A 129,227-nucleotide genomic window follows, 5' to 3' on the forward strand; every position below is an offset into this window, starting at 1 on the left:
CCAGAGTATCCCCATGGACCTCAGAAGCGTCCCCCTTGCCGTGGCCACCCTGGGTTTCCACAGAACGAGACGTATCGACCTTCCTTTGTTTCCAGAGAAGTTATTCACCAAAACCCCCTCCTACGTCCAGAGTCTTCTTAGCTAACTCCACCTCAGAGTCAGGCCCGAGGGGCCCCGCTGGGAGGGATCGGGGCCTTCTTCCGCAGCTGCAGCCTCGTTCCCTGTGTGTGGCCACTGTCAGGTCGCCCACAGGTCTGTGTCACGTCCTGCCTTCCCCGATCTCGAGAGGTGCCAACCCGACGCTGGTTCCTGTGTGTGCACGTGGGCCCTCTGCCCTCGGAGCCCAAGCTCTGCTGCCCCGGCCCGGCCCCACCTAGGTCCCCGGGGGGCGCCACATGGCGGGGGACGCTTGCTGCCAGCCACCCGCAGGCCCTCAGTCCCAAACCCCAGGCACGCTGAGGGCCTGTGCCTCAGGCGGGACAAGCTTAGCACGTTTTTCTGGGAAGAATCTGGTGTTTTAAAAAAACGGCAAAGTCAGAGGTTTCCCTATGCTTACTTTGCGGTGTGGTATTGTTTTTAATTAATGACATTTCAGTATCTTGAGACGTCCTCAAGCATGGCTAGGTCTCAGAATTTGCTTTGTAAGGGTTGCCAAAGTCAAGTGGCCTCCAGGGACAGGATCCTTTTCCTAAGAGAGTTCCCGCCACTAAAGCTCCTCACCCGACTGTGTTCCGTGCAGCAGAACGTCCCCCTCTCTGCAGCCGCCTCTCCCTCATTGCCCCCTTCGCCCCTGCTTCCAGCCAAGCCTTGGATTCAGCCCAGACTCTGGCCTCAGGGAATCCAGAGCCGAGGAGAGCGACAAGGGTTCCCTCCCATTGCCTAACTTCCAACCTCCCAACGTGCTCTCCCGAGGGCCCCGGTCCCTCTCCCACCCCCCTTCCCAGCTCCCCAGCCCCTCCACAGCCCACCGGGGACCGGGGACGGAGTCCTCAACCCTCAGAGACCTCGCAGAAGTCCCCTGGGCGGTCCCGCCCCTTCCGCTGTGTGTCCTCGGGACCAAGCTGCCCCCGCTGAAATGAAGTGCCTGGGACGTCCCCTGCCCCCACGTCCTGGCAAACCCACCCATCCTTCAGGGTCCACCCTGCGGCCTCCTGCCCCACCCGCTCCCCTCCGACCACAGCGCCCACTGCCCCCCCACCTGCAGCCCTAGCCACAAGCGCAGCCCACCGAGGCCACAGTTCCCACCCGGACCAGCCCTCCGGCAAAGCTGGTCCAGGACGGCCGTCCGCAGGGGCAGCATTCTCGGGGGTGCCCTGCCGTGGAGAAGGAGGAGCTGAGCCCATCGGACTTACCTGCTCACAAGTTTTCGCCCCCTCTCGGAATCTGAGCAGGGGATCAAGACGGGTCAGCAGGTGCTGGGATCACACGGTTTCCCACTCACGACCACCCGCCAGGTGAGCCCGTGTAGGCGAATGAATCCACACAGCAGAGCTTCGCGATGCTGAGGTCCGTAAGCTCACGGGAGGGGCGTATGGTTTTCTGCTGCCCCCGTAGCAGCCCCCCGGGACCCGGACACTTCACACAGACCATCAGCTACGGTTCTGAAGGTGCGAAGTCCACCGGGGCCCCACGGGGCGGTCCTCAAGGTGTCAGCGGGGTCGTGTGCCTTTCCGGGGGCTCCAGAGGAGAGGCTGCTTCGCTGCCTCTTCCCGTTTCTGGAGGCACCTGCGTTCCACGTTGGTGGCATTCCCCGGCGGTGGCCTCCCTTCCGCTCTGAAGCCAGCAGCCGCTCACTCTCGGACTGTCCTGTCATCAGCCAGGAAAGTGCTCTGCGTTGAAGAACCGATGTGATTAGACGCCCCCACCCCCCCGATAATCCAGGATCGTCTCCCCACCTGGAGTTCTGTAACCTGATTCACAGCTTCGAGGTTCCCGCTGCCATGAAAGGTCACAGAGTCCCAGGTTCCAGGGACTGGGCTGTGGACAGCTTTGGGCTGCTAATCCAGGAAGTTTCTCTGGGAGAGCCTGGAAAGCCCAGGTAGCTCCGAAGCCTCTGGTCTGCAGACCACCCTCTGAAGACCGCCGGCACACACAGGCCACAAACTCGGGGCTGTGGCGAGGGAAGCGTGAGGCAGGCACAGAGTCACAGCTGGCTCCCTCCCGGGGCAGGGGCCCGGAAGCCTGAGGTCTCACAGGTCTGAGGCCTTTTGGAGTGGCCTGGGCTCTCCCGGTTTTGGAGAAGCCGGCTGAGCTCTGGCCCCTGTTCTGGGCCCCACAGACCCCTCCCCCCCAAATCAGCTGGGTTCCATTAGCACCAGAACATACTGTCTCACCTCACCCCTGCAGGTACATACCTGGGGAAACTTGGGGACTCTCACCGCTGCGTTCCCAGGCTGGCAGAGCTTCCGGAAGGGTTCCAGGCAAGCGGAGGAAAAGCAGGAGCCTGGCCAGGGGGGGAGCATGTCCCCTTGCGGGGGTGGGGCGTGGGCTAGAACCTGATGTCTCCAGCCATGGGAAGAGGCCTCTGGGCAGCTTCACATAAGAGGAACTAGAGGGTGGAGGAGCTCCGGGATGATGGAGGCCGGGAGCAGGCGGGGTGGTCCGTCTGCAGAGTGGGGCAGGGGTGAAGAGGCGAGACAGCCCGAGGGAGGACCCCAACATCACGAGTCGCTGCACAGGCAGCAAAGATGGGCCAGTGCAGAGGGGAGGGCGGTGGCACTGGAGGATGGGAGCTGAACGGGGGTAGGGGAGGTGGGAGGGGGGTGTGACCGCTGATGAAATCATCACGGAGGTCCTGAAATGGCCAGGGGGAGAGTGTCAGGGAAGGTGGCCCTGGGCCGGATGCTTAGAGACCCCAACACTCCAAAGCAGGAGGAGGAGTGGAGGAAGGAGGGACAGTCAGAAGTGAGACAGGACCGGGAAGGAAAACGTAAGCGTCTTGGGAGGGTTATTTCAAAAGCCAGGTCAACCTGGCCAAGTGCCCCGAGAGGTAAAAGGCAGGGCCCAATGTGGTGTGAGGAGACCCCTCAGGGAGGTGGCTCTCGCGGCAGGTAGGGCCACAGGCTAACCCAAAAGGTAGCTGAGGGCCTGCGGACGGGAGCTGTCAGCAAAGAGCCTGTGTCAGTGGCCACAGAAACACTTCCACTCGGCGGTGAGCTCCTACGCCAACACATCTGGCCTACACAGCAGTGCCTTCAGGTTAAATCACCCTCCACCTGTAACCTTTGCTGTCAAACGGGACAGCTGCCGAGAGACCGCCAGAGCATGGCAATGTCTGAGAAATTCTTCTACTCCCAAGTACACAAGCAGGACCCAGAGGGAGCGGAGTGGGAGACAGAGTGGGGCAGGGACGGAGGACACCTTGGCAAGCACTAGATCCCTCCTCCCCAAACCTCGAAAGATATGTAAGCCCCCGCAGGACCTCTGAAGACTCACACTGAAGAAAAGGGGGTCCCAGAACTGACCAAGATCAAATTGCATGGGCCTGGTAGAACGGGGACTCAAACCAGAAACGAATTTGAATGAGGGGGGAAGAGAGATCTTATTTCTTCCACTCCTGAGCTGTGGGTTGAGAGTCACACCACCTACACATGTTTGGGAAGAGTTGGTTCTCTGCCTGATGCACGCTTTGTCACATGAAGATCTGCTCAAACAGCTCTGGAAAAATCTTTTCTGGTAGAATGAGTCTTTGAGATTAACTTTCCCTGCACAGCCAGGAACACAAACATACAATACACTCGGCTGCCTTCTGCTCAGATTGCTAGACCTGCAGAAGAAACATGTCTATTGGGTTGGGAAGAGCTCTGGTATTGGCCCCATCAAGGCAAAAGGTCACCACCTGAAGGGCAGGTGTCCCCTAAGCATACTCAAGCACGGGGCTGTCCAAAGCAGGAACTGGAAATGCTGGCGTACTCAAAAGCTCTCAGTCTGTTCCACCAAAAGCGTATGGACCTCACCCCCCACTGCCTCCTTGCTTTGGCTCAGGAAGTGACCCCAGAGAACATCAACCTACCCTTGGGGAGATCAAGAGCTTCCAAAATACCTTTTTTTTTTTTTAAAGATTTTATTTATTTATTCGACAGAGATCACAAGCAGGCAGAGAGGCAGGCAGAGAGAGAGGAAGGGAAGCAGGCTCCCTGCTGAGCAGAGAGCCCGATGCGGGGCTTGATCCCAGGACCCTGAGATCATGACCTGAGCCAAAGGCAGAGGCTTTAACCCACTGAGTCACCCAGGTGCCCCATACCTTCTTAAGATACAAAGGATTTTTGAAATCCTGAAAGATTTTTGTTGACTTAAAAACAGAAACATTTTACTGAACCATGTATTTCTACATAAACAACTCTGTTACAATAAAATCAAGTGAAATTCACAAAGGTATACAAGTCTTCAAAGGGACATATTTTGGCCTTAAATATAAGAAGATAATCTGCCAAACAACATCATACTGAAACACATTAAGCAAAAACCATTAGAAACAGAAGAGAAATAGAAATTCCACAGTAGTGGGAGATGCACACACTTTCCTTAGTCTTTAATGGATCAAGTAAGTAAAAATTAACTGTCCATAATATTAAAATTAGTAAGGTCAAATTAATACAGGGAGACTGAATTATGTTCCCTTCAGAGAATATATCTTCTTTTCCAGTTTCCTGGGAATATTTACTAAAATTGACAAGTTGTTAGGTCCCAAGAAGATAGCAGTAGACTCTAATGCAGAAACTGTACAGGCCATACCCTCTTTGACAGCAAAGCAGTTAAACTCGAAATGTGTAACAAATGTTAAAAACAACAACAGCAAATATCAAAATACCTGGAAATTTGAAAGCATAATTTCAAATAGCTCTCCAGTGAAAAATGAAGTTAAATCTGAAATTGCAAATTGTTTATAACTTAGAACACCCTACTTAAAAATTTGAGGGATATGGATGAAGAAGTATTCAGAAGAGAAGTCACAACCTTACAATTGCTAGGAACCACGTCCATCATTAAATTAGACAAAGTTAAAATGGCATTCAACTAAAGAAAGTGAAAAAAAATTAAGGAAATAACAAAAACTAACCAAAAAATCATAAAACGGTAAAGGAGTAAATTAGGATTTAAGTGCCTTGAAAAGACTGATAAAATAAACTAATTCTGGAAAAACCACTCAGAATAAAGGGAAAGCACAGACACACAATGTTATGGATGAAAAAGGATAATACTCCACACGGGAAAATCTGAAAATCTTAATGGAATCTTTATTAACAAACTTAAATGGCCCAAAACTCACAGAATAGGAAGAAAGTCTGCAGAGACCAATGAGCCTGGAAAACATTTTAAAAGGTGTCAAAGAATTATTTCCTAAAAAGGCACTAGACTTGGACAGTTTTACACAGATTATAAAAACATGAAGGAGCAAAAAATTCTCAGTATTATTTTAACTGTTTCCAGGGCATAGAAAAAAAGAGAGCAAGAGCTCCCCAAGTTCTTGTTTTGTTTTTAAAGAAATTAACATAAACCCAACACCAGAACCTGACAAAGCAGGACAAAAAAAATCACACAACTATCCATCTTAACAACGAAAAATCTGAAGATAGGAGCAAGCCAAATTCAGAATATTCTTCATACTTTAAAGCTCTTTTTATTATACAAGTAAGACATGAGACCTGTAGAAAAATCAGAAAATACAGACAAGAACACAAAATAAAAATCTACCATAAACGAACCCACCATAAATAACCACTGTTAACACTGGGTGGAGATCTGTATTAAAAGAACACTACACTATGCCGATACCAGGTTTTTCTAGAAATGCAAAGAGAGCTAAGACATTAACAAGTCTATGAAAAAGATTTGTCTTAGGTCATGATAAAAACCATTTGATCATCTTGACAGATGTGAAAAAAAGGAATTTAATAAAATTCTAACATCCATTACTCATAAAGCTTTCAGCAAACTAGAAAGACATCATTTTAATATATAAATTCAAATGTTAAGAATATCTTACACTGAGAGTCAAATTTATACTTCTAGAGAAACACTAGAAGTATTCTTGCTAAGTAAAAAATACATTTATGAAGAACGTACAAAACCAGAACAATTATATACATGTTACTTAACGTTCTTCCAAAAGTGATCAATGTGATAAGGAAGGGAAATAAGATAATTAAAAATATGGAGGTAAAATTATCATCACCACAGAACCATTATCTACCTGAGAGAGGCAAAAGAATAACAACAAAACCATTAGAAGAAAAGAAAACTCAGTAATTGGCTGGTTACAAGATGAACCACCAACTGCCACATTAAATAAACCAGAATACGCACTCACTGCTCTCTATGCAGAGCTAAGAACGAGGTAGATTGATGTGTACTGACCCAGGAAGATACCCGAGATCTATTGCCAAGTAAAAAATGCAATAAGTGGAAGAGTTGTAGTGTAGCATATGCTCAGAAGGATAAGAGAAAAACATTTTTAGAAAAAAAAATTGGGGGACTATGCACCAACTGTTGACTATCTTAGGGCAGAGGGATTTTCATTTTGAAATTTGAGTCTCTCTGTCTTCCCCTAATGTGTACATTTATACAGCTCTTATGCTTTAAATAAAAGTCAGTGAGTCTAATTTTCATTAAAAAAAAGTAGTGCTTTATATAAACAGTAAGCAGTTGGAAAATACAATGAACAAGAGAGCTCGTTTACAATAGAAGCGCAGTTTCAAAAATTACCCATGCTAGAAAAAATATACCAAGGTTACATAATACTTTATAAAGTTACTGAAATCAAAGTTGAAATATTATAAAGATGTTACTTCTCTCTGAAGAATTATAGGAGTAAGCTATAAATTTTTACATGATCCAATGCCCAATTCTTCTAAACATTACAAAATGATCCCAAATTTCTTTTAGAAATAGTCATATACAAAAAGTACTAAAATTTTTTTGAAAAAGTTTAATTCGTGGAGACATTTAGTCTAAACATGTGATGGCAAACAGTGGGGTACCAGTACCAGACGTGTCACACAGAAAGCTCGGAAGGACATTTAATGATATAGAAGGATTGGGTATACAGTAAAAAATGGAATTTCCTATCTGTAGAGAAAGGACGCATTCCCCAATTTGGAGAAAAAAATTCTTGATGGATCATAGATTTAACTTTTTTTTTTAATTGGCCTATTTTTTTTTTAATTCCAGTATAGTGCATGCACTAATATTAGTTTCGGGCATGCGATATAGTGATCAAACAAGCCTATCTCTCACTCACTGCTCCTCATGATGTGTGTGCTCTTCATCTCCTTCCCTTTGTTCACCCATCCCCCCACCCACCATAGATTTAACTGCTTAAAAACAATGAGAGTGTAAGAATAAAATCCTGATGACTATTTATACAGTCTTGGAATTAGGATCCGAAAGATCTTCATAAGCCTGACAGCAAAGGTAGCAGGCATGAAGGAAAAGATAGGTTTGAATAAAAAGAAAGAACTGCTTAAATGTCTAAACATTTTAAAAAGCCATACGTACTTTTTTTTTTTTTTTAGAGATATTTATGGGGAAAGGAAGAACTTCTTAGAAATCACTAAGAAAGCTACACATCTTATGAGAAAAGGGGCCAGAGGAGATGAATAAGTGAAGTACAAAAGAATACTTTCCAATCGATAGTTTTGCTAGTGAGGGTCACACTTGAATCAAACAACGCATACCGAAACTAGCATCACCGCCCCACGGGAACACCAGTGTTAAAAGGGGAGCAGGACATTCTCACACAATGCTGTGGGAGTATAATTTGGAATCATCTTTCAGGAAGGCAATTAGAGGCAATATATATTAAAAGTCCTAAAACATGTGTAGCCTTTTCTGTTAGTCCAGATAGGACATGTTATGCTGCAGTGACAAATTAGCCCTGAAACCCCAGTGGCGTGATGCCCGAGGCTTACCATTTACCCCACGCTCCATGTCTGTGCAGGCGCGTGGGTGGGTGGCGTGAGGGGAGAAGGAGGTTCTTCTGCAGTCCCTCAAGGACCCTGGCTGACAGACGCCCCAGGGCCGGGACATCACCCCGTGTGTAGGCAAGGGTGCACAGCCTGGAGAACGGGTCATGGGCATCTCACAGTCTCGGCCTGGGAGCTTCCCAGGTCTCTTCTGCTCAGGTCTCACTGACCAGAAGGTCACAAGACCCTGCATGACTTCAGATGAGGGGGCTGGAGTGCAGTCTCCCGTGTGCCCAGCAAGGACAGGAGGAGACCCGGAGCAGCTGCTCCCCATACTTCACAACTACCGAGTCCGATTTTAGAAATGATCCTCAGTAAATCTGACAAGTTTACAAAGATGTTAGACCAACGGATTTCATCATATCCTTGACCGTGACCAAAAAAAATTGGGAACCACCCAAGTATCCGTGGGAAAACCCATACAGACATTAAAAATGATGAAATTTACCTCTTGAGTGACATATAGTCATGATATAATGTCACAATTGAAAAAAGTTACCAAACAGTTATGTATAACATAATTGTATTTCATGAAAAAGAAATGAAATGAATACAGGCACATAAAAAAAAGTCTGAAAAGAAATATACTAAAATGTTAACAGTGGTTATAATCAGATGGTCTAATAGCAGGTGATTTTTTTTTCTTTTCACTCATCTGTAGTTTCTTTTGAAAAATGTATATATTATTTAGGTTCCAAAAATGCATTTAAGAAGGGAAAAAAAAAAAACATGCCCTCATACTTCTGGGAGAGTCCACATGACCACCTCATACTAATCATTAAATTTTTATATTTGATATAAGATATGCCTAATGGGCTGTTATATCACAAAACATTGCTACAATTTATTTAAAGTCAGGACTTTACATTGAAAGCAGTACAACAGGGTAAAAATAGTAACACGTTCCCCACAGCTCCAGTCATTAGACCTGTCAATCATCTGCCAAAATGTCCCACAGTCTGGCCTTCTGCCAGGTGTGCCCAGGGGTCTGTGTGGCCTGGGGGACCACTTTTCACAAGGCTCTTCATCATCAAAGAGAGTAGGGCTCTGTACAATTCGACCCAAAACAAAAGACACACAAACTCTTCTCCTCAGAAACAAGATTCCAGAACATTCAGCATCACTACCAAGATTATCAAAGACCATTCTTAGGTATCTATATTTTTTTATTTAAAACACTTCCTTATAGTTTCTCCCACTTTTTCCAATCTCTCTCTCTCTCTCTCTCACACACACACACACACGCACACACTCCTAAGTTCACTAGAACATTCCATCCAGCTGCCAAATTATTACCAAAGTCACCTTCTTGCCTGGCTGGTTTTTAAAGAGGAAAACCCCATACCCTTGAGGCAGGTGTATGGAAAAGACATGTAAAGAACATACATTTCTGCACAGGATTCCCTCTCTGTGATGCCACCGCCACCGCCCCTCCAAATATATGATGTTCCTTTTGAAGAAATCATGTACTCAGAATTAGGCTCCTTTTAAACCATGCTCATCATTTGAAAATACATACAATGATTTGCAAACTTCTAGTTTAAATTGTCAGTGCTTCAAAAATCCAGTGACATTTCAAGGAAATAAAAGAGTCGTGACTTTTAGAAGGACCAATGGCACAAACAACCCACTTTCAGTGACGAGCAAAGGGCATGACGGTCTCCATCTCAAAGGGCAGATTCTTTTGAATGCCTATTCTAAAATCCCATCACAGCTGCCCCCTTTTAAGGTACACCCCAGTACAGTCTGTGGCCTGCCCGGTGGCTGGCTCTTATCCAACACCACCTCAATTTCTAGACAAAAGCAGTCCCTTAGAATGGCAGATGGCAGTGTTTCCAGAAAGTGCCTGAGCTCTACTCTGTACTACCCCAGACCCGATGCTTCACGCCAAATACAGTATCTACCCACCAGGTACCCCCAAACCTCAAGGCAGAGTCCACGGGCTGTCTGAGTCTGCAGCAGTCCACAGGAAGCCTGGACAGTCCTCCTGGAGGTCAAGCCAGGTCCCGCTCACCCTGCTGTAACCATGGGGCTGGCTTGCTCCTTCCCCAGAGCTGGCTCCAGTCCGGGCAGGAGTGGGCAGCGGCTGGACAACCTCCCAGCCGGAACCCGGCTTACCACTCTGCCCTCTCAGGGCTCCCCACCTGTTCTGGACAATCCGCTCTACCACCACCAAAGCAAGCCAAAAACAAAGAACTTGCAATGTTTGTGTTCTGCAGATCTGGCCTCTCAGAGCATGGACATCGTTTTAACCAACACGCTCTCAGAAAGATCTCTGCAGAGCCAGAGACATTCAAACATGGAACTTACGGTCTGTAATGACTATAAATATAATTCTGGTTCACTCGTTCATAAATCATCACTTGCTGTGGACATATATTAAAATAACTTAACTGCAACGTGCCCTCCTCAGGGTCTCAGAGAACGTTTTTCTTGGCACGCAAAGGTCACAGGAGAAGAGCAGTGGCATGGCGCCCAGAAAGACACCGGACCAAGGTCCGGAAGAGCTGGATGCGGAGCCTATGAGGCTGCTGGGTGACAGGCATGTCACTGTCTCTGTTCCCCATCTGCAAAATGGGGAATGACACTGCCCAATGCTCTCACCCACCTGAGGTGTAATGTGACAGCACACAGGACAGATGGGCCACCCAAGCTCCAGTTCTCTGTGGATGCTGGCTCACTCTACCTTCAAGGCGTGACCACACTGTCCCAACCTGTCATTTGGGGGCTACATTCCCTGGACACTAGTAAGACTCCCCACACCCCCCGCCACATCCTTCTCGATTTTGATGCAGTTGGGTAGATACTTAGAAGGAAAATTATTATTATTCTTAAAAATTTATTTATTCGAGAGAGAGAGAGAGCATGAGCAGGGGGAGGGGCAGAGGCAGAGGAAGAAGCAGACCCCCTGCTGAGTGGGGAGCCCCATAAGGGGCTCAATCCCAGGACCCTGAGATCATGACCTGAGCCAAAATCAAGTCGGCTGCCTAACTGACTGAGCCACCCGGGTGTCCCAGGAGGAAAATTATTTTTAAGGCCCATTATGATGAAGGGGTTCCACGGTTCACCTCGCCTCCTTCAGGCCCCAGGTTTCACAGATGCAGGAAAAAAGCTAATCCCTGCTCAGGTGACCAGCCCTGGACACATCAACCTCAGGAGATGTGACCTGGCAAGGAAGCGGGGTCATGGCTCGACATGGCCGAGCAGCATGGCCTGGCCGGCGGGTGCACAAGTGCGAGGCGGGTGTGAGGCCCATGTTCGGCCTCGGTGAGGGCGACCAAAGGACATCTGTGTAGTTAGATGTTCCCGTAAGTAAGGGCATGGAACTGGCTCGGGCAGAAGGTGGGATACAGGCAGCACCCATGGGACCCACCCTCGTGGTGCCAGGGCCTGTCTCTCCACAGACCCTCTGTGCTGCCCCCAGGCCATCTTTTCTTAAATAAAGTCAGCGAAGAAGCACTAAGATCTTTAGAGAAAAGCAGAAGGGAGTGAACGGCCAGCGCTCTCCTATAGCTGGGGTGCCTTCCCCGCTGAACCTGACATCCCCCCCCCCAAGGGGAGCCCCTCCTGCTCTTGGCTCCTGGGCTGCAACATAAGAGGCCACAGTGCAGATCCTACCACCTGGAAGGCGCTGGCCACACTGCCCAGGGACCACGGGTCCTGACCATGGAGGGTCACAGCAGCCCACCGTCACAGTGCTGCCCCCACAGAGCTTCCCACTGCCACCGCTGCAGGATGCACAGAGAGCTCTGGCAACTCTATCTTCCTGTGACTGTGCCCCCACCCCACACCCAGCAGGCTCCAGTCAGCCAAGACTGTTCCTTCCAGATCTGTAAGTCACTGAGCAGACGGGGTGGCGGGCATTGAAGCCTGGAGCTGAGGTTTTGGGATCCCAGCGTGCACTGCTCCCAGGCAGCTAGCTCCAGGTCCCGTCTGCTGGTAGGTGGGCTGACCTGTCCTGAGAAGAAGCCCCTGGAGCCAGCGCTGGGCCACGGGGCCGAATCATGGCCAGCCCAGCTCTCTGGGCTCCTGACCAACAGGGAGCTGCTTGCTACTCCCCTGAGAGCCATCTGGGACTCTGGGGAAAACGCAGGCCAGCAGCAGCGTATGTCAAGTCACCAAGAGGTGCCACCGGAGCACAAGATCCGGAGACCACCAGAGACCATAATTTCCACTTTGTCTGCCATGAGCCCAATGTGTCCAAGCGGAGCTGCTCCCCAGCCTGCAGGTGCCCCCCCCACACTCCAAGGTGCCCAGGTGCCCCAGCTGGCTGGCCTTCCCTCCCTCATCCGGACAGGAGCTCTCTGCTCAGAGACATGGTCTCAACAGCAGGATTCATCCCAGGGCCTGGCTCACATCTGTGTGTGCCCACCTGCCTCCTCAGGCTGTTTCACTGTTCACCCAGATCCACTAGGGGGAAATTCTAGAAACTCTTCCTAGAAGGAGATGTTCTCTTGGTGGTTCCCAAAGCAGGCAAGGGGGGTAAGGAGACACCAAAGACTCCATCACACAGAAAGGCATTTAGAAATGCCCATGGCCAGGGATTCAAACCATCTTGCCACATGCAGGGAGCCCAGACGCCCCCAGCCCTGCTGAGAAACTCAGTAAGAGAGGAGGGCTTTATGGCTCTGGTCCTTTTCTCAGCAGGAACAGAAAGAGGGCAGGGGCAGAAGCTCCTGTCGCTAAGGCCAAAGCTCAGCCAGTTTGAGCAGACTATCTCTTGAGGACTCCTGTGCTTTATTTCTTAGCTGTCCAGTCCCAATTATGGGGTTCCAGCCTACATCCCCACCCTAGAGAAACAGGGTGGTCCCAGTTCAAAGGCACCAGGGGCAGAGCAGCATGGATGGGCTAGTGAGCGGCCTCGGACCAGCTCCTGCTGCCTCCTCTGCCACCCACCCTGCCCGGGGGCACCCAGAGGCAATCCAGAAGCTGGACTGCACACCATCAGTCGAACTCCTGTCCAGCGCAGCAAGAGGATGGACTGTCCAACAGGGTCCGATGGACTCCGCTGGGGGGTTGATTAAAACACTAAGTGCTGTTTAAATGTTTAGTTGAACAAATATTTATTAAGCACCTACTCTATGCCAGGCACCATCACCGCGTGTGGCTCCCACCGCACAGCGATCTGCTCCAAAATTAAAACCCGGGAAAGGAACGTTGTGGCAACCCTACACACCAGAGGTGGGAGGGAGCGGGCGGAGGGCAGGCAGGCGGGCCCCGCGCGCCCCCGACACCTGTTCTTTCTCGACCAGCATCTACTAAGTGGCTGCCGGAAAGCATCTTGGTTCTGACCCCAGGACAGCTGCTCCCCGTGCCCCCCGCCCCCGCACGGGCGCCCTGCCGACGCTCAAACACTCCGCGCGAAGGTGTAAAGGGTGTGCGTATTTGGATCAGAAAACACCTTGCTCAGTTGGTGCGGTTGCAACAGCCCTTGAAAAGATACAACCGTCCCCGCCCTGACCGCGTGACCGCGGGCGGGGGACCCGGCGCGGGTTCCTGAGTCAGCGGCTTCCCGGGGTCCACAGCCTGGCCAGGCCGGAGAGGCGAGAGCGACGGCACCACCCACCACCCGAGCGCAAACGCGACCCCGCCCCCGCCCCCGCCGACACCCGCTCTGCGGGGACAGAGGCACCACCCATGGGAGGACACCCCGCCCCCATTCCCGCCCCCGGCCCTCGGACACCCGGCCCGCGCGGACAGAAGCACCGCCCACGGGAGGACGCCCCGCCCACCCCGCCCCCGGCCCTGCCCCTAGTTGTCGGACCCCAGCTTGGAGAGGCCGCGGCGGAAGTCGTGCAGGTCGTCGATCTTGCTGTCCAGCACCTCCAGGAAGCTCTTGAGCTCGACCTTGAGGTGGCGCTGGCGGTACTTACTCTCCTCGATGTCCGTCTTGAGGGACCGCACCTTGTCCTCTAGGTTCTGATTGTCTCTCTCTGCCGCCTGGAGCGAGACGAACGCGAGAAGGGCCTGGAGCGGAGCCAAGGGGGCGCGTCCTCCGACACCCCGCCACAGCCCAGCTGTCCCCTCTCCCGGGCCTGTGACTGGGAACATCAGCGCAGAATGTGGGGCATCCCGGTGCGCCCCGCTCTCCTGCCTGTTCCCCGGCCGAGGTGGTGACAGGCAGAGCGCAGGACCCACTGTGGCCTGGTAAAGGACGGCCCTACACGGTGCAGAGCTCGGGTCCTGCGGGAGGAGCCGGCTGCAAGTGGGCCCTTTCACAAAGGCCCAGCAGACGAAATCTGCAGGCCCTCCTCCCAGAAGGGTCCACAGAGACCACACGTGAGCTCCGCTATGGGAGAAAGAAACCGGACAAACCACGCAATAACTTGTTTCCTTGGTTCCACGGAGAGGCCAAGGCCTCCCTGTCCTCAGTGAGGCAGGATGGGCCGTGCCAGACTCAGGGCCGGCAGTCCCCGCTCTGGGATCAAGTGGTGTGACTGGGAAGCCAGTTGGGCTCCTCCTAAGGGCAGGGTGGCTTTGAGTCCCTAACCGAGGCATAGGCCGGTGCCCCCCACACCCAGCCAGGGGCTGACTTTCTGGGTTTACAGGAACCAGTGACTGATACTGGGGTTGTACACCTGAATAACGTGCTCCTGAAGTAGGGGGAGGTGAAAGAGGACGTGATCAGGAATCTGAGGCCAGTGAGGGGCACCGCTCAAGGTCATGCTCAAGGTCACTGACTGGGGAGTAGAGAGGTGGCCCTGCTCTGGGTCTTACACTCTCTGCCCTGCCCTCACCCCGCTCCTCACCGCCCTAAGGCTCCATGGAGACTTCTGGAGGTGGGACATGGTCCCTGTACTACGGCTCTGCACAGGCCACTTTGAAAGAAGCACAAAAAGCACAAGCCAGTCTGCCCCCTGGGGGGGCAGAGATGGCATCGGTCATGGGGTGACTGCAGGCTTCTCCTGACTAGAAAGTCACTCTTCTTTACCAGGGGAGCTGTGAGAAGGGAGGCCCCAGAGAAATGAGTAACACCATGGATGCCTTCTGGTCTGGGCCAACGTGAAGGGAGGCGGCCCTCCTACCTCTAACTTCTCAGAGACGTATTCACACTCTGACATGAGCTGAGGTATGATTTCACTTTGTTTACGGAGGTCTTTCAATTCCTACAAGGGACGAAATTTGAAAAAGGATATGAAAGCAAGTCAGATAAAACGTCTTCTTGAAAACCTTAAAAACCCATGATCTGTGTGTACATTAGCGGAAGCAGCTCTTGGAGTCTACACCGTCCTCGATAATAACAGAGGTGGTGGAGTCAGTACTCAGCACGCGGTAACCTCGAAGGCTGAGTGTGTCACATGCGTTACCGCGGGAAGCTTGTACACTGCCACAGAGAGACAGGGATTCTCAGCACCCCCTCTTCTCGGCAAACTGAGGCTGGGAGGCTTGGTGCCTGGTCCAGTCTCCAGCGTCTGTGCACTTAGCGGTCCTGCGCCCCCCTCCCCCCAGAAAACAAACGCCTGCACAGTGGGGGCTCTTGCTGGCCACTTCCGAGGACAGATCACCTACAAATGTTTCCGACTGTTTCGTCAACGTCCGGCTCCCCCTTGCGTCCCAGCCTCGGTGCAGCTCTTGGCTGGCCCCCTGTGCTGCCACCCCCTCCCCCCTGGGGCTGGTCACACACCCCCCACCCCAAGACACCTGCCGTGTCCCAGGAGTACAGGGCCGGCGGGCGCCTCCACTCACCGTCTCCTTCTCCTGCAGCTCTGACTCCAGCTCCTCGATTCTCCTCTTGAGCTGCGTGTTCCTCTCCTTCTCCCGGTTTATCTCGCTGCACTGCTCCTCCAGCTCGTCAATCTGTGACACACCCGCAGGCTGAGGCCGGGAGGCTCCCCCACCCCGGCCGTTGAGCTGTTCAGCACGGCTGAAGTTCACTACGGCTGTTTACGCTCTCTCGACGAACCATGAACTAACCCACTTATGCGTTGTTCCCTGTGGCTACCAGCGGACCCCATGTGGCTCCCCCGCGGGGCTGCCCGCCCTGCCCTGTGTGCACAAGACGCCCTGTCTAACGCCAGCAGAGCCACGGCAGTCACGAAACCTGGCCACGGGATGCTCCCGGCTTCCGGTTCCCACTCACCGCCACAGGGAGGAACGGCACTTTGCTTTAAAGGACTTGTCTCGAGTAGGGACCAGGTGTCCCATGAATCTATCTGCTTCTCCCCATAATGACTTTTTACATCACTTGATCATGTCCTGAATTATTCTATTTCATCTGAAAGGATTAAGACTGCAGGGAAGAGAACTGATCAACGCTGTGGGCCACTGGCCACCAAATGAGATGCAATGACACTTCAAACATTTTAAACCCGGGTGACCTTTCCTTACTGACGCATGCAGGAGGGGCCTGGCCTGTGGTGAGCCTCCTCCGGGAGAGCTGAGAGGTACAGGCTGGACGGGCGAATCCCCAGAATGCCTTCTCCTCCCCTTCCAAGGCCTGACCCCTCGGAAGGGGTTCAAAGGCCTCACAGCCTTGGCCTTACGTTCCGACGCTGAGCGCTTCCCAGCGGCCAGAGCGTGTGTGCAGAGTACGAGGCAGAAGGGAACCAGCAGTAACGCAAAAGCCCCGTACTGGTGGGGTCCCACAAGCAGGCGGGAGTCCTCAAGGCCAAGGGCGCTGGGTGGTCACGATGACGACACTTTCAGAGGCAGCTGCACGCCAGCCCCCGGGGTCTGAACCCCCAGCCCCAGGAACCACTGGGGACTCCACCACCTTCTACCTGGTGTCCTGGAAACCAAGTTCCCAGTGCTTCCCAGTCAGGCAGCAAACTCTAAGGAGTGTACTTCCTCTCCTCCCCTGTCACACTCATGCAAAGGGACAGAGCCAGCTCCCTGCTTGGAAAGAAGACAGGGCATTCGATCCCGCTGGCAGCCTGATCGGCCTGGCCCCGGCAGGGAACGCACGGAGTCAGCACTTGGCCCGGTGCCCTCGCGGTCAGCACTTGCAGCGTGGAAGAGAAACAATGACAGGAGGCAGTTTTATGTGCCATTTGCAGCAAAGATGGGCGAGCAGGGGAGTGGCCTCTGGTGGCCCCATTCAGGCTACACTCAGGGCAGCTTACAGATGGGGGGCCAGGGAGAGTGAAGACCTGTCTTGGGGTGATGTGTCCTCCTGCCACTTCCAGGGTAGCCGCTGCCCACGGCCTGCCAGGCCAATGTGCTGAGTATCAAAGCACGGCCGCACAGGGACCCCGGGTCTCCATGGGGGATTTTCTGGCAGCAGTGGCATGGCAGTCGGGCGGCACAGGGAACGCTCCTTGTGGTTCCCTGAATCTCTTGTCCTCGCTCACCCTCTGGATCCCTGTCCTCTACCCAAAATGAATGCACCATGGAGCGTGCCACGGGAGGGCCACCCCTGACCAGCATCAAGGGGTGAGGCCAGATGAAACCTGCTCACTCCCTCGTGTTCCTGCTCGGGAAAGTGGGGAGGTGGGGGGAGCGACAGCGACGCTTCGTCCCGCCGCGGGGAGGGGCGAGTGAGGGCGGCGGGACAAGCGAGGCGGACGGGGACCCTGGTTCCCGGGTACCCACCTTGTTCCGGAGCCGGTCGTTCTCGTCGCGGCAGACGGAGAACTGCCTCTTCCACTGCTCCAGGCTGGCGGCCGACTCCTGCAGCGCCGTGGTCAGCCGGGCGTTGCTCTCCCGCAGGGTCTGCAGCTCCATCTCCCATTTCTTCACGTTGGCAGCACTGCGGGTGGGCCAGGCGGTGACCCGGACGCCGGGGGCCACCCGCCCCGCCTGACCCCACACCATACCCTGGCCCCCCCGGCCAGCCACGGGGATCAGGTGCCACGAAGGGCTGGAGCCTCTCTAGTGCCAACAGGTCACCTTGCCGGGCTGCTTTCTTAAAGAATCGCTTCAGGAAAGCACAAAACTCTTGGGGAAGGAGCAGCGAAGGAAGCCCTCGCTCCCTGCGGAGCCCCTGCCAAGACGCCGCTGTCCTGTCCCTTCCTGAAGCGAGCCCCAAGGTCGCAGGCTCTGAAACGGGCCCTCGAGGGTCTCAGGAATCCATGACACCCAGGACCCTGGGGGTGACGGGCAGCCCAGCTCCATGGGACAACCTGTGCCTCCTCCCAGCCTGTAGGGAATCCAGAGCCGACGCCCAGAGGGCAGAGGGGACAGGGACTGTGTGTCCCCCTGGCCGACCTCATGTCACCTTAGGGGTGGGGGAGGTCCACAGGTCTGTGGGACGCCTCCATGTGACCAAAACAACCTCGCATTTGTCTTCCATCCTATGTGCTCCACAGAGGAGTAGTTTCAAGAAACAAACTGCAATTGGGCTCCCCTAAGGGGCTGGTGACTTTCATGGTCCTTCTGCCTCCTGGCTTTGTAGCCCACACGTGCGCGGAGCTGCAGGTGCCCCGAGGCCAGAGCTGCATAGGACACGCAGGACACGTGGACAAGCAGGACATGTGGGCACACAGGACACACAAGACATGTGAGCACACAGGACACATGGGCATGCAGGACACACAGACACACAGGACATGTGGGCACAAAGGACACGCAGGACACGTGGACACACAGACACACAGGACATGTAAGACACGTAAGACACAAGGACACATAGGACCCGCAAGACACGCAGGGCATACAGGACATGTGGGCACACAGGACACATGGACACACGGACACAGAACATGTGGGCACGCAGGATACGCAAGACATGCAGGATCCACAGGACACAAAAGACACACGGGACATGCAAGACACATAAGACACAAGGACATGCAGGACCCGCAAGACACGCAGGGCATTGAGGACACGTAGGCACACAGACATGTGGGCACACAGTGCACACAGGACACGTGGGCACGCAGGACACACGAGATCCACAGGACATACAGGACAGCATGACACATGGACACTCCGGACATGTGGGCACGCAGGACACGCAAGACACACAGGACACACAGGACCCGCAGGACACACAGGACATGTGGACACACAGACACATGGGCACACAGGACACGCAGGACACACCCCACTCAAAGTGTCCAGCTTCTAATCAATCCGGCCTGGCTGATGTCACTTCTGTCTCTAAAGGCCTTTTTTTTGGGGGGGGGGTAAGTAAATAGGAATGTTTCTCAATAACCTGTGTTCTCCTCCATCCCACAGCCTCAAGGACAGAGGAACGTGACTAGAAATACAAGCTTTCGGTTTCAAACACCACAGGCAAAAAATAGCAAGATGGAGGGACGCCTGGCTGGCTCAGTTGGTTGGACGACTGCCTCCGGCCCAGGTCATGATCTCGGAGTCCCGGGATCGAGTCCCGCATCGGGCTCCCAGCTCCATGGGGAGTCTGCTTCTCCCTCTGACCTTCTCCTTTCTCATGCTCTCTCTCACTGTCTCTCTCTCGAATAAATAAATAAAATCTTAAAAAAAAATAGCAAGATGGAATCTGGTTAATCTCAGAACTCATGATTGAGAATTTAAGCTGCTTTAGGGAAATGGCTTCACACCCATTCCTAGAATGCCCTTGTTCATTAGGTTGGAATTTAAAAAACCTTTATTTTTAGGGGTGAAACGTTTTCATCCAACAGCATCTTGTGTCTTAAACAACAAAAGTGAAAAGCAGGCAGGACGGTGGGGAAATCGCCTTGACATGTGACCTTAGGCAAGGACTCATTTTACCACCGAGACTCAGTTTCCTCAGTTTACTCCTGTAAAATGGAGTTAATGTGATCCAGCTTTTTAATGGGGCAAGTCTGGGGAGAGCAGCTTCTCAGCCACAGAAAGGCTGTGGGGAGGTGGCCCAGCCCCCGCCCGGGGTGAGGACAGTGTGATTCCCAAGGACAGCCGCTCTGAGCGGGCTCACGGGGCCAGCCCAGCCGTCGGGAAATGGGTCACACTCTCAAGACAGGAAAATGTAAGCACAGCCTGTGTAGTCATTAAAAATTAAAATCATGTTGATCTTATTATGGGGACTGTGTTAAATTTATGCATCCATTTATAGGAAATGGATTCTTTTTAAAATATGAAGACATTTCTACCACTTCCCAATAGAATGTATCTTTCTATTTGTTAGATTATTCATTTATGGCCCTCAAAATCAGTTTAAAACTTTCTTCACAGAGATTCTGTGCCCTTAAGTTTTCTGTATTTATGTTTCTAGTTCATGTAATTGATGGTTTTAGTTCGTATCACAAAGGAATTTCTCATCTTCAAATACATATTTTATGTGATGCTTGTTTGTATCTAGAAAAGCTATTGATTTTTGTGAGAGGTTGTATTCTTAATAGTTAGTTTTTTATAGATTTTTCTTGGATGTTCGAGACTCAGTCTTATTCTGTACAAATCAATGATATATTTGTTTCCTCAAAAAACCAGAACAAAACAGAAGCACAGGGACCAGTCTCTCTCACACTTGTGTACACACACACACACACCCCTCTTTCACACACTCAGAAATCTCACACACACACAGGCAGGCACACACGCTCCTGGTCTGGGCGGTCAGACAGAGAACAGCCATGAAGCCAGCTGGCCTTCCTCTGGCCCGGAGACAAGACCAGACACTCTGAGCAGGACCTGGTCTCCTCGTGAAACCCCGCCTGGTGGGAAAGGCCGCGGGAGGCACTGACCTTGGGAAAAGGCCGAGTGGATTGTAAACAGCCGTACCTCTGTGTCAAGGCGATCTTCAGCTTGTCGTTCTCAGACTTGAGCTGTGCGTCAGCAGGACCCACATGAGAGGCCTTTTCATCGTCTGTCCCGTTGACGCTGGACACCTGAGTAGAAGACGGGGTTTCACACCCAGGTTCCGGGCCAAAGTGAGTCACCTTCACACCGGATTTGCTCATAGTAGCAGCAGGTCAGGCATAATGAGAAAGTGTGTTCATGAGCGGGGGACAACCAACTCATCAGACCAGAACACGGCAAAGACTAGCACGAGAGGCTAGCAATCATTCAATTCTACCTGGGAAACTTAATTTTAAAAACTGGGGCGGGGAGGGGGCACCTGGGTGGCTCGGTCAGTTAAGTGTCTGCCTTTGGCTCAGGTCATAATCCTGGGGTCCGGGATCGAGCCCCACATTGGGCTCTCTGCTCAGCGGGGAGCCTGCTTCTCCCTGTGCAGCTCCCTGCGCTCATGTTCTCTCTCTCTGTATCTCTCTGTCTCAAATAAATAAATAAAATCCTTAAAAAAAAGTTGTTAAAGAAAAAAGACCCAAGAAAAAGGCCTGGAGGAGTCCAGGGAAAGCTGAGAAAGCGTGTGAACCTTCCTGACTAGAGCACACTTCCGTCATGGTACCCCACTCCACAGAGCCTCCAGACAAGCCTGAATACCCGGTTTCCCTTATTCAACACCAAAGCCACGGAGGAGAGGGGAGTGGGGTTTACAACAGGGAACAAGAAAGAGTAAGTGAGAAAAGGAGAAAAAGTATCAGAAATGGGGACAACCTATAGCCCCTGGGGCCAGAGAGAGAGCAAGACGCGCGAAACCAGCAGGGACGAGCTGTGGATGTGTGTGTGGCCTCCACGGCTCGTCAGCGTTATTATAAATATTCTGAAATGCTCTCTGTAATAAGTCATGCCACAGGGCGGTGAAATCTCATTTGCTCTTGGAGAAGATCTTAGATCTTGGCCTCCACTGAGCATAAAGGCAAAGGAAAGAACCACGGAGGGAACGATGCCTACATTTGACTAACGCTGAATTTCTGCACCGGAAAAAAAACAAAATGCCGTAAACAAAATTAAAAATGCACAAAAATCTGGGGAAAATATCGGCTGCCGAACATTTGCATATATGAAAAACAAGATGTTAATACCTTTAGTATCTGAAAACCTTTTAGAGGCCTTGTCTTTTTAGAGCCACATGCTGACGTAGTTACGGATGAAATGATGTTTGAGATTTGCTTGAAATTCAGGGGGAAGGGGAGGGGGGCACCCAGCAAACAACTGATCATAAATTCCTAATTGTTTAAAGCTGATCTGTGTGTTGCATGGGGGTTCATTATACAATTCTGCCTATCTTTGAGTATGTTCAAAAATAAACATGTTAAAAAATAAAATTCTTAGAAAGCAACACAAAAAGGGGCACCCGGGTGGCTCAGTTGGTTAAGCCTCTGCCTTTGGCTCAGGTCATGATCCTAGGGTCCTGGGATCAAGCCCCTGAGTCAGGCTCCCTGCTCAGCGGGGAGTCTGATTCTCCCTTTCTCTCTGCCTGCCTCTTCCCCACTCCTATCCCCTCTTGTGTTCATGCTCTCTTGCTCTCTCTCAAATAAATAAAATCTCAAAAAAAAGTCAACACAAAAAGATGAACACTTTGATTTTTTTAAAAAAGGAAAAATATACATAATTGACATTTACAGAAGAAGAAATGGATAGAATTAATCGACACAAAAAATATTTAATCTCACTGGTAAAGAAACATGAAATGAAAAAAGCCAACAATACATTTTCCTGCTGTCAAGTCAACAAAGCTTTGTTGGTGAGAGTGTGGGAGGAAAAAATTGTTCTCAGTCCCTGCTGGTGGGAGTCAGAATCATACATTTCTATAGGCCAAGTCTGCAGTGTTTGTCAAAAGCTTTTAAAATGTCCCTACCTTTTAACCTAATACTTGCGTCTCAAGAATTTATCCTATAGAAATTACCAAATGCAGAGATGTACAAAGACACTGATCACAGGGTCATTTATGTTCCTGAAAATTAGAAATCACATCGATGTCCCAAAGTGTGGGTTAATGGAATATGTTGCTATACAGACAAATGCTAGCCATTAAGGTAGTTTTGAAAAGGGATATTTGAAAACACAGGGGAATGATCATGAAATATAAAGTAAAAAGGTTGGGGCGCCTGGGGGGCTCCGTCGGTTAAGCATCTGCTTTCGACTCAGGTCATGATCCCAGTGTCCTAGGATCGAGCCCCGCATTGGGCTCCCTGCTCAGCGGGAAGCCTGCTCCTCCCTCTCCCACTCCCCCTGCTTGTGTTCCCTCTCTCGCTATCTACCTCTGTCAAATAAATACATAAAATCTTAAAAAAAAAAAAAAAGTAAAAAGGTTAAAAAAAGATATAAAAATATATTACAAAATTGTATCAGGAACACACCTAAACATGAACAGTGTCTTTGTGTGGTGAGAAAGCAGGTCGTTCCCATTCTCCTGTTTAGACTACCACACGGTTTTGATTTCTACAGTAAATAGTATTGCTTTCACCTTCAGGATAAGACCCATATAAGATGTTTTAAGATCTTCAAATATTTGGAAAACTTGCCCAAAGTGTTCATTTCCCTAAGAGATTCAGGAAAGCAAGCAAATATATGTTTTCCAATAAAAATGCACAGAAAAGGGGCGCCTGGGTGGCTCAGTGGGTTAAAGCCTCTGCCTTAGGCTCAGGTCATGATCCCAGGGTCCTGGGATCGAGCCCCCCATCGGGCTTTCTGCTCAGCAGGGAGCCTGCTTCCCCCTCTCTCTCTGCCTGCCTCTCTGCCTACTTATGATCTCTGTCTGTCAAATAGATAAATAAAATCTTAAAAAAAAAGCACAGAAAAATGTACAATGATCTCTACATTTGGGGAAACGTCAGGAAGATAAATGAAAACTAAAGCTTGGAGACAAAAAAACTGACATATAATTAATACATATATATAAAATAGCACCTTAGGGATATAGTTGTTTTTTTAAGGTTTAAATGCTTTTTGGGGGGACGCCTGGGTGGCTTAGTTGGTTAAGCAGCTGCCTTCAGCTCAGGTCCGGATCCTAGCTAGGGTCTTAGGATTGAGCCCCGCATCGGGCTCCCTGCTCAGCAGGGAGCCTGCTTCTCCCTCTCCCTGCTCAGCAGGGAGCCTGCTTCTCCCTCTCCCTCTGCTCAGCAAGGAGCCTGCTTCTCCCTCTCCCTCTGCTTGTGTCCTCTGTGTCAAGTAAATAAGTAAAATCTTTAAAAAAAAAAAAAACAAAACCTTTTTGGGGGGTGAACCTGGGTGGCTCAGTCAGTTAAGTGTCTGACTTTTTTTTTTTTTTTAAAGATTTTCTTTATTTATTTGACAGAGAGAGATCACAAGCAGGCACAGAGAGGAGGAAGCAGGCTCCTCGCTGAGCCAGGAGCCTGATGCTGGGCTGGATCCCAGGACCCTGGGATCATGACCTGAGCTGAAGGCAGAGGCTTTAACCCACTGAGCCACCCAGGCGCCCCTAAGCGTCTGACTCTTGATTTCACCTCAGGTCATGATCTCAGGGTCGTGAGACAGAGCCCCACTATGGGCTCCACACAGCAGGGAGCCTGCTTAAGATTCTCCCTCTCCTTCTGTCCCTCCCTCCATGCCCAGACTTTCTCTCAAATGGCTAAATAAACCTTTGAAAATTTTTTTAAAAAAATACTTTTTTGGTAAAAACAAACATTAAAATGGAAACCTTACATAAAGAACTTCTGATTATGAAGTTCAAGGATGATTCTATAATACGTGGTATTCAGAAAAAGATCATGTATTAGAAACTCTTTAGGTTATGGACCATTGCCCGTATCCAATTTTCTAGGTCTTCAGCGATTTACTCAGTATGGTAATTAGTATATGAAATTAAGAGCATCATTCAGATCATATTAAAGATTCTTTAGAAAGATTCAGGAAAGTTCCTGTCCACCTGAAGCCTAATACACATCCCATAAATTCACACGGGGCGTCTTTCATATGACGAGCCAGGACAGGCGCTGGGAAATCCCGGGTCCTCAGGGCCAGCCTGGGCAGCAGACAAACGCAGAGCCCTGCCTGCGGAGCGCGCTCCTGCCTCGGGTTCGGGGACAGGGAGAGGTCTCCTTCTCTGCGGTCTTCCGGGGCGCTCTTCCCACAGCTGGGTGCATTTCCCACGGCTCTAGCTTTGCCCTCCTTTCCCCACTGCTTCTTTCTTTCTTTACTGTTTTAGATTTTATTGATCTATTTGCCAGAGAGAAAGCACAGGCAGGGGGAGCAGCAGGCAGAGGGAGAAGCAGGCGCCCCGTAGAGCAGGAAGCTGGATATGGGACTCGATCCCAGGACCCTGGGATCATGACCTGAGCTGAAGGCCGATGCTTAACCCACTGAGCCCCCCGGGCACCAGCCCCCCACACTGCTTCTTGGTATACCCAAGGCTTCAGCTATTATTTCTTCAAAGCAGACGAGCAACTCGAAAATGTCCAACTTGACAGCCTAGTCCCCTGGCTGTCCCCAACCTCCACCCCCTCCTCTTTACCCCCGGGGCTGTGTCCTTGCCCATCTGCCCACTGTCTGTCGCGCCGACTTCCTTCCCACCTGCAAGCAACCCTCATGTTGATTCCAGAGAGACCATCACGCAACACCTCCAATGTCTGCCCAAACGACCCAATAACAATTAAGTAAATAATAATTAATAAACTAGAAATGAAGAATCTCCAAGCACATCTCTAATTCCTCCCACAGCGCACCCCGCTCCCGCCAGGCAGACTCCCGGCCGTCTTGCTGCTGCTCCCTGCTTAGTCCTAATCCCGAACCTTCCCCCCAATGTCTCCTGTTCCCTTGTCTCTCTGAGCAGAACCTTACCCCTCAGTCAGGCCTTCTGCGCACCACAACGTACGCCAAACCAGACATCAAGAAGGCAGGGATTTTTACTTTGGGTTAAAAGAGATTCCTTTTGGTCAATCATCACACTTTCAAGTAGACAGAACACTCAATTTCTGGTAAAGCCACATCTACTTTGCTAAATCCAGAGCTGCTGGAACACCATCTCCTGTCCAACTTTATTAAAACATAAAGACAGACGGGCTCCTGGGTGGCTCAGTGGGTTAAAGCCTCTGCCTTCAGCTCAGGTCATGATCTCAGGGTCCTGGGATCGAGCCCCGCATTGGGCTCTCTGCTCAGCGGGGAGCCTGCTTCCTCCTCTCTCTCTCTGCCTGCCTCTCTGCCTACTTGTGATCTCTGTCAAATAAATACATAAAAATCTTAAAAAAACCAAACAGTTTACTTCTGCTTTCTCTCTTTAAAAACAAAACAAAACAAAACAAAACAGAGACCGGGGTTCTCTAGCATCAACCAAGTTTTCCGTGTCGCGGGCACAAGACACCGTATTTTCGAGGCACACCTCCCAGCACAGGAGGGGAACACCCTGCTTCTCTCTGGTGTGGAAACACAGTGACAGAAAATGCCTCTGAGGAGCCAGGGGTGTGCGGCGGTTCTAATCTTCCTGTCAAAAATACACCAGCACATCTGGAAAATCCGAGTCTCGTGTAAATACGTCTTATCCACCTCAGTGGGAGCATGCGAGCCGCCGGAAGAGCCTTCAAAATGCCCTCCTGCCGCAAGTCCCTATTTCTTGTCAAAGGTGACAAGGAACAAAGAGTCCCACTTACTGATCCCACGCCAGATTTATTTTGTGCACAAATTGCGTACCTGGGAATGGTTGCTCGAGGTCTCGATTTTCTCCTGGGACTTGTCTCTGGCCAGCCTGGCGGCTTCTTTCACCTCCTGGAACTTCTCTGCAAACTGAGCGCGAACAGCAGTTACTGCGGTTGTTCCCGCCCCGCGCGCACCGGTGTTCAGAACCCGCCTTCAGGGCTTTGCACTCATCTTAAGTCAATAAACCGTATAAATCCAGAAGATGATTTTATTTGAGATGAGAAAGAAATGAACATAAGGAACGCTTCTTCCAGCTAACTACCAGCAGAGGTCAGATCCAAATCGCTTTTTTAAAGATTTATTTATTTTAAAGAGAGAGCGCCCAGGGGCATGGGGAGGGGCAAAAGCAGAGAGGGACCTCAAGCTGATTCGCTGACTCCCTGCTGAGCGCGGAGACTGACACGGGCCTCGATCCCAGGACCTTAGATCGTGACCCGAGCTGAAACCAAGAGCGGACTGCGTAACTGAGCCCCCCCCCACCCCGCCTCGCGCCCCTGATCTGATCTGATCACTTCCAGGCTGCTGAAGCTAGTTTAATAATGAAGAAGTAAGGTGGCGGAGCGGTGGATGACCCTGTGCCTGGCAAAATGGAGCTCGAGGCCATGAGCAGATACACCAGCCCAGTGAACCCTGCTGTCTTCCCTCATCTGACCGTGGTGCTGTTGGCAATTGGCATGTTCTTTACGGCCTGGTTCTTCGTTTATGAGGTTACCTCCACCAAATACACTCGGGATATCTACAAAGAGCTCCTCATCTCCTTGGTGGCCTCGCGCTCTTCATGGGTTTTGGAGTCCTCTTCCTGCTGCTCTGGGTTGGCATCTACGTATGAGCTCCCAAGGGTTCCAGCCAGGCGGCTTCACTGAATTCCTGCTTTTGTAAATTAATTTTTTTACTGTTGCTGAAAGTGTCCCACCCGCTGCTCCCAATAAAGGCAGATGTGTGACCAAAAAAAAAAAAAAAAAAAAAAAAAAAATGAAGAAGTAAAAACAAGCGCCTCCCATGGCAGGAACATAAGTGTAGCTGCATCACAGAAGAGTCCACCCTAAACTTCACCATCTCTATAGAAAGATCCAAGAACTCCTACAACATGACAGAAACCAACAAGATCAAGAGTTGGGGAGAAGGCACTGTTCAAGATTTTAACAGCTTAAGATATAAAATAGCAAAATGCAAAACAGCAAAAGGCAACATGTAGCCTATGACCGTATCCTGTGCTGAATAGACCATCTGTAACTGGGGGGAAACTGGGGTGCTTGGGTGGCTCGGTCAGCTGAGTGTCAGGCTCTTGGCTTCGGCTCAGGTCAAGATCTCAGGGTCATGGCATCAAGTCCTGCATCAGGCTCTGTGTTCAGTGTGGAGTCTGCTTCAGATTCTCTCTCCCTCTGCCCCTCCCTACACATGCTCTCTCTCTCAAATGAATAAATAAAATTAAAAAAAAAAAAAAAGAAACGCCAATGATGTCATGGTCATGAGGGAAAACGTCATTTTTTTAGAGACAGATACTGAAATCTCTTGCTGTCTGCAATGTCCTTGAAAGTACTTCAACAGGGGCACCTGCGTGGCTCAGTGGGTTAAGCCTCTGCCTTCGGCTCAGGTCATGATCTCAGGGTCCTGGGATCGAGCCCCGCATTGGGCTCCCTGCTCAGCAGGGAGCCTGCTTCCCCTCACTCTTTCCCTGCCTCTCTGCCTACTTGTGATCTCTGTGTCAAATAAATAAATAAAATCTTAAAAAAAAAAAAAAAGAAAAGACCTCAAAAACAATAAAAGAGAGGAAGAAATGTGGCAAATGTTAATAAGCACTGAGCCTAGTGATATGTACATGGGAGTTGATTATATGATGCTCTCTACCTTTAAAAAAACTGTTTCTAATATCTCCATGCTAAAAAACATCCTTCAAATGCCAGGGCAATCAAATCAATCACGGGCTTATGGATACGGACAAGGCAACTGATTTTAATTAGCAAATACACAGTTGGAGCAGAGAACATCCTGGGAGGGTGGGTCGGCATCACAAAGCAAGAGAGAGCGGCGTGCGGTTGCCGGGCACAGGGAGCCGGCAGGGAGCAGGGCTGCCGACTGTTCGGGGGCTTCTGCTGAGAACACATTAACTCCGGAGCGCGGGCTACCCTCTGACTACCGGCACGGCGCAGGTGGCAGCGGTCTGCTTTGGGAAACCTCGCCGGATGACAGACCCCGGGGAACGATGTGCCCTGGCTGGCGCGGGAGAGGTCAGCCCTTCTGTTCTGACCCGTGTCGCTCCTGCAGGACCAGAAATACAGCCAGAGCCACGGGGTTTTGTATGTAGCCGCCTCACAGCTGTCGGAGGAAAACCACATGACTTGGGTAACACATGTGAGGTCCAGCAGGGATGGACAGAGCCCCTCCCCGGCCTGCTTCCTTTTTGGGGGCCCTTAAAGTGAACACCTTATGTAGAAACTCCTTGAGGGTGGGCTCCATGCCTTTCCCCTCGGCCTCCTCGCCAGCATGAAGCAGGTGCAAGTCGGTTTGTTGGGTGAATGAAGGACTCTGGGTTCCAGACAGACGCCCCCTCCCCTGGCCACCTGAGAACAAATCATGTCAAAGGCACAGGTCTAGCCTAAGAAGGGCACAGCTCTTCCTTCACTGGACAGATGAGAAAGCGCTCAGCGAGGAACTGTGGTTCGGTGTCTGGGAGCACCCCACTCCCTCCTCCTGCTTCCTCAGCTGACCCGACCGGATCCCCCTGAGAGCGAGGCCGGGCTTCCCTCGGAACATGAACATGGGCCCGGGAAAGGTTTTTTGTAGGCACCATAAAGGCCTTATTGAGACATTAAAGGCCTTATTATTAAGGCCTTATTATCTTATTAAGACATTAAAAGACTGGATTTTTAAAGGTCTTATTTTCAGTGTTTTTGTATCCAGTATCAATTAAAAGTCAAATGTGACTTGAAGGAAGCTGTAAGAGCCCCCCTTGCTGACTGAGTCTCAGCCACACTGTACGCAGTAATTGTGGGGGGACGCCTCTCCCCCCGCAAGCCTCTCCAACCAGAAGCGCTTTCTCACAGATCCTTCCTGTCCCCGTCAGGGTCCCTTTCTCTCATGGGTCTTATTTGAAGTTGCTTCTAGACTACATTGGAAACGTCATTAACCAGTGTCACTCTCATTCAGTCAACAAACACAGTCCAAGGAGCCCTCGCTCCTTCAGTGAACAAGTGTTTTCCACCGTCCCTGAACCAGGTCGTGCACAAAGCCGAGTGCCGGGGCGAGTACACTGTGCAACCAGATGCAGCTCTGCCTCCCAGGAGGCCAAGAGCTGAGTAGAAGACACTGGCAACCAAGTCAGTATGTAAAATTCTGCCAGGCTTTGACAGAGCCAGTCACTTCTGGACAGAGCTTGGGGCCTCCATTCCCTCTTTCTCCTACTTCACCCTGACCATCCCTACCTGGTGAAGACCTTGGTTCTACTCTTGGAGACCCTAAGCCTAGGGTATCGACCTTCAGCTCCAATGGCTTCTTCCTCCTCCGTCCCGGACACCCCTTCGTGGCCCTACCCTTCTCCCCTGGGCCCACAGGACAACCACATCTATATGTTAATGAGTTTAATGGCTTCTTAACTCATGTTCTCTCTTGGGCTCCTCACCACTACTCTGCAGGACGGGGATTCTCACCTATCGTTTCCAGATGAGAAAGGGCAGCCTTAGGTTGGTCAAGCCCGCGATCATACAGTTAATAAATGTAAACCTGAACTTGGGCCCAGGTCCATCTTCCATGCCTCCAGTTACCGTCTTGTGCCAACAAGGACGCCGAAAGTCTTGCCCGTGGCAGTTGCTAAGTATTTACCGATTAGATTTTCCATTCGCAAAGAGAAGCCCCGTTACCTTAAAATGTAAGATAGAATCGTACTGGCTCCCTCTTTCAAAGAAAATTACCTGTCAAAGCTTCAACTTGAAATAGGCAATGGGGACCTTGAAGGCCAAGACAGGCCTGAGGCAAAGAATACCGACATGGAGTGGGGGCCCCGACCAGCTCCATTCCTCTCCTCCGCTCCATCGAGCCACTGTCCTTCTCAGTTGCAGAAGGGAGACTGCGAACAGCTGTCACACGTACGTCTATAACACACGTCCCCACAGGACTGCAAAGTGATGGTGACATTCCCAGTAATGACCTCCTCGAACATCTCAGCAAAGGGAAAAGGACACACACTCTTGGCTCACAGAGATGCGAAGAGAAGAGCCGCCGGAGTGGCTGGTCTCACTGCGGTCATGGCCACGCTCAGGTGCTCGGGATACCAAGAAGGACGGCGTGGAAGGGGGTCTCATAAGCGCCAGCATCACACAGGCCACCGGACACCGACACCGGACACTACGTGTGCTGAGATCTACCTGCTTCCTGGCTAGCTCAGACAAGCTGCTCAGCTCCGACCCTCACCAGCCTTTCAAACGCAGGCCACTGAACCACGCCGAGCCCCGGCCGCCTCCTCTGTGCAACGGCCCAACGACGCACCTCGGCACCACCAGAGGAGAAGAGATGCGGCTTTGCTGGGTGTGCGGCAGGCGCACAGCAAAGGGAACTTGGGCTTCTCTGGCCTTCATTTGGTTAATTTCTTCAAGTAAAAAATGAAAGTGAAAAAGCCAGGAAACCATGACCTTTAGTAAGAGAGCGCCATAAAATTCATTCATTCAGAAACAGGAACTCGTTATGGCTACGTGCCAGAGGCTGTTCTGGGGACACCGAGATACATAAGAAAGATTGGGTTTCTGTCCCCAGAGAAACTCTGACTTTGTAGAGGGTTTGGTTTTACACTCAAATGGGTGAGAATCAGAAAGAAAATTCCAGAAAATAAGCTTAAAATGCAATGAAGTAGGATCAACCCTATCAGATAAATTTTAAATAAAAAATCGTTCCAAAAGATGGGCTATCAGTAGACGCACGATGGAAACGGACCCGACCATTGATATCATCGTGAGCTGGTGACAAAGGAGGAATCTTCCACGGAAGGGGAAAAATGATTCGATGCATAACACGTGATACAACTTCAGTAAACAGAGGGAAATGAGTTTAAATCCTTACTACAAACGAGGAGCATGATACATTTTCAGTGAGGTAAAGGGGTAAGCATGTTTTTAAAAAATCTGCATGCGTGGGGCACCTGGGTGGCTCAGTCAGCTAAGTGTTTGCCTTCCACTCGGGTCATGATCCCAGGGTCCTGGGATCCAGCCCCGCCATCAGGTTCCCTGCTCAGAGGGGAGCCTGCTTCTCCCTCTGCCTCTGCCGGCCGCTCCCCCTGCATTCTCTCTCTCTCTCTCTTTGTCACATAAATAAATAAAATCTACAAAAAAAATAAAAAATAAAAATAAAAATCTGGATGCAAACAGAATTGAACATTTATCAAACTCCTGCTTAAAGGGTGAGAGGGTAATTATCTAAACTTGGAAGAAATAAAAGAAAAATCACGGGAGTGACAGACTCGACTACACAACCATTTAAAGCTTTTGAACAGGAAAGGGGAAAAACATGAAATCAGAAGGGAAACAGCCACTGGAGGGGGGAATATCCGGAGCTAGGCCGGCACCCCATTCTCTAGCAGAGAAAGAGTTTGTGCACACGGAAAAAATGAAAAGCCCAATAGATAAACGGCAAAATTCACCAATAAAAAAAAAAACAGTAAGCAAGCCACTGATAAAAAAGACTGTTCAGTCCCGCTGGAAATGCAAATCGAAATAATGAGGTACTATTCTTGCAAATCGAAATAATGAGGTACTATTCTTTGCTCGCTAAATTAGCAAACATTAAATACAATTACAATACCCGGTGTGGACAAGATATTTCCAGGCCATTGTGTGGGCGGTACAGCCCCACCGAGAAGCAATTTGGAAATGGGGATCATCAGTGAAAAAAGCATTCATACCCACTGACCTAGTGATACCACTTCTGGGAAACAGTTCTATGGAAAAATTGAGAACATTAAAAAAAGGGGGGGGGGGCTTCCATACAAAGATGCTAATCCTAGCATTCTGGATAATAATGGGAACCGGGCAGCAACCAAGGGCCCCCAGAGGATTGTTCTTCCGTGAAAAATCCCCCGACTCCAAATCTACAGTTTTCTAATCTTCCCCCTTATTCTAAAATATCACATATGCTTGTGAATTTAGAAAGGGTAGCTTAGAAAAAAATATTTTTTAAACCTATAGTCCTATCATCCGGCGATACGCACTTATTACATACACATCCAATAGCTTCCTATCTGCGTATATGCATCCATTACGTATATATATATATATATATATTTTAAGATTTTATTTATTTATGAGAGAGAGAGATCACAAGTAGGCAGAGAGGCAGGCAGAGAGAGTGGGGGGAAGCAGGCTCCCCGCTGAGCAGAGAGCCCAATGCGGGGCTCGATCCCAGGACCCTGAGATCACGACCTGAGCCAAAATCAAGAGTCAGACGCTCAACGGACTGAGCCCTCCAGGTGCTCCATTACACATATCTCTTCTCAAAACCAGAACGATGTCGTCCACCTCATTTTATAGCCACTTTTGCAATTAACGGTGCAACATTAATATTTCCATGTAATCATACAAAATTCTGTAAAGCTTCTAAACTGCCATACAGCACAATACCCTGAAGGATATACTGGAGTTCATTTAGCCTGGATTCTTACCGCTGGACATGTGGATGGTGTTTTTCTTTTTTTGCTTTTGCTGTTACAAATGATGCTGCAAGGAAAATTCTTACAGCGAAATCTGTGCTCAGGTATAATTATTTCCTTAGAATAGATGCCAATAAATGAAACCAACAGATCAAAGGATATTCAAAGCATCCAGGTTTCTGAAATGTATTCCAAATTCTCACATCTTTACTTATTAGGATCATTTTCTGTAGTGTTTAAACTTGTACTAATAATCTGTTTAAAAAATTAAAATCATCATTTTTTTCATCATTATCATGCCAGAAATGAAAGACCGTTGTTTCATTTGTGGCTTTTTTTTTTTTTTTTTTTTTTTTTTTTTTTGGGCCTTGGCCATCGAAGACCCTGTGGCAGACGCTACTTGCTTATTCAGAATCCATTTCTTGTTTTCTCTTGGCTAATAACATCTCAAATTGGACCAGAGCAGGAAATTTCCCAGGTGGGAAAGAATGAGAACCAGTCTAAGCTGGTCATAACAACCTAATTCTCTCCACAGCCCCCAACCCCTGCTGTGGGAAGGTGGCCCAGGGACTGAAGACTGACTTCGGACCCACGCTGCTGCCAAGGGAGCTCATAAGGAACCCTTCTGCGTTCTCCCTCTTGCCATGAATGCAGATGTGATGGACAGAGCTTGAGAAGCCATCTTAGCACCATGAGGAAAAGGCCAATAAAAGAAACAGTCACGCACAGACCTCACCAGCCAACATCACGTGGCCATCGTATGGATGCTGGCAATGGCCTGCCTCAGGACTTCAGTTTTGTATGAAAGGAATAATGCTATTTGCTTCAGCACTGTGACTCGTTCCTGTTACTTGTAGCCCAAAGCATTCTCCCTACAACATATCAAAAGAATGATTAATCTCCCCCACTCTAAAACAACGGCCCTTAAATCAGAAAGGTAGAAGACAGAGCAATGTTCCCACAACAGCACAGACTTGATGAACCTAATGATACACATCTGAGTGACAGACGAAATCATTAAAATGGGTCAATGGCAAACACTGCACTGCGTGTGTGTGTGCGTGTGTGTGTGTGTATGTGTGACTTTAGACAAATCAGTCACAGAGCACTAGCAGCCCCATCCTGGATCAGCCCCTCTGTGGCAGGACGGGCTTCCTTCTGTCTGTGATAAGTGACACAGAGCCAAACTTGGGACAGCGGCCCCTCGAGGTCAGCTGCTGGAGAGAACATTCCCCTCACCACTGGTTCACTCTCATGTTTGCATCGACCTCCTTGGGTCTCTGTTCAGCAGCTTGTCCTTTTATCAGCACATGCAAGCTGCTTCCCAGGGTCTTCAGGAGGGCTGAGGTGGACCGATGAGCCCCCGCTTACCTCTGGGAATACGCAGCTGCTATCGTTTCTGGAAAGCCTGTCTCAAGGGCAGAGAGCGTCCCTGTAGTGCTTTGGGGACTGTGGTGGGAAGGGGTCCTTATCTTGGGAGCAACAAAGACCAAGGCACCTATTTTCCTTCCGGGGGGTAGAGAGAGACAGTGTGTAAATTGTTCTTAAGCGAAAATAGCCACAGTTCCTTTTCCTCGCCCAGTCACAGGGTGTGATTACCGAGCCCTCTTTCCGGACCGCGGGGCGCTGCTCAGAGGAGTTAGGAACGTGCGGCCACAGCCGTCCCCTCAGGCCCGAGCTCCTCTCTGCCGGCTAATTGCCACTTGTCGAGACTGCAAGCCTCACTTGACGGTAATTTATCAGCGTGTGGCTAAATCGTTGACTTGAAACATTCTGAACAAAGGAGACACCCGAGAAGCTTTTGTGACAAAGGCAGGTCCGACGGGCGTCGCCCAAGGCGGCCGAGGGACTCAGGGAGATGGGGCCCTCCTCTGTGATGACAGGACATTTCCCTCGGCCTGGGGAAGGGAGGGGTGGCCGCGCGGGGAGGCAGGCACGGCCTGAGGTCTCCCCGGGTCTCAGAGACCCAGGGAGTGAACTTCAACAATCTGTTCTCATTTCTGTCTTGAGTTCTCCCTGCTTTCGATTCATTACAAACATTCACCGTTTATGCTTCCCAGCTCCTCTGATTCCTCTTAAGAGGGAAGAAATTCTTCCAGGCCCCTGAGAGCAATTCTGTCAGCCGTTGGTGCTTCTGGAAGGCCCGGAGCGTCGGGCGGGGTCAGGGGCGCTGGGGCCCTGCCTCCCACGGGAGCCTCTGCTTCTCCGCGGGCTTCCCCAGAGGTGTGAGGACACCAGCCGGTGTGGGGAGCGGACATGGGGGGGCGGGGGGGCTGCTCCCAAGTATCCCCCTCACCCCCACACCATGGCCACCTCTAGGTGCTCCTTCAGAGGGGACAGGCACCCAATCTGCTGTCCACTTCGGACGGGTGCTGGTATCATTTGTTCAACAAATCACCATCATACCTACTTCCACGTCACATAAATTCTCGGATTCTCACAGCCCTGTTCTTCGTTTCAGAAAACAGCAGTTCCCTCTGTCTGTCAGTCCGTCCATATCCCAGAGCCCCCGCCTCCCACATCCACTCACTAGGTCCCACCGGTTCAGTGCCTCCGTAGTGCCCAAGTCCCTCCGGCTCCTACTCAGGCCCTCAGCATCCCTGATCGGCACCAGAACAACCCAGTCTGCCGGGAAAACCTGCCTATGACTCTAAGCCGCTTGTTTTCCTTCTTGGCTTGAAATCTCTCACAGGCCACGGTCTCAAGTCCTGGGCTGGGCTCTGGCCACAGCCTTGCCCACCCTCACACCCCCACATCCTGGTCACAGCCTCTCTCCCGGGGTGTCATGGGTTTACTCATGCTGCTGCTGTTGTGCAGAGGATGATGGAAAAGGGAAGTCCTCCCCCGGGGACGTGACTTGGAACGTCTCATTGTCCAGTGTGCACAGGGCAGGTGGCCTGGGGTCACGATCTGCCCTGAACCCTAGGGAAATGGTCGGGGCCTCAATGCCTGGGCAGGGACTGGGAAGAAACAAATTTGGAAGGTTAGTGACAAAGAGATTTGGGAAGAGCGACATCAGTGGAACCCAGGGGGTCCCGTGGAACTGGAGTCTGAAGATTCTCACATCCCACATGAGTGCTTGCAACCGGCTGGAAGCCTGTGACCCCCTCAAGTTCCTATGTTGAGATCCTAGGCCCCAGGGTGAGGCATCAGGAGGTAGGGCCACTGAGAGGTGATGAGGTCACCTCTCACCTCAGGAGGGTGAAGCCCGCATAAATGGGACAGGTGCCTGCATAAATGGGACAGGTGCCCTCATAAGAGACCCCACAGAGCCCCCCGGCTCTCTTTCCAGCACGGGAGAGCACCACGAGAAGGTGCCGGCAAACAACCAGGCAGCAGGCCTTCCCGTGAAGCGGACGGCGCTAGCGCCCTGGTCTCAGCCTTCCAGCCCCCCGAGCTCCGAGAGCCCAGCTCTGCTGTGCATGAGCTCTCCGGTGTGTGGCCCGGGGTCCTGACAGCCTGAATGGACTAAGATAGTCTCCCCAGCTCCCCGCGTTCGTGCCAAAGGGAATCCTTAGGGCCGATCTAGGGACACCCAGACCTTCTCCTCCTGGCAGCCCAGGGCCTGCCACAAGGCTCACAGACACACTGGCCTGGGTGCCAGGGAGACAGGCACCAGTTGACCTTGACAACTCACTCCTGCTCTCCAGGCCACCCCGACCTCTGGCGGGCTGCGTGCCCACCGCCAACCACAGTGATCCCACCGCAGCCCCCAGTTCCGCCTTGTTCCCTGACGTGAGCACCCAGCTGCTTGGTGAAGAGCCGCCTGCCTCGGCCCCTCGTCCACAGGACACAGTGACTCGTCCTCACCTGACACCGTCGGCTTTCCTGCCGCTCAGAGAGCTGCCGCTGAGGTCGTCTACTCCACACAGCACTGGCTCAAACCAGCAAACTCACTTCTCCGCAGACAAAATGAAGTGAAGGATTCTCAGTCCTCTCACCCTGCAGAACTCTGCGGGGCTGCCCGTCACAACACATGCTTTCCAGACGCGTGGGACACGCTGCTTCCCTTCTAAGGCACAGCACACGAGTCCGGGGACCAAAAGACATTGTTTCCACAATGACACCCGAAGACTTAGACTCAAGAATTTTGCTTCCCTCCCTGTGTCAGGGCCCTGATGAACTGGAAGGGAGGTTTATTATTACTTTTTAAAGATTTTATGTTTTTACTGGAGAGACAGTGAGAGAGCACGGACAGGGGGAGGGGCAGAGAGAGAGGGAGAAGCAGGATCCTCGCTGAGCAGGGAGCCCCGATGCAGGACTTGATCCCAGGACTCTGGGCTCATGATCTGAGCTGAAGGCAGATGCTTAATGGACTGAGGCACTCGGGCGCCCCTGGAGGGGAGGTTTTGTCACCCAGGAAAGAATGCTTCTGCGAGCATGCAGGCACAAGAGGGATGCCCAGAGGGCCACCAGGCCATTTCCGGTCTCTGGGGCTCCTAGGGAGTGGTATCCCCATGGAAGTACATGGAGATGCCAAAGAGCACGGTCCGTGGGGTGTCCTCCATCGGGGCTCCTTCCTGCTGGAGGTACGATGGCTGCCTTGCAGGCTGCAGGCCTCCTTAGAAATATGTGTGTGTGCATAAGTGTGTAGGTGTGTGTGTGTGTGCACAGCCTGTGCTCGTGTGCTAGACAGACGCGAGGTGCAAATCTGTGGGCCCCTGCATGGTGGCTTCCCGACCTGTCTCCACCGCCCTCCCCCGAAAGCTGTCTTCAGTATACACAGCAACCCAGTCAAGTCCCCTGGAATCTGGGATTCTGTGAACGCCTCTGGGACGGACCACAGCTCTGTCTTCTCAGCACCTGGCACCGCGTGGGCCCGGCCACAGCTCAGGAAGTACGTTCACAGCAACCATCTAGACGTCAGTCCTAAAGCCAAGACTCCTGCAGCCAGTCCGGCTCTGGCCCTTCCCTTTCCACACTCCCTCAGATTCTCGGAGACCCTCTGACGTCCTTCCTGTAAGTTCTGTGTCCTGTAAACTAGCCAGTCTTGCTCTCGGGCAAGGCCTTCCCCATACCCCACACAGCTCTTCCAGCAGCCTATGACGAGGAGACCCCCTTGCCCAGAGAAGCTCCGTCCTGCCATCCGAGGCGCTCAGCCTGTTCCCACAGACCTTGGGGTTTTCCACCTGTGTTCAGTCACCATCGGCTCCTCGACGCCTTTCTGACTGTCTACAGAGTGTGTCCCAAGCCCCATCAGAGAATCAAATCAAAGCTATGAATCCTTTCCCCAGGGGGAAAAAAGCGACCTGTACCCCAAACACTGTGACCTTTTAAGGGGTATGGGGACCCCAGGGCGGGAACTGTGTGCTGTCGGTATCCGGCAGCCCCACCCTCTGCTAACGGGTCACTGATGCTGACAGCTGTCAGGTGCATGTGGGACCCAGGGATTGGGGTGACCCCACATGGGAAAGAACCACAGGTAGAGCGGTTTGCTGGGGCCGCGACCTCAGGCTCTGCAGGGGCAGGTGGCACGTGAGCTTTCCTTCCCCAACAACGGCTCCACTTCGGGGCACCTGGGGTCTCTAAAAGGTCATCGGGTCGGGCAGCCCTGCGGCACCAGAGGGGCTCAAATCAAAGCCTGGAGAGGAATTCTGTCCAGTGGCGGCATCCGGGGACCAAGGGACAGAGCGTGCGACGGGACGACCGCCTTACCTTCGTCAGTTGCTGCTCGGAGGAGAACCCCAGGCCAAACACGGTGTTGGCTCTGCTGTCAGCCCACTGCCCGAACTTCTGCGACGTCTTGGTGAAGGTCATGTTGGGCGTGATGGTGCTGTTTATGATCACCTGCAGGAAAGAGCCAGACAAAGAGGAGCTGAACGCTGGGTCTGACCTGGACCGAGCACCCAGTGCGCGCGCACCCTCGCCCCACGGCACCTGCCCCCGGGGCCTCCCAGCACAGCCTCTGCCGAATCAGACACACACCCATAATCAGGGGTCCTTGCAGAGACCTAAAAACAGATGGTCGCTCTAAAATAAGATCTTACAGTTGGCGGGAGAAAGTCTGCCCTAAGGAGAGACTAGTTTCCCAAACTGCTGTTTATTTCCCCAGAGCTCCGGGGCACCGATAGCCTTCAGGGGTGAGCCAGCCACGCCGCACACTCTCGGAGGAGCCACGCTATGTCCCTTTTCAAGCACCTGGAGCCCCCATGTGCAGCCTGAACAACTTTGAATCTCCATCGGCGACTGGGGCTCGTCGTTCCCCGACAAGAAGGAATAGCCGTGCTCCGATCGGGATGATCGTGGACGGTTAATTTACAAAGAAAGCAACGGTAGCGGTACGAGCGGGGTGTAGAGAAGCTGTCGGCAGGGGTGCAGGGACTGGGCGCTCAATGGTGCCCCCTCCGTGGCCTGAAAGGATGAGGGGAGGAAGAGGCCACAGGCTGCAGAAGGCCAGGGTCGTGGTCGGCAGCCACAGGCTATCTTGACATACAAGTCTGCGCCCGGCGTCCCCCCGGAGGGAGCCCACAGAACGGATACCCTCACTTCTGCCCTGTGGTCCCTGCCAGCGGCCGGCCCCAGCCAGAAGCCAGAGACTCCGCGGACGCAGGGCTGGAGCCCGCAGATCAGCCTCTCGGAGACCCCGGCAGGGGAGCGAGGGCACCAAGTGAAGCGGGGATAAAAGGAGGCCCTCCAGCCCCGGTGGGATCCGGCCTTCCGCGTCCACCGAGCATCTACTTGGCCCAGCGCGCTGCTCACCGAGGACAAGGGGCGGAGGAGTCCGGACTCCTGATCCTCCCGCAGCAGAAGTAGGAAGGGGGGAGAGACATGTAAACAACCAATGAACAATCCAGAAGTGTTAGTGAGTAATCAGCGGGAGGCTCACCCGGGCAGAAGCCCTTCGAAGCCCTAAGCCTCCCAGGGACACTCGTGGGGAAAGCGGATGTCTGTGCCAGGCTGGAGGGCAGAACCCACAGCTCACACCCCCCGTGAGAGAGTCTGTGACGATCTGAGCAGAAACAGAGCCTTCTGAGTGCGGGCAATCTGGCTCCGCGGCTTCGCTTTGTCCTGCACCCCGATAACCACACTTTCTACCAACTGAAGGTTCGCGGCAATCCTGCGTCAAGCAAGTCTGCGGGCGCCGCCGTCCCAACAGCTTTCGCTCCATTCGCCTCTCCGTGTCACACCTGGATTATTCTCATAGCATTTCAAACATTGTCAATTCCTGTCCTTGGGATGATGACCCGTGATCGTGGACGGCAACTCACTGAAAGCTCAGGGGATTGTTAGCATCTTTTGCAATAAAACTGCATTTTTTAATTAAGGCATGGACTTTCCCCAAAGTCCTGCGGTGGCGCGCTGAGCGGACGCAGCACACACATGACGAGTCTGCGAACTCGGGAAACCACAAGGCTCACGTGACGTGCTTAATCGTGACACTTGCTTTATTGCCTCGGTCTGAAACCGAACCCACGTATCTCTGCGGTGTGCCTGTAAGTATACTAAAGCATGAATCTACTAGCAGTTTTCCTTATTAAGAAAATGTGCGTTCTCAACAGTCAGCTCCACTCATAACTGATAAAACAGGGAAGAGAAAACGCTGACAAGCATGGCCTCCCTTTCCACGGTGGGAACGTCAGCCAATTATTTCGCTGAAGGACGGACCTTGTGGACACAGATTCTTGCTTTAACTAATAAAGAGACCCAAACAGGGAGTCAGAGTCGCCTCTAGAAACAGAGGTATCATCGCTATGTGTATATGAATGCCTACTGAGCTTTCTCTTTCTCTCTTTTTTAAGATTTTATTTATTTGAGAGAGAGAGAGAGCATGAGAGAGTGAGCACGAGCAGGGGGAGAGGCGGATGGAGAGGGAGAAGCAGGCTCCCTGCTGAGTAGAGAGCCGGAGGCAGGATTCGATCCCAGGACCCCAAGATCATGACCTGAGCTGAAGGCAGACGCTTAACAACTCAGCTCCCCAGGCGCCCCGCCCCCTACCGAGTTTTCTAAGGAGGCATTAGCTCAAGTATAAACCTTGTTTATTTGCCAAAATAACTTCTGGAAGTTAATACTAAGAACAGCAATTACTACGTATTTAGCATGCCTTGAATGGTTTACTTCCATCAGCTCGCGTGACATGTGTGGTGGGACTATCATCCCCTCCATGTCACAGGGGGAAATGACCTGGTAAGGAGCAGAGCCTAGAGAAAAGACTCAGAAACCTGCATTTGGAATTTCTATACAACATGCTTCTCATTTTGTACCGTGGATGCCTCCACTGCACTCCCCGTCCTTTCCCTTGACTGTGATAACTCCTAGAACACCACAGTTCACGCGAGTGAAGACACGTGATCAAGCATTTTGCAGATAACTGGAAGCAAGCAGAGCGGGTCCAGAGCTCCGCCTGCTGTCATCCCACACTATCGGAGATGGGGGCAGGGGAGTGGGGCATGGAAAATGCAGACCTAAACCAGGGGCGAGCATAAAGGAATGCTTCTGGGACTTCAGAGGTTGACTGGGGTCTGGCTCAGCCCCAGGCGGGACTGATATGGTGGAATCAGAGCAGGCTGGGGGCAGGTGTGTGGCTGGGCGCTGAATCAGAGTGGATCACGTGATCCCAGAAAGCCAACCCCGGTCACCTCCCAATTACCAGAATTCCAGGAGGGCGAAGCAATCACCAGACCCATTCAGAAACCTGATTCTTTCTAGATCTTTGTGCTCCTATGCCTCTAAGTCAGCCTCCAGAACCCCTCCCCAAAGCCCTCTTGAAAGGCAGAGGACAGAGGCTGAGCAGAGTACAGGACACACCTCCAGAGTTCGCCCCAAACACGTTGTCCCAGGGTCAGTCAGGCTGGAATAACAAAGGGGAGGACCCCTGGTATTTCTTTACAGTGTAATAATTCCTAAAGCACTTTTTCACACAGTCTTCTTTCTCATCCCCATTTTTACAGACGGGAAGACTGAGGCTCAACAAAGTCTAATGACACATTCAAGGTCACATAGCTAGTAAGTGGTTAAAAGGAATTTAAAGTATGTACTACTTACAGAGCAAGGACGAACAGGTTTCAAGAGCTGAATCTGTATCCTGCTGGGGGTTCATTTAGCTTCTCAAACCTGTAGACTCAATTTTCTTTCTTTCTTTCTTTCTTTTTTTTTTTTTTTTGGAAAATTCTCAAGCATTCTAAGAACACCGCTTCTGCTCCGTCTTCTCTGCTCTCCTCCGGGGCTCCAAGTACACATATGCTAGACCTCCTGAGTGCGCCCAACACAGTTCATGTTCCTACCGGTTCTTATCACCCTGATTCTTGGTTCTCTCTGTTTCAATCTGGATATGTTCTATTGGTCTGTCCTCCAGTTCACTAATCCCGGCTCCTGACAGAACCCATCTGCTGCTAAACTGAGTCACTGAACTCAATTTTAGACTCTGCATTTTTTTTAGTTCTAGAATGTTCATTTGATTCTTTAAAAAAATATATCTAAGTCTTTGGGGGATATCCTCCTTCCTGTCATCCACTTCGTCCATTTTCCCCTCTATTTCCTCGAAGATAATAATCATAGTTCTTTAGAAATGCTAGATGCTGACTCTAACGTCTGGATTGTGCCAGAACCTGCTTCTACTCTCTGGGTTTTGCTTCTCTTGATTCTAGGCCTACGGTCTTGCATCTCTGGGTGTCCAGCCTTTTTCACCATATGGTGGGAAATGGGTATGAAAGGACTTGTTAGGGTTCCACGTGATATTGTCGCCTACAAAGGACATTTCCCGCCTTGTCTGCTGGGTGGGTAGGAATATAAGAAATCCCTATTTCACTCTGGGACAGAGCTGGGTCAGGGCCCCATTTCCGGTCTGGTAAGTCTCCCTCCGCCTCTGCCTCAGGGCAGGCCCTCTAGGGCTTTCCACTGGGAGCCTGGCAGGTCTCTATCTCCACTTCCCTGAGACGCTTCAGGAGATTCAGTTCTGTTTGTCAGATGTCCCCAGCTTTGCTCTGAGGCCTTCCAAATTTTAACTTCCAAATCTGGCAAAACTCAGGAGAAGCTGGCCATGTGTCTGGGCCGCTCGCTCCCCAGTCTCTCATTCTAGCTCCCAAGTCCCTGCTGCTCTGCTTTTCCCGGGGGGCCGGGCGTGGATTTTCAGCCTCTACATCCTGCCACACCGGCGAGTGCCCTTCCCAGGGGAGGAGGGTACAGAGACGCCCCCCGGCGATTCCCCCGCTGTCTCTGGGGCTCTCGTGCCTTCGCTGTTCCCTCCTAGACCCCTCGGGCAGGTCTTCGTTGTAAGCTCTGTGAATATGAGGGGGATTTTACTCGACCTGCAGAAACATTCAGCCTGTCCCTGCAGACCCACGTGCACCTGCTGCTCAGCCACCATCTAGTGGGGAAGCCAGCCGTGGCCCCCACTGTTCCCTGCCTCGGGGGCTTCTCTCCTCCCCCAGCAGCGTCCACCTGCAGCCTGGACTGGCAAAAGCTCACAGCAGAAAAGAGCTGCCAACGGCCATCGTCACTGTCACCTCTGAGCGGTCCTTAACGCTCTGGAATTGTAGTCCCTTGTGTTCACGGTGTTTCTACGGTTTCCTGCCTTCCCTCTTTCCTTCCTTCCTCCCTTCCTGCAGTTTCCTGATGCCTCCCTTCTTTCCTTCCTTTCTTTCTTTTTAAGATTTTGTTTATATGAGAGAGAGAGAGCACAAGCAGGGGGAGCAGCAGACAGAGCGAGAGGGAGAAGCAGCTGATGTGCGGCTCGATCCCAGGACCCTGGGATCGTGACCTGAGCTGAAGGCAGAGGCTTCGCTGACTGAGCCGCCCAGGCGCCCCTCTCCAAGGCCTTTCAATTGCCATCATCTGGGCTCTGCTTTCAGCTGCCAAAAGGACCACCGCATGCCAGAATGTATATAATTTACTCAAAAACGCAAGTGCTGACTCTGGGAAAGTTCAGAGAGATGCAATTTACTATGTGTCTCAGGTGACACTTTCTGCTGTGGGAAGCATGTAACTCGCGCAGGGGCTGTTTATCTCAAGAGGCGAACCCGTACTGCGAGGCACCCATCTGCCTCGTTCGCGGGACTTCCAGCGGGTGGGTCCGATCGGCGGCAGACGCTCCTCAGATCCCCCCGTGCCCGATCTGAGCAAGGATCCCAGATCCCCAGACAACTGCCCAGCTCACTGCTCCCTTTCTGTCACCCATGAGCAAATGAGGCAGTGGGGAGGTGTCACCCAGCCTGTGATTTAGTTCCTGACCCCGGCCCCCCCTTATTCTCTTGTCTCACAAGAGAAGGGTCCGTTCATCTGCCCAGAAGTCAGCCACCCTGTGCCCTAGGTCCCTTCCTCACCCTGCCTCCAGCGGCTCCTCCCACCCACACACATGCACTGGGCACTCACCACTACAGACCATCTCTGAATTCCAGTAGCGTCCCATGGCCGGGTTCCCAGTCTGCAAGTGACTCCCTAAATCGACAGGTCCCCCACGCCAACCCTGAGCTGGCTCTGTTCCGCAGCTCCGGGGTCAGCCCCCCTCCCCTCCACACACACACCCCATCTGATTTCTCTTAGCTGCCTCGTGTGGCTCACACCCCGCCACACCGCCACAGCCTTCAGAAACCGCAGAGCTGGGTGACAGAGCGCCCGACACTTTGACAAATCACTAAAAGCCCAGCCAGGAGGACTAACAGCACTTTCTCAAAACAAGTCATTTTATCTATATTTAAGCCCAATATATCCCTGGATAACTCAACCGACACCAGTGCAAACCCAGCTCGAGGACAGCAGATGAAGTGACAGCGTCGACAGAGAAAAGAAAGCAGGTCACCCTGATTCACCACCCCTAGCAGAACATCCCGGCACAAGGCACAGCGACTCCAGCTCAGAAGCCCAGAGAAGGGAAGAGGTAATTCAACTGCAGCATCGCCGTGACTCCCAGAAGAAAATAATAACAACGACAATAATAATAATTAATAATAATAAAGGCACCTTGCAGATACTCACTATCAAACACAACTGCCTACCTACTGGGTGCCAGGCACTGCGACGCGTGCTCAGCGCTCAGCAGAATGCTGCCCTGCCTCCTCCCGCTTGCTCAGAGGAAAGAACCAGCCCCTGCCTGTCTTTAGACATCTTTGCCACACCAGCTGCAGCTGTCCAAACACGGAAGAAGACACGCGGCTCGCGTGACATCGTGTCAGGACGTGCTCCTCTACCGGCCCAGGGCCAGCCTGCTGCAACCATAGCGCTGGGCAGCTGGTGTCCCGGGGTCTGGCCACAGGCGCCGGCCTGCCAAGCCTCACAGGCAGTGCGAAACTGGGCTGGGTGACTGCCTGTCCTCGACCTCAACCGTGAAGTGAGGACTTCTGGGCTCCCTTCCTAAGTAGGAGGAAGGGTTGTGACAACCGGAAGGAAAAGACACAGGATCGAGGTGCCCGGCCAACGTCATCCGCAGTTTTCGCTCTGCTGAGAGAACGTGGCTGAAAGGGGGGATTCTGTCTTAGGACAAGGAGCCTCATCAAGAGATCAGGAGGAGACGAGGCTCTCCCAACTTCCCTCGAGGACATTCCAATGGAGGCTTCTCTGTGCCTTCTGCTTTGGGGGCTCTGAGGAATAAGAAGCGTCCACCAGGCTCTATTCCACTGCTCAAACCCCCAGTCCCCTGTTTCCGAGGGCTGCTGGCCTACAGGCAGAGGGTGGGACAGGCTTTAGGCAGGAGAGGGGAGCCGTCAGAAGGCTACGAAAATCCTGAGCAAACGAAAGGTGCTCAACATCCCTCCTCCTTAGCGAAATGCAAATTAAACCCACAATGAGGCAGCTCCTCACACCTGTCACAACAGCCAGGACTAAAAAGACAAGAGGGGCGTCTGGGTGGCTCAGTCTGTTAAGAGCCTGACTCTTGGTTTCAGCTTGGGTCGTGATCTCAGGGTCATGGGATGGAGCCCCCCATCAGGCTCTGTGCTCAGTGGGGAGTCTGCTTGGGGTTCTCCCCCTCTGCTTAGACTTCTCTCACTCTCAAATAAATCTTTTTTTTTTTTTAAAGATTTTATTTATTTATGACAGAGAGAGCGAGAGAGGGAATACAAGCAAGGAGGAGAGGAGGGAGAAGCAGGCTCCCTGCTGAGCAGGGAGCCCGATGTGGGGCTCGATCCCACAACTCTCGGATCATGACCTGAGCTGAAGGCAGACACTTAACGACTGAGCCACCGAGGTGCCCCTCAAATAAATAAATCTTAAAAAAAAAAAAAAAAGACAAGAAATAACAGGTGTTGGCGAGGATGTGGAGGAAAGGGAACCCTCGTGCACTGCTGGTGGGAACATAAACTGGTGCAGCCCTTATGGAAAACAGTACAGAGGTTCCTCAAAAAAATCAAAAATAAAATTACCATACAATCCAGTCATCAACTATTGGGTATTTACCCAAAGAAAATGAAAACACTAATTTAAAAAGATACGCACCCCTGTGTTTCCCGGGCATTATCTACAGTAGCCAAAGTACGTGCGGAGCAGCCCAGTGTTTGTCCCCGATGAACGGGAAAAGGGCGCGGGGCATATGCGCACAACGGAGCATCCCTCAGGCGTGAGAGAACGAGCTCTCCCCACCTGTGACAGCGTGGATGGACCTAGAGGGAGTCAGGCTACAGGGAGCAAGTCAAAGGCAAATGCTGTATGACTTCACTCATTTGTGGAATCCGAAAAGCAAACGGACCAACAAAAATCAGAACGAACTGACGGTTGTCAGAGGGGAGGCAGGTGGGAGGGAAGGAGGAAATCTGTAAGGGCCACTGTGTAAACTTCCGGTTATAAGATAAATAAATGAGTTGTGGGGACGAGAAGTACAGCATAGGGAATACAGTCAATAATCCTGTAAAAGTGTTTGTTGGTGACTGACAGTGAAAACTCTTCTCGTGAGGAGCACCGCGCGAGGGACGGAACTGTCCAACACATGGTGAGCCTGAAACCCAGACAGCACTGCAGGCTAATTATACTCCAACTAAAAAAAAGACTTGGGGCGCCTGGGTGACTCAGTGGGTTAAGCCTCTGCCTTTCGGCTTAGGTCATGATCCCAGGGTCCTGGGATCAAGCCCCACATCGGGCTCCCTGTTCAGCGGGGAGCCTGCTTCCCCCCTCTCTCTGCCTGCCTCTCTGCCTACTTGTGTTCTCTATGTCAAATAAAGAAATAAAAAATCTTAAAAAAGAAAAAAGACTTTCAGGACCAGTTATGGTCTTAAAACACTAGGCATAAATGTGAGGCCCTTCAAAAGCAGACTCACTGACCAACTAAAAAGGGAATGAATTTGTGCTTTTCTTTCTTTTTTTTTTCCAGCCTAAATGGATAGGGAATGAAAATGGGGAGGTGGTTTAGAGGGCAAATCGGGGAATTCTGCTTCAAATACAGTGAATTCCATTTTCTCCTTTTATAAGTGACTTTGTTGATTTACCTAATTATTCTAAGTAAACTACCTCCAAAATGGTCCTTGAAGTCACGATCGCACACTCCACTGACGGAGCTGCCTGGGCGCCCCAGGTACACTGAGTTTAGGGTGCCAGCAGAAAATGGAAATTGTAAAACTGTCCAGTGGGATGAACACTGACTAAAGACAGAAAAGAAATTATAAAGCCTCAAATCTACTTTATTTTCTGTTAACTTGGCGATACTTCTGTTGCTATCCCTTCTTTACTCTGCCACCATAGCAACGTGGCAAAAATATCAAGGAAGACAGCAGAATAATACCTGGGGAAAAAGGTATTTCAAGAAATTCTCCAAAATCTTTTAATCAAATTCAATCGCTAGGAATGATAACATTAAAACCAGACTAGATATAACACCTATCTAGTTATAATTGCTGGGACGTGTGCAATATGCCAGCATTCTCATGCACGCTAGAAGAACAGACTCTGCGGAAAGCAATCTGGTCACAGTGGTCACATGCCATGAATCAATGGTTACTATCTCAGCCTACCGTATTTCCTCCAGGAATCGAGCCTAAGGAACTACCCAAAAGAAAGCAATAGGTATGTGATGAATGAGTGGGAGAACTTGTTTTATAAAGATGCTCATTATCTAGACCAGGAAAAGACTGGAAGCCATGAACATAGGCAACCATAAGGGGAGAGATTAAGAAGAGTGCAGGCCCTTGGTGGAACTGTTACACAAGCATTAAAATGCTAATTACGAAGACAACGTGGTAATAGGGAAATCTTTTTTTTTTTCATTTGCCATAATTTTAAATGGAAAAAAAAAAAAGGCAGGGTGTGGATTAGACCAACGTCGTGATTAATACAGGAACACCTGTGTAACGTGGCAGGAACTGGGTGCATCCTTTCCCCTCCACTTTGAAACATAGCGTACTGACCTTTTTTTCTAAGATTTTACTTATTTATTTGGGGCGGGGGGAGGGAGAGAGAATCTGAAGCAGACTCTGCACTGAGCACAGAGCCCAATGCGGGGCTCGATTCCAGGACCCTGAGATCACAACCTGAGCCAAAACCAAGAGTCAGACGCTTAACAGACTGAGCCCCCGGGGCACCACCATATCACACGGCTCTTGCTGACAAGGCAGGGACTGGGAATGGTGACATCAGCCTCCGGGTGGTACCTTGGCTCCGTCCACGCTGATGATGCGATAGCTGTTCCTGGTGACATCGTAGAAGTAGGAAACGGTGACCGCCTGCTTGCTCGCCGGTACCCAGTTCTTCTTGGTGCTGGGGTCAATCTGGAAGACGTGCGCCCGCGTGGTGAAGATGGGCTGTTCTCTGCGGGAGGAGAGGAGGGCGCGTGAGGGTCAGTGCAGGACTTTGCGTGTCATTTAGGACTTCTCGCCCCACCTCCTGCGGTCCCCAAAGATCTCAATGGCTTATCGGGAGAGATGCATATACAGGAGGACAAGTAAAATAAGACAAGGGGGAAGGAGAGAGGCCGGCACGGGAGTCACGGAAACCCACCCCCCATGGGCTGCGGGCAACTGGCAAGGAGCAACTCGCTCTACATGTGGGTCCCGAGTCCTCGCTTCCTGTCGAGTGTCCGGGTCCTGTCTGACATCCTGCTGGCGTGCTCGGGATGCTGTGATACATTTCTTTTGGAGGATCCTGCCACAACTTTAGGATTTGCCATCCATTTGCAACTTCCTATTATATTTCTAGTAAGTACTTCTCAAATTCGCAGCATCTTACCCAAGACGCCTTCGCTCGTAATGGATGGAGCCCTAAAGTTTTATGTTCCCAACTTAGAAATCTTTGGAGGTTCAGGAGCTTAATTCAGGAAATCCTTCCCTTTTGCTTTTCTTGCCTCTGTAGGGTTGTTGCTCTTTGGCTCCTGTAAATTTCTAACATGACTGTCAACCAAATGGACACAGGATCCAGGTTTCTTTCTGGAAAGTGGGGAATTGTTTTGATCTTGACAATAAAGCATCAAGAAATAAAGCAGATGGATAAAAATCTGAAACCGATTCCACAGCATTTCATTCTGTAAGCTATTGACCTCACAAAGTAATTTAAAAGGAGACACAAACTCATTACAAAATAGACTTAATTTTAAAGACAGGGTTTTCGGGCAAACTGGCTCAAAAATCCTTTAAGTGTTCCAAATACGATCACACAGGGGTGGTGGGGTGGGGGGAAGCAGCTCCCGGCAGGTAAAAGTGGCCCCACTGTTCATGAGATGCCTCAAATCTACTTGGTGGTGTTGTTAACTTGGTGATACTTCTGTTGAAGTATCATGTTCATGAGATTTAATGAGCATTTATTAGAGATAAAAACAAAACTAAAAAGTAACTCAAAACAAATTCACTTTTAACATCCTTATGGTATCCAAAGGGGTGGCATAAAATATAGGACACTCAGTGGATACAAAAAAAAAAAATCAAAGGGAGAAAGTGAATTTCAAGTGTTCTGGTCTCCAGATGGAGAGGTTTTAAGCAAAGCAGTCTTTGAACCTATTCTGCCTAGACGAGGCTCATTACTGGAAAGAAAGCTCTTTTAGAAGAGAAAGGTCTTCCTAGAAAAGCAATTTACTATTTGAGCCTCCTGTAAAGAATACTATCGCCATAAACATCAGCATCAACCATCAGTTGTGGCTGCAGACCCATTTCCATGACCGCTCTTCCAGGAGAACAAAAGCCAAGGGCATGCTACTTGTGCTAACTCAATGCAATGGGTTCAAGAGGCCAGCTTTCCAGAAGAACCAATGGAAGCATTTCTTGCCCCCCCGAAATCTCCCTTCAAGATCCCAGAGCAGGACAAGCCCCTCTGGGGACGTGGATCACTCAGACGTCTGTCTTCCCTCAACGTGGTTAGGTTTACCCACCCTCCGGAGCCTAAACTGATACCCTTCCAGCCACACGGTGATAGGACGTAGAGACAAAAGGAACATTCCTGCTGCAATTTCCCACATCTGCCGTCACCAGGGTGGCCAGCCTATGGGGGAGCCTGTGTGCCCATGACTGCCTGCGCTCTTCGTCAAGTCCCCATGGGGAAGTCTGGCATCTGGGCTCCCCAGCTGTGTTACCACCAGCCCAGGCACTGTATTTTGCTAATCACTGAAGTACAGCACCAGAAAGGAAAATGCCTGCTCACACGGAATTCTGCAGATGCGAGAGGAGGCGACGGTGGAAAGGACAGTAACCACAGAAAAGAGTTTTAGAGGAATTCTGCAATGTATACAAATACCGAATCATGCTGTGTACTTAAAACTAACGTGATGTTATATGCTAATTATACCTCAATTAAAAAAAAATAATTGTGTTGTGCTAAAATCTCTCTGCCTCCCTCCCACCGAGCACTAACGAGCGGGGGAGGGGCACCCGGGTCAGGCAGGAGCCCCAGCTGGGGCAGAGGCCCGGCTCTCTCACCTGCGCTCACGTCCTCCACACTGAGCAAGAGGGACTGGGTCTGGGCTTTAGCGCCTCTAGACCAGTGTTTCCTAAACCTCTGACAGAAATTAGCTGAGCACTTCATAAAAAGCAAGTTTCTGGGCCCCAACCTACTCCCCCTTGCCCCCCACAGGAACTTGGCTCTTGGGGACGGCCTGGGGAGCTCCGTTTTTAACAAGAGCTCCAGGTGATTCTGATCCTCAGAGAAGCTGGGGAGAAACCCACAATGAGACATTAACAGGTGATCTAGACAGAAGACGGAAGAAGTGAGCCTGTGGCCAGCATCTCTCCTCCGGAAAGAAACAACAAGCTTTGAATGATTCCAGATCTTCCTCCCACAGCCTGAAGGGGACTACGATGAAACCGAGGACAGGATTTTGGGAGTGCAAAGCGTGGGGAGGCAGAAGTGCTCTGGGCAGATATGGGGGGGCGGGAAGGACGCATGGCCAAGCCATCACTGACTTCAACTCTGTGTCCCTGAGCCCGGTAGGAGAGAGGAAGTGAGGGGAGCAGGGAGACCAGAGACCAGTCAGGAAGGACAGGGAGGCTTCCTGACTGGGGATAAGCCAAAGCCAAGAGTCACCTGCGAGGCGTGATTCAGGTCAAGTTGAGCACAGAGACATGAAGACGCCGCCATCTCCAAACCTGCGGGCTGGGCTCTGGGGATGGACCAAAGCTATGGTGGGCCACCCTGGGGACCCTGGCCAGAAATGCAAGGATGTCAGAAGAGGACCATGGACCCAGCTGGCCACAACATCCGTGGCTGCAGACCGGGTGTCCCGTGGTCAGGCCTCTGCAAGGGGAGAGGTGAGGGGAGTCCCACACCCCTGCTGAGGACAAGCACGGGGGAGACCAGAGACCTGCATTCCTCAGTCCTGGGCAAGCTGGGGCCAGTTTGATCGCAGCCTTGAACCCAGGAAACTGCCCACAGGACTGAGATTTCCACATGAATAACTGCGTCTGAGGCCAATGGGGAGTTCTAATGAATTCTTCTAAAATTCACAAATCTAATGGTGTTTAAAGAAAAGGAGGAAGAAAGGATTAAGTAAGTCAGTATTTACTGACTCCTTCCACCTGCCATGTTTTACACGTGACCTCTCCTTTAGGATCATAAAGATCCTTTGCGGCAGGTGTGCAGGTGGGGAAATGGGGGCTCAGAGAGGCCAAGGACCTGCCTTGGGTTACACAGTAAGTGACAGATCTGAGACGTAAAAGCAGGTCCAAGGGACATGGTCACCCTTCCTCTTAATCATTACGCTCCACTCTTTCGGAAAGAATAGCTTTCTGTAAGACGCAGCTTTTGATGTGGTTCTCAGTGATCCCAGCCTCCAGTCACTATGCCCTTATGAAATCCCCTTCCCTGCCCCGAGCTTGATGATGGAGGTGGTGGAGGGACCTGTGACTTGTTTTAACCAAAAGATACAACAAAGGTGATGGGATGTCATTGCGTAAGTAAGCTACACGGGACTGTGATGTCTGTCTTGCTAGCAGATTCTCTTGACTGTCTTGATGGCTTTGGTGAGGTGTGTTGCCATGCTGGGGGGACCCACATTTGCAGGAACTGAGAGTGGCCTCCTGCCAACAGCCAGAGGGAAACTGAGGCCCTAAACTGAGGCTCTCTGCCCAATACCCCGTGGGGAACTGAAATTCTTCCAACAAACCACTTGGAAACTTGGGGGTCAGATCTCTCCTGAGACCCCACCCCTCGTTGACACCTTAAAGACACTTCCTAAGAGACCCAGAAGCAGAGGACACAGCTAAGCCACGCCCAGACTCTGGACCCAGAGAGAGTCTTTTGTTTTAAGCTGCTAAGTTTGTGGCAATTTATTACTCAGCAAAAGAGAACTAATACCTTGACCATCATAGAAAGTCTACTACATATCACAAATCCTTCCATCGTGATGGGCAAAATCAGAGAAGTCTATAAACCTCGCCCCAAAATTCAGAAACGCAGATTCCCAGCTCTGAGAGATCATCTTGCCTCACCTGAAAAAGCAAAAAAGCACTGGAACTAGGACACAGAAGTCCGTTCCGATAAGTGTGCAAATCAGTATAAATAGAAAAACTCAAGAGAAGCAGAACTTTCCAACCCAGGAGGCCGCCTTTCCCTCCCAGCAGGGAAAAGCTGAGGAGAGTGTGTATCAGAGAACAGAAACTACCTTCATACCCAATTTTATTCTCTTTTCTTTGCTGTTTGATGCTTAGGGAGTGGATTTCAAAAATACTCCCATTCCTTCTCCAGTGCTTTAAATAGAAAGCAGATGTTTCCGGATGGCGAAACGTTGCTTCAGGCAGACAATGTAACCCACCGCTCCCGCGCACAGGCTTTTCAGAGCTGGATAAACAGCAATTGTGGCTCATTGAACACATTTTGGAACCTGACAGTAATTGTCCCCGAGGATAATCAGCCACTCTGCGCAACATATGTATGTTTGGAGTATGAAACCCACTCAGCAGAGATGCCACTGCTGCTCTCAACGGCTTCTGGCTCCGAGTCAGAGAATTCTGCGAAGAACTGGCGGACTAATTTTTGCAGGGGAAGAAAATAAAAAGAAAAATGATGTTTTAATTTGTCATCACCCTCCACTTGCCACGGCAATGCTCAGCTCCAGGCTTTTCCGGATACGGGTCTGTGAAACCTCACCATTCTTACCACTCCTGCTCCTGCTTGACTCAATGAAAACCGAACTGTCCAGACATGACCTTGCGGCTCTTTAAACAGTGTTTCATGGTCTCACGGGAAGCCCTGGCTGGTTTGTCTGCCCCAGGTCGCGAGCCCCTCCAAACAGCCATCACGGCACCAAGACAAACGCTCGCCGCCCAGCTCCACAGATTAAGGGAAGGCACGGTCCCCCCCCCCAGCCCGGCCCCACCATCGCAAAGGCCTTCCCTGGCTCTAGCCCCCATCAGACACACTGCAGGTGTGTTAGAATGTCCCCCCAGCCCGGACCACCTGGCCCTGCTCCTCACCTGTCAGCATTTCCAGGTGCCCCCGCACATGCTGTCTTGAGCCTAAACATCCCACCCTGTTTGCGGGTCAGAAGACCTCCTCTTTGTCCTTCACGTGCAGTCACGGCCTCCTGAGATGTCCCATCTGCGCCCCAGGACACGGACCCTGGACTGAGTGTCTGTCACAGGTACCAGCAGTGTGGGCTCTCCTGGCTCTGAGCCAGGTTGGTTATTAACCAGGATGGTTAATAAGGCCCTTCGCAGGGGCACCTGGGTGGCTCAGTTGGTTAAGCCTCTGTCTTTGGCTTGGGTCATGATCCCAGGGTCCTGGGATCAAGTCCCACATCGGGCTCCTTGCTCGGCAGGGAGCCTGCTTCTCTCTCTGCCTGCTTGTGCGTGCCCTCTCTCTCTCTCTCTGACAAATAAATAAATAAAATCTTTAAACAAAACAAAAAAAGGCCCCTCGCAGACAGGGTCAAGCCTCTAAAGATGAGGACACAGAGTGTGTGACAAAGGAAATGATGGACAGAAGGTCCACCTAGTACATTCTCCATCCAAGACTCGAACTCATGACTGTATTATGGCTCTCCTTTCATACTAACCCCCGTAATAAATATAACAGAGTGAAGTTACTGTTATTTGCAGCTACCGTGACTGCACACCTACAGTGCCCAGGAAAATCAACTGAAAAAGTGAACATGAGTAATAAAGTTCAGTAAGATGGCTAGTTACAAGATTAACAAAAAATAAAGTCAACAGCCTTCTTCTAGATGCAAACAACCTTGCAGGTGATGTAACAGATTTTTAAAGATCCCTTCAAGAGCAGTAAACAGAAAGATACCATTTCTAGAAATCTATAGAACTGTGCAAGATCTGCCTCAAAAACATCAAGACAAGAATTTCTGGAGAGAATTTCTAAAGGCACAGAAAAGCAGACTTTAATAAATAAGACACATTCTGTTCTTAAATAGGAAAAGTCAATATAAAGATATCTTGGGGATATAAAAATACTCTTGGGGCACCTGGGTGGCTCAGTCAGTTAAGCATCTGCCTTCGGCTCAGGTCATGATCTCAGGGTCCTGGATCGAGTCCCGCATCGGGTTCTCTGCTCAGCAGGGAGTCTGCTTCTCCCTCTCACTTTCCTCTATGTGTGTTCTCTCTCTCTCTCTTTCAAATAAATAAATTCAGTCTTTAAACAAAAAAAATGTCAAGTACCCCTAAACTAATCCATACATTTGCCACAATATCAACAGGAGTATCTTGAGAACCAGACAGGGCTATTTGTGTGGGAAACTCGCCCCACGAAGACAGCCAGAAAAATTCTGAAAATGAAGAGCAGTGAGATTCAGCCCTGTCGGGTAATGAAATACTTAACTGTAGAGTCCAGCACGTGAAACAGGGAGGTATCGAGCAAAGAAGTAAATTAACGGAACAGGACAACCAAGTTAGAAGCCCGAGGAATTCAGCACATGACGTAGGTGGTACTCTTCATCCGTGGGGGGCACGGGAGTCACCCCACATACCCTGTTACAACAAGGGGTTAGCAACTCTCCGGGGAAAGCCTGCACCTGCTGGACCCTAGCCAGAAGTCTGTCTCCACGCCTGGTCTGAGCCCTGCCCAGTGAGTCATGGCGGACCCGGTCTATCAAAGTTCTTTCTGCCTGCCCCCGAACTGCCCAGATTAACACAACCGATTAAGGAGGAAGCTCACGGTAAGTCACATTTGTCACCAGCCCTCCAAGGACTGGGGATTCCCTGTTCGGGTCACATTTACATCAGAAAACGGAATGAGGCAAGTGACCCTGATGAATGCTGACGGACTTTGTTAATGACACTGCCTTGGGTCCCAGAAGGCGTGACAGTTTCTCGGGAGCCCTCCGCACACGTTCTCTGTGGGTCCTCCTGTGGTATGGGGCTGACCAAGTTCCGGGACGGGGTCACAGGCTGCGGGGCTGCCCCAGATCAGATCCACTCCCATGTGCTCTGGGAAAGGGTCAGGAGTCTCCAACAGTGGGTGGGGATCCCGACAGTGAGGAGGGGAAGAAGCAGAGTTTCAGAAAATCAAAGCTGATATGGAAGGCAAATACTTGCGTGGGGTAGCGTGGGGGGCTCTTCTGAGGACGAAGGATAAGAAAACAGATTATGGGAGGACAAGACCAAGGGCAGGATCAAGAGAGAACATAAAACAAAACTTACCAGGGTGACAAGTGAAAGGGACGTGAGGGAAGCTTCTGGGGTACCAGTGATGTTTCATATCTTCATCTGGGTGATTCTTACATCATTGTGCTCACTTTGTAAAAACTCACTGAGCTGTACACGTATAATTTATGTATGCACTTTTCTGTATATATGTTATAACTAAAAAAATTTTCCTTAAAAATACATCTTATGCAAAACTGACAAAAATGATGATACACCAGAAATAAATCTGGTTAAAGAACTATTTTTAAAAAAACAAGCCACCTCTCTGAAAACTATAAAACACTGATGAAAGAAACTGAAGATACCACATGAACATTCCATGCTCATGGATTAGAAAAACAAATATTGTTAAAACGTCATACTTTCCAAAGCAACTTATACGTTTTAGGCAATCCCCATCAAAATACATTTTTCAACAGAACTAGAACAAACAATCCGAAAATCTGTGTGGAACCACAGAAGACCCTACAAAGCCAAAGCAATCTTGAAAAAGAAAAGTAAAGCTGGCGGCATCACAATTCCTGACTTCAAGCTCTATCACAAAGCTGTCGTCATGAAAACAATATGGTGCCAGCACAAAAACAGACACACAGATCTATGGAACAGAATAGAAAACCCAGAAATGGACCCTGGACTCTATGGTCAACTCATCTTCAACAAAGCAGGAAAGAATATCTAATGGGAAAAAGACCATCTCTTCAACAAATGGTTTGGGGAAACTGGACAGCCTCATGCAGAAGAATGAAACCAGACCATCACTCTCTTTTACCATGCACAAAAGTAAACTGAAAATGGATTAAAGACCCAAATGTGAGACCTGAAACCATAAACATCCTAGAGGAGAGCACATGCATTAATCTCTGACTTCATCCATAGAAGTATGTTTCTAGGTCTGTCTCCCGAGACAAGGGAAATAAAAACAAAAATGAACTGTTGGGACGACATCAAAATAAAAATCTTCTGCACAGCAAAGGACACAATCAACAAAAGGAAAAGGCGACCCACTGGATGGGAGAAGATATTCACACACAACGTATCCAATAAACAGTATCTAAAATCTATAAAGAACTTATCAACTCAACACCCCCAAAATGAATATTCCAATTAAAAAACAGGCAGAAGATATGAACAGACATTTCTTCAGAGGTGGCATCCAGATGGCCAACAGACTCATGGAAAGACGCTCAACCTCACTCTTCATCAGGAAAATGTAAATCAAACGACAATGAGAAACCACCTCACACCTGACAGAGCGGCTAAAATCAACAACACAAGAAACTAAAGACGTTGGTGAGGATGCGGAGAAAGGGGGACCCTCTCGTGCTGTGGGTGGGAATGCAAACTGGGGCAGCCACTGTGGAAAACAACATGGAGGTTCCTCAAAAAATTTTAAAAATAGAGCTACCGTATGACCCAGCAATCACACTACTGGGTATTTACTCAAAGAACACAAAAACACTAATGCAAAGGGATACACGCACCCCGATGTTTATAGCAGCAACACACACACACACACACACTCACACTGGAATATTATTCAGCTCTGAAAAAAAGAATGGAATCGTGCCATTTGCAATGACATGGCGGGAGCTAGACAGTATTCTGCTGAGTGAGATAAGTCGGTCAGAGAAAGACAAATCCCGTATGATTTCACTCCTATGGGGAATTGAAGAAACAAAGAAAAAAAGAGATGAACCAAGAAACAAACTGCTGGTGACCAGGGGGAGGGGGACAGGGGGATGGGCAAAACAGGTGACAGGGACGCAGGAGGGCGCCCGTCCTGATGAGCACTCGGCAGCGTGCGGAAGTGTTTAATCACCACGTCGTACACCTGATACTAATATGACACTGTATGTGAACTGGAAATGAAATAAACACTTTTTCTTTTAGATTTTTATTTATTTTCTTGACAGAGAGAGCACAAGCAGGCAGAGAGACAAGCAGAGAGGAGGAAGCAGGCACCCTGCTGAGCAGAGAGCCCGACGCGGGGCTCGATCTCAGGACCCTGGGATCACGACCCAAGCCAAAGGCGGAGGCTTTAACCCACTGAGCCACCCAGGCGCCCCAAAATAAACACTTTTAAAAACCCCACCTCATCATCAGTTACGATGTCATCCCATCATCTCGTGGCTCCCCGTCTATCCCCGTCCAGACCCTCTCTCCCTCCTCCGCACATACACCCTCCGCTGCCCCCGCACCACTCTTCTGGGCCTGGCAGGTGCGGGGCAAGAGGCCCTCCAGACGCCGCAGGTGTGCCCGGAGACAAGCCGGCACCGCGGTGCGCGCGGCTGCGGGAGTGGAGAGAGGAGACAAGGCCGGAGGGGGGCCCCGGCTGGATACCCAGAGACACTGACCGCCACACTACGGAAATGAGTCTCCACCTTGGGGCCACCCTCTCCCACCTGGGCTCCACGGAAGGTTTATGTCAAGGCTGTTTTCTCTTCAAATACATTCCAAGAAATACGCGTGTAGGAAAATGTGAAATGCACCTGGCTAGTTGTTTTCTTCACCATGTGGTGTCACCTTTAGGAAACGGTATACTCAGGGCACCTGGGTGGCTCTGTCAGTTAAACGTCTGACCTCGGCTCTGGTCATGACCTTGGGGTCCTGGATTGGCGCCCCATGTCAGGCTCTGTGCTCCATGGGGAGTCTGCTTCTCCCCCTCCCTCTGTCCTCTCCCCCTGCTTGTGCTCACTCTCTCTCTCTCCAATAAATAAATAAAATCTTTAAAAAAATAAAAAAGGAAGAAAAGAAAGAAATGGCGTTCTCTATCCAAGACCGCTGGAAGTCATCTGGGAGCTGTGTGCTCGCCACACGCAAACTGACCGTCACCTTGATGGGCACCTTCTGTCCGTGTTTACCCTGCAGGAGGTATCCTGTCTTGGGATTTTAGCATGTATTCGTGCTAAAATTTGTGCTATTCCACGCTGTGTGTGGCATACTGAGCATTTATGCTATCAAAACTCATTCCATCTGAATCTATGGTGGGAAAAAAAGGGAGTTTTAAACAAAAAAGCAGAGTTTTATGATTCATGGACTGTGAACACCAAGCCAAGAATCAGATCACCCACGTGACGATTTCTGAAAAGCCAGGCGGTGAGCTGCCCAGGTCGTAACGATTAATGAGTCCTGGGATGGCTAATTCAGGAGCACCCCAAATGCGGCTGGAGAAGCGGTCCTTGCTCTTTCTCGTGCTCTAATACATCTGGGCACAGAGTTCCTTATGACACTGCAATGACAACAAAATACAGAAGACTCGATCCAAACGTGAGATGAGAATGTGACTTGGCGACAGGACGCCCCATCACAGCAGACGCGATGTTCTTAAAGGACCGGAAAACACATGCTCCTAACCTTAAATGCTGGGGACTGGTGTACCCGTCTGTAGTAAAGATGGGGAGAACGCGGCGTGACTGCTAACGGGTTCTGGGTTTCTTGGAGGAGGGAGCAAAATGTTCTAAAATTAGATTGTGCTGATGGTTGCCCCAGTTCTGAATACCAAAAAAAAACAAAAAAAAAAAAAAAACAAAAACCCAGTGAATTGTATATTTTATAAAACTGACTTGTACTGTACTTGAGTTACGTCGCAATAAAATGGCTTTGGTGTGTGTTTGTTTGTTTTGTTTGAAGATCAACTGTGCGTGAGAACGGGCAGAAAAAGACCCAGTGACTGAGCTTTCGGGCTGGGGCGGCTGAGAGGGACCTGCACAGTGCCGAGCCCGCCTGGCGTGTGGCCCACCCAGCAGAAACGCCGGAAGGCGGACGGGGTCCCTTTCCAGGGCAGGTACCTCGAGGAGCCCCCTGGGTCTATGACACCACACAGAGCCCACAGGGAGAAAGGAGGGGACAGATGACCAAAGCAGGGACCCAGCACAGCACCCAGCACAGGGTGGGAAGAGGAGCAAGGAGCAGGTCCCGAAACTTAAGAAAGTCCTCAGGCCACCCAGGTGGACGACCAGGGGCTTCATGCCCTCTAGAAGGCTATCAGGCTGCTCTACCTTTTCTGAGAAAGGAAAACAAAGGGACAGAAACCCGAGCGAGGGACTAACAAGATTTAAGAGTCCTCCTTGATCTCGGGCCCATTATGGGACACTTTGTCCCCGTCAGGGACAAGGCTGAAGAAGTGGAGGGACTTCTTGAAGAGTCAGGAGGAGCCGCGTCAGGGCCCTGAGGTAGGGGACGCTCGCCCTGCCTGTGCGACCTGGGGCCAGTCACCTCACTCTGAATCCCAAAATGCTTGTCATGAACAGCAGCCTGGTAAAGGAACGTTGTAAGACGCTAGTTACGGCAGAGATCCCGCTGCATGGAAGACCATCCCTTTCCCACCTTGGACAGCTCAAGTCGCCCGGACACAACTGACCATCTCTCCTAAAAGCATCAAATTAAACAAAAAAATCTTTAAGAAGAGTAACTGTGTTCATAATTAAAAAAATTTTTTTTCAAAGTTTAAAAGTCTGAGACTTGTTTTCTCCTCTACTGATGAATTAGTACTGGTTGTGGCTAACTGCTCTCATGGTTCACCCTTTTAGGTTCCTGTGTGGCCGCGGGGGATTCTAGTCCTGGTTCGAGAAGCCAAACCCTCGTTAAGGGCATGGCTACCACTCTGAATTCAGATTTTGGGGGAGAGAAGCTGTTTTTGTTTTCGTAGGACTCACTCTTGTTCAGAACGAAAAATGCGCAGTGTGAAGGGGCTGGTAACTGGCCAAGTCCACTGCAGAAGATGTAAACCACAGAACCGAAGGTGCAGACACACCTCCAAAGGACGCCCTGATGCCTTCGTTTACACCATCAATTGGCCTCTCGGGCTCTTCGATTTTTTACGTATTACAGAAAACTTCATTTACAAAAATAGGTGGCAACCGGAGAGTTGCCAGATATGGCACGCGCGTGCGTGCACAGACACACACACACACACACACACACACATACAGGATTTCTGGCTAAACTTAAATTTCATATAAACCATGGACAGTCTTTACATTATTGAGTTATAATTCAGACACCACAAAACACCCCCCCCCCTTGTGAAGTACGCGATTCTGTGAGTTTCGGTTTGCTCACGTAAGTGTGCGGCACCACCACTGTCTAACCTCAGAGCATTTTCAGGAACTCCCCCCCCCAAATCCCATGCTCATCAGCGCTCACTCTCCCTTCCCCTCTGTCCGCTCCAGTAACCACCGATGCACGCTCGGTCTCCATCGATTTGCCTTCCCCGGACACTTCCCATAAATGCAGTCACACAGGTCGTGTGGGCCACATCTGGCTGTCCTCACCAAGCACAGTGTCTTCAAGGGTCATGCATGTTGGGCGTGTCTCACTACCTCACCGGGTTCTGTGGGGGACATCAGTCGGCTGTACACTACATCTCGTCTCTCCGTCCTTCAGGAGAGGGACATCTGTGTGGTTCCCACCTTTTGGCTCTTGTAAAGAATGCTGCTGTGAATTATTTGTGTCCTACCTTCACGTGGACGTGTGTTTTCTTGGCTCTTGTGTACGTCCGTAGGAGTGGAATTGCAGGGTCACAGGGCAGCTCTGGGGAGGGGCTGGAGCCTGTTGGAGAGGCCGCACCACCCTGGGTCTGGTGACCACACCCCATGGTGACAGAATGTGTGCCTCCTCTGTGTTCCCACACCTTCAGTGGTGGCTGCTGCCAAAGGAAGGAACGAGACCGCTTATCTCAGTCCTTTATGAACAGGAGAACGTTTTCATGCTTTGAGAAATACAGAAAACACAGAGAGGTAGGGTTTAGAGAGAGGCAAGAAAGGGATTCGGTAAATAGCGCAGCCAGTGGTTTTTGTTTTTGTTTTTTTTTAAGATTTTATTTATTTGACAGAGAGAAATCACAAGTAGGCAGAGAGGCAGGCAGAGGGGGTGGGGGGGAGGAAGCAGGCTCCCTGTGGAGCAGAGAGCCCGATGCAGGGCTCGATCCCAGGACCCTGGGACCATGTTCTGAGCCGAAGGCAGAGGCTTTAACCCACTGAGCCACCCAGGCGCTCTGCAGCCAGTGGTTTTTACGTAGGGCAACCTCGGGAGACGCAAGCAAATCTGTAAACTGGGGGTGGGCCACATTTCAAGGCCAGGAAGACGTCCTTCTGGGTTCTGCCCTTCTCCGTTTGTCTAGAGTGACCTGGACAGTTACAGCTCTGCATCCCCATGCCCTGGGGTGGGGGGAGTGGCTTATAGGAGCCCCCAATCCCCTGGGAGCACCTCCACTCTTCTTACAACTACAAGGACAGGAGAGCTCCAGATCCTTCTAGAACCTCTTTTGTGCAGCTGGGAAAGCCCTGGCTGCTCCTGGCCACTCCTGGCTAATGGTGTCTACCTGCAGGGGCCCAACAGTCTGACCTGGTACCCCCCCAGTCCAGAGCCCGCAGCCCTCCTGTCCCCAGATCTCAGCCACTGTCCTCGCTTCTGGCATCTCATCCCAGCAAGGAGCATGTGGGGCCACCCTCCCTTCAGCCCACAGGAGCCACGTTCAGCAGTCATCTACGGACAGCCAGTCGACCACACCATCAAGCTTTGCAGCCTTAGGAAACTGTTCTTGCCCCAGCCCCCTGCCCGGACCCTTGGTCCAGACCCCCAGGAGGAGGGTCCCCACACGGCACGGGTCCAGGGAGGCTGCAGGGGCCATCTCTTTGTTGTCACTTATCCAGAAAGCATGCGGGGCTTACGGAAGAAAGTTTGCTGCTTCCCCCAAGAGGTAAACATAGAATCATCCTAGGACCCGGCAACTCTAGGCACACACCCAAAAGAACTGAAAGCAGGGACTCACACAGAGGCTCGGACACTCCCGCTCACGGCTACAACGGGCAGGAGGCCGAAACAGCCCACGTGTCCACCGACAGACGAGCGGGCAGACACGCAACGGAACAGTATTTAGGCATCAAAGGGATGACATTTTGATACACGTGACAACACAGGTGAACCCTGAAAATAAAGCTAAGTGAGATAAGCCAGCCACAGAAGGATAAAAACGGTATGGTTCCACTTCCGTGACCCAAACAGTCAAATGCATAGAGACAGAAAGTAGAAGGTTATTATCAGGGGCTGGGGGGGAGTGGGGGGTGTGGTGTTACGGCTCCGTGGGGACAGAGTTTCTGTTTGGAAAGATGAAGAGGATCTGGAGGTGGATGGTGGTGACAGGTGCACGGCGCTGTGAATGTTCTCGATGCCGCTGAATTGCAAATGCATCTAGAAATCGTTAAAATGGAGAACTTGATGTTGCGAATATTTTACCATGAAAGCAGAGTGGCTGGAGAATTTGAATGTCTCTCAGAATCTCTTGCTTTGGAGAAAAGAAAACAAACAACAAGAAAAGAAGGAGGGGGGGGGAGAAAACCTTGTAGGTGTCAGAATTCCCACAAAACCTAGCCAGTACTAGGGCTGCCGATGTCAAGGACACAGTATTAAGAGAAAAGGTTACAGAATAGCATCCTGCTCCGCTCCCATTCTCATAAATATGTATACTAATATCGATACATACTTAACAAACATTTACCAGCAGCTCCACGAGAGGGCTGAGGTGGGCACTGAAAACGCCCGAGGAAATAACCTAAGGCATTGCCTCAGGATCCAGGGAGCTCCCTCCCTGTGTGTGTTGGCGCCCGTGGGTGTGCAAGGGGACAAGTGTGGAAAGGTGACCATGCAGCTGGGGTGTTCTCTGGCAGGAGAGGGACCAGGATCATCAAATGCATGCACTGTGGACTGGTATCTGGGCAAGGGAGAGGCCCCTGTCTCTTGCTTCCCAAGCTTAAGGTCAAAGGCACAACCACGTGCACCAAACAAGACAGGGGTGAGAGGACCCCAACCCCCGCCATGGACAGAGGGAGAGAGGCAGGTACTCCCAAGAACTTTCTACAGCATGGTGTGAAACTCGCGAAGAGGGGAAATCTTGTGGTAAGTGTTCCTAGAGTGCCTGTATGCCCGCCCACACACACACACAATGACGATGAAGGGGGCAAGAGAAAGCGTCAGGGACATGGAAATGTTTACGGCATACACTGTAGTGACCATTTCCTGGGTATGTACATATCTCCAGACTCATTAGCTGTATCCATTAAATACATACAATTTCTTGTAAGTCAATTATACCTCAATAAAGTGATTTTAAAAAGTTTAGATAGCCAGGGGACAGAGATGACAGGAGCTGGATGGGGATGTGGCACCGAGGGACCTGAACCCACGAGGGGCCCTCTGAGCACCCAGGTGCTTGGCTGGAGATCTCTAAACCAGGGGCTGCTCTGGAAAAAGCCAGAGCCCCCATCCTGAGTTATCATCTGGGTTTGATCCTACCTCACAGTTAACCCGCTGGTTTCCAACCTCGTGACCAGGAAGTAATTTATTATTTGTGTCTTCCCTGCGGACCCCATTTATTGAGAGAGTTTGGCCTTCTGGGTGGTATTTATGAAAGAATCATTTGTTTTCTCTTTTCCTTATTGATCAAAGTCACAGCGAACTGCCAAACAGCTTTCTACCCGGCAGGACTGCACCGAGGTGGCCCCAAGAACGGAGAGGATTCCAGCCAAAGATGCAGGAACGCTCGTTGCCAGCCTCAGCCGTCTGGGCGCCCAACAACTTGCCCTTTGTCCTGGGGCGAGAGCAGAACAGCGTGGACGCCTGTCCCTGTTCTCCCAGGCCCCTGGGTGGGGAAAGCTGAAGAGCCATTTCCCTTTGCGCCCAAGGACAGTGCATGTGACATCAACGGCCTTGGTGGGAAGTGCAAGCTCCAGGGGGTCTACCTGCGGGGGAGGCAACAAGGTCTGGCGCGCACAGAAGGGAAAAGCGACACCTTCAGGATTTCACATTCAGGATTTCACGTAACGAGGCCGAAGCAGTGGGTGTTTCGAGGAAGGAGACCTAGTAAGTAAGCCCACCGCGCTAGAGCTGCCTGAGTTTACTCGGACACGTGGAAACGGGGCACCTCCCAAGCTCTGTGCACACAGTAGGTCCAAAATATTTGCTAAACTGAATTATCTGGCTTTGACGTAACGTGGAAACCCCATCACTCAGGCCCAGCAAGGCAAAACAACCGTTGTTTCCCACCCTGTCAAGGGGCAGAAGTGTAGACCGGCTTGTCCAGTGCAAACACACAGGCCCCCAGACAGGACTCCTGCAGTCCCTGCGGGGCCCCCACAGGACAGTTGCTGACACCTGAGCCCTGCAGGAGAGCCAGCCTAGTCCCGGGTGGGCCACACGCTCTGTGGAGCAGCTCAGAGCAGGGATCCTGGGGAGCCCCTGCAGGAAACCTGGGGCCGGGAGCTGGCAGGGCGCTGGCACCCCGTGTCGCCCAGAGTCCAACTCTGGCCTTCCATCTGAGGTCATCGGCGCCCTTCAAAAGTTAGACACCAGGCCCCAGGGACAGAGAGATGGATGAGGTACCCATCCCCCCACCCACTGCACTCGCCGCCAGGAAGAGCCAGAGTTGCCTGAGGGTGCAGGTCTGGGGCTCTGGGAAGGCGGTCAGAGGTCTCTGCCAGGGATGCCCCAGGGCAACGCGAGCCTGCTGGGACAGGACCCCACCGTGTGCAGCATCCCCCCCAATGGAGTACCAGGCGCCCCCTTGACAAGGGTTGTTCGAGGTTCTCCTCCAGGAACCCTTTCTACACCTCACTTCCACAGGGTTGAGAACTCTCTCTCCCTGGGGAGCCCCGGTGTGTACCTGCAGCCCAGGTGTCTGCGCTGAGCTCAGCGGCTGCAGCTCCCCTCCCTGCCGGCTCTCCCCGTGGCCCCAGCTCAGTGAGTCCTGCGTCAGCTCCAGCAGCGAGCCAGGAGCCCAGGAACTCATGCCCCTCACCACCTCTCGCCACCGGGGCCCTCACTCTCCTTGCACACAGCGTCCTCGAGTGGGCCACCAGTGAGCTGAGCCAGCCTGTGACCGGTGGCTCGGCACACAGTCTGAGGATGGCCGTCTCCGTGCTCCCAAAGATCTGTACTCTTCTGCCCAGAATTGAGGACATGGCAGAGATCCGGCAGGCACCTAGAGGAAGGACTGCCTTTTTCTCAACGACGCAGATGTCTTTGGGCTGGGAGCAGGAGGCTCCCCTTGAGCTTCTGGGTGCAGAGCTCAGCCTGGGGCACAACTGGAGTGCCCAGCGGGTCACATCCAACCACGAGTGGGCTCGTCCATTTACCTGTGCGCTGAACAAAAATGTGCTCTGTGTCCAGGACATTAAAAAAGACTGGGAAATGCCAACCTTGATTATAATAGTCTCTTCCTGTGTCTGGATCCTTTCTGTCAGGGCATACACAAGCTCGGGTTTCTCCCATTTCGACCGACCTGTGAGTCGGCCTGCCCGCCCCACCCATCACGCCCTCCTGCCTGCCGGCACCTGCTCAGGGAAGCACCACCATGCTGCTTGGGGGTACAGGAGCAGGGAAGCCCATGGGCCGGTCAGTCCATAACGGGGTCGGTCTAGACCAGCCACCTCCCTTCGGAACTGGGTCATCACTCCTGCACGTAAGGCCCCTGCCCCTCCATACATAAATACACATGACCGGGATGATAATTCAGTTCTCTAGCCCTTCCAACAAGGAGGCTTCACGGATCAGATGGACGTCAGATTCCGGCATGACTCACAGAAAGGTCCACCAGAAATTACATGGAATGCCCAGCACCAGAAGAGTTAGATCACTAAGTTAACACAAGAGTACAGTGTAACCACCCAAGAAAGAGAACATTATTAGAACTAGACAAATATTGTTCCCTGCAGAGCCAAGAAATGGGCCGGGATCCTATTTCTTTCTGGACCTTTCCAATGCCCAGAGCCAAGTGCTCCTCAAAGACAAAAGCTCCTGGCACTGAGGTCAGAGAGAAGCTTCTCTTCAGTGCTCTCCCAACTGTTCAAAAAGCAGGAAATACAGGGGGCGCCGGCTAGCTCAATGGTATGGCAGGTGATGCTTGATCTTGGAGCCGTGAGTTCAAGCCCCATGGTGGACACAGAGTTTACTTTAAAAAATAAAAATAAAAAATAAAAGCAGGTGGGATCCTAGTGCCTCTCATATTTGGAATAGGATGTGCTTGGGAATGTTCTTATTTTTTTGTGTTTTTCCTTTGCCTTCTTTTTCCGACTGAAAAAAAGAAACACAGCCCATCCCTCCACCATGCTAGTGTCTCCCAGCTTCTTGTTTGTTCTGTCCACATCGTCTGGAATCCGTTCCAGTTTCTGTCCTGAAGACATTATTCTTGGAACCAGTGACTCTTGGTTCTAATTGGCGCTGGGGGGCCCGCTCACGGCCATCTGTCTAGGACTGCTTTACTTTGGACTCCTGGAAGACACGGCTCCTCTGTGTGCCCCCACCTGTCTTCTTCAGTTTCCCACCCGTCTTACTGCTGTGGACCCTCGAAGCGAGTGGGAGGTAGCCGTTAAGGACCCCAATATCTGTAACCGCCTTTTTGCCCGACTGCTTTGGCAGGAGTGCGTTTCCTAGGGCTGCGGCACTGAATCCGTGCTGACTTGCGGGCTTGAAACAAGAGATCTGGACTCTCACAGAGCGGAGGCCAGAAGCACAACGTCCTTGCCCCTGGGCTGAAACCAAGGAGCCAGGAGCGCTGCGCTCCCTCCAGAGGCTCTAGGGGAGAGTCGGTGTCTGGCATTCTGACTGCAAAGCCAGCAGCCTGGCATCTTCAGGTCACTCTTCCTGCTGAGGGCCAGACGTCCCCTCTGTCTTCTGCCTCGGTCCCATCGGGACACCCCTAATTGCATGTAGGGTCCGCGGGCATCGTTCAGAAGAAGCTCCCCATCTCAAGGCCCTTGCTTTAATCACATCGGCAAAGACCCTCTTATCACACGCGGTCACGTTTGCTGGTTGTAGAGGTCTGGGGCCAAATAGCTAAGGGGGCACGCTTCAGTTACCCACACTGGACAGGAACTTTTTTTTTCAATGGCTGACAAACGGTTTTCCCTCTGAGCTTTGCTATACTACCGTCCTGATCCCTTGTATCAGATGAGAAGCTCATTTGCTGGTTCCTCCTCTTCCAGACTCCTCGGTGCTCCAAGCACTGCCTGTCCTCGCTGATCACACTCGTTCCACAGCTTCCAATGCCTCCTGCCCACGCCGGGTCCCTCCCAGACCAGTGCGACTTTATTCTACAATGCCGACCCCTCCCCCCACGCCACCTCACCTCTGCCAGTATGTTCACGTGCCCTCAGTTTCTCCTAATACACACAGCGCCCCTGGGAGCTTCCATCGAAGTTCCAGCTTCTGGCCCCACTTCTCAGGCCTGCCCGGGACTGGACCTGTGGGCTGGGTCAGGAGGCTCACCGGAGGGCCGCAGGGCAGACTGCTCCCCCCGCCCGGCACCCCCCTCCCCCGCCTGCAGCCCCTCTGCCGAACTCCAGGCTCCTCGGTTGGACACACTGTTGGCCTCACCGTTTCCCTGCCTGCTTTCCTGCATCCGGGGATTTGCAGCAATCTCCCCGCTGCCCCTACTCCCCTGGGATCGCAGTTCACCTTGCCATCCTAGGGTTATGTGATCGCGTTACCAGCAGGTTGATGGTTCTGGGGAGGGAAGGCGCAAGAGCGCACCTGCTCTGAGTCCCCCACCTCCGACTTGGTTGCCCTCATCCATTTTTCAGTTACAACGTGCCTATGCTGAGACAGCAGACGCTCTATCCTGAGGCTCCTCTTGGAGAGAGCGGGGCAGGCAGGTTGGCAGGGCCCAGACTTACAGCCCACCCGGTCCCACCCCCGACGCCTGAGGACCCCCCTTGTCCGAGCACCGCTGCTCAGGGCCCAGCCCTGCGTGCGCACCTGCTTGGAAAATGGCAAACTAAATGTGGGTTTCCTCTTTCCAGGATTTTGTTTAAAAGCAAAGGACTTCTGTGGCCCTCCCCAAAACGCCGATCACATGTGCTGAGGCGGTAAATGAAAAGCACGGACAACTTTACATTGAGAACATCTTTTGCCAGTTCCATCAGTCCGAGAGAGAACCTTTTTACTCAAAAGCAAAGCCTGTGTGATACCTCCTGGCTGTACAGAGGCACCGGTTTAAAAATAAACACAGGCGTTTGAAGGACCACAAAAATAGTCTTGTGCCCACAGCGCCCCGGAGCCTTACAACCCGGGGCACACGCCAGCTCGGAAGGAGCAAGAGGCCACGGTCCACGGAAAGTTAGCCCTTGTGGACCTCAAGCGGACAGGAGTTGAAGGGAGCCTGTTCTGTGCCTGATCCCCTGTACAACAGCGAGTCAGCCGCACTCCGTTCAAACCAACCTCAGATGTCCGCCCTGTCCAGCCATCCACACCCAGGCTCTGAAGACAGCCCCCCGACCCGGAGCTGAAATGCAAGACCCTCACCCAGCCTTTGTCTCCACCTGACTTCGTGGTCTCCTCCCCAGCAATCCCTGTGCGCAGCCCCCAGGCTTCACCGAACAGAAGTCCCTGCTCGCCCCATTCCGGTGCTTTCAGGAAAGCTGTGCCCTCTTCCCGGAAGGCCTCTCGCTCAGGCCCACCCTCCACCGCTCAGAGTCTTGCAGCGTTCAAGGTGAAGGGTAGCCAAGGCCACTCTTCCGTCCCAGGCACCAGGTTCCAGCACCAGTCAGCGTTCTCTCCCCGGAGCCCAGCTGTCCATACCGCCTTCATGGCCCTCCTCCTCTGCCTTGTCCTTGCGTACCTGTGAGAGTGCTGTGCCCCCAGACTGGGGTGTAAGCCCCCTGGAGGCATGGGTTAGTTAGTCTTCATCTCCAGAGCTCCCATGGGGCCTTGATGGAGGACGTGCTCCGAGCTGACGCCAGCAGCTTTGACTAGAGTAGCAGAGAGCCCAGGGGGACAAGGGGCCCACTGGTGGGCTCCATGCAGTTCCGCCGGGCGAGCGAGCCAGCAGACCCGTGTGGGAGCATGGGGGAGACTCTCTCTACTGCCGAGCTGCCCGGTGATGCTCTCTCCCAGAGTGTGCACATATACGTGGGCCACCCAGACGTCCTGACCTTCCCAGCACCAGGCAGCACCTGGACAGGGGAAGGCTTGGCTTCTGGCTTCCCCACTAGCCTCCTCCTCCCTCTACCCCGCTGGGCTGCACAAGTGACCTTTCCCCATGAGCCCGGCCTGGCCTGAAAGCATAACCCTGCCATGGGGAGCTCGAGGGGAGCTCGAGAACCATGCACTGCCTCTTCTGGGCCGTGCCACAGCTGAGGCAAACATGCCTCGACAAAGGACAGAGAGAGTTGGGTGCACAGAGACAGAGCAGCAGGGCATGGGCGCCAACACTGTCCTCAGGTTTGGGAGGACAAGGGACAGAGTACCGGCGGGTCTGCAATGGAGAGAAATAAAAGCCTTCCAGAAGAGTGACATGTGTTCCCATCCCTCCGTGGAAGGCTCTGGAGGCTGTGTGGGCTGCAGGGTCTGACGCATCAAACATGGGACTACAGTACTGGGTCTTCTACCGTTTCTTCCCTCTTTCGGAAAAGGTCTGACGCTGGGCTTTCTGCAGAGCAAGGCAGCCGGCAGGTGCCAGACAGCTGGGGCCTGTGTGTGTGGCCCAGAGTCTGGCCCCGGAACAGCCCCAGCCTGCTCCCCTGCACCAAGGACACATCGCCCCGCTCCTCCGAAGGGCCAGATGGCCGTGTGTAGATTTCTCCCCACTCCATTTTTATCTTCTCCAAGATTTGCGGGTTTCTGCGCACATTTCCATCACGGATGACATTCACGCTCCCTTCTGTATCTGTTTTCTCAACAGGAAATGCCTTTCCGTGGTCTTTCCGTGCCAGCCCCCCTCCCCGTCCCAGCAGTCCCTCCGAAAAGGTCCTTCCTGGAGGTTTTAGCATGAGTGGGTCCGCAGCTGTGTGCTGCCATCCTGCTGGGCCCTGACATCCGTCTCTTACCTGATCTTCCCACCAACATTAAGAGATCAGCATCCAAGTCTCCATTTCACAGAGGAAAACAGAAAGGAGAAAAAAGATAAAGTGATGTGCCCGAGGTCACGGCCATTAAGTGACAGTCATGGAAGCCGCCTGAGCCCAGCACACACTGCTTCGGGCGCCCTTCACACAGGTCCATTCCGGGGGCCCCCAGAGATGTCCCACACCTGTGCTCTACCGCCCCCGCACCAGCCCGCCTGGGCAGCTCTCCCCTCTCCCAACACCAAGGGCAGGCCAAGGATCTCCTGAGGAGTTTGTGGGTCTCAGAGTAAACCAGCTCACCCTTACCCATCTTTCACACAGGCTGTCTTCCTGTAGCATCCCCACAGCTCTTCCCAAAGTCCCAACAGTCAGCAGAGAGTCTGGAAAATTCTGAGTTCCCCAAACCTTCAAGCTCCTGTCCAAGGACTCATGGCTCTGAATGGTACCTCTCAGCCCTGTTTGGACCATGTTGATAGACCAACCACTAGGTCAGTAAGATGGGACTCCACTGGTGTTTCAACAGCCCGCCTCCTGGGTGGCCACAGAAAACCTCCCTCCGGCCCCCAGGATCTCTCTGCAGCCTCCAACTACCAAAACAGTTCTCCTCCTCCCGCACACTAAACAAATACCCTGGGAAACCCCCTCTTCTCCATGCCCCCACTGGCCCCCACACACGTGAAGCAGGCCTCCTCCTGAGTGCAGCCCTAGAAACTTCCTGTTCCCTCCTGACGGCCTCTGGAACACACACCCCTCCAACCTGTCCCCCTCTCAAATGGCAGCCCCTCAGGGAAGCTAAGATTCTGCACCCAGTTCTAATGCGTGGTTCCCCCCCTCACACCACTCAGCGATTCTCTAAGACAACAGCGGGGTGTCCCACAATTCCTCTTGGTCCTCACACCGTCTGCCTGGAGCCAGCGTCGGGTACCAGGTACTGCTGGTTCAGGGCCCCGTCCCCCAAGACCGCCCCCTCGCTCCTGCTTCTGACACCTGCTGCCTGTCCGGGTTGTTCCCAGCTGGACACCCGAGGTTCCCTCCTTGGGCGGGATTCATCTACCAGAACGGCTCACAGAGCTCAGAGAAACGCTGCATTTATGAGCTCCCCGGTTTATTATGAAAGGACGGAACTCGGGAACAGCCGGGTGGGGTGTGGGGACGGGGCGTGGGGCTTCCACGCCCTCTGAGTGAGCTGTCCTCCCCAAACCTCCACGTGTTCACCGACCCAGAAGCTCTACGGCCTGTCCTTTTGGAGTTGTATGGAAACTTCGTTATGTAGGCATAATTGATTAAAACACTGGCTACTGGCAACTGATTCAAACCCCAGCCCCTCTCCCCTCCACAGAGGAGGCTGGGGCTGAATGTTCCATCCTCTATAATCACAGGGCTGGCGTCCCAGGCAACCAGCGGCCTTCCTCAGGTGCCTTCCAAAAGCCACCCCATTAACAAAACAAAAGACACCTTTCTGGCTCTCATTCCAGAGGTTTGGGGAGCTCCGTGCCAGGAATGGCACGAGGACCAAATATGTATTGATTTTAAAATCTGGCACCCAGCAGCCATCGCCAGCCCATCCATCCCAGGCTAATAGCCACCACCCGCCCTGTAACTCCCCTTCCGAGCCCTTCCCATGGCTGGACCACAAGTTCCTCCCAGCCCCTCCAGACAACTCTCTTCCCTCCCCCCGCCCCAAACTCCCTAGCTTTCAATCACTTGTCATCAGACCATCACCCACTACCCCTCACTGCTGCCATCAACCAGCAACCCCCATATCACGCCCCCTTGTTTCTCGATGATTTTAGCTCCCGGGCCACAGTCCCTCCCTCCCACACGACTCCCATCTTGATTCTCAGTCATTTCAATACACAACACGGATGATCCTCCCTCCGCCCCCAGGTGCTCAGACTTTTCTCTCTCCCTGCAGCCCTCCACCCCTCTGTCATAACCTGCCATTGATTTTTAACTCCAACCTAGCCATAATTTTCATGTCATGCGTCCCCCTCTGCAACTGACCCCCCCCATACTTCCAATCACCTTTACCTGCCTGTTTCCCACAGCACTTACCCCCTTCCAGCATGCCACGGGGGGGGGGGGGCGCAATATGCCCCCCAAAATACACCACTGTGGCACACTGATCGTTTTGCATTAAAGCTAGTTTAGAAACAGCAGGTGCAAGAATGAGACTCTGACTCCCCTCTGTCCCCCTGAAAGCAGGAGGTAAATCATTCCATGAGAAGGAATCTTTCCTGGACCAGGAGGGCAGAGGGCATGCTTATCACCAGAGACAGGGAATCCAAGGCTGAGAAGGTTGTATCACCAACCCCTGTCACCCTTCACTAATTGAGCCTGCCAAGTCCAAACCTGTCTCTCCAATTATTCACAAGTTTATAGTTTCTTTGTCTAAAAGGTGAAAAAGCTGCTGGCTTTGGTCACTTCCTTGAGCCTCCTATCTTGGGGGCTCCCCTAGCAATTAAATTTTTCTCTCATTTATCTGTTCTGTGTACATTTAATTATTAGACTGGCCAAAGAACCGAAAAAGGAGGAGAGAGAAAGTTTTCCTCCCCTACACTCTGAAAGTTACTTACTTGTTACATTTTAATTTGTTGTGTGTCATTTGCATGTAAGCTTCATGAAGGCAGCGATTCTGATATCCCCAATACACGAACAACTCCCAGTGCAAATACAGACGCTAAATAAATACTTGTTGAATGAATGAATGAATTATAATCAACATCCAATTTCCCATAAGATCCACAAGGACAGGGCCAGATCTGTCTTAGTCATCCCTGGAGGTACTCAGTAAATATGGCTTAACGGAGGGCGTGGAGGAGCAGAGGTAGGATGTAAGATGCGCCTGGCTGGGCTCACTCTGCTTCGGGCGAGGTGACCTCCACCTGGACTTCAGCTCTTCCCCCCACCCCACCCCACTGGCTGCCACCTTGACACAGGTGTTGACTCTGATAAGCCCAAGCACACAACACCAGAAGCCCTTAGACATGGGGACAGGAGCACATCCAGGGGTTTCTGCCTCTGCCGTGCAAACACGTGATCCTACGGACAAGGGGGGGACTGATGTTACCTGTTACCAACCACTTGGAAATTTTCATTCCAAAAACAGATGACCTAGAAGACCCTCAACCGTGAACTTCTTCCAGCCAAAAACATGCAACAAGGTCCCATCCAGGTTTCTGATCATTCGAGCCTGTGACTTCCTCTTCTAGCCGCACCCATCATTCACCAGGTGAGTTTAGCTGTTGGTGGGTAAGAGACTTGCTCTAAGGAAGGGGACATATAAATAAACCAAACAGTTTTTTTTTAAGATTGTATTTATTTATTTGACAGACAGAGATCACAAATAGGCAGAGAGGCAGGCAGAGAGAAAGGGGGAAGCAGGCTCCCCACTGAGCAGAGAGCCTGATGTGGGGCTCAATCCCAGGACCCTGAGATCATGACCTCAGCCGAAGGCAGATGCTTAACCCACTGAGCCATCCAGGCGCCCCTAAACCAAACAATTTTTATAAGAGTCCTGGAGAGCACCAAATTTCACTGCTTCAGTCTCAGTCTGACCTCTTAGCTAGGATGAAGGGGCTTGAAACCCTCACCTTCTACAGAGATAAAGTGTGGCTTGATTGGCAAAGCGTTCCTGAAAACTGCATCACAAAGGCGCCTTCCCACGTTTCCACTCAGGTTCCTAAGGGGCAAATCCTTCTATTGTGGCCAGGAGATCCCCAGCTACAACGATGTAGCCAGAATACACAACGGGACGGGATGGGACAGGATAGGATGGGAAAGAAAAGAAAAGAGAAGAGAAGAAAAGAAAAGAAAAGAGAAAGAGAAAGAGAAAGAGGAAGGGAAGGGAAGCGAAAAAGAGCTCTCGTGCGTCTTTGAGGCAAACAATGCAGGCAACCACCTCAAGTGTGAAACACTGACAAGTATGACAGGTTCTCAGTCATTGCCAAGAAGAGGGAGGGGAACCGGGGCTTTGGAGAGCTCGCAGCCCTGCTCCTGTCAACACTAATATCGCTGTCACTGATCAGATGCAGACCCAGACCAACGGGCCTACTTATCGGAGATTTAGATCCCCGCTGCGTGATCTGAGTAACGTCCCCATAGTCGTGATCACAATGTACAGCTCGAGACTGAAGAACGGCGTCACTTTGAGACCCTCCACCGAGATCTGACAGAAAGGACCCCGGGAGAACCTGGAGACAAGGATGAGGAAGGAAAGACAGCAGGAGGTTCTGGGCAGGAGGTTCTGGGCAGAAGACATCTGTGGACGGCTCAGACAGATGTGCGAACAGCTGTGTGCACATCAGAGCAAATCAATCCCTGCTTCGAACCCCTCTCTTTTAAAGGGGGGCTGACAGAACTCCCCAGAGGTACGTCTTTCTCAATGACAGCTTAGACCGCAAGGTGTGCTCTTGAAACAGAGGTCTTTTTTCTCAGGGAATTGGAGAAGTCTTGCAGAGTGTGAACCCCAGAGCGGGACAACATCGGTAACGGCCCCTAGCCCGTCTGTGTCCTGGATGCGTTACCCTAACCGAGGAACTCCCCCTCTCGGAACCCCGCCCGTTCCTCCTCGGTAAATCAGAACGGTTAAAGGAAAGGGTACATATGCATAATCGATACACGGCAGTTCCCTTCCCCCGGCTAAGCTCACTCTTCTGCAGAAACAGAGCAAGACCGTGTAACGACCATCTGGCTTGACCCTCCGTCTGTCTGGCACCTGCAGTGCTGGGGCCTCAGGGATAAGGATCCCGGGTCATCGCAGAATGCGTGGCTGGCCAGGGGGCCGGGAAATGATGGGTCTGGTCGGAGAGACCACCAGGGCTCCGGGCGGGAGGGTTTCTTGCCAGAAGATAAAGTAGCCTTCTCTTCCCTATACACATTCTCCAGAAATTTCTACCAAGTATATACAGAAATCAGTGCCAATACTATAGTGGTTGCGAGGATACGGACTTGGCCTCAGGCCACTGTCATCACTCGTGGGCAGTCACGTGGCCACAAGGGGACAAACAAGGCCAACTGTGAGTTTGCAGGGCTAATGCAAACACTGATGGAGGCAGCCTCCCAGAGGAAAGCTTGCATTCTAGGACATTCCACCTTTCTCCTCTTTCGTGACATTTCCGGGGTTGCGCCAATTTCACCAAGTGCTTGAAAGGCAGCTGAGGCCGCATCGATTTTCCTGAGGATAACCTCCTTCACCCACCCGAGCTCTCCCCTTGCGGAAGAGGCCCCCAGAGGCTACGGTGTGACCCGGCCGGGGTGATGCCCCACTCTTGGTATACTCTACTTAATTATTTAAGGAATGAGACATTGTTTCCTTTGTGGGCAACATTTTCAGAACATTTAAAATTCATGGGAGAAGCCAAGGAGTGGCTTTTTTTAGCTCCCTCCCTTAAAGCAAGTGATATGGCTTTCAATCAGACTATGGGATTCCAATTCTAGTCTTCCAGAATATTCCAACCTTGGTGAGGCATGCCTACTTTTAGAAAAAAAAAAGACTGAGAGAAAACAAAACATTAAATACAAAAAAAAAAAAAAAAAGAGGAAGTTCTGACAGAGCCAAACTCGATTAATCATCACTTTTGTCTCACGGGAGCCACTTTTAAATTTAGCGGATCTGACTCTGTTGGTGCCAAAGTAAGGTGGGGCCCAACCATCCCTCGAGCACACTGGGTGTGGGGGCCTACAGGAGCCCCCCCAGGAGAGAAAGCTGTGCTCAACCCCAGCCCACGAGCCCCCCCAGCTCCACGGGGTGGAAGGGAGCCTAGTGCCACACACCATGGAGGTGGGCGACAAAGGGCCCATGACGGGGCTCACGAGCCCCGAATGAGATGCGGGGAGGAGCGAAGGAACCTACTTCCCCCATCCCCGAAGGAGTCAGCTGAGGCCCCCAGACAGGTGGAGGGCCCGCTCCCCAAGACGGTATTTAATTCTCCAGAAGGGCAGGCAGGTTTCCCAGGATGCCTGGAGCCCAGAGCTGCGCACCTGAGCACCTGTCGGGGCTTCATCTCGGAGCCACTCTCCCTGAGGACGGAGAAAACCCAGCGACACCCGAGTGGTTTACACCTCAGAACAAGAGCGCCTGGACAGAGTTCCTGCCGGCGTCGCAGGCCCCCCCTGGTTCTGTCAGCTGCCCTGCGCGTACCCCACCTGCGACAGGTGCTTGCAGGATCCCTCAGATGCCCACAAAGCCAAACCCGGGCTCCCTGCGCCTCCCTCTCCCTGACTCGGGTTGGCCCAGCAGAGTCCACACACCATGAGCCCCCCCCACACCAAGTGACAGCTGGTGGCCTGTGTGGAAACCACTCTCCCCTCCCCCACCTGCTCCTCCGGACCCCAGCTCCCCTCCCCAGCTAAATGTACCCCCCAGTTTTTCCAACAGTGGTGCTAATCCCATCTGGGCCGTAGACCCCTTTGAAAATCTGATAAAAACAATGGGAGTCTCCCCAGAAAAGCACCTGCATAGGGTGTCCCATGCAGTTTGTGGGAGGGACGTACACAGACCCCCGAACGGCAGAGAAACCACTCTTTGAGGCCCCCTCCTCCAAACCACCCTCCCAGAGTTGGGCAGGAGGTGCTCGGCTGGCCCAGTCAGGGGTCGTGAGTTCGAGCCGCATGTTGGAGGTAGAGATTAATTCAATATTAAAAAAACAAAAACAAAACAAGACTAAACAAAGAAACAGCCACACCACCCTCACAGAACGTGTCCAGACCCCTCCCGCTCTGCTGCCCCTCCTCCCACCCATCGCCTCCTTTATCATAGCTACTACAGGCTTCGACCAAGGTCTTCGACGTCTCTGTGGGCGCTTGGGACAGACACACCACCAGGGCTGACTCACACGGAGCTCACCTTCAACTAGAAGGCCCCGAGTCTCTCACACGCTCGGAAAGATCTGCCCATCAGCACACCCCAAGACGTGAACCCTTCCCACCTCTTCCTGGGAGAGACCACACCTTCCTGGTCCTGGGCCTCTCTCAGGCTCCAGCTCCTCCCTATGCCGTCCACCCCTCCAGGGACTCGCTGACACCCATTGGAGACCCGCAGACACCAGCAGCCCCACGGGGGGTCACACCTTCCCTGAAACCAGGTTGGTCCGTGAGGACCACGCACAGCTCTGTTCCTCTCCCCTTGCCTGTAGGCAGAACCCCAGCAGAGACAGAGGATGGTGTCTTTGTGGCCCTGGCAGGTGGCTCTTGCCATGCCCGTGGAGGCAAGGCCATCCCAGCCCCCTGCCTTCTGCCCGTGCTCCTAAGTCATTTCCTGCCACCTATCAGGGGCTTCAGCTCCGGGCCTGGCTTCGCTCTCCGCCTACTTCCTGTCACGGTCACCATGCACCTGGACACCCCCAAATGCCCTGAACTCAGTTCTTGTCCTCCGCTGCAATGCCTTCTTCCCTGTGCCCCTCAGGGGCACTCTCCCACAGCCATGTGCGGGACCCCTTATCTCCAGAAAGCAGCCCCCCGGAATGTGACCTTCGGGTCCCTGGCTTCCTGCCCACACGGCCCATCCTCCCAGCCTCCACTAACCTACTTGCTCTCCACCAGCCACCTCCTGGCTTTCCTCTCCTCCTCCACAGCCCCTACCCAGCCCATGGGACCGTCACTGCTGCCAGCCCCGTGTGAATATCCTACCTCTCCGGCCTGGGGAACCCCGGCCAGGTGCGCCCTGCCCTCCGCCTGCCTTCAGGCCCACACCCAAGCCACTGGGCGACACAGCAAAACTGGGTGGACAAGTTTCGCTCTAAATGCATGTTCTCTGACCTCAAACTGTCATTGCGCAGTGGCCCACAAGCTTGGGGTTCCCTACCAGGCTTACCACCCACTCCCAGACAATTCATGCCTTCTTCTGCTCCAACTACCCGCACCTGCCCTCCACCCTGGCTCTCTCGTGACCCTGCCCCCTACTTCTTGGAGAAAATAGGAGCCATGTCCAGAGCTCACGCACCTTCCACCACACCCAAACCTGCCTGTATCTGCCCCTGCTGGGGCCTCCTCCCATAACAGGTGACTCCCTCCCCGCTCCAAGGGATGGCCCTTCCTCTGGGACTGAACCCCAGCTCTGGCATCCCGTGGGCCTCCGCTCCTCCGCCATCCACCTCCTCTTAGGCGGCATCCGCGACACACCCACAGGTGCTGGGGTCTTCCCATCTTGGATACATCTTCCCTTCACCAGCGGCTTCTCCCATTTTTGTCCTACTCTCTGCTCCCGCTCTGCTGCCCAGCCTCCCTGCATTGTCAACCGCATGGCCCATGGTTCCACCGCACCACTGACCCAGCTCAGGTGAGGGCCGCCAGCAGGTGCCACTGCCCCCCCCCCCCCCGTCAGAGGCCCCCCCCCAAAAGTGCAACACAGATACCCAAGCCCCCCCCCGAGACACTTCTCCATCGGCCACCCTGATGCCATCAGCCCAGTTCCTCCGCCCTCCCTGCCACCCCCCCCCCCCCCCCACTGGGCTGGCTCCTCGTCCTGTACCACCGTGGAGACAGGTGCTCCGGGCTCGACCCCCAGCCTTCTCCTCCTCTGCCCACCTTCTCTCCATCACCATCCTGCCCTATCTCCAGTCTGACTTCTGCTGAGTCCCACACGTGCATAGTTAACGGTCACGCCACTCACTGCCTCAAGCTTGACGTGCGGATCCTTGACCTTGACTCCTCAGCCCTGCTCCTGACCTGCAGCTTCCCCACATCTACTAGGTGCTTACACCAGAAACCAAAGGAGTCCTCCTCTTTCCTCCCTCTCCCTCATCCCTTACCCCACATCTAGTCCCTCTGAAAGTCCTGGTGAACCCATCTCCAAGCTCCATGGAATCCGCCCATTCGCCTCCCTCTCCTCTGTGACCTTCTTAGCCTCAGACAGCATCCTCCGTCACCCGGAGCCCAGGAACCTTGCCCCTGCCCCAGTTCTTGTCCCCTTCCTCTCCAGTCGCCACAGAGCACAGGAGTAATCTTCCTAAAAACTTAAGGAGGAGTGCATCATGTCCCTGCTGAAACCTTCAGTTTTCCTGATTTCAATTTCTCCAACATTCTAGGCAGCTCCTTCCCACTCTGTCTGTGCGTCTGCTCCTCCCTCTCCCTGGAATGTGCTGTTCATTCTTCACATGAGGTAGTGGCTTAAAGGTCCCATCTTCTGAGAGGCATCTCCAAGCTTCGCAACCTCAAGTCCTTCTCAGGCTCTGCCTCGTTCCCTCACAGCACTGAGCACGACTCGCAGGTCGTTTCATCTGTGAATCCATTCACGATCGGGTGTAGGGCGGAGACACGTGGAATCTGTCTCCTTCGTGAAAACGTAAATTCCACGGTAAGAGGGGCCATGTCTGATTTACTCGCTAGGGATTACATATTGAAAACCATGACATCTTGGATATGCCGGCTTCAGATACATTAAAACTTATTTCACCCGTTGTTTTTTGCTTTTTGAATGTGGATGTTAGAGCATGAAAAATTCCATATGTGGCACTGATGTTTCCATAGGACTGGCAGGTCTGGTTGTCAAGGATGGGGGAGGGGCAGATGATGACAGCTCGACAGAACATTGTGTTAGCACGAAATGCTTTAGGTGATAAGCAATACACAGGGGCATGGGCCAAGTCCTCAGGGTCCGCCCAAGGACAGACGGGTCAGGCTGGGCGACGGCAGGCTTGAAATGCCACACGCGTGAGGCTGAAGCCACAAATGGTTGCCATGAGCTGGAACGCCTCACCCGTAGCTTCCATCAACTGTTTGACACGTGTGCACACGTGAAGACCAACACTGGGAAGACAGAGGACGTGTTTCAACATGGTCGGACAGCAAGTGTCCTAACGCCCATGCGAACTCTAGTGGCTTCCCAGGCTGTTGTGAATGAACACGCAGTCTGGATATTCTTGTGTGCATGATGGTCAATGCTCCCCTCTCCTCCTCCCCCTTCTTAAAGAATTAGGCTCCTGTAGAGAGACAAGGCTTTGTTGTGACTCAGTCTCTCTGGCCAGCTCGACTTTGGGCCATTGTGAGACTCCCTGAGTGGGGCTGAGTTGGGGGGCAAAGTACAGCAGCAACCAGCCCACCTTCCACAAGACACTTGCTCAGCCCGACAGGGGCAGGGCCCCAGTGAGCCACCACCGCCCCGCCCCTGCCCTCCAGCATCCAGCTCACCCTGCAGGTCAGCACAGCAATGTTCATCCCTCCCAGAGATTATCTGCTCCCGTGGAGCAAGGAGATCCACTTCTCATGGAGGTGAATAAACTCACAGATCTCATTACTCGAAGAGGACATGCTGGCAAGAATGTTAATGCATTTGTGAGAGAGGGTCTGGAAGGATTATTACAACAGAACAATGACTGGCCCCTCGGAGGAGCAAGGGCAGAAAGGGGACCGATGGGGACAAAGCAGGCTCGCTCTCCTCCCGCACAGTGGCCCCCAGCTGCGGAGGGCACAGCACTCGGGGTCCAGCCTACTCCATCTCTGCACACCCACCGTCAGGGTCTGGAACCGCCTGCCTGCTCCTGCCCCAGGTCGCCGGGCATGCTGGCGACCTCTGAGCTGTGGCGACTGGCCCCTCACAGACTCCTGCTCTTGGGGCTCCAGCTGGGCCCTCAAGGTTACTCACAGGGTGTATCTGCCCCTGGCTAACTCCCTGCCCCGACCTCCACAAGCAGATGCACCATTTATTTCTTCCTGACTTACCCCGGTCCTCCAATCAGTTCTTTAGCTCATGCTGAGAAGGAAAAGCCCAGCCCACCCAGCTCCTTGCACCCCTTCCCGCCACAGCCTCAGAACGCCTCCCTCCCTATGCCACCTCACCTGGTGTCCATCTCCGAGGACTGCCCTCCAGTCCCTCTGGAGGCTCTGACCTCTCATTCTCTCTAGTACCTTCAGTCTCCTCCTTTCCTTTGCCCTCAGCTCCTGACGTGCTCAATTTATGAGGTGAAGTCAACCCTCCTTCCCCCTGCTCGCCTTCCTCTTCAGCCAGACTGTCTCCTCCTCACCACATACCTGCTCCCTGACAGGCCTTAAATGGGTTGGAGCTTTACCCTGGACTAGAGCTCCCCTTAGAATCCACCCATGCCCCAATCCCCCCCCCAACACTGCGGTATTTGGGGTAGACCTTGGGTCCCCACCTTTCTCCAAGCTTTCTGAGGCCTTGGCTCTAGGAGCAGCCATGCTCTCTGCCTCCCCTCCTCTGGCCTTTGTCTCATCCACTGGCTTCTTCTCAATCCCTTCAACCATTATCCAGAACTACACTGTCATCTTCCAGACCCGTCCTCTCCTTGGGAGATGGACTGCAGAGGAGACGGCTCCCAAATCCGTTCCTCTAGCTCTCTCCTGACTGCTGAGTGCCAGAGCCAAATTTCCACCTACAGAGGCCACCCCATGCAAGATCCACCCCAGACAGAAATTCACCATATCCACCCTAAACTAAGGTCTCCCAACTGCCCCCCCAAAAAAACTGCACCTCCCCTTATGATCTTAACCTCAGCCAATGGCACCAGCCACACAGTCAAGAAACATCTCAACAGCTGGTCCCCCAGCTTCTTCCCGTCCCTCAACCCAGCAAGCAAGAGCTGTGGGTTCCCTGGCCCTGTGACTGGCACAGGGGATGTGGCCCCAGGAAGTATATCTGAAGAACGTGGGCTTTGCTCCCAAACAGACTCAAGCTGGAGTCCCAAGCTCTATCCCTCCCTGTGGGCACCTGCGCAGATCACGGAGTCTCCCCAGGGCCAGCTTCCCCAGCCATGAGAGTGGGGGCTGGGAGATTAAGTGAGATACAGACACAGTAACGCCAGCCCGCTAATGTCTCATGAGGTGATGTCTCCAGTTGTGTCCCAAATTAGGGATGTTTTAGGAAAGACTCTCCAGCCCTCTCCGCGGGGGGGAGGCCCCAGCGAGATGCCGGACATATACAGTCCATTTCCTGTATTTCCAGTATTCCCAGAGGCTTCCTCGGATCCCTTACTGAACCGGGCGAGGTTCACGCCATGTACACCCAGGCTGTGTCTTCTCTCCCCTCTCCGCCCCTCTGCTCCCAGCACGGTCTGTGGAATAACGTCCTCGCTCCCAGTATTATTCTCATCTTCAAACTCAAAAATGTTCCCTCCTGGCCTGTAGACTGAAGTCCAAACCCCCGGGGGACAGCACACCTCCGCCTCCCACTCGGTCCTCTCCCGCTCCCCGAGCTCACTGCCTGCCACTGCCTCCTCCCAGGACCACCTGCTCCCCTCTGTCCTGCCTCTCCTCTGGCAGGCTCCCTGCCACTCCCGGGACTAAGTCCCAGCACTCCCAGGACTAAGTCCCAGCACTGTGGCACAGAGGCCTATACCTTCCCGACCTTCTGCACTCCCGATCTGACTGTGTACCTCTCGCTCTCCCTGGCCTCCACTGCTCCCAGCTAAGGCACATCAAAATGTGCCCCTTTCCTCGGCTCCTCACGATGACCCCATGACATCAGTGCTACTGCTGCTTCCAGTTCACAGATGAAGACATGGAGGTTCAAAGGAGGTCAGCGTCTCCCTCCCAGTCACACAGCAGGTGAGCGGGAAGCCAGGACGGAGTCCGGGATCTCATGCTCAAGCTCCGTGCTCCACCATTTCCCGTGGGCCCGGGCAGAGCTCTGTGTCTCAATATCTCGCACCCACCCCGCCCAAACTCCTCCTCATCTGCCTGGGAAACTCCTATGCATCCTTCAAGACCCAGTTTGAAGGTCACCTCCTTCAAGAAGCCTTCTCACACCTCTTCCGGAAGAAAGCACTTCAGTCTTGTTCCTATTACAACAACGGGGCCAGGCCCCTCCTGCCCTGCTCACCACCGTTCTCCCGCAGGAGGGTGGGGAGCCGGTTCTGCCACCTCCGTCTCCCTGCTGCCTGGCCCAGAGGCGGCGCGCAACAGCCGGGTGGTGGTCACTGGGCAGAGGCTCCAGAAAGGTACAGGAGCTGATGAAGAGATGAGGGGTGATGAGAAAGGAGTTGGGACCCCTGGGAGCGAGTGAGGGCCATGAAATGCAGGGCCCTGAACAACACTGGTTCATAGTCTACACGGCCCCTGGCCCTGTATGCCCCGGGGCCAATCCATGAGGTAAAGTCCGTCTGGTGACCACCATCCCCCCGGACTAGAAGCCTCAGGGAGCCACACACGGATGGTCTCCTGGATGAAGGAGGGAATGTACGACTAAGCAAGCCAAGGGTTCTCCAACCAGCAACGCAAATCCTTAGTCTGAGGCCCAGAATGGGGAGAAACCCCTCAGTTTCTCCTCCCCATGAAAGCAACTGGCCGGCAGACTGGCTTTCTGGCTGGCGTACGTGGGTGGGCTCTCCTGAGCTTCCCCGTCCCCCAGCCAGTGACCGTCCTGCTCCCACGCCCCCGAGCGCTCTCATGCGGTGAGCAAGGCTTCCAAGGGCAGACGTCATGTTGTCCGGCCCAGTGACAGGGAACCGTCTCTGGCAGTGCTCGGGGCTCAGAGCAGCCACACTGGGGAGTGGGGGGGGGGCTGTGTGCACGAGAGGATCCAAGATGAGGGATGGCGCAACCCTGACCACATATTCCAGAAGGTTCCTCAGGGTTCACCCGCCAAACCCCACCCAGCGCAGGAATGACGGCCAGGCTGATAAAGCTGGCCATCAGGTGTTGAGGACTTAGGGGCCAGGCACCGTGCTCAAAACCTCACACCCTCCCCCCCACCCCCCCATCCCCGCTCAGTCACCTCGCTGTGCAGGTACAGAGGACAGAGACCTCTGAGAGAGAGTGACCTGTTCAAGCACACAGCCTGGGGCACTGGGTTTGGTCCCCCTGACAGGTGGCCCTGTGTGACCCAAGGGGAGCCACTGGGTGAGAGTTCTGCCTTCGGTCACCGGGAGGCGGCAGGGAGCTGCTCCTCGAAGCCAGCCCTCCGGGAGCTCCTCCTCCAGCTCTCTGGAGCCTTCCAGAACAGGCTCCATTCCTCCTCCCCATGAGGACCTCCCAGGCCCTCCTCCCCAGGGCAACAGGAGGCAAAGCAGGTCTCCTCCCCTCCCTCTGTGAATCCCAATTAAAGATCCCAGAAGGAATCCACTGGCCAGACAGCAGCGTCTGTGCTCTTCCCCACTAATTGGGTCCCCGCGGATACCCCCGACCCAATAACCCACAGACGGGAGTACCCCCCAGAGCCAGGGGACAAACAGCCTCAGCCACCCTGACTTGGGACCTACCCAGGGCGAGGCCTGCCAGAGCCCCTCCCTCAGTGGGGACCGGGCTCCGAGTGGGCGGGAGACACCTGCGCCCCGCGGCTCGGTCTGCACACCTCTCAGCTGACCGCCAGCGCTGGGGGTGATGCCACCGTCCCCAGCCCCCAGAGCAATAACCACGGGACTATCAGCTGGGCTTGTGAATAAAAATGCTTCCCCCCCCCTTTTAATCTCTCTAGTCGTCGACAAATGTCTAAATGTGTTCCCCACAAGCATATTTTTATTCTAACAAGCTAATTTGAAATATAATTTAAATAAATTCTCCCCGAACGATACCATATGATGAACGACGCCCCGCGGCAGAACTGCTGGAAACTTCGGGTGGTTTAGCGAGGGCTCCCAACCTGCCACATCCCACGCAGGCGTACCCCACTCAGAAACCGGCCCCGCGATGCCGGGGCTCACCTCCGAACCCAGAAACACCACACCCCAACAAGAAATGCAGACACGCGGCGGGGGTCGGGGAGGGGGGTGTCTCACTCAAGATCTAGAAGGTGAGGACTTGGCACATAAGAGTTCTAATCTTCTGAAAAATGCTTTTTCTCTATTGTAAATCTGTTCTGGGACTGCTGTTTACCTTTTTTTTTTTTTTTTTTAACACTGTTAAATCATCAAAGCCTAATTGACATACAGTATCATAGGGGTCTCCTGCTCACTGCTTTTTTAAGAAAGGTGGAGTAAAGATTTTCTTTTCAAGTGCTTCCCATCCCCGTTCCTTTGACCGAAGGGAAGTCTTTTCCCAAAGGTTTTAAGTGCCTGTGCTGGCTGAGGTGACAGGTTACAGGATTTATCCAGGTTTTATGTGTGTTTTAATTGCCTTACAACGAAAGCAGGGACTATAATGTCCTTTCCGTATGTATGTCCCTGTCAACCCTCTTGCCAAGGGAATTCTCCGAAGGACGGGTTGTGGTGCCCCCCAGGCAAAGGGCTCTGAAGCCAAAGAGGCCCTCAGGGGTGGGTACGGGTGCTTTCTGCTGGCAGAGAACCTTCTAGTCCAGGTTTGAAAGGAGAATCACTCTGCCCTGATATTTCCAAACAAGCAGAAAGAATTTGAGCAGCTGGGTCCTAGTCCACCAACCACCCTTAGCAACAACGATGAATCCTTGATGTTCTTACCAAGATTCACTAAGGAGCAGTGACTCATCCAAAATTGCACAGTCGTCGCAAATTACCCAATCTTAATTGTGATGCTGGTTTCTCTACCATTTCTTTCCCTTGGTAATTCATTTAGAGCAACAGATTGCTTTAAGGAATTGTCAAAATGTCTCCCCCCCTCCAAAAAAAACCCTGCCTGTTTTAGAGGGCATTCAAACAAATTTACAAAGATGCATAAAATGTAGCAAAATGACAACTTAGAAGTAGGTGTGGATTTAAAGGCTGCTGTATTATTTATAGTTCCTGGCATGAAAAGATGTCCACTCAAGGTATTTTAAGTTGCAAAACTTATGTTACAAAACAGATGTAGGATATGATTCCGTTTTGTTAAAAATAAACTTGTTTCAGGTAGACCTACATCTAGACACAGAGACGCAGATACACAGGAACAAGTCTGCAGAGGCTGACATCTGACTGCTGGTGGGGGTCAAGCCTGAGACGTGGGATGACAGGTAATTTTCACTTCCTTCTTTATGCTGTTATGTTTTAATATGAGCACGTAGCATTTTTATAATTAGAAAAAAAGCAAAGCTATTTTCATTTTGTTAAAAAAAGAAGAAGAAGAAGAGGAAGAAGTCGTAGATGAGCCAGGAGGAAGGCAAACAAGGGTAGAGCCGTACAATGGAGCAAGGAATAAAGGTAAAGGACGAGATCTGGTAAACTTGCTGTGAGGGACCGCGCATTTAACTCTAAGTTCCCCAGGAGCCGCTACAGAAAAGAAAACCAAGGATTTACAGAAATCACAATGTGCACTCGACAGAAACAAACCCCGCTGGGCCCTGAGTCCGCCTTCAAGGGACGGTGTGGGAGCAGCCAACGTGCCCTTGACTCCATCGTCAAGCTCTCAAGGGTAAGGGGTTTGGGGGCTGTTTTCAACAGGAATGATGGCATCTCCCCAGAGCAAAAGTCAACCCAGTGAGTAGTCACTAATTCCCATTCATTCATTCCTTCCTTCCTTCATTCATTCATGCCATACGTATCCATTTGGAGTCTACCCCATTCCAAACACTGCGGTTTTTTCCCAGCTCCGGCACAGAGGGGGGCACTAAGGGCTGCCCACGTCATGAGGGTGGTCCTAGGTGCTAACAGCCCCCCGGCGCCCCCTCCAGCAAGCCGGCGCATCTGTCCTAAGTGCCCAGATAGGCTGGCATTGCCTCCAACACCCTTTGCAGGACAACATTTTGTTTCAACTCACACATAAAGCTGCTACTTCTCTCTGTGGCCTATCTCCGAGGCTAAAATACAAACTCCATAAGGACAGGAATGACCTAGCAGGTCTGCTCGTCCTGCACCCTCCAAATGCCTTCCATATGGACAGACTGAATGAGCCTTAGGGGGTGAAGTTTTGGAAGCCCAAGGCAGGACCAAGAAAGACAAGTTCCCTCAGTGTATCGGAGAGACGATATCTGTTCTAGTCAACACGAACCCCAGAGCAAAGCCTGTACTTTGCAGGAAGAATGGAAAGTCAGAGGGGAAGGAAGGAACAGCAGCAGAAGGCTAACCAGGATAGATTACCGAAAGGAGGCCCAAGGTGTCTGATGACCACGGCTGCGCCCGCCGCACATCACAACGTAACCTTGGCTGGACAAAATAAATGAGTGTGTAAACTGAAGCCAAATAGAACTACAGTAGATCCTGCTTGTAAACACCAGCAGAATCAGCTAAAAGTCACAACAGCAGGCAAGCCGGCTTCTCCGTTACCTTTGCAGGCGGGTAAAAAGATAATTTACAGCCCCAGTACTCAGGTGACAGCTGACAGCCCGAGAATTAACCCAAGTCATAATAAAAGCTAAATGGCTTGCTTTAGCATTAAAAGAAAATTGCACCCAAATGTGATTTCTTTCTCTCTTGGCCCTTGCAACCCTCAATTAAGCAAGCTATATAAAAGGTAATCCAGAAATTATCACACCTTCCAGGCCAGCATCCAAGCAAGGCCACCCGCCACAGTCAAGCATTAACTCAGTCAAGAAATCTTTGGGGACTCCTAGGTGCCGGTCACCGCGCTAAGTTTTGAGAGACACTGGGAAAAAAAGCGAAGACTCGATCCTTGTGGGATGCTATTGGGGAAGACAGGTTATAAACACTTAAACAAAGCCCAAGTGATCGCAGGTGTGCAGTGGCGAGCTCGTGCAGACAAAAAGGTGTGGCCACGTTAGCAAGCAAGGGCTGTGCGCAGGAGAGACTCTGCAGGTGACCCTGATGTTGGAATTGGAAGCGTGAGAAGGAGGAGGGTATCTGCAGAGAGGAGAGCAAGTTCAAAGATCCCCAGGCAGAGCAAGGACAGAAATGAGGCTCACATCAGCAGAGGGCAGTGAGGGACAGCCAGAGTGACCAGGAAGCTGGGGATGAGGCACAGGCCAGCCCCTCGTGGCTGAAGGGTGTTCAAGGAGGAGGGTTATGTGATCTGATCGGCAGTTTTAAAAGCCAGTCCACTCGGGATCCCATGTGGAGAATGGACTGGAGATACCCAGGGGGGAAGCCTGGGGACCTGTTAGGATGTTGGTCCAGGAAGGAGGCAATGGTGGCCAGGACCAGAGTGGGAGCTATGATCATGAGGACAGGGGGACACCAGATAACATCCTGGTGGTTGAACCATGGGACTCACAGATAGTGAAGATGTGGAAGGTGAGGGAGAGGAGAAGCAAGGACTACTCTTAGCAAGTGGGTGCATGGTGGGGCCCCTGACTGAGACGGAGAAGATGAAGGGAATGAGAGAGCTGGACGGGGTATCAAGAGCTCCATTCATGGACAAGAGTTGGAAGCGCCCAGAAGGGCTGTGTTGGAAATAAAAACATGGGAGTCACCAGCAGGGGTGGGGTGGATAACACTGTCGGAAGAGAGAGGCAAGGGCACAAAGGATGCTGGTCCAGTCCCTAAGCAGCCCCATCATTCAGAGGTCAGAGAAGCCACTGCAGGGAGACTGAAGAGGAACCATTAGAAAGGTGAGCAGAAAACCAGGGGAGTAGGGAGGCCAGAAGCTGGAGGGTGGTGGGAGGATGGGGGGTGGGGGAATTCTTCCAGGAAGGAGGGAGTGGCCACTGGTGAGGAAGAGGGCCAAGGGGCCAACACAAGGACAGAGATCTGGCAGGTCCCCAGGGATCCCGCTGCTGGGTGCGACTGCAGAGTGTGAAGGGTAACGCATGGTAGAAGAAAGCTGATGGAGAGACTGGACATATCTTCTGAGATGTTTTCAGGTGAAGGAGAACAAAGAAGCGAGAGAGAGAAGACAGAAGCTACAGCTAGGCTCTCCAAGATGGCCGCCACTACCCGCATGTGGCTATTTCAACTTCAATTAAGAATTCAGGTCTTCGGTCACACTAGACACATTTCGAGTGCCCAACAGTCACATGTGGCCGGTGGCAGCTGTATCAGGCCCTGCAGACAGAGCACATTCCCATCGAAAGGTCTACTGGACAGTACTGAACCAAAGCCCGTGTGTATATGGATGAGACAGACCCTGGAGGGAGGGAGGGAGGTGGCCTGACAAGGCAGAGAGGGGACGGGATGGACAGTCCCGGGTGGGGGACAAGAGGAGGGCCTGGCCAGCTGCTGCGACAGGGGGCAAGAAAGCCACCAGGGGCAGACACCCGCGGCAGGGGGCAGGAACATGAGGCTTTCCTCCGTCTGTGGCTCTTGTTTTGTCAGTGAAGGTGTGTGAGGGGAGAGGAGACAGGTCTCAGGAGAGAAGGTAGGAAACAGCGGCCTCGGGGAGAAAAAGCACAAACTTACTGGGGAAATCACAGGCTCAATGCAAAACACTTCACAGAAGAGAAGCGGAAACAGTTCATGTCTGACAGAGGAAAAGCATCTTAAGTGGGGAAGAAGTAAACTCAGAATTTTTTTTTCCTTAATTCTTGGCCACGTCTGCACAGTCGAGCCGTAACAGGGCCAGAGAACCACAGTGAGATTCTCCACTGGCTGCCCTTTTGTTCTTTCCATCCCACTCAACTCTCAGAAAGCATGACATTGGTTCTATTTCTAGTGAAAATGGCTCCCTCCACCCTCCTCTGTCTGAACTGCTTATCCAGCCTTAGCTCCAACCCCATTTTCAGCCGTGCTTTGTATCACATAAATTACAGAAGAAGGGATATATGGAAACTGGCAGAAGTAAGCTGGAGTCACGAACCAGCCCTCACCTCTGTGAAGTGAGGGACAGACTGAGTAATGAAAAAAGTACAGGAAAGCCACCTCCCACTTAAACCCGATCCCCAAGCCAGTCCTCCCGGATGCTCCACAAACAAGTTGCCTTCTGCTGTTTTCTTCAAGCTTCTGTGAGTAAACATTTTCATTTCCACAGAACTATTTGATCTCAACCACAGAGTTTCAATATTTTTGATCACGCAAATATGCTGAGTTGGTTCTGTGGCTGTCTGTGGGGAGGGACACGGAGTTAAAATTACCAGATCCCTTTTATCTTCCATCTTGAGACCTACATTTGCCAACTCCTTCTTCCCCCTGTACATATTTTTTTTTAAAGTATGAAATCTGAGAACCTCAAAGTTTCCCACTGCACAAAGAGCAGCTCTTTCATAGTCTACCAAGAGGTCACTGAAAATGTTACAGGAAACCTGCTTCCCCACCAATGTGCCTCTGGTATTCTCACCCACAGTTTCTCTACGTGTGACATCTCCTGGACTGGCACCCATGTCTTAAGCAAATCTCTCAGTCCCTTTCTCTCCCCACTGTCCTGTTCATGGGGGTCTGGAGCCCTCACACTGCCTTTCATCAAAATTCCTCTCCGCCTGCCTCTGGTTCCTTCTGACACCCTGCCGACCCCACAGATAAGGTTCACTGGGTAAGAGGACTCCAGAAACTTCCCTGGAGTGAGGTGCCACAGAGCCACTGACCCGTGGGAGCCAGGCCACCAGGACAGTCGCGCCCCTTTCCACTCCTCCCCAACCCCATACAGAAAAGCACGCTCTCTAAACCCACCCAGCAAAAGTGATAAGGGCCGTTTGAAGGGCGCTAAGCACAGCAGCAGGGGACACAGAGATTCAGGAACTCGCCACACGCCCACCATCCCCGTGGCCGCTGTCAGGCTGCGGCTTCCCCTCTGCAGATGCACGAAATGTCCTTCTACAAACACTCATCAGCTGTCCAACCTGGAGACAGTCACCGAACCACTTAAGGCATCAGTTTCCTCATCTGTAAAATGGGCAGAACAGCTGTGCCCGGAGCAAGGCGGGCGCACCTCGCCGCTGCTCTCCGGTGAGCAAGTGCAAGGAGTCAGTGGTGTCAGCACAGCGGCTCCCTGACTCACCGCGCCTGCTGCTCGCGGAGACGCCAAGGGAGAAATCGGTCCTGCCTTTTGAATTACTTTACGTACGCACAAGCATTAGTCACTCGGACAGAGTATTTCAACTTCTCCCCTGAGCACCTTACTCCGCTGTGTCGAGGACCGGAGCCTCCCTCCGGCTCCTTCCAGACTTCCTCACCCTCATCCGTCTCCAAGCCAAGTCCACTATTCCTACGCTCGGGGAGGGGGGTCGGGATGATTTCGCCCGTTCCCTCCGCAGGAAAACTTCATTTCCATTCCGCTGGTAACAAACCCCGTCCTGGAGGACGACTAACTGCTGCTCGCACTCCCCAACACAGGCCCGGGAGTTGGTCGCGCCCGGGGCCGGCTCGGAGGCGGAGGGCCTCGCGCGCGGGGCCGAAAGTCCGCGCCCAGGCCGGGCTGCCCCGGCGGGGAGGGGGGAGGCCGGCGCGTCGGGGCGGAGGGCGCGGGGTCGGAGGCCCCCCGGCTGGCAGGAGCCGGCCCCCGGTGCGGGGAGAAGGCGCGCGCGGGCAGGGGGCGCCGGTCCCCCCGGGGCTCCGAGCCGGGCACGCGTGGCGGCCCCTCCCGCGGGCGCCGGCTCACTCACCCCATCTCCGGCGCTGCTCCGGCGGCCGCTCCGACGGGCCCTCTGGCGCTCGCTCCCCGCGCGCTCCGCAGTCGCTCCCCGCGCGGCACATGCGGCGGCCCGTGCGCGCCCCGCTCAGCCCCGGCGCCGCTCCATTCCGCGGGGCTGCGCGGCTGCTGCTGGAGCTGCCGCCGCCGCCAGGCGCGGGCGGGAGGGGGGCTGGGCCGGCGGGGGTGGGCGGGGGCTGGGCGGGGGGGGGGGCTGGGCGGCCGCGCTCGGGCCCCGCCCCGCCCCGCCCCGCCCCGCCCCGCCCCGCCCCGCCCCGCTCCCCACGCCGGCTCCTTACGTAACCTCGGGGCCGGGGCCGCGGCGCCCGGCCAGGGGCGGGGGGCGCGGCTGCGCGGGGACCGTTTCCCCGCGCTGCCGCGCGCTCCCCGCCCGCCGTGCGCAGCCCCCTTCTCCCGCGGGCAGCGTGGGCGCACCCCCGTCCCTGTCCCGCCCCGGGGGGCTTGGCGCTGTACCTCCGGGCGGGCACCCCGCCTGCGGGACCGAGAGTCGCCCTCGCAGCTGGAGGGACTTTGGTGCCACCCAAGATTGCAGGGGAGGGAACTGAGGCTCCGGCGGGGGGCAGAGAGTTGCCCCAGGTCACATTTTCAGACCCGAGCTCGGGTCTCCAGAATCTGAGATGGGCACGGTCACGCCCCTCCTCGGAGCCCTTCATTTTGCTGTCCATTGCCCGGCTCCGTGGCTCCCGGTGCCCGCCGCCATGAAATCCGGGAAGCCAACGTGGCAGGCGGTCCTGCACCTGCAGCGGGTGCTCTGGTCTCTTCCGCGGGTGAAGACGGGGCTGGGCTCCCAGTGAGAGCCTAATAGCTTTTAAGGAGGCTTAATTAAGCTTGGTTTTATTCTTAGAGCAAGGGAAATTGAGATGGCAACAAGAACTTAAAGAGCAGTCCCTGAATCCCTTGTCCACACATCATGTTCCGGTTCTCTACCAAAGGCTGGCACCGGGACTAAGCTAACCTTCTGCCCCTGAGGGCCTCCCACCAGATCATCTGCTGAGAACACACTGACCACATAAACCTACCATTTTAGGACAGTTAAAAAAAAAAAAAAAAGTAAAGGAAGAAGCATAAGAAGTAGGGCCACCATCTCAAACCTCCCCTCATCTCTTTTGGGACCACAAGTTTACCTGCTAACCACCAAGGTCTCCTGGGTGAGGGTGGGGGGCACCCACCCTGTACTTCACACTGTGGTCAGTAATTATCTCAACTAAATCTGATCATGTCACTCTTCTTAAAATTCTTCAGGGGGTTCCTTCCCACTGTCCTTAGGATGAAGACCAAGATACTAAACATGCCTCAAGACCCTGCCCCATGGTGCCTCCACTGCCCTCTCCAGCCTTTTCTCTCTCCTTCTCCTCTTCTTGCCCTTAGCCAACTGACCACCCCCCTTCCAGCCCCAGGACCTTTGCACATGCTATTCTCACCCTTTGGGAAGATCTTCTCCCCTCATGTCTGAGTCACTCCTAGTCAATTCCTACTCACTCTTCAGATCGCAGTTAAACTCTCCCTTCCTGTGGAACGTTTAATTAATGCCCTAGACAAACTGTGAACGCCCATATTGCACTTATTATTTGCAATATGTATCTGTAAAGCTACCAGTGTACTATCTATCTCCCAGGCACACTTGCAAACTCTGTGGAGCCATCTCTTTTTGTTCATCATTGTCTCTCCAGTGCATAGAGCTATGCCTGCACGTCCTCCACAAACACCTGTTGAATGAATGAATTGGCATAAGCCAGGCCCCAGACAGACAGAACTGGCCGGCGTCCGCAAGCACAAGTGAGTCTGTTCGGAGTCTGTTCAGTACTTGGTCCTGGAGGAGCTACATCTATCAGCAGCTGAATTCCGAAGACCAGGGGTTGGGGTGGGGGTGAGGGCCGTCCTGGGCAGTGTGGAAGGCAGAAGTCAGCAGAGGAGAATAATGGAGAGGCCAGCTCAGCTGGCGGGGGTATCCACACACAGATTCGCCCTGCGGCAGGGCTGAGCAGCCTCCCGAATCCTGAACAGGAATAGCTTTTTGTTCCACTGACGGGAGGGCGCACCCACTTACCTTGGGAGGGCACAGCCAGGCACAGCAGGTGGAGTTGGTGACTCACTTGGGCTGTTTCCCACAGTCAGTGCGAAGCAGGGCGATGCTGGAGGTAGGAGCCCACGGAAGGTTTAACTCCATGAGTTAAGTGCCTGTCCCTCTGGACAAAGGCCCTCCCTACAGGGTGAGGATAAAAAGGAAAAGCATGGAGCAGACAAGATTTGGAAACAGATGTCCCTCGTCCGCACCAACTCTGGAGGACCTGTGGGGAGGTTTCCCTTCTCTCCTTCAACCCCAACTCCAGGCCCAGAGTGGGGGCTGCCTCCTGGGAGGCTCCCAGACAAGCCAGAGCCTCGGGTGGGCCCTCTCAGCAGCACTTGGTCACCGTGGGATCTCCCCGAGGGGGGCCACTCGGAGTTCCTATCCAGGCCTGCTGCTCCATCCAAACCGTCACCCCTTTTGTGTGAAACCTCTCCCAGCAACATGCTCTGTGTGGCCCAGTTGTCAAGGAAAAGAATGGGCCGAGTCTCCTCATTGAAGAGGCCCGAGGTGAAAAGGAGGGAGGCTGTGCTGGCTGGAGTCTGAGGCAGGGCCAGGAGTCCTGGGTATCCTTTTAGACTGGGCAAGAGGAGCCAATGGGGGCACAGACTGAAGATGCGGGTGGGGAGAGGGGGGTCCCGTCCAGAGGAGAGCGGGAGAGCACGGGGTCCAGCCCCAGGCAGAGGCGTGAGCCTTGGAGAGGAGGGGAGGGTCTGGAGGAGAAAGCTGACAGTGAGGGTGGGCTCACAGTCTTCTCCAGGAAGCACGAGCAAGAGCAGGGCTGGGGAAGGCCAACTCTGAAACATCGGCCTCGGGAAGGTCAAAGGGGATGTTTGCCTATATCCAGAGCTGGGAGTGGGTGGGGCACAGATGCCCCCAGAAGTCTGGGAAGCCGGACCTCGACCAGCACAAACTCAGGCACTTGGCATTCCTGCCATTCTGTGTGGGTAACAGAGGTTTCCAGAGCTGGAGCACCAGGAACGGACAATCTGGACAATCGGCCTAAGGAACGTTTCGAACTCTGACCAGGGCAGATCTGGCCACCGGGGAGGGGGAGGGGGTGGGGGGTGAGGCTCAGCGGAGAGCTGCAGGTGCAGAGAGCTGAGGAACCGAGGAAACAGGGAGCAGCTTCCCATGCGCCCCTCCTCTGTATGGCCTGCAGTCCCCCCTCAACCCCCAGCTGCCTTGGCGGAAAAGCACTGTGCGCTCTCTGTGCCTGAGACGGCAGCATTCCGCGGACTCTCACTTCCTGCCTCTCAACACCAGCTCCCAGAGAAATGGCCAGTTTCCGTCTGGGGCAGGGTAAGTACAGGTGAGCTAAAGCACACTGGTGTACCAGGAAGTAAGGACCTGCTCGAGCAGACACGAGGATGGGGACCCAGGAGCCCCTGAAAGAGCTCTCAGTGGCCAAAGCTGAAACACTGGGAACATTCTGATAAATGACACTGATTAGCATTACAACGCAAAATAAGAAACAAATCGACATCGGTCCATGCGGAAGTAAATTATTAAGGGGACGCCTGACGCGGCTCAGGTCATGATCTCTGGGTCCTGGGATTGAGTCCCGAATTGGGCTCTCTGCTTAGCAGGGAATCTACTTCTCCCTCTCCCTTTCCTTCTGTGCGCACGTGCTCTCTCTCTCAAATAAATAAAGTCTTTAAAAAATAATAAATTATTAAGTAAGTGGAGAAGAGGCAAATCTTCCCTACAGAAGATTTCCAAATGAGACGCACAGATACCCTCCATTCTGGGAGGTAGCGTGTGATACACCCCACCCCTCCACCCTCCTCTCCTTTGTGTCTTAGTGTCTTAGTGATTTGCCGTGAAAGAATACAGAGAGGGAAATGTGGTCACACCACAGTGGGGGAACCCAGCAGACCTCCCTTGACCAAGCCATCAAGGTGAACGTCACCAGTGATGAAGCATGTTGGCATCTCGTGCCCCTGATAGGGTGTGACAAGACGAGTACTTCACCTGCGTGACGATTTTTTCCCCTAAACCCATAACCCCGGTTGACTCACGAGAAACACACCCGACAAATCCACATTCGGGAGCATTCTACAAAATACCTGACCAGGACTCCTCTGTCAAGGTCATGAAAAAGAAAGAAAGACCAAGAAACCGTCACAGGCCAGGGGACACCCAGGAGACGTGAGGCCTGAATGCATCTGAGATCCTCCACTCAGTGCTGGAAGAGGGAAAAGGCAAACGGGTAAGATCCAAAGAAAGTCAGGAGTTCAGTGACTAGCGACGCGCTACGGCGGGCTCCTCGCGCTGCCATCCTGTGGCACCGTAAGACGCTGATGGCGGGGGGGCGCCCGGTGAGGGGTGTGCGGGAGCTCTAAGCCTTATCGTTCCCACTTCTCTGTACATCGAAAACTGATCCGAAATAACAAGTTTATTGAAAAAGAAAGTAGCCCTGGGGATGTCCTGTATGCCAAGCCCCACACGCCCCTCGCCCCGGCCACGGCGGGAAGGTGAGCCTGCGGAGCTCGGGGCCAGCACCCCACCTGGTGAGGCCTGGGGCTTGACACGGTGTGCAAGACCCCCAAAGCCAGCCGTCCGTATCCGCGCTTTGCAGGCGACTGGCAGTGAGAAACGTATCTGACACCACAGCCCAGGCCCGGCTTCGGCGTTCTCTGCAGAACGGAAACAAAAGTTACATATATATATATAGGAAAGTCACACAGAACAATGCTTACCCTCTCACCCGCAAAGCATTCAGCATCGTCCCTTCTGTTCTATTTTTAAAGGCGGTGCTGCCCACAACCCGCTCCATTGATTTTGAAACCTGTAATCTATACATGTTTTTTTTCTCTCAACAGCAAGATGAGGCTCACCGTGTCCACGGATGATATTATTAGTGTGTTCAGATTTCTGATGCTGCTGATCTGAGGACTTTAAACACTTTTTAATCTTCTGACCCTACAAGGTCAGTTCTTGACATAGGAAACAAACGTCACATGAAAGCCCTTAATTCAATGGAGAACTATGAGGGGCTACGCAGCTACTAGATGAGATCTGGGAAGACCATAGAGTAACACGGAAAAATATTTATTCTTTCAGCAAATATTCATCACCTACTGGGTGTCTGATGTTGTGCCGGGCACCAGGGACAAAGCTGTCAGCAAAAGAGACCCGATCCTTCCATCACGGAATTATAAAATCGCATGAAATACAGGAGTCAAATCATCACACAATATATAAACTGTGATCTGTGTGAAGAGAAGAGTTCTAATTTAGATTGAGGACGGGGGCAGGAACAGTCCCTGAAGACGGGCTGGGGATGGTGTGGAGCCAGAGGTCCTGGGCAGAGGACAGGACAGACACTGGGCTGGGGGAGAAGCGGGAAGTTTGGAGGAATTGGAAAGTCAGGCTGTTTCGAATGTGGTGAGTTTCATGAGGCACGAGAAGAGGTGGGAGGGGGACCCAGGGGCCCGAGGCCTGGTTCAGGATCTGGGCTCACTGGCAGCGGTGGGGCGGAGGCGGGGAGGACACTAAGATCTCATTTAGCTTCTGCAAAGCCCAGTCTGGTTACAGGGAGGAGAAGTAAGAAGGGGCAGGAGTAAAGACGTGGAGACAAAAGATAAGGGAGAGGCTGCAGGAAGGTGGGTTAGGGATCAGACATGCATCTGGGGGTAGAGTCCACAGGACTGGGTGAGGGACCGGGTATGTGTTTTGATAGGAAGTTTAGTTGGGACGGTAATCTAGGTCTCCATTCTCACTGTGTCAGGACTCTGGTTAGGCAGAAACTATCAGTGTGTGGGACCAAGAGCCGGACGTACAGAACATGAAAATCTGGCTCACAGGCAGCAGAAGGAATACGGGGGGAAAAGCACCAACACCAGAGTCAGACAGAGCTGGGCCTCACGCTGGCGGTGCCATGAACCATCGGTGATGGGGGCCAGCTTTCCAGCCTCTCTGTCCGCTCGCCTGCCAGGCAAGGGACCTCACTGGATCGTGCTTGCTCCCTGTGGTCCTCCCGATCAAGACTTCTGTGCTTAGCTCAGTCCCTGGAGCAGTACCTTCCTGACACACTATAAGTACCGTTATTATTACTGGCTTTCGTGGTGGAACCAGGGGAAAATTCGAATGAATACTGATCCAATACTATTTATATAGCAACATATTACAACTTAGTGGGGTCAGCTTAAGGATTCTGAGAATGTACGAAATGGCTCACACACTTCTCGCCTGGGGACACTCTGCAAACCTGTGTCCCAAACTCTCCATAGTGTCAAGATTCCTCTGCAGGGCACCTGAGGGTCAGAGAAGATGTCATCTTAAGATGGCACCAGAGGGATACGGGACCGCCAGCGCCAGTCCTTTCTGTTTCCAATCTGGCCCAGGACCTGCCCTTAGGAAGGCAAGCCATCACCGGTTTCCAGCAGTCCCTGTGACCCTCTACTCTCCCATCCAGGGCTTTCCTAAGTCTGTCTGTCCTGCAGCAATTCTGAAAGCATTCATTAATTCATTTAACCCTGACTGAGCACCTATTCCAAACAACCTAATACGCAAAGTGTAACTGAGGTACAAGTAAATTCCATGAGACACTGACTTTCCCTGGCTTAGACAGCAAAAGGGGGACATCCCAGCTGGGTCGTGAAGGATGTATGGGGGAGAAAGCCGCTTCCTACAAACAGACCAGGGCCAGGGTGTGACTCACACAGGGAACGGTAGCAATGTCCCCGTGGCTGGCTCAGTAGTGGGTGGTAGGAAGTGGCCAGGCATGAGAGGTCAGGTGAGACCCCACCAAACGATCTCGGGGACACGTGAAGACGTTGGACTTGATTCTGAGGGCCACAGGGAGTAAGTACAAACCCTGAACATGATCAGATTCGGATCTTAGACCCTCTAGCAGCTGGAGGGAGAATGGCCTAGAGGGGCAGAGGCTGCGGGCACAAGGGTGTGAGGGCAGCTTTCGGCCAAGGCTGGGAAGGGAGAGGAGGTGTCTTGACCAGCCTCCAGGAAGGGACGGGAGCCTGGACTAAGAGCGGGGAGCAGGGAGTTCTTGTGACGCTGGAAAGCTCCAGCTTTTGGGCGGAGGGGTCAGTCATCCAACAGTCCAACAAACTTGAGGCGAGGCCGAACATCCCCGGCCGTCTCCACCCAGAGTTCAGCTACGACGGGCAACACTGGAAATGACCAGACGAGCAGCCCGGCCAACTGCAGGCGCCCCGGGGTGGTCTGGGTTTTGCCGCTACGCAGCCTCGAGCTAGCACCCGATCACCCCCACGGGGCCTTTGGGACGATTCAGCAGGTGAGTCCCCCTGTAGGACAGCAATCTCCGAGGGCAGGGTCCCTCGCTTCGTCTTCCTTGCTGGGCTCTGTTCGTGGACAGGCTCTCTTCCCAGCGCTGGGCCCACATTCAGATGAAGCAAGAAATGAGTAAATTCCCCAGCGATTCAAACCACGGTCCCAGAATGGAGGCGCACCGCGTCTGACTGGCCTGCCTGGGGGCTGCACATGCCCTGATGGGCTTAGTGGGGGTCACACGCAGCCCCAAGTGAGGTGCGGAGGCAGCTGCTCGCAGAGGACTGTGGGCTAGGGTCAGGACTGGAGCAGACACCCACAGGAAAATCAAGGGTTGGGACAATCAAAGTAAACCGATGTGGGCCGGGGCAGGGGGTTATGAGAACAGATGCCCACCGTGAACACATGGTTCTGTTGGTTTCCTGGGGATGGGCACAGAGGAGATGGGTGAATCATTAGATGAAAGTCAAAGATATGACAGAATCATTCCAAGTTAAGCTATTCCTGGAAGAGAACTTGAAAGACCCAGTCTGGGGAGCTGGAGAACACTTAATTCTGAGATTCCCCCCCAAAAAAGAAAGAGTGGAAAGACATGCTGCAAACCAGTGGCTCTCAACCTTGGCTGGAAATTGAAGTCAGCTAGGGAGCCTTGATAAAATGTCAGCACCAGCGCCCCACCTGCAGACAGCGGGGTTTTATCGGCCTGGGTGGTGCCCAGACAGCCGTCAGCCCGTAAACTCCCCAAGCCATCCCAGCCCGCAGCCAGGGTTGCAAACCACCACTCCAAGCCTCGGGATGCCCAGAGAGTGGCACGGGTGAGGCGAGAGCCCCAGGAGTTTGGGACCTGGAAGGGAGAGAAAGGACATATCCTAGCTCATTGGTCGGGCTTGGTTGAGACTTAGGGCTCCAGAGGGGAATTAAGAAACCCCAGGAAATTGTGGGGCCAAGGATGTGCAGGGCCCCCTCTGAGCACAGGACAGAAGGAGGCGATCCTAAAGCCTGCTCGCGCTTTCTGAGGGAGGCTGGGTTCAGGGGAGAGTTGCCTCTGACTGGCAGCAGCCCCGAACAGAGAGGCGCCTACTTGCACACCTAGACCAGCTTGGAGCTCCGGAGCTCCGTCTGAGGCGACTCAACAGGACTGAGGATGAGTTAAGCAGGCTTCTAGCTGGAGACATGGTGTAGATGGTGATGCCATTCCAGGGTACAGGGAAGCCCGGGGCGGGCGGTGGGGCGCAGCCGCAGAGCAGAGAGGAGAAATGATGGGTGCAGTTTTGGACGTGCTGAGATGCAGGATACCGAGGGACGAGCAAGAGGAGATGATCAGTGGGCGGGCAGAGACAGCAGGGATGGTGTGTGGAAGGGGACTCTGGGCCGGCCCCGAGACAGGACTCCAGGAGGAGCGTCCCTGAGCTGACGGGGCGGAGGTGGGGCGGAAGGCATAGGGCCAACCACCAGGAGAGGGAGGGGAGCCTGGGGGGTGGAAAAGTGGCCCTTGGCACCCAGGGGGCCACCTGTTGTAGATGTGGACCAACCCCCTTCAGCCAGATTTAGTTGAATCAAATATCTTAAATTAAAAATAGAAGTAACGCTTTACTAGAAAACAAAAACAAACAAACAAAAAGCAAATCCTACGAAACATAAACGAGTGGGTTTTCGATTCATTTCAATGTAGCACATAGTCACCGAATGCCTGCCACGTGCCAGACTGGCCACAGATGTCCGGGCTGGCCTGGGGAGCCGGTCAGACCCACAGCCCCACCCCTCATCCCTTCCCCAGCCCCATCTGGGAGGCCGCAGTGGCTCCGGCTCCTGGCATCCCCGCCTCCAGTGAAGCTTAGCGCGTCCACCAGCTGTCCTCAGTGAGGCCCCCCTACGCCGCAAATCTGGGTCCTTGTGCCAAGTAACACCTTTCCTGAAAGCCTCCTGTTTCCCATCACTGCATAGTGGGTTTTGGCTCTGTGAGCTCCACAAAGCCCTTGCCTGTGCGGGGCTCCCAGTCAGAGCCCGGTCCTGCTCCGAGACCCACCTCTGGCTCTCGCCATGCTGCGCAGGGCAGAGATGCACCATCCGGCATCGGTCCAGGGAGGAGCACATCCACCTTTTCTGGCCATTTTTTTTTTTAAAGATTTTATTTATTTATTTGACAAATAGATCACAAGTAGGCAGAGAGACAGGCAGGACAAGAAATTTCTGAAAGGAAGCAGGCTCCCCGCTGAGCAGAGAGCCTGACATGGGGTTTGATCCCAGCACCCTGGGATCATGACCTGAGGCAAAGGCAGAGGCCTAAACCACTGAGCCACCCAGGCGCCCCTTTTCTGGCCATTTCTGACCATCCCTCCAACAGCTCACCCCTAGAGGTGGGGCTATTGGGGGGGGGGTCTCCAGAGTTTCCTTCCTCTAACAGTGCTATAATACCAGACAGCAGAAAATCCTCTGAAATCAAGACAATACCTCTCTACCCTGTGGAAACAAGAGCCCACCCCTGATTCCCCCAGAGAGCTCTCCCCATCATCATTCCCTTTCCTTCCCGGCAAATGCTTCCGGACTCCGGGCTGCTGGGAAGTGTGCGGGCTGCCTTCTCCATGGAGACTCCCCTGTAGAACTTTGTTTTCTATTCTGTGTGAACTCTTTCCCTCGCAACATCCCACGAGCTCAGGATTCCTAACCTTCTTCAGAAACAACACAAAACCTGCCTGAGCATTTGCTTTTCTTCACTCAAGTGGCCCTTCAAGGTCACACTTTTGCTGGTTTATCGCTCGGGAAACATCTTCGGTAGTTTCTCGGGTATATCGTCTCCTGAGCAAGTTGGGTTTTGTTCTTTCCTTCTAATTGCAGCAAAATACATGTCCCATAAAATTTATCATTTTAATCATTTTTAAGTATACAGTTTCGATGAAATTACACATTCGCAGTGTCGCGAAACCATCACCACTCTTTGTCTCCAGAACTTTTTCGTTTTTCGAAATCCAAACAAAGTTGTCAACGCCCAGAGGATGGGAACATGTTTAATTTAGTTTTTATTCCTTGTTCTACACATAATCCTTGCTCTACAAATACTCTGGACCAACTAGTGCAGACAAGAGGTTTAATATAAAAGACACCAAACAGGAACCAAGACTGCATCAAACCACATCTCCCCAAATTATGTCTTACTAAAGCAAGAGGGGGAAGACTGACGCTCCCCCCCATCCCCGAGAGGGAGAAAACCTAGAAACTTTTTCTAGATGGGGCCCAACATCAGGCTACGCGCTATCCCTGGCCAGAGGGGCCAGGTGTCCAAGACCCTCAAAGAAGATGAGAATGAGGAGGATGAGGCCCTTGTCCTCTCTGCTGAGAGAATGTGAGACCCTTGTGGGGTTCCATCTCAGACCAAAAGATGAGCCCACAGCACACAAGATCACTTGGAGGCAGGGACCGAGCCCATTACTCCGGAGTAACATCCCTTGAACAACCAGAGGAAGATTTCCCCCAACTTGCCTCATCACACAGACCTCTCAGGGCCTTCATTAAGCAGATTCAATCAGTACTTTCTGGGCGTGGGATCTGGGAATCTGCATATTTAATAAATACGTGGAGCGATTCTTATGAAAAACAAATTTGGGAAAGAATGAACTAGAATGTTCCATCAGTAAGGCGGGGCCAACCTAGAGGCCTGGGGCTGGGAAGATAAAGGCTCCCAGCCAGACTTTTCGTTGTGCTCCAGAGCTGCTCAGACCAGTGGGCCGCTTTCCAAGCCCTCCCTGGCCTCCTGGCCCCTAAGACTCCCTTGTGCCTGCTGCCTCTGCATGCTTGGCCCTTCCTCTTCCACATCCTGAACACAGGGCCCGTGTACTGCCTCTCGTTCCTTGCTCTGTGCCGAGGGCCTTGGCTGATCCAGGCCCTGGCTCATCCCCTGGCTTGGTTCCCCATAGTTGAGGGATGACAATGAGCTAGAGTCCTAATTTAGAACAAGAGAGCCAGGTAGTCATGGCTAGGTATTAATTAGGGAATGACTACAGCTGGCCGGTGACATCAGACTCTACCTTTAGCTCCATCTGGGTCATTACATGGAAATAAGTCTGGAAGCTTATATCTACCAAATCGGAGGTTGGTGTTTACAGAGGGAGACACTGGACACCAACCATATCATCACAGCTGAAATTCCACCTCGGGGCCCTTCTGATGCAAGCCAGCCGAAGGAAGCCCAAAGCCCGGGAGGCTGACTCATGTTCAGGTTGCTCTAGCCGGGGGCCCCGGGGGCCTCCGAGCGCCACAGAAACATGACTCCCCTCTCCCACAACCACTCCAGGGTATGATGGGTCAGAGAAGGTTATGGCCAAACGGGCTAGAAATTCAGAAATGTCTTCCTTTTAATAAAGCCAGGAAGGGCTTTATTGTCGTTAAAACAAATTAGAAAAGGACAAGAAATTTCTGAAAAAGCTCCGTGTTGACCTTCGCTTCAGAGTTACGTAAAGCAGCGTTTCCGTGGGATGTCAGCAGGTGTTACACAGCAGGAAAAGTTTCTGTCCTCCGTAGGTTTGGATGAAACTAAAATAGGTTTCTTTCCTTATCTGTCCGTCTGTCTCTCTCTCGCTCACTTTTTAGAACCTGTACTGTGTCGATATAGACAGGAAAATCCAAGAAGTAAATGCAATATACTATCTTTTCTAAATTAAGTGAATTTACTAACAACAAAACCTTACATTTTCCAGAGGGGACACGTTTTGGGAAATGGTAAAACAAGGGATGCCATAACCCAGTGCCAACTTGACTTACAAGAAACGAACTGACGGTTGCTGAAGGGGAGAGGGGTGGGAGGGATGGGGTGGCGGGGTGATGGACACTGGGGAGGATGTGTGCTATGGCGAGTGCTGTGAATTGTGTAAGACTGATGATTCACAGACCTGTACCCCTGAAACAAATAATACATTATATGTTAATGAAAAAAAATTTTTTTAATTAAAAAAAAAGAAAGAAGTGGTTGCTACTGTGTTTGCTCTCGGGTGAATACCAACTCCTCTGTCTGTAACCACAAAAATCACTTCCAAGGCTTAAGCAACAGAGCACTGTAGTTAGGTGAGTAGACGGTCTCGATTCTTACCCGGGCGCCCCCCGCTTTTAGGCTCAGGCATGTTAACTAAATTCCTTAGGCCTCAAGTTTGTCCTCTGTAAAATGGGCAGTATTGGCACCTTTGCACTAAGGTGCTGGCGAGGAGACGAAGCCACGCCCTGAGCTAGCACTGTCCAGCCATAGAGGCACGGTCTCCTGCAGGAGGGGGGTCCTCTCGCTCACTTCCGGGCTTGATAATCCTGCACATAAGCTAGTGTCACTTTGGAAGCACAGCACGTTGGGAGGAGAGTAGAATTGAGGGGTGAAGGAAAGGGTAAGAATTAACCGAAGACGAGCGTCGTACTAAAGCTCCGAGCATCTGGGCGGCGACGCAGAGGCGCAGGATGAAGGAGAACGGTCACTAAAATGTGCAGAAAGACGAACAGAAGAGAATCAAGTCAGCCTTGAGATGGGCCACGTAGAAATACGTACTTATGCGGGTCCACCAAGGCGTTACAAACACAAAACAGAGGGGACAAAAGTAGAGGAGAAGAAAGCAAAGAATCAAACCTCAGAATTTCTTGGAACAGCTTCCACTGTAACTCGCAATGCCTCGAGGGCCATCGCCCCCGTCTTCAGGGGGCTGACGACCGATGAGGGCAGTCAGGAGAGTGTGGGGAGCTGAGAGCCACCGAGGAGTCACCAGGGGGAGAAGGACGGGCATCTGGAACTGCATAAGCCAAGAGGGGGAGAAGTTAAGATCCAGTAGCTTCCCCGACACACACCCACTATTCCGTCTCGGGGGCTTCGGTTACCTGCAGTCAACACAAGGTCTGGAAGCAGACGATCCCAACACATCCCAGGTCACCAGCCGCGCAATGCTCTGTCGCAGACATGTGCCCGCGTCCCCCACCTCACGTCATCTCCTCCTGTAGGCGCTTTCTCATCTCACATCCTCATGGGAAGAATAAGAAATATCCCAGTAAGGTCTTTGGACAGAGAGGCCACATTAACATAACATTCGTTACACTGTATTGTTGCGATTTTTCTATTTTAGAATGAGTTACTGGGGCGCCTGGGTGGCTCAGTGGGTTAAGCCTCTGCCTTCAGCTCAGGTCATGATCTCGGGGTCCTGGGATGGAGCCCTGCATTGGGCTCTCTGGTCGGCAGGGGAGCCTGCTTCCTCCTCCCCACCCCCGCCTGTCTCAATGCCTGCTTGTGATCTCTCTCTCTGTGTCAAATAAATAAGTAAAATCTTAAAAAAAGAATGAGTTACTGTTTTCATCTCCTGCTGTGTCTAACTGGTACGTAGGTACACATGATTGCAGGTATCTGTGTGCAGGAAAACAGGTCGTCTGTATGGGGTGGGTGCTCTCTGTGGACCCAGGCATCTGCTAGGGGGCTTGGAACATCCCCCCCCCCAAACAAGGAAGTGGGGCTACCATACTAACATCTGAGAGGGAGACCGGAGATGCTCTCGCTGGTGAGTTCCAGCGCTAAACTGCGGCCTCTCAAACAAGGATTTCAGTCATCCCACTGGCCTTTCAGGACTGGCCTCCATCGCCACACAGCAATGTGGGTCACGGCAGAAAAAGGGATTCCTCCAAGAAAACACCTGAGCAGGACTGGAACTTTAAGAGCATGCTGCCCGACTTCAGTCATCCTCATGAAGAAACTTGAATTTCTTTAAGATCTCGTTGTGGCTGGGAATGAACTTACCAGGTCGCTTCTGGGAAAAGCAGTTTGGTCTCTTTAAACCACAGAGCAATGAATCGAATCTAAAAAGCATATGTGCGAGGCAGTCTGGGAAACTGGAACACTGCCCTTTGATGATATTAAGGAATAACCTAATTTCTTAGAGATGGTAACACACTGTAAATAAGTTTTTGTTTTTGTTTTTTTTAAAAAGAGTCCTTAGCTATTAGAGGTCTACACAGCAGTAGCTGAAATTTGCTTCAAAATAATCCGGGAGGTATGGAGGAGAAGCAGCCCAGTGTACCAGTGCAGCTGGGCTGGCCACGAGTTGCTAATTGTCGGAGCTGGGGGTTAGGTAAGGGGGCCACCATACGGTTCTACTTTTGTGTATGTTTGAAATTTCCCATTGAAACCTCTGCAAAGCAGGGGCACCTGGCTGGCTCAGCTGGTACAGGTTGAGACTCCTGGCCTTGGGGTCCATGAGTTTGACCCCTACACTGGGTGCGGAGATTACTTACAAAAGCTTTTTTTTTTTTTAATTTTTATTTATTTATTTTACAGACAGAGATCTGAAGTACGTGGAGAGGCAGGCAGAGAGAGAGAGAGAGAGAGAGAGAGGAGGAGGAAGCAGGCTTCCCGCTGAGCAGAGAGCCCGATGTGGGGCTCGATCCCAGGACCCCAGGACCACGACCAGAGCCAAAGGTAGAGGCTTTAACCCACTGAGCCACCCAGGTGCCCCCAAAAACTTTTTTTAATTAAAAAAAAAAAAAGACTCCACAAAGCAGGGACATCTCATTACAGAGAGAGACAATCTAAATTAGGCCTATAAATACAATAGGCATTATATCTCTTTATTCATTTGCTCATTCAAAAATATAATTACATAGAATACGTAAAATTATCTGTATAAATATGGCAAAATTCATGTAACATAAAATTCACCATTTTAACCATTTGCAAGTGTGCACGATGCCAATTATACCTCCATAAAAAACAAAGTGTACAATTCGGTGGCATTTTGTACATTCACAAGGTTGTGAGACCATCACCACCATCCAGTTCTCTCACCCCAGGAGGACACCCGTTCCCAATTAATCTGTCACTCCCTGCTCCCTCCTCCTCTTAGCCCCTGGCTACTGCTTACCTGCTTTCTGTTTGCACAGATTTACCTGTTCTGCATATTTGAAATAAATTCAACATCTATTTTTTAAATTTAAAATTTTTTAAAGATTTTATTTATTTATTTGACAGACAGAGATTACAAGTAGGCAAAGAAGCAGACAGAGAGAGGAGGAAGCAGGCTCCCCGCTGAGCAGAGAGCCCGATGCAGGGCTCAATCCCAGGACCCTGGGATCATGACTTGAGCCGAAGGCAGAGGCTTTAACCCACTGAGCCACCCAGGCGCCCCTAAATTTTATTTTTTTTAATCACTAAAACATTCAACAGGGTTTAAAACTGAAAAAGTTCAAAAGGGTTTGCGGTGAAAGTCTTCGCTCTGACCTCTCTGGCCCCAGCACGCAGTTCCCTTTCCAGAGGTATCCGTTTCTTACTCATCCTTCCAGAGATTAAAACTTTCCTTCCTCCTCGTTTACGCAGACGGTACCATCTTATGCACACTGCTTTGCGGCTGGCTTTTTTCCCCCTTAAGTACCTTGCGGCTCGTTCTAGGACAGAACAAAAAGAACCCCTCCTTTTCCCAGCTGCATAGCATCCCCTGGTGCCACGCTAGAATCTGCATCCTGCGATGCATGCTCTGGGGTTATGGAAATGAATAAAATAAGGTCCTTTCCCGGGGAAGCTCTGGGTCTAAAATGTACTTTCTTTTGAGAATAGAGAACTAGAGACAAACTAGAGGCTTCTGCTTCGAGGCTGATCATCATCTCATCTGTCTTCACGGTCGGGCACCGGGAAAGGGAAAAGACGGCTAATCTGGAGGGTTCCGGGGAGTCTCCAGGGATCTGCCAGGTGTGGCTGGTGAAGGGGTCAGTGAATTACTGCCTCTTCTCCACCTTCTTGTCTTCGACACAACTGATCGTGTCACCTGTGTCCTCCCTTCTTTCCTGATTAGGAAAGAAAGAATTCTCCTTCGGGAAATTTAGAAGTGCACAGAGAGACAGGATTTGCCCACAGTCGTTTGCAAGCATTCCTAATAGCTGCTCAAAACCGCACTGCTTTGAGGGGCTCCTGGGCGGTGCGGTCGGTTACGCAGTCGACTCCTGATTTCGGCTCAGGTCATGATCTCAGCGTCGTGGGATCGAGCCCCATGTCAGACATTCAGCCTGCTTGAGATTCTCTGTCTCCATCCCCTGCCCTCCTCCCCACCGTCTACTCTCACGTGTGTGCGCTCTCTTTCTCAAATAATAAATGAATAAGTGTTTTTTAAAAAACTGCACTGCACTGATACACCGTAACTTACTAAATTATCTCTGTATTCACTGCTGCATTTTAGAGATCCAAGAACCGAAGCCACAACAGACGTTTATTTTAAGGAGATAGAGAAACATCCAAGTTCATATACCGAATGAGACAGGTAACAGTTGGAACCTGACATGTGTATTGGAAAATTCTCTCTGGGACACAGAAACTGTATTAATGAGTGATCTCAGGGAGGATGCAGGGCTAGGAAGAGGAGAGGAGCGGACAGCTAAGACTTCAGGGATTCCACAGTTGCTGGATAGTAAACTAAAATGAAAAATTCTGCAGATTGAACAGAGGAGCATTTATTTTGAGAGACTAGAACCCTGCAGTCCGTGTCTGTGGGGCTGGACCGAGCAGGCAGTGGGACGGAGGGAAGAGCACTGGTGGACAGCAGCCGCGTGGGCCGAACCCCATGGATGAGCAGCAGGGGCGCCCGCATCTGGGGGCGGTGGAAGCCACAGGATCGGACACGGTTCCCGTGAAGAGCGTGGAGGATGAGAAGAGGTCAGGGGCCGAGCCCCGGGCACACAGACCACAGAAAGAGTAAGTGTCGCAACAGCCGAGAGCTCAGAGCAAGACATCCTCACCAACCCTACCCCAGAAACTCTTCCTGCCTGACCTGGGGGGTGGCCAGAGCTTGTCAGAGGGGTTGGGGACCTTCACGGGTGTTTAGATCAGCAGGAGATTGGATAGGGGAGAGGAGGGCGGAAGGGGAGGACTGTTTGAGAGCCTGAAAAAGAGCTCCCTACGGCCAGGGACTTCATCACCAGGGCTCTGACAAAGGGACGGGACGCTTCCTTCCCTAACAATACAATTTTCCCTGAAAATGGACCTAATAATAGGCCTCACACTACTACCAAGGCTAAATTAGACTCCGCTGACTCATAAGTCTTTTTATGTCTGCAGTTCCGATCTCTGCTTCCCATACCACCGGGTAAATGACAACACTGTTGTTCTTCTACTGAAGATCTATTTCGGGGATGGGCAGTGGACCGTCCGTAGCTGTGTGTGCTATTATTACCGTATCTTTTACAGCATTCGTTTCAAACATAGAGGAAAAGGGAGAACGCACAGTGAGGCGAACTGCCTTCTTGCTAGGTAAATCCTCGGAGAAGAATTTGCTTTCGAACGAAGTCAGCCGCGTTGGGGGTAGAAAATCAGACAAATGGCCTCTTGGTAAATCTTGCCATACAGTGTTTGCATGGCTCCTTGTGGGTTAGAAACAGCGTTTGACTCAGAAAATACGCTGAGTAAAACATCTCTAGCTCCTGTTCAACCAAAAAATGGCGAAAGATAAACAACGCTGATCCCCGGCAAAATATCAGCTCGGTTTGGCAAATACTTACTGAGCACCAGCTGTGTTCCAAGGAGGCCGAGGTGGAAAGGCATGGTTGGCGGCCCAGAGGCTCAGACGCCAGGAAAGAGGCACTCTGAGTTGTCGATGGGGGTGGGGGGGAGTAGCCCATCGCAAAGAAGGTGTATTTCTCACCGTAATTTAATAAACTAACATCTGGTTTCCCGAGACACTGGTACGCTAGCGTGGTTACACAAGCTCGGTCAGTATAAGCCAACAGCAGGCAACCCGGAGTTCTGGATGTTTCCAGCGGGGGGCTTGGGCTCTGAATCACCCCACAGTTGCGGGTAATTAAAATCACCTGGTGGGGAGGGGTTAGAGGAGGCTCACGTGCCCCTCCCTGCCACCCCAATTCCCTGGCGTGGCGACTGCACGAGGCTTCTTCCTAACCCTGGTGATGCTGGTTCTCTCAGATCTGCACTGGGTGGGGGAACAGGTGGTGGTCAAAGGCAGGGGATGGAGGGGTGGGTGGGCGTGGAGACAGAAACACACACAGAGGGAGACGGACAGATGCTGTTGGGGAGGCAGAGCCACTAAGGGTATCTTTTTTTTCTCTTTGACACCCTTTTCAAATTTTAGTGACTGTGGCACTGAGAATGTCTCACCGTGACATTTCTCTTCAGAGCAACAACTTCTACCACAGAGAACTGATGTGAAAACTCAAACGGATTTTGAAAGATTCCTGGAAGCGAGAAAGGATGGCTCTGGCTGTTAACCTTACTCCACCAAGGTTCGTCCACCTCTAGACCAGGGCCTCAAAGCCCTCCCTCTCTGCGGAAGGGGAGGGTGGATATTGGGGGAGGGGACAAGGGGACGAGCCATTTCTGTCAGAGGCATTGTTAATACTATGACTGTCGGGAGCCTGGGCACATCAGTCTGTTGAGCCTCCAACTCCTGATCTTGGCTCAGGTCATGATCTCAGGGTCGTGGGACTGAGCCCCCAGTTGGGCTCTGTGCTCAACGGAGAGTCTGCTTGAGACTCTCTCTTCCTCTCCCTCCCCTACTCACACACTTTCCCGCACTCTCTCTAAAATAAATACATTTTTTAAAGGTTTTATTTATTTATTTGACAGAGAGAGAGAGCACAAGCAGGGGAGCAGTAGACAGAGGGAAAGGGAGAGGCAGACTCCCTGCTGAGCAGGGAGCCCAATAACGGGCTCGATCCCAGGACCCTGAGATCATGACCTGAGCCGAAGGCAGACGCTTAACCGACTGAGCCACCCAGGTGCCCCTAAAATAAGTAAATCTTTGAAAAATCTATATTGCAATCGTCCTCTTTCCAAGGAGGCCCATCAGGAGGCAGACTACTCAAGGCTGGATGTGTGACAGTAGATTCTAATGATTTTCTTCTGCTCTTAACACCCTCTAGGCCAGAATCTTCTCTTTGATGGTCCATGGTCTGTTAGGCTGGGGTTTCAACAAAGTGCTTGTCATATGTTCATGCAATTCCAGAGCTGTTCTCCTTTCTCTCTCTCTCTCTCTTTCTCTCTTTAGCAAAGTTTCAGAGTCGTGCCGTCATCACCACCACTATCTGGCTTCAGGTTATTTCCATGGACCCTGGCCCCCAAAAGCTCCTTCGTTGTCATTTGTAGTCTGTCCCTCTCTCCTACCCAAACCCCAGCAATCACTGATGAGTTCTCCGTCTCCATCAGAGCCTCTTTTTTGAACACAATTTTGGATGTCGCCGTCCATAAATTCTCGCACCTCTGCCTGAGGAAGGGCTGGCCCTCTGGGTAAGGACACACACCGCCTTCCTCAGTTTCTACAGCAGAACGTGACTCTGTGCTGGTGCATCTGCCGCAGGCTGTGGCCAGGCCTGCCCACGGAAAGCACCCCAGTGGACACGAGTGGACACAAATGGAAAACAGGCCTTGCAGTGTACGTGCAGGGAAAGGGAGGCTGCTGCACATTCTAACACACCGGGCAGGAAGTTCAAGGGCGAAGCCGTGGCTCTCAGGTCCAGGTGATGTGGCCTTGTGAGTAGCAGGCTGACGGCATTCCGTGGCGGCCCACGTCGTTACAGGGTCATTTGCTTCAGACCTGGCAGACACCTCACCCTGCGTGGGCTCACCGGACACGCTAGAGTATGCGCACACCTCCCTGAGGCTCAGGAAGGCAGGCCTCAGGGAGCCCCCCTGGACTCCTTGCCTCATTCCCATCCCTGCTTTGGACTAAACCAAAGTCAAAGTGAACTGAGTCTCAGCTGCTATGTGGAAGTCCACGGCCGGCTCGAGCAGTGTCTCATACAAAAGCCAATGGCGCCTCCTTGACCAATGCCTCGAACATCCGGGTTCTCATTTCTCAGCCACGGGGGGCAGTCGTGACTGGCCTGTCTCACGTCGCCTATTCCTCAAACCTCCAGGTCTGATGCAGTGTTCTTGAGGTTGTCTGGTGTCCCTTCTCTGGGGAGGAGGGCGTGGATTCGAATCTCCCTTCTGCGCGCCTGCGTAACCTTGGGCGAGTTACCTCGAGTCAGCGAGGCCTGAAGGAGATAACGTAGTTCCGAGGCAGCCGGGGACTGGAGTCCGCACTCAGCAGACGGTGCTGGTGGGAGTGTTGTGACAGGCGTGTTTTCATGGGGCCATTGCAAAAGGTTCGCCTCAGAGCCTCTCCCTGCTCAAACCAGCCAAGTCAGAGTGTTTCGCTTCGGTCTGGAGAACGGTGAGGAAGGAGGGGGGGACTCACTAACGTTTCTTAAGCCCTATAATCATAATCTCGGCAGTGGAAGATAATTGTTATCATCTCATTCTAGAAATAAGGAGAAATAACCTCATTCTTGGTTAAGGTCACTCAGGCTGGCCTGCACGGAAAGCTGATGCTCTTTCCACCTAAGAATGCTCCAGGTCCCCATGGAGCAAAAGCTCTCCCCCCAACACAAGCCTGTGGGAGGGGGCAGGCTCTCACCCGCCAGGAGGGAGACAGAGTCAACCCTCAGCAATGTCTCACTGGAACAGGCCAAAGTCAAGGAGACACACGCGTTGCCCCGTGCCAGCAGAGGTCACAACCCACATTCCAAGTAGGAGGGGGGCAACGTTACACAGCGGATCTCTGGGGGGTCTCGGGAGAGAGGGGAGTAGAGAGGGAGTGAGTCGGCCTAAAGGGAAGTGGGGAGCCTTGTCCATCCGCCACACCCCAAGCCCAGATTCCTCCCCGGGGCTCACTTCTGGCATCTGTGCTTGCTTGTGGGCACGCGTGTGTGCACGTGTGTGTGTGTGTGTGTGTGTGTGCATGCATCTGCCCTAACTTCACTTTGCTCTGAGTTTTTCCTCAGCTTCGAGTCTGTCTACACCAGGTACCTCGCTGGGATTACCCTTCCCTGCACTCGATGGGGTCACCTTGTCCTGCTCAGATGATGCCTACACTACAGCGGGACAATCCTCTACTGGACTCTTTGCTTAGATCCTACGATTTGTGTTCCATGTTTCATCACTTCTGTCCATTCCCCCAGCATTTACCCTAGAAACATGCTGGGTGTGGGTAAGTGCTCATGGATGGGAGAAAATAAGCAAGGTCACAAGCCCTCAGAATCTTTAGGGGGGAGTTTCTCTAGCATTTAGGCAGGGTTTTCTCTAGTGTTCTATCTGAACAGAAATAAAATATTTTTTTTAAAGATTTTATTTATTTATTTGACAGAGAGAGATCACAAGTAGACAAAGAGGCAGGCGGAGAGGGAGAGAGGGAAGCAGGCTCCTGCTGAGCAAAGAGCCCGATGCGGGACTCGATCCCAGGACCCTGGGATCATGACCTGAGCGGAAGGCAGCGGCTTAACCCACTGAGCCACCCAGGCGCCCTGAACAGAAATAAAATATTAAATAAATGACCAAACTTGGTGTTAGAGTTTACAAAAATGAGCAAACTAAAGTGAAACGCTGAAGGGAAAGAAAAAGTAATGTTTGCTGCAGAGAAAGAAATAACGTGCTCTCAGCTCCTTCCTAGCCAGTGGGGTTTAGTCAGAGGGAAGTTGTCAAACACATTTCTGAGATGCTCTCGAGGCCCACGGATCACGGGAGCGAACATACGGATCCCACCGCTGGGTGCAGGCCCGCGGGCAACCACGGGAGGCTGTTGGCCAGTGCTCCCCTTCCCGTCGGAGGATTCACCTTCCTTCTGACTCACTGTCTTCACTGTTTACCTTCGTATCTGCCAACTGTCTGAATCGGTGTTTCAACTGTTCTGACCATCTGCTGGGAGAAAACTTCCAGATTATGTCACAGTTTTCAGAACCTCGAATCACACAGTTTGGGAGCTGGAGGACGCAGAAATCAGCAAGCCTGACTCCTTCCTTTGCAGGCTCGCAAACGCTTCTCCCCTGCCTTGAGCCTTGGCCCTGATGCTCAGGTGCCCAGGAGGCAGAGACCGTGCACGGTGGTCTGGAGGGGCTCGCAGCACCTTACACTCCAGCAGGGACCATGGAGAGGTTCCACAAGGTGACCAGGGTGCCTAGGGAAGGGGTGTCTAGGGGACACATATGCTGTGCACAGGAGGGGGGCAGGGTCTGTATACGCGTTTGGGGAGAAAGTAAGTGGGAAAAGATTTCTCATATACAAGACGGGACAGGAAGGTAGGGGCCAGAGCAGTAAACATTTCCCGAGCACCAGCTATGTATCAGGTCACTAGACTCTACACTAATCGCCAAAGATGTGAAAGATACAGCCTTGCCCTCAAGGAGTCTCTACCTTAGGGAGATGGGGCTATACACGTGCAAGATATTCAGGAAGGAATCATCGGTTCTCCTTGGAGGTGGGGACAGAGAAGGGGTGTATGACTGAGGCCGCCCGGAGGTGACATAATAGGCTAGGGTTTACCGAGTAGACCGGAGTGGGGAGGGCACCGCAAACAGAAGGAACAGCACGTAGACAACACAACACAGTCTTCCAGGAACCTGAAATGGTTTGTGGCGGCCGCGCATTGAGTCCGCATGGGGAGAGTGGCGGGAGAGGCTGCATAGGACAGAATGAAACTTCCCAGGCCGGAATTCCACACTCAGCAGCCTCGAGTGTATGCTGGAAGCAATGAGAAACCCCGGAAAGGTGGGGCCGTCAAGGGACAGAAGTCACCAGCTTAGTGGTTTAGAAAGACCCCCCCGCCCAGCTGGTTGACACACCGGGGTTGGTTATGTTATTCTCAGTTCTTTTCTGCGTGTTTTATAAGAATTAAAGAACACCTGTTACGGGGTGGAGAAGTGTTTGGAGGGGAGCAGAGCCGGCTTACAGGGACAGTTTGAGGCTGTCACCTGGTCTGCATGAGAAGGAGTGAGGGTCGGAACTGTGGCAGCAGGGAAGAGGAGGCTCTCTGCTTGAAGAGATGGTCAGGAGCTGAGGTCCCCAGGGCACGGGGAGGGGAGGGTGTGCGAGAGAGGGGGAGAGGTCCGGGATGAGCGCCAGCTACTGGTGTGGGTAACTGGGAGGACACAGTCCCTGAAAATGAAGACAGAGCAGATGAATGGGTCCAGAAAGGAGGATGAACTTGCTTATGGACATGTGCTGGAGAAGTCGGCCAGACCTGCAGAGAGAAATTTCTAGCAAGCAGTACTTATGAGTCTAGAGCTCAGACTTAGGAGTCTAGAGCTGGCTGGGGGCACCACTGCTGAGTCGTCAGCACAGGGCTGGAAGCTGGAGTCACAGAGAAACTGAGCACGCAGAGGTGACACCAGGAGAGTACAGATGGGGTCATGGGACACCAGCACTTAGGGATGAGCAGGGGACTGAGGAGTCAGCCAAGGAGATGGAGGTAGAGACGTGACAGTGACCTGGGGCCAAGGAGGATCATGGGAAACCTGGAAACAAGGGGACGGCAAGGTGTAAGGGAGCAAGGAGAGGCCAGTGTCAAATGTCGCACAGGTACGAAATAAACCGAAGCCTTAAACAGTCAGTCATTGCGTTCCGCCCAGGTCAACTTTGTCCTGGCGAAGTGTTTCGGAGGCTTGCCTGGGGGCAGAAAGGGGCTGGTGCAGGTGTGCAGGGCTCTTGGTGAGGGGCTAACAGTGTGGAGAAAGCAGATCCGAGGTGTTCAAAGGAGGACACAGGACTGAGGGCAGGTGTCGGTTTTGTTTTGAGACGGAGAAACTCGAGACCAAGTAAGGGCTCCAGGGTGGGGGTAGGGGGATGAAAACAGAGGAGACAGAAGGAACTGCAGAAGCACAGACCCGAAGAGCAGGTTGCACACTGACCCAAGCAAGACACAGTGGCCTGAGACCCTGGAAGACAAATGGGGGAAAGGGGCGAGAGGTGGGTGCACTGTAGGTCTGCGATCGAGAAGCTGAGGGAACTGAGGCTGAAGCCACAGTTTCCCCACAAGGTGGGGAAAGTAAGGCCCAGGGGCGGGGTGACTTGCAGGACAACGGCTGGTTTGCAAACTGCCTCACCCCCCACTGAAGGCGGGGAGAGACCAAAGAAAGAAGGGGGGGCCCCTCCTGATCAGTGGATGGCGGCTTTCATGAGCAAGGGAACGTACATTTGAGGCTTGCCTTGGGCGGCCACAAGACAGGTAGATTTCCACACTGCCTGTCAGACTCTCAGACGCTTACTAGAGGCCTCCACTGGGTTGGTCTCAACATCTTGTCTCTCCAGGCTGCATCCTTGAAAACAGCTCCGGCCGTGGGCATGGTGGGCGGGACCAGCACTGGAAGGTTGAGGGAGAGGTGAGGAGCTTGATGGCTCCCGGGCCAGCTCCAGGGTCATCTGGTGGTCACACCCTGTCTGTGACTTCCTACAACAAGCCACAGGGAGTAAGATTTTTAACTCAAGTGTCTTTGACTCCTTGCCTGGTGCTCTGTTCCCTACGTTACACTCACTTAGGTTGAAGACACTTGCTTCACATAACACCGCCCTGTTAAGAGGGGGCTTCCCATACTTTTCTTTGGAAAGATCACCAGATAAGGCTGCCTTCCCACAAGGGCAGAACAGGCCACCCTGTCATCAAAGACAAGAAGTTTGCCAAGATCCCGGTTTGAGACTTTCTTAAAATGGGGCAGTTAGCAGAAGTTCGTCCTCAGATAAGGATCCTGACTTCCTCATGCCTGTCCCAGCGGCTTAGAGAATGCTCGTAACACTTAAACTGTGATGATCACCTCAGTGGACAAGTCTCTCGGCCTCTCTGCACGTTTCCAAGGTCCCTTCTAAGAGTAACAGGCATATCTGATGAAGAGGTGGACGGGAACAGGACGCTGCAGTAGATTATGAGAGGTGAGCACTGGAGCGCGCAGAGCAAGCAGCCACGAAAAGCGAAGGAAGGACACTAAAGATGGGAGCCACCACAGGGCCCTGCGCCGGCCCTGCCAAATGAAGCAGAGTCAGATAGATATTCAAGCACAACTTGAATCCAAGTCTCCTCCACCTAGAAAACGTAGACCGGGCCACTATTTACATAACAAACACAAGGAAAAGGAGAGAAAAACCCTTCATACCACAATCGTTGTAGATTGGGAAGAGACTTTAGTTCCAACCCATTAAGCCCAATGCATAGCTTTTTCCTCCCCAAGATTGCTCATTTTTCCTTCTGGGATTTCTTCGATGATACCAACTGAATCCTACAGGAAATAGTCAAGCTCAGGTAGCAAACGAAAGAACTAGCACGGGCTTGCTTCCTACCCTCTCCCGGGGAAAGTCCCTCACGCGAAGGACTCCTCCTGTGGGAGGATGGCACCGAGGGCCAGAATTGGATTAGGATCTTGTAATCTCTGATTAAAACAATTCCTTGTAATTAAAAGTCACAGGAGGACAGATGTGAATCTACCCCGATGCCTTGGGGCGCCTGTGGGGGCTCAGCTGGTTGTGTCTCTGACTTCAGCTCAGGTCACTGAACTCAGGGTCTTGAGATCAATCCCCGCAGCGGGCGCCCCACTCAGCGGGGCGTCTGCTTGACGTTCTCTCTCCCTCGGCCCCTCCCCTCTGTGATGCGTGCAGGCCTGTGCGCTCTCTCTCTCCAAAATAAATACATAAATAAATTTTTATAAGAGAAAATTCTCTAAACCAATGCTGCACATAACCTGAAGCCTTTTCAGGCTGCTTAAATATTTATGTAGCATATAATTACTATCATTAGCATCTGCATAATGTCTTTGCTCACTTGAACATAAAGGACTTCGTATATGCAGTAATTATTTCTCACGATAACCTACTGAGGCAGAGAGAGAGAAAGGATTATTATTCCCATTCTGCAGAAGATAAAAGCAGGGCAGGGAAACATGTTGACATTTGCCCAGGTCAGAAAAAGGGAGTGGAAGGCTTTTGTATTTTAATTCTTTTTCAGGAACTTATTTATTGAGCCCATCCATGTGCTTGGCTCTATGGAAGACGGTCAGTATATTCATGGGTGGGGCAGGGAGGCTGGGGGAAAGAAAGGTGGCTTATTTTTTTTATTCTTTTTTTAAAGATTTTTATTTATCCATTTGAGAGAGCACACGCACAGCTGAAGAGGGAGAAGCAGGCGCCCCCTGAGAAGGGAGCCCAATGTGGGACTCGATCCCAGGACCCTGAGATGATGACCACAGCCGAAGGCAGAGGCTTAACCGACTGAGCCACCCAGGCGCCCCAGGAAAGGTGGTTTGAATAAAACAATACGAAGAAAGAAAGACAATTTGTGAGCCTGTAGTTCCAACTCAAGCTATAGGCACAGAAGTTCAATCTTGCCACGGGGCACAGTTTCAGAACACAGTAGGTCACATCTGCCTGGTCCCAGAAATGAGAGACCTATTCCTCTACTCACTAGGAAGGGAACAGATCAAAAATAAACACAGTATTCCATCTGTATATTCCTGAGAGGGAGAAAGTGTGACAGCTCCACCTTACAAGGAAATGGGCTGAGATGAAAACCACGCACTCCCACATTCCCTGAGGACACGCTCCAAAGTGATGGCCCATTGCCCTCTGTCCTCCTGCCCTGTGGAGTCACCCTTCTGGTTCACTTTTTCAACCAACCATCTTCCCCACTAGAACGGAAGCTCCCCGAGGGCAGGGCTTTTACCCTTATTCGCTGATGTTTTCGGGGCCTGGCACAGAACCTGGCATCTAATAGGAATTCAAGAGACATCTGTTAAATCATGAAGTACGTCTGAAGGTTCTGGTTCCAGTTCTGCCGCTGACCAACACTGTGACCTTGGAGAAGTCATTTCATCTCCTGTGGCATTTTTAAAAGAAAAAAAGTAGGGATGCCTGGGTGACTCAGTCGATTAAGGGTATGCCTTTGGCTTGGGTCATGATCCTGGGGTCCTGGAACTGAGTCCCACCATCGGGCTCCCTGCTCAGCGGGAGCCTACTTCTCCCTCTGCCCCGCCCCTCCCCCTGCTCACACCCTCTCTCTACCTCTAAGCAATAAAGAAAATCTTTTAAAAATTATAAAAATTAAAAAAAAATGTAAAAAGTGTTCAGCCAGATAATCCTTTACAGTGCTTCAATACTGTGATTTTACGTATGCTCGGAACCATAACCATAACATGAGGCCAAATGGAGTATAAACCAGAGCGCAGGGGGTAACTGTCACATTTCCTGTCCGCCAGCACCTTTTGAACATCCTTCCTCTGTTTAGAGGATGTGCCACCTCGTGAGTCCTGCCTCTCCCAAGAGGAAACTAAAAGCTCACTTGCCCAGCCTTCCTTTCCGTCGGGATCAGCCCTCTGACTTGGGTCCTGCCTGTGAGATACACCTTTGAGAAATTCGTTCAGAGGTGGGGGACACGAGGCAACAGGTAGGTTGTCTTGGCTGTGTGTTTTGGGGGGAGGCTGCGGGGGCAGAGTTCCTGCCTTCTGGGCTCCCCGGCAGCCCCCCCTCGGAGCAGTCGGCGCTGGGCAGGAGCAGCAAGGGGGCTCAGTGTGGCTCCCCACGTGTGGAGTATGGAAGGAATGGGAGGAAACAGTGTTTCACTGTGGAAAGAGCAAGGTTTTGTGGAAGGATCACAGACTTGATCCAAATCCTGCTGCCACTCACCAGCTGGGCCCCTTGAAACACCTGCATAACCGCTGGAGCCCCAGTTTCACCATCTTTAAAGTGGTCATTGTCCAAGGTCACTCACAGCCTCTAAGAGTAGGAGTTTTTAGCTGCCACAATCCCCCAGGGACATCTGCTGGTGCGTTTTGCCTCCAGATGACTGGGTTGACATGAGGCTTGAAATTATGGGTAAAATTAAGTTAATTTATAGGGTTGCTTGAAGATAAAACTGAGATATAAGATTAGTAACAGAGACAAAAAAGTCAACTAACATAGGGCAATCTTTTCCAGATGTATCCACAGGCCCAGGGACATTACTATCCAGTCAACTCTTGGTTTCGGCTCAGGTCATGATCTCCTGATGGTGGGATCTAGCCCTGCATCAGGCCCCACGCAGTGGGGAATCTGCTTGAGATTCTCTCCCCCTGTCCCTTCCTCCCCAACCCCCCCCCATCACCTCCTTCACCTGCTCTTTCTCTAGAGTGGGTAAATAAATAATTTCTTAATTTTTAAAAAATATTTTTATTTGTATTTTTAAAGATTTTTCAATCTTGAAATTTTAAATTTTGATTTAAATTTTAAATCTTTCTCTAGAGTGGGTAAATAAATCTTGTATTTATTTATTAGAGAGAGAGAGAAATAGCAAGAGAAAGCATGAGTCGGAGGGGTTATGAGAGGGAGAAGCAGGCTCCCTGCTGAGTAGGGAGTCTAAAATGAGGCTTGATCCCAGGACTCTGGGAGTATGACCAGAGCCAAAGGCAGATGCTTAACTGACTGAGCCACCTAGATGCCCCAATAAATCTTCTTCTTCTTTTTTTTTTAAAGATTCCATTTATTTATTTATTTGACAGAGAAACAGAGAGAACAAGCAGGGGGAGCAGCAGTGGGAGGGGGAGCAGGCTCCCCGCTGAGCAAGGAGCCTGATGCAGGGCTCAATCCCAGGACCCTGAGATCATGACCTGAGTCAAAGGCAGACACTTAACTGACTGAGCCACCCAGGTGCCCCTAAATATTTTTTTAAAAGAAAGAATATTGAAAGAACTAATGGGCAGAAATAATTGCACTTGAAAATTGATTTGAATACCTAGAGTTCTTTACAGAAACTCTCAGGAGCTTAGGAGCTTCTAAGTACTTATGAAATTAAAGAAATACACTCTTTCTTGTGCAAGTCCTCATCACCTGGAAATAATGCTATAATAAAGTCACAAAGAAGCAAACAAATGGGTCTCCCACCACCCTCCTTTTTCCAGCTGTCCTCCCTGACTCCTGATACCAGGTGGGGAAGCATTTTTCTAAGTTTCTCAACTGTTACACTGCTACCATGTATTTATTCTAATTTCCTCTTCAAGTTTATATTTCCTATTCCTGCCTCCTAAATATGGGTTTTCCTGAGGCATAGGCCTTGGCCTTCTGCTCCTCTCTATATATACTTTCTCCTTTGGAAAGATCATATACGCTGATGATTTCAACTGTTGTTTCTTCACGGATGACTCACACATTTACATATTTAGGCACAACCTCTCTTTCTTCAGCTTTAGTCCCGTATTCCTAACATGCCATCACAAATTCTACAAATCTTTCTGAGCACAGTGCTAACTTCTGCTTTAAATTAACTCACCCTAGGGGGTCCCTGTGTGCCTGGGCAGCTCAGTCAGTTAAGCCTCTGACTCTCGGTTTCAACTCAGGTCATGATTTCAGGGGTGTGGGGTTGAGCCCCGTATCTGACTCTGCCCTTGCACGGAGTTGGCCTGGGTTGAGATTTCTCTCTCCCTCTGCCCCTCCCCTGCTTTCGCTCAAAGAAATAAAACCCACTCACCCTATGGCTATCCCTTCTCAGTCCCAATTTCCCAGGTTTACAGGGCTGCAGTTTTCCCTGATTCTTCCTAATCCTTTTCGCCCACCATCCACTCCGTTACTAAGGAGAGTGTTAACTCGAGTTACTGCAACCTTGCTCTTCCCCTCTCACCTTTACTATCCCACACAGACACTACCAGAGCTCCTCATCCATACTGTCCTAGCCACTTTTGCTGGCTCAGTGTTTGTAAAACATGGCTTGGACCGCTCACAGCTCCACTTTCATTCCACGTTTATTGAGGGCTCGCTTTGGGCAAAGCACAACATTACACATTCCAGAACGTAGGAATGATAAGGGTCTGTTTACAGTCTAGTATGGGGAAGAGTTGTACACAATTTTAGTTCAAAATTAGAAAGTGGTACTATCTGAATGAATGAAGAATGGTCCAGAAAGTAGGATGGACATTCAGCAGGAAAGAAAATTTATTTCTAGATGGAGAGGTCACATTTATCTGGCTTTAAAGACTGGACAGAATCTCAGCATCCTTAGAAGATGGGAGGGGAGGGTAATCCAAGGAGAAAGAGACAGGAGCGGTCTTTAGAAAGGTAATGGGTAATTCATTCAAGAAGTGCTTCCTGCGACCTTGCCGAGGGCAAGGAAGAACGAAAGGAGAACAGCAAAAAATGAAGTTAGAGTTTTTAAACCAAGTTAATAAATCTGGCCTTTAACCTACAGGCAACAGGGAGCCAGGGAAGATTTTTGGTCACAGTGAAGATCACAGCAGCTCTGTCAGCTGGGCCGGCGGCAAGTGACGCCGGAGGAAGGGTACCTAGGAGAAAAGCCGTGCGTTTTCCCCGTTCAGGGCTGGTAATGAGAACGTGGAGAGGGTGGACGGTGGGTAAGGAGAGTGGATGCCGGCACTCCTGCAGAGGTAGGATCGACAGAACTCGTCAACGGACGGCAGTCAGTCAAGGGAGGAAAATGTCAATTGCGGACATCCAAGTGTCCAAGTCGAAACCGGTGGTCACGCTAACAAAGCGGGTGCGCCGTCTGGAAGGACGGGGCCCGGTTACATGTGGGAAGTCCCGCGGGCACGACCGCAGAACATCCGGGAAGGAACGGCCAAGACGCTTGGCGGCAGCTGAGCGCCGACGAAGTCAGCTGGTGCAGAGGGGTGTTTCGGCAAAAACCGGTTCAGAACGGACGACTGACACCGTCCTCCCGCCGGGCGAGGGGCGTGGCACCGCCGAGGCCCTCCACTCGAGCCCGCCGTCCCCGGCAGTCCTCGCCTCGCCGGAAGTGGCCTCCCCCCTTCTCTCCGCATATTTCCTGAACGCCTGTCCCCACCCGTCACTGGCGCCCAGCCAGGGGGACACTTCACACACACATCCCAGGGAGCGAAGGCTGAGAGCGCCAGCGAATCTTGCCCTCCGGCTCACCGCCCGCGCTGTCCGCACGTCGCCCCGATTAACCGCGACTGCGAAGAAGCCGCAAGGCGAGCCCGCGCTCTCGCGATACCTGGTGGGCCCGCCCCCGCGCCTGCCCGCCGGAAGCGGAAGTGGGGCGAATGTCGGCTTGTCGTTCGAGTGGCTGCGTTACCTTGGAGAGCAGAAGTGGCGGGCCATCTTTTGGCCGCGGTGTGGGCCGGAGGTGGGTGTTCCTGCGTGTGTGGCGGGCGGGGTGCGGCCCGAGAGGGATGGACGCGGCCGTCGGCGGGCCGGTCGCCGGTTGGGGAGGCCACGGGGAGCAGGGAGCCGGGCGGGCCGAGCCGAGAGGCCCCACGGAGCGGGAACCCCTGTCCGCCTCCACCGGCCGTCGCGGCCGGGGCGCTGAGGGGCCCCGGGAAGGAGCAGACCTGTCAGGACCGTGGTGGGCAAGCCCTGCCGGGCCCTGCTGGCTGTCTGCGTCCGTCTCCCGGGCAGCGAAGGCCCAGGCAGGCGGTCGCGTCCGGCGCCAGTCGGCCGCGGGCAGCTGCGGGTGGTGTTACTGGCACAGAAACGAGTGGTGTCGGAGGACGAGTCTGAAGCGCGGCCCCCTCCTGTCCACGAGGAGAACGGAGCTCGTTCCCGGTAGCGCTCGGACTAGCGCACTGGTTTAGGAGGCCCGGCGGGCGCTTGTAACCAGCCGCCCCCCCCATTCTTCTGAGGGTTCCTTGGAGGGAATCAAGCGGGTTTTTGCCTCCCTCAGATCGAAACAGCGTAAACATTAACCACTGCAGCTGCCTCAGATCGCTCGGGTAAGTAAAGCTGGATCCACCGGAATTCTGTTTAACTCTCTCAGGAGCGCGCGTGAAGACGCTTGCCCACCTGTGGGAGGGGTCGTGGGAGTCGCGCCGTGCCTTGCCCTATGACCTCTCCTCCCTGTCTGGGGGGTGTGGGCCGCCCTTCTGAGATTCCCGGATTCCTGTGGAAGTCCAGGCGCGGTTTTCCGTAGCCGAACTGACGACGACACACCAGTCAGCCAGTCCCAGACACACTGGGAGAAAGAGAACGCGTCGGGGTGGTGCCTCTTGCACCCGCACGGCAGTCTTGGTGTCGGTTTGCTGGGGTAAGGGCAGGAGTGTACACACTGGCGCATGTTTGAGGGATCCCGGGGAGAACCAAGGAAGACGCGGTCTTCCACCATCGCGTGTGTTTGTCAAAGGTAAAGTAACCCGGAGGAAAAGTAACCGTCGGATGTCAGGCGAGAGGCGAGATTCAGTTTAGTTTTAGCATGTCCCACACGCCCGAATCATGAAGCAGGCTTTAGGAGTCGGAGGCGGAGAGTAGAGCAACGAGAAGATGAAGTTAGGGTTAGGAGAGGCGGGGGATGGGAGTACTGACCACCGCTTGGCCGAGGAAGACGGCAAGGGGGCTACCTACAGAATACTGATGGGGCTTCCAGGCCGTGCATAAGGATGAAGAGAAGTGAACTCTTGGTCCCCTGGCTTCTCAAGGATGAGGCTCTTGTGGCCTGAGCCAAATCTTTCCTCAGAGGTAGAGGGTCTCTGAGAATGTGGGTGCAGAAATACTACTCGGCCTGCAGAACCCAGCTGATAAGAGGTTTCAGGTTTTTGTTTTTTTTTTTTTTTAGCTGTTAGATAGTATTTATCATATTTTTCATTTTGTTCCAGAGTAAGACTACATTGGATGCCTCTATAAAGTACCCCAGAGTTGAGTAGCTGTTCATTTAAATGCCTATTTGCCTTTCCATTTTCGCATCTTTCCTATATTTTCAGTTTCTCTTTCTTACTGGTTTTCTTTTCCTATAAACAACCTCAGCGACACTGTCCTGGGAAGACTGGAGGTCCTCATCCAGTAACCCCTTTGCTACTACTCTTTTTCTCTCGTGTTCAGTGAAGCATTTCGAAAGCTCACTCTAATCCATGTAGATTTCTAGTTCCTTAGCTTCCAGTTACTTCTCAATGAACTGCCATCCTGCTTCAATTCCAAGTACTCTAACATAATGACCTCCTGATGGCTAAGTCCAGTTAATTTTCTGCTCTTGGTTCTGTCACTGTGCCATTCCACACTGAGGAACATTCACTCTATTCTTCTGCCTCCTGCGGGAAGCTCTTGTGCATCTGATCTGTGTGTATTCTCCTCTTATCCCTTCTTTATCTCCAACTTCCTTATAGGTCAGTGTGCTCCAGGATTCTGTCCCTCGATACACTTCTTATTCCACAGCCTTCCTGAGAAATCTCATCCCCTCTCACAGCATTAACCATCAACAAAATTGCTGACGTCTCCCATATGTATCATCACCCTAGTTCTCAGTCCCAAAATGGGTAACTGGGAGCTGGTTCTCCCATGTGGATGTACATCCCATAACTAACTTCAGACTCCATATCCTCACCCAGCCTTTTTCCTGTGGTTCCTATGGCACCACAGCCCATCCGGTCATTTGGCTAGAAGTCTGAAAGTTATCCTTTATACCCGCCCCCGCAACATCTAGTCAGTCAGTCCATTAGTCAGTGTAGTCCAATGTAGTCAGTCCATTAATTTCTAATGGAATTCCTACCAAACTGCGTGCGCGGTTGCTGCCTCAGATTCAGCCCTGCAGTCCTGCAGCAGTCTGCCTTTGGTCGGTCGTCACGAGTCTCTTCCCTACCGTGTTAGCAGAGCTCCTTCTAAGTAGTTAGTTTGCCCTAGAGGCCTCCCTGCTTAAACCACTAGGCTGAAGACTTCCCCTTTCCTACCAGAATAACGGCAGGGTTGTTTGCCTGGAACACAGTTTTTCACAGTTTGGGCCCTGCCCATTTTTCCAGCTTTGTTTCTGGACATTCACTGATCCTCCCTAAGTATCTGACCAGGTCTGTCTCTTACACTAGACTGAGAGCTCTTTGGGGGTGGGGGGGTGGAGGCCCCAATATATCGTTCATCTTTATATCCCAGGTGCCAGTTAGCACAATGCCTGCGGTACTGAAGTCAGGAAATACTGAATGAAGTATCTAAAACCATCTTAAATTTAAAAGTATACAAAGACTTTTACGCGTACCTTGCCTAAATTGTTCATTTCTTGGTTTTTCACTGTCAAGTGAGAGAGTATTATATTTTTAAAAATTCTCATAGAAACCTATTAAAAACTGTGCAGAATTTCAGGATGACAGACACTTCTGAAGCTGTTCCCAACTTTGAAGAGATGTTTGCCAGCAGATTCACAGAAGCTGACAAAGAGTACCAGGATTACCTGCAACGCCCTCCCGAGCCCCCGCCGGTCGTCGAGGAATGGACTAGCAGAGCTGGTGGGAACCAGAGGAACAGAGGCAGTCGGTATGTGTTACTTCAGGAGACGCAGGTGGCTGATGGGGGAGAGTACGGCTTTGCTCCGTGTGCCCGTTAAGGCCAGTGAGGCCAGGGACCAGTGTTTCTGTTCAGAACCTATACCTTGTGCCTAGTCACTGCCTGCACACAGTGAGTGGCTGATAAAGATTTACTTTGTTTTGTCAGCCCCCTGTGTTTTTTCCCTTGCTGTTCAGTTGTATATGTGTTTAATGTTGTTTTTTAAAATATTCTTTCTGTAGACTAACATCTTATTTTCTCTGCCAATATATTCTATGAACCTAGAGTTTTCTACAAAACTTTGTGCTAGGTTCCATAAAGAAGGCCTTGTCTTTCTTTGGTTTTACTTTAACAAAGTTATACAGTGGGATTTCTTCTATTTCATAATTCAGAATAGCTCTTGTACAATCGAACAGACCTCAGTTTGACTCAGAACTGTCCTATTTTTGTGAGTTTCGTGTTGTGGTCTGCCTACTTCTCTGCAAAGTGTATCCAGTATAATACTGGAAGAATGATTTAAATCTTAGGAAAGTTATGAATAACTGTTGCTACATATAACATTCTTCAGAGAAAAGTGTTTTTTACACTTTTGTTTATGGAGTATGAGGTTGAGAAATGAAATGCAGTGGGATAGATTTGTCATTTGTATTTTTTTAAAAAGGAAGTATAAAAATCTTTTTGTTTTGTTGTTGTAGGTTGCAAGATAACAGACAGTTTAGAGGTAGGGATAGCAGACGGGGGTGGCCAAGTGACAATCGATCTAATCAGTGGCACGGACGATCCTGGGGTAACAATTACCCGCAGCACAGACAAGAACCTTACTACCCCCACCAATACGGACACTATGGTTACAACCAACGGCCTCCCTATGGTTACTACTGATGGAAACGTCAGCAGCTTTTTGTGAAATCATTTCCTCTGTTAACATGACAAGTTTGTGTGTATCTTCTGTTGGTCATAGTTTTATATCTGATTTCAGAGAGTGGATTATAAACTTTTTAGAACTTGTGACTTAAAAAAAAAAATCTTACTAGAGATGTGCTGGTTCAGTATTCCCCTAAAAAGGTTGTGGATTCCATTGCCTGACTTCTACCTCAGATTCTTCTTTGTTTCATGACTTAATACTGCTTTGAACTTGGTGTCTGTGTTCCTTGTTTGACCTCCAAGAGTTCCGTCTTTGTTTTACAGAGAAATAAAAATTATAAAGTGGAAAATGCTTGATTTTACTTTGTAAGATAAGGAAGTATCCGTATACTCAGATTTTCTCATTCCCAAATTTTTACAGTGGTTAGTACAGTTAACTCACGAATGCACAACTATGCGCACTTGTAACGTGTTGTACACGGCATCAGCAGTTGAAGGTAAAACGACTGTAGATGCTTCTTTTGGCTTTCGTTGTTGTGACTGTGGTATTTTTTATCATTACTCCAGGTAACAGTGACATCCACAATCACTTTGGTCTCTTTTTAGAGAATGTCAAAAATAAAACCTTAAACTGGGGAAGGGAACATTCTCAGTTTCAGTGTCTTGAGCTAGTGGTGCGTGAGATTGGGGCACACAGTCATTTTGTTACAAACCGTGAGGCTTTTTGCTAAGTTAAAGCAGATCAAAATTCACATGTTCTAAAAGAAAGTTTAACTCTGTAAATGTTCTCCTTTCCTTTTCAGTAGTGTGTATATAATGCTGCATTCCGACTACGTACTTTTATGTACTTATGTGAATTGATCGTACAATGTTATATTCACTTCCAAACGTGCATCTTTACTGCTTCCTCTCGTACAAATACCGTGATGCCAGAACTTCCTCTCAGACCGATCAGTATATTCCAGATCATTTTAATGGCCATTTCAGTGCTTTCATTCAAATAAAGTACTTACAAGATTAAGCAATTTCTCTCTCAAGTTTTGGCAGTTAGACCATGCATTAATGTGATGAACCTTTTGGTTTTTTATTGCTGTTTCCTTTATATCTGTTGAAAAGGCTTATTTGGCTTAAGAGTAATATTAAGAGTAGAAGCTTCATCATAGGGAAAAGGAGTATAAAGGCAACTCCCTAAACCTGCCTTCTGCTGCCTTCTCTCTTAGCACTGCACTTTAGGCCCTTGAGGTTGACTTCTCCAGGCACTACTTCTCCATGCTCTGGACCCAAATCTCCCCTCTACTCCCCTTCATGAAGAGCCGTCCTTTCAGGTAACTCTTTGATTAGAAAGGATCTAATAAATCAGGTCTTCACACTGAGATGTAAATAAAATTTTAACAGTAAGATAAGGGTTTCCCTATACCCCTCTGATTACATCAGTAGGCACAGTACTGTTACTTCTCTTTCTTGGTACTGCAGATATGTAGCCTAGAGAGTCCAGAACGGCCTCACTGCACACCATGATCTTCTCTGCAGGCGCGTGGGTTATTAAAACTACCCATCAAGTGACAAAGCACAGGCACTGACTCACTGGGGTGGCAGCGGCCACAGCTTTAGAGCAGGACCCTCAGGGCTGTCTGCCGTGCCGGCTGCTGGCACTACTTAGGGGGACCTGTGGGCCCACGGGGCAGGGCTTGGAGTGAGGGATGGGTCTCCAAGGAAAGGTTATTTTCCAATAGTATTGAAATATTCACAGATGGCCTGAGTATCAGCCCTGCTGGAAAATACGATGAGTCCTTTTAATATGAATTATTTCTGTATTCTGCATGAACAGCCCATGTGGTAGTGGTTTGTCTTTTTTTTTTTTTAAACAGTCACCATTAGACTCCCCTCTATGCTTAAAACGAGAGGAAATAAAAGTCATGGTTTCTGCTTCATGTGGGAGAGACAGAAAATGACATTAAAAATCTTAAGGAAAATTCAGAGAATGATCTGAAGAAAGAATTAAAATAGTGTTAAATGGAATTAATCTCAACTAGTCTGTTGTAATAGCCTATAGCATTAAGCCCAAGGAGCCCTGGCTTCCAGTCCTGTTTTTACCAGGTAGAGGACCTTGAGAAAAATCA

The 129,227-nt window shown here is 51.9% G+C and overlaps 3 protein-coding genes and 1 long non-coding RNA gene across 7 annotated transcripts; 2 read left to right on the forward strand and 2 right to left on the reverse strand.

The window, feature by feature from the left end:
- Positions 1-13,713: 13,713 nt before the first annotated feature.
- LOC111152718 (homer scaffolding protein 2) lies at positions 13,714-91,968 on the reverse strand. The gene is made up of 9 exons (XM_022511301.1): positions 91,905-91,968; positions 48,438-48,594; positions 38,587-38,718; positions 26,295-26,387; positions 20,586-20,692; positions 17,496-17,652; positions 15,651-15,761; positions 14,990-15,070; positions 13,714-13,904 (listed from the first exon to the last, which is right to left on the reverse strand). Exons 1-9 carry the CDS (start codon positions 91,907-91,909, stop codon positions 13,716-13,718), a joined length of 1,032 nt encoding a protein of 343 aa, XP_022367009.1. The 5' UTR covers positions 91,910-91,968; the 3' UTR covers positions 13,714-13,715.
- On the forward strand, positions 26,888-27,245 carry LOC111152722 (transmembrane protein 258-like). Its single transcript, XM_022511306.1, is given in 2 exon segments — positions 26,888-27,070; positions 27,073-27,245. Coding segments are annotated over 2 exon segments (240 nt in total). The 3' UTR covers positions 27,130-27,245.
- A 4,486-nt stretch (positions 91,969-96,454) lies between the features above and the next one.
- On the reverse strand, positions 96,455-105,249 carry LOC111152723. Its single transcript, XR_002640938.1, has 3 exons — positions 105,114-105,249; positions 104,869-105,028; positions 96,455-96,655 (listed from the first exon to the last, which is right to left on the reverse strand). It is a non-coding gene; the product is annotated as an uncharacterized LOC111152723 (long non-coding RNA).
- Positions 105,250-123,040: 17,791 nt separating this feature from the next.
- LOC111152720 (family with sequence similarity 103 member A1) lies at positions 123,041-127,457 on the forward strand. 4 transcript variants are annotated; one of them, XR_002640937.1, is made up of 4 exons: positions 123,041-123,133; positions 123,671-123,719; positions 126,056-126,234; positions 126,939-127,457. XR_002640937.1 is itself a non-coding variant. In XM_022511304.1 (4 exons), exons 3-4 carry the CDS (start codon positions 126,065-126,067, stop codon positions 127,123-127,125), a joined length of 357 nt encoding a protein of 118 aa, XP_022367012.1. In that variant the 5' UTR covers positions 123,041-123,133; positions 123,671-123,719; positions 126,034-126,064; the 3' UTR covers positions 127,126-127,457. The 4 variants fall into 4 exon arrangements, 3 of the variants coding, with proteins under 3 accessions (XP_022367012.1, XP_022367013.1, XP_022367011.1); XM_022511304.1 differs by having other exon boundaries at positions 126,034-126,234; XM_022511305.1 differs by lacking the exon at positions 123,671-123,719.
- Positions 127,458-129,227: the final 1,770 nt, after the last annotated feature.

The sequence above is a fragment of the Enhydra lutris genome, unplaced genomic scaffold, assembly GCF_002288905.1.
Source record: "Enhydra lutris kenyoni isolate GAN:26980312 unplaced genomic scaffold, ASM228890v2 scaffoldscaffold29, whole genome shotgun sequence".
NCBI lineage: Eukaryota > Metazoa > Chordata > Mammalia > Carnivora > Mustelidae > Enhydra > Enhydra lutris.

Bases quoted from the DNA above. Each gene is read 5' to 3' on its own strand.
- LOC111152720 (XM_022511304.1), top strand. From the start codon at position 126,065: ATGACAGACACTTCTGAAGCTGTTCCCAACTTTGAAGAGATGTTTGCC. The intron at 126,235-126,938 runs GTATGTGTTACT...TTGTTGTTGTAG, and splicing joins CAGAGGAACAGAGGCAGTCG to GTTGCAAGATAACAGACAGT.
- LOC111152718 (XM_022511301.1), bottom strand. The intron at 38,719-48,437 runs GTACCACCCGGA...TCTTTCCTGCAG, and splicing joins TCAGCGTGGACGGAGCCAAG to GTGATCATAAACAGCACCAT. The intron at 20,693-26,294 runs GTACGCAATTTG...TCTTCTACTCAG, and splicing joins CCTCGAGCAACCATTCCCAG to GTGTCCAGCGTCAACGGGAC.